Source organism: Salvelinus namaycush, chromosome 3 (assembly GCF_016432855.1).
Source record: "Salvelinus namaycush isolate Seneca chromosome 3, SaNama_1.0, whole genome shotgun sequence".
Lineage (NCBI taxonomy): Eukaryota > Metazoa > Chordata > Actinopteri > Salmoniformes > Salmonidae > Salvelinus > Salvelinus namaycush.
In genome coordinates, this window is record NC_052309.1 from 29,836,070 (window position 1) to 29,980,248 (window position 144,179).

The following is a 144,179-nucleotide window of genomic DNA, read 5'->3' on the forward strand; positions in this document are numbered from 1 at the left end:
ATCAGAGCCCTCTGGTGTTGTGTTCGAGACGATCCAAGACCAGAGCAAATCGAGTCAAGATGGGGGGGAATGAGACAGTCAAAACCAGAAAAATGCGAGTCCAAATCAAGACCATGATTGTAATTTTGTCAAATCACCACGAGTTCAAAATGTCCAGTATTTCTGTGTTCATATTTCAGAACAACATATGGATTCTTTAGACATTCTATATTGTGAAAGAATGCATGATGAGGGAAAATAGAGCAATTCTACAAATGATTGTTCCCCACTGTGTTTGGGTTAATAATGAGTCCCCTCTACACCTTCAGAGAAGGGCTAAGGATTTATACAATTATTATTATAATTACAACATTTTCAATTATGTTCTGATTTAATCTCTTCAGTTTTTTCTGTAAAGGAAAGGGTTGAAGAGAAAAAAAATCCAATCAGGATTTTTCTTTGCTGGTCTCTGCGGAAATACATCTAGCTAGCTAAATCAGCCACTGGCTAGGCCAATAGAAGCTAGATAAAGGCATCTGCCATTCAACTGTATTAGGGCAACATGTGGATAGTGGAATCAACCAATCACATTTTGACTAAATGGATGGGACCGTTCTTACAAAATGTATGGAAACTGCTGCCTTCTTGAAGGTCAACAGGTCACTGCGCAATAGTGAGCAGTAGTTTTCCCACAGTCTAGCTAGCTTTTGTTGTCGGCTAGTTTGCAGCGGCTGCAGCAGGTGTTATCAAAGATGATGTTGTTGCTAGTTTGTTAGCTTCTCCCTTTTCAAGAATAACTTTCAACAAGAAGTTAACTTTCAAAAGATCATCATCTGGTGAGTGGAAATGTTTTTTATTGCAGCGCGCTTGCTGTTAGCCATCTTTTTGAAAATAACTTATCTGTGTGAAACATTGTTGCATTTAATGTGGAACTGACACCATTTTAGCAACATGAAATCTTATTTAAAAATGTTCATATACACCCCCGGGAAGAATGACACTTAATAAAACAGAAAATCTGACAAGAGACCACTTAGATATGATAATTTTAATACATTCTTAGAATGTTTGGGAATTACATATACTAAGGCATTTGTGAATATTCTGGAGTGGGAAAGCGGTCATGCATTTGGACAGTTAATAGACACTGCAGTAAATAAAACTGAATAAAAACATCTGTCTTGTCAGGACCAGAGTCTACACAGACCAGTGCGCTATAGCCAATCTGAGCTACCGTAGGCCTTTATACAAACAAGTCATTTGCCTGACATCATTCACTTTGAACGATACTGTGTGTTTACAGGCAGTTGCAATAGCGCGACTTTAGATCATTAGAACGCATTCCCCAAAAGCCACGAAATACACCTGAATGGATGTAATGCAAATATGTAAACATATGGGAACTTTACAGTCCTATTGATCAAACAACCATGAAAAGGTAGGCTCTCTCTCCCTCAGTTATGCACATCAACAACAGCAAGATCAACAACTAATGCTAGCCAGAGTAAGATGAGTTCAAATTTAACGAAGGAACATTAGATAAACCCTCTCAAATCTTTTCATCTAGTTGGCCGTCAAAATTGCACTGATAAACAATGGGGAAGTGTAGCCTCCTTATCCTTGTGCTGCTTGCCTGCCAATGCATGCTTCTCCCAACCAAGCACTCAAGCTAACTGGCTAAAGTTGGCTAGCTTGCTAGCGAGCTACATTCAGACACAAATGAGAGAACACCTCACTCTGACCATTTGACTCGCCATAGCAGAGCTGGTTAGTCTGTTGACATGTTATCTAGAGTGTTCTTGACTAACTATTCCTTCCCCCCTATGTTGACTGACACCGGTCATATTCAGAGGGAGTTGGGCATTCGTAAATTCAACAGTTGTTCTGCACTCTGGCACACAGATGATTGTGCTCTGAAATCAGAGTAGATAGCCAGAGTGAATTTGCGAACACAAGAGATATGCTAACTGGATAACAGTTGTTCAAGTTCTTGTAAACTAACCAAATGACACCTGCATCTCTAGCTGTGTATAGCCACTGAAAAACGATAAGAGGGGAAAAAGTTAGTCACTCACCCACTCCTCTAATGGAATGACATGACATCCTCCTAGCAGTATGTGGACACCAACTTCAAATTAGTGGATTTGGCTATTTCAGCCACACCCGTTGCTGACAGGTGTATAAAATCGAGCACACAGCCATGCAATCTCCATAGACAAACATTGGCAGTAGAATGGCCCGTACTGAAGAGCTCAGTGACTTTCAACGTGGCACCGTCATAGCATGCCACCTTTCCAACAAGTCAGTTAGTCAGATTACTGCCCTGCTAAAGCTGCCCTGGTCAACTGTAAGTGCTGTTATTGTGAAGTGAAAATGTCTAGCAGCAACAACGGCCATAGCAGCTCACAGAAAAGGACCGCCGAGTGCTGAAGCGCGTAAAAATCGTCTGTGGTCAGTTGCAACACTTACTACTGAGTTCCAAACTGCCTCTGGAAGCAACATCAGCACAAGAACTGTTCGTCAGGAGCTTAATGAAATGGGTTTCCATGGCCGAGCAGCCTCAACAGAAGCCTAAAATCACCATGCGCAATGCCAAGTGTCTGCTGGACTGGTATAAAGCTCGCCACCATTGGATTCTGGAGCAGTGGCAATGTGTTCTCTGGAGTGATAAATCACACTTCACCATCTGGCAGTCCGACGATCGAATCTGGGTTTGGCAGATGCCAGAAGAACGCTACCTGCCCGTATGCATAGTGCCAACTGTAAAGTTTGGTAGAGGAGGAATAATGGTCTGGCGCTGTTTTTCCATGGTTCGGACTAGGCCCCTTAGTACCAGTGAAGGTAAATCTTAAAGCTACCGCACACAATGACGTTCTAGACGATTCTGTGCTTCCAACTTCGTGGCAACAGTTTGGGGAAGGACCTATCCTGTTTCAGCATGACAATGCTACCATACACAAAACGAGGTCCATACAGAAATGGTTTGTCGAGATCGGTGTGGAAGAACTTGACTGGCCTGCACAGAGTCCTAACCTCAACCCCAGCGAATACCTTTGGGATGAAATAGAACGCTGACTGAGAGCCAAGTCTATTGTCCAAACATCAGTGCCCGACCTCACTAATGCTCCTGCGTATGGAACTCCGTTTGGGTCTTTGCATGTCAAAAAAGATACACGTCAAATAGCACTATTTCACAGTCAAATAATATTTTAATTTGACACGTCAAATAACACAACTATATTGTAGAATGTTGTGTGTGCTGAATTTGCACGTGCAAGCCAAGCGCCACCATTACGATCACTGTCAAAGCTGTACAATACTGCGTTGGTAATATGGCATTATTTGTTCTACCGAATGGGAAAATGTCTGTGTGAGCATTTGAAATGAGATCAGTTTCAAACGAGCAGGATTAAACATGTTTGCTAATATCTTTGATACAGATGTTATTAGCAACTTCTGGGGTAGCTAGCTAGCTTTAGCGTGCTACCTAGCTAGCACCATTGCAACCAGCCTGAAACTGCAGTCATTTTCAACATTCTTAGCAATGGTTTAGGAATCCATGTGACTAAGCTAGGTAGCCACATTCCAAACTTGTAGTATGATCTATTATTCCATTATGGCATGATTCCACTATTTGTATTAATCTGTATCATTTTCAATTAGATAGCTCTGCATCTGTCCTCGTACTCCTAGACCTTAGTGCTGCTTTTGATACCATCGATCACCACATTCTTTTGGAGAGATTGGAAACCCAAATTGGTCTACACGGACAAGTTCTGGCCTGGTTTAGATCTTATCTGTCGGAAAGATATCAGTTTGTCTCTGTGGATGGTTTGTCCTCTGACAAATCAACTGTAAATTTCGGTGTTCCTCAAGGTTCCGTTTTAGGACCACTGTTGTTTTCACTATATATTTTACCTCTTGGTGATGTCATTCGGAAACATAATGTTAACTTTCACTGCTATGCGAATGACACACAGCTGTACATTTCGATGAAACATGGTGAAGCCCCATAATTGCCCTCGCTGGTAGCCTGTGTTTCAGACATAAGAAAGGCAAAACAGAGATGCTTGCTCTAGGTCCCAAGAAACAAAGAGATCTTCTGTTCAATCTGACAATTAATCTTAATGGTTGTACAGTCGTCTCAAATAAAACTGAAGGACCTCAGCGTTACTCTGGACCCTGATCTCTCTTTTGACGAACATATTAAGACTGTTTCAAGGACAGCTTTTTTCCACCTACGTAACATTGCAAAAATCATAAACTTTCTGTCCAAAAATAATGCAGAAAAATTAATCCATGCTTTTGTCACTTCTAGGTTAGACTACCGCAATGCTCTACTTTCCGGCTACCCGGATGAAGCACTAAATAAACTTCAGTTAGTGCTAAAAACGGCTGCTAGAATCTTGACTAGAACCAAAATATTTGATCATATTACTTCAGTGCTAGCCTCTCTACACTGGCTTCCTGTTAAGGCAAGGGCTGATTTCAAGGTTTTACTGCTAACCTACAAAGCATTACATGGGCTTGCTCCTACCTATCTTTCCGATTTGGTCCTGCTGTACATACCTACACGTACGCTACGGTCACAAGACGCAGGCCTCCTAACTGTCACTAGAATTTCTTAGCAAACAGCTGGAGGCAGGGCTTTCTCTTATAGAGCTCCATTTTTATGGAATGGTCTGCCTACCCATGTGAGAGACGCAGACTCGGTCTCAACCTTTAAGTCTTTATTGAAGACTCATCTCTTCAGTAGGTCCTATGATTGTGTGTAGTCTGGCCCAGGAGTGTGAAGGTGAGCGGAAAGGCACTGAAGCAACGAACTGCCCTTGCTGTCTCTGCCTGGCCGGTTCCCCTCTCTCCACTGGGATTCTCTGCCTCTAACCCTATTACAGGGGCTGAGTCACTGGCTTACTGGTGCTCTTCCATGCCGTCCCTAGGAGGGGTGCGTCACTTGAGTGGGTTGAGTCACTGACGTGATCTTCCTGTCTGGGTTGGCGCCTCCCCTTGGGTTGTGCTGTGGCAGAGATCTTTGTGGGCTATACTTGGCCTTGTCTCAGGATGGTAAGTTGGTGGTTGAAGTTATCCCTCTAGTGGTGTGGGGGCTGTGCTTTGGCAAAGTGGGTGGAGTTATATCCTGCCTGTTTGGCCCTGTCCGGGGGTATCGTCAGATGGGGCCACAGTGTCTCCCGACCACTCCTGTCTCAGCCTCCAGTATTGATGCTGCAGTAGTTTGTGTCGGGGGGCTAGGGTCAGTCTGTATTTCTCCTGTCTTATCTGATGTCCTGTGTGAATTTAAGTATGCTCTCTCTAATTCTCTTTCTTTCTTTTCTTTCTCTCTTTCTCTCTCTCTGAGGACCTGAGCCCTAGGACCATGCCTCAGGACTACCTGGCCTAATGACTCCTTGCTGTCCCCATTCCACCTGGACGTGCTGCTGCTCCAGTTTCAACTGTTCTGCCTGCGGCTATGGAACCCTGACCTGTTCACCGGACGTGCTACCTGTCCCAGACCTGCTGTTTTCAACTCTCTAGAGACAGCAGGAGTGGTAGAGATACTCAGAATGATTGGCTATGAAAAGCCAACTGACATTTACCCCTGAGGTGCTGACCTGTTGCACCCTCGACAACCACTGTGATTATTATTATTTAACCCTGCTGGTCATCTGTGAACATTTGAATATCTTGGCCATGTTCTGTTATAATCTCCATCCGGCACAGCCAGAAGAGGACTGGCCACCCCTCATAGCCTTGTTCTTCTCTAGGTTTTTTCCTAGGTTCTGGCCTTTCTAGGGAGTTTGTCCGAGCCACCGAGCTTCTACACCTGCATTGCTTGCTGTTTGGGGTTTTAGGCTGGGTTTCTGTACAGCACTTTGAGATATCAGCTGATGTAAGAAGGGCTTTATAAATAAATTTGATTTGAGATACTTTTATTTTGAGAGCGAAAAATGGATGGTCTAAATCCACAACAATGCTTAAACCACATCAATACAGGATTAAGATTGAATTCTACTACACTGGATCTGACGCTCGTCGGATGTGGCAGGGCTTGAAAACTATTACGGACACAAAGGGAAACCCAGACGCGAGCTGCCCAGTGACGCGAGCCTACCAGACGAGCTAAATGCCTTTATGCTCACTTCAAGGCAAGCAACACTGAAGCATGCACGAGAGCACCAGCTGTTCTGGATGACTGTGTGATAACACTCTCGGTAGCCGATATGAGCAAGACCTTTAAACAGGTCAACATTCACAAAGTCGAGGGCCCAGATGGATTACCAGGACGTGTACTCAAAGCATGCGCGGACCAACTGGCAAGAGTCTTCATTGACATTTTCAACCTCTCCCTGACTGAGTCTGTAATACCTACACTACCGTTCAAATGTTTGGGGTCACTTAGAAATGTCCTTGTTTTTGAAAGAAAAGCAAATTTTTGTCCATTAAAATCACATCAAATTGATCAGAAATACAGTGTAGACTTTGTTAATGTTGTAAATGACTATTGTAGCTGGAAACGGCTGATTATTTTAATGGAATATCTACATAGGCGTACAGAGGCCCATTATCAGCAACCATCACTCCTGTGTTCCAATGACATGTTGTGTTAGCTAATCCAAGTTTATCATTTTAAAAGGCTTGATCATTAGAAACCCTTTTGCAAGTATGTTAGCACAGCTGAAAACTGTTGTGCTGTGCTGATTTTAAAGAAGCAATAAAACGGGCCTTCTTTAGACTAGTTGAGTATCTGAAGCATCAGCATTTGTGGGTTCGATTACAGGCTCAAAATGGCCAGAAACAAAGCCTTTCTTCTGAAACTTGTCAGTCTACTCTTGTTCTGAGAAATGAACGCTATTCCATCTCGTACAACGTTGTGTACTACTCGCTTCACAGAACAGTGCAAACTGGCTCTAACCAGACTAGAAAGAGGAGTGGGAGGCCCCAGTGCACAACTGAGCAAGAGGGCTAGTACAATAGACTGTCTAGTTTGAGAAAGACGCTTCGCAAGTCCTCAACTGGCAGCTTCATTAAATAGTACTCACAAAACACAAGTCTCAACGTCAACAGTGAAGAGGCGACTCTAGGATGCTGGCCTTTTAGGCATTTGTTTTGTACACTGCTGCTACACGCTGTTTATCTATGCATAGTCACTTCACCCTACCTACATATACAAATTACCTCAACTAAGCCCTGTACCCCCTGTATGTAGCCTCATTATTGTATTACTTTTAATTTTTTTGTTTTTTTAGCTTATTTGGTAAATATTTTCTTAACTCTTCTTGAACTGCACTGTTGGTTAAGGGCTTGTAAGTAAGCATTTCACGGTAAGGTCTACACTTGTTGTATTCGGCGCATGTGACAAATAAAGTTTGATTTGAATCTGACTGGTTGGACTTGTCATGTCCAATTTCTTGTCATGTCCAACCATTTCTATGCCACTGGTGCAAACAGCACATGACGACAATTGCTCATCACTAATAGCTTACTAACCAACACTTTGGACTTAACTTTTTCAATACCTGGTTTGCATACTAGACTATGTGTGTGGCGCGCATGCGAATATATTTCACGTGCTTTGCAATTGCGTAGGCTACTTTGTGCATGATTTCTCTGTTGAACTACATAATTGATAAATAGTATACCTCCACTACATACTGTGATACGCATCAATAGGGAATAATAATGGACTAAATGCAATGGCCACTAAAACAAAAGTGGGTATACGGTTTATACCTGCGTATACCCTCCATTACACCCTTTAGTGTTTTATAAAAAAGTGCTATCCTACATGAGTGAGCTGGTATTGCGGTTGCTGTCCTTTCAGAATCACGAACCTGTCACACACTGAAGGCCTATAGGTTCGCCACTGCGCAAACATGTCTATAAAATATATAACGGCTGTTAAGATAATGTTTATGTTTTTCCTCCCCAATTTCGATTTTGTCTTATCGCTGCAACTGCCCACCAGACATTAAAATAATATTTTAAGAAAGGAGTGCATATATGGTCTGGCGAATAGGTTTAATGCGCTAACTGAATGGAGGCTGATAATCATGAGTTTTTTACTCGGCTGGTCTCGGGAAGAAATTACGAGTCCTGACTGTCCCGAGATCGAGTCAAGCCGAGCACAAATGTATCTGACACCGAGACACTCAATATATGGTCTCGAGACCCTGGAGACCTCTAAACCTTTTTTGATAACTCATAAACCAAGTACAGTCTTCTACAAGGGTTCTACCCACTCTGATTTGATACATACAAGCCGTTGATTTAGATGAAGGTTGAGCACCCCCCTGTGGATATAAAAAATATATATATATTTCACCTTTTGCAGTTGTATTTTGCTTCGCATAGGATGTGTACTAATAAGGAAGCGCAGTGTAATTTTGGAGCAGTTAAAATATAGTACGCTCTTTCATAGTTTCAAACAACATTATTACATCCCCATTTACATTGTTTAGGATGATTTCAAGTCAGCCATTTTAGTCGCGTTGCTCACTGGGGATGACGTCGGATCGTCACTAGTTACCACATCCACAAAGTCAAAATAGGCTATATCGTAAAAATTCATTAAAATAAAAATGTGCTTTTTGGTCTTAATTTAATGTTAAGGTTAGGCATAATGTTAGCAGTTTGGTTGCGGTTTGGTTTAAAATCATTATAGAAAGAGACATTGTAGAAATAGGCGGGGTTTAGCCACAATTATGACTCTGTGACTGTAATAATTAGTGACGACCGTGACGTAGGGCTAGTTCAGAAAACGCGCTACCGCTTGCCGGGGCAGGTTATGCTCTCATACGGAGGTTCAGACAGTCATGAGCTAAGCTGGCAACAGTTTTCCCACATGGTGATGAACAGGAATTACGGTAATATGATGGCCTTTTAATTGTTATTTTGGATAATCAAATAACGTGTTTTGATGTGTAGTTTAAAAAGTTTACTTAGCTAGTTGCCCGACGAATTTATTATTAATAACATGTTTTTTGAACTTTTTCTCTTTATTTAGCTACAGTAGTTAGCTAGGATGACGTTAAGGTTACTTCACTTGACAAGTTTTGTCACAAACATCTGCAATTAATATATACCTCGGTTATGTATATAGTAGTTTTTGTCTGGGTTTTGTTGATGGCTAACACAGTTAGCCAGCTATGAATGATTGGCAGTCACATGGCTAAACGGAAGTATTGTATCACAGCGCGCCTTTCTGGAAGATGTCCCGCCAGACTGGAATGTCGTTTGGATTTAACAATGGTTAACCCACTAAATTAGTTGAATATTTACTTTCAACGAATTATTGTCAGCTTGTTTTCTGTTGCTAGGTAGGCTTTGCTTGCTACATAGTTCATGGATTTTGGAGATTCATTGATGGATGAAACCGCTGTTTCTAGGCTATTAACTTGTTTGTGAATTTACTGTTTCTGGTCAATTTGTGCTACTATTTCTCATATTTCCAGAAGTTGGACCATCGTTACAGCACATCAGTGAAACATGATGAAAGAGATTGCAGCAGTGGTGTTTTTCCTGAAAAGACTGATCAAGAAGGTGGAAAGGTTGGATACCCAGAAAGTGGACTTGTTTGTGGAGCGGTTGACTGTTGCCCTGCAGGAGAAGTTCAGGGGGCATTGGTATCCTGACAACCCCAGCAAAGGACAGGCCTTCAGGTAACTAACTATGGATCAGATGCCTGTCTGTGGCCTTGCTCCCCCTATCTTGATTACCATATCAGTAGCTTTATCAACCTCTAGTCTAGGGCATCATGCCCTATGAAGAATAGGGTATGTTTTGGATATGCAGTGATTTGTATGATTGGAGTTATTGAAGGTCTATTGCATACTCTACTACTTTGCAGGTGTATTCGAGTGAACAGGTTGCAGAGGGAGGATCCAGAGCTGCTGCGGGCCTGCCAGGAGAGTGGGGTTCAGTACAAGGACCTTGGCCTGCCCAGAGAACTCACCCTGTGGGTGGATCCAGGGGAGGTGTGCTGCAGGTCAGTCTTATTTAAAACCATTGAATTGGTGTAAGCATTGGCTGGAGGGAGTGCACACTTTGGGAGATGGGCAGTTGCAGGGTTCGCACAAGGTGCTCGAAGTACTCTGAAATTCAAGTACTGGAATATCTTGAAAATCAGACATTTTCTCAAGTTGGTACTTGAATAAAAATGAGAGCAGGAAATCTTAAAATATGTTAATATGAATATTATTACATGTATTGGTCTTAAGAATTAATTTCCAGGCGTTTTTTTCCGCTCATGTGATTTGCGCTCAGGTTGCCAGGCGAGTTTGATCATTCCACTCACACTGCCACTCAACCAGGGAGGTACAGAGCTGACTGATGAGGCTCTGCCAAAAGGTCACATCGACAGCTAAAATGCCGGGCAAATATAGATTAAATTGTGCCTGGCAGGATATTGATGTTTTATGAATGGGTTTTGCCAGACCCAACCAACCCACATCATGCAAGGTGTGAAAAATGCATCAAAGATGTTGCCATTGCGAGCATGGGTGAATCTGCCCCGAAGAGCTACATGAAGGGGGAAAGACATAAAGCTGCAGCCCGGGCTGGCACCAGTTCTACATTGTGACTTTTTCTCTGCAACAACCTCCAGAGCTTCAGCAGCAACAGCACAACCAGACCAACCGGTAAAGAAACGTTTCAAACGTGAATTACTTCTGTTAGCTACATTTGAATAATGGAAAGAGCTAGCTAGCCTACTAGCTAACGTTAGCAAGCTAGAGTTTACCAGCTAGCTAGTTAGTTTTATTAGCTAAGTGAACTGAAGCTGGAGTATTACAGAATTTATAGATAACTATAGCACTTTATCTATGCCTCGTTCAAGGCTGTTGATATGGGATGTTGAATGATTTGGGCACAATGATGTTAGCCAACTTGGCTAAAATAGTGAGCTAACTAGCACAGTAGTCTGTTTGCAAGCTAACTAGCTGGCCAAATGTTTGCAAACTCTACCACTGTTAATTTCTAGATACAGGACCGTACATTTTTCCATCAAAGCCAGCCAAGATCTGCTGAACTAGGCATCATCATTCAGCACCATTGTTGCTGAAAGTAGTTTCTACAGCTGCACCTAATGGCAAGCTATAACGTTAGTCATTTAATACATTTATCTTTAAACCATGGTTTTCATTACCATTGTTCTATATGTTTGTTTAATGTCTGTTTGACGGTAATATAGCTACAGGCATTGGTTTGAAGGGGACATTTAAAATGTATGTAGCATAGGCTATGTGTTTAAGGGTTGAAGATTAAATGTAAGAGGTAGTTGTATATACACTGAGCGTACAAATCATTAAGGGCACCTTCCTAATATTGGGTTGCACTACCATACCCGTTTCAAAGGCACTTACAGTTGAAGTCGTAAGTTTACATACACCTTAGCCAAATACATTTAAACTCAGTTTTTCACAATTCCAAACATTTAATCCGAGTAAAAATTCCCTGTCTTAGGTTAGTTAGGATCACCACTTTATTTTAAGAATGTGAAATGTCAGAATGATTTATTTCAGCTTTTATTTCTTTCATAACATTCTCAGTGGGTCAGAAGTTTACATGCACTCAATTAGTATTTGGTAGCATTGCCTTTAAATTGTTTAACTTGGGTCAAATGTTTCGGGTAGCCTTCCACAAGCTTCCCACAATACGTTGGGTGAATTTTGGCCCATTCCTCCTGACAGAGCTGGTGTAACTGAGTCAGGTTTGTAGGCCTCTCACACACGCTTTTTCAGTTCTGCCCACACATGTTCTATAGGATTGAGGTCAGGGCTTTGTGATGGCCACTCCAATACCTTGACTTTGTTGTCCTTAAGCCATTTTGACACTACTTTGGAAGTATGCTTGGGATCATTGTCCATTTGGAAGACCCCTTTGTGACCAAGCTTCGACTTCCTGACTGATGTCTTGAGATGTTGCTTCAATATACCCACATCATTTTTTTACCTCATGATGCCATCTATTTTGTGAAGTGCACCAGTTCTTCATGCAGCAAAGCACCCCCAAAACATGATGCTGCCATCCCCGTGCTTCACGGTTGGGATGGTTTTCTTCGGCTTGCAAGCCTCCCCCCTTTTCCTCCAAACATAACAATGGTCTTTATGTTCAAACTGTTCTATTTTTGTTTCATCAGACCAGAGGATATTTCTCCAAAAAGTACGATCTTTGTCCACATGTGCAGTTGCAAACCATAGTCTGGCTTTTTTTATGGCGGTTTTGGAGCAGTGGCTGCTTCCTTGCTGAGCGGCCTTTCAGGTTATGTCGATATAGGACTCGTTTTACTGTGGATATAGATACTTTTGTACCTATTTCCTCCAGCATCTTCACAATATCCTTTGCTGCTGTTCTGGGATTGATTTGAATTTTTCGCATCAAAGTACATTCATGCTCCTTCCTGAGCAGTATGACGGCTGCGTCCTCCCATGGTGTTTATGCTTGCATACTTTTGTTTGTACAGATGAACGTGGTACCTTCAGGCGTTTGGAAATTGCTCCTAAGGATGAACCAGACTTGTGGAGGTTGACTTTTTTTTTTTTTTTGAGGTCTTGACTGGTTTCTTTTGATTTTCCCATGATGTCAAGCAAAGAGGCACAGAGTTTGAAGGTAGGCCTTGAAATACGAGTTTGAAGGTAGGCCTGGAAATACATCCACAGGTACACCTCCAATTGACTCAAATGATGTCAATTAACCTATCAGAAGCTTCAAAGCCATGACAATTTTCTGGAATTTTCCAAGCTGTTTAAAGGCAATGTCAACTTAGTGTATGTAAACTTCTGACCTGCTAGAATTGTGATACAGTGAAATAATCTGTAAACAATTGTTAGTAAAATTACTTGTCATGCAAAAAGTAGATGTCCTAACCGACTTGCCAAAGCTATAGTTTGTTAACAAGAAAAATGTGGAGTGATTGAAAAACGAGTTTTAATGACTCCAACCTAAGTGTATGTAAACTTCCGACTTCAACTGTACATCTTTTCTCTTGCCCATTCACCCTCTGAATGGCACACATATGCACTCCATGTCTCAATTGTTTCAGGGCTTAAAAACCCTTCTAGTATGTCTTTTCCCATTCATCTACACTGATTTGAAGTGGATTTAACAAGTTGCATCAATAAGGCATCATAGCTTTCACGTGGAATCATCTAGTCATTCTATTTCATTGAAACAGGTGGCCTTAATGTTTTTTGCACTCAGTATGAATGTCAAGTAAAGGGATATTCCTTTACAAATACAACCTAACATAAGTAGAATTGTATTGCTTTCAGAATCCTCCACCTGAGTTCTTTTCAAAGCTCTCTTCACGGGTCCGAAACAATGATTCATGATGCGCAGAGATCCTATGGACATTGAAGTGTCGCCCACTACTCCTGCAAAAGTGCAGAGGACAACGCCACAATTTTCCCCTGGATGTTTCCTGACCGTGCTAATGCCAATTCATATGCCTGTAGGGAGGAGAGAACTGCCTACGTGATCAATCATGGTCTTGCACATTACTTTCAGCACCACCTCCTGGACAAGTTGCCAAAAAACAATGGTTATGTGCTGCTTTTTGATGAATTGTTGGGGAAAAAACAGTTCCGCTGAAGGATGTCCACGTAAGGTTTTTAGACCCCCACTAGCAACAAGGTTACCACACACTACCTGGACTCATCCTTCATGGGACATGGCACAACTAAGGACTGTCTCTCCAGAGTTGACAAACTTCACATTTCTCACCCTCTATACATTTTGATGGATGGACCAAATGTTAACCTTAAGTTTTACAGAGAATTCACATCTGTCCTTGCAGACGACACAGACTTAGAGCTGTTTGATATTGGAACATGTTCCTTGCAGTGTCCACAAAGCGTTTTGAAATGCATTTGACTTCATAAACTGTAACGTAAAGGGCATTTTAAATAGTTTATATAGACTGATGAATGATGTCCCTGCAAGACGGGATTATTTTGTGACAAATCACAGGCTTCTCAGTTTTGTGGACATCGTTGGGTTGTCTAGGTTGCAACTAGAGGTTTTGCCAAACTTAATATTAATTTGTACAAGCAGTCGAAAGCGGCGAATCCTGCAAAACACTGACATGCATTACATTCACAGCTGTACAGGGTTCGCAGAAGGTGCTTAAAGTACTTGAATTTGGCACTCTGAAATTCAAGTACTGGAATACAGTTCCTTAAAGTATTCATCCCCCTTGGTGTTTTTCCTATTTTCTTGCATTACAACCTGTAATTTAAATGGATATTTATTTGGATTTCATGTAATGGACATACAAAATACTCCTAATTTTGAAGTGAAATAACATACACACACCTGTTCTGAAAGGCCCCAGAGTCTGCAACGCCACCAAGCAAGGGTCACCACCAAGCAAGCGGCACCAAGGAGCTCTCCAAACAGGTCAGGGACAAAGTTGTGGAGAAGGGTTGAGTTATAAAAAAAATCTGAAACTTTGAACATCCCACGGAGTTCCATTATTATTATATATATTTTTTTTGAAATAATATGGCACCACAACAAACCTGCCAAGAGGGGCCGACCGCCAAAACTCAAGGACCAGGCAAGGAGGGCATTAATCAGAGGCAACAATAACACCAAAGATAAGCTTGAAGGAGCTGCAAAGCTCCACAGCTGAGATTGGAGTATCTGTCCATAGGACCACTTTAAGCCGTACACTCCATAGAGCTGGGCTTTACGGAAGAGTGGTCAAGGGGAAAAAATAAGCAAACCCGTTTGGTGTTCGCCAGAAGGCATGTGGGAGAGTCCCCAAATATATAGACGGTACTCTGGTCAGGCGTGACTAAAATTTGATCTTTTTGGCCATCAAGGAAAACGCTATGTCTGGCACCAACCCGACACCTTTCATCACCCCTAACACCATCCTCACAGTGAAGCATGGTAGTGGCAGCATCATGCTGTGGGGGTGTTTTTCATCGGCAGGTACTGGGAAACTGGTCAGAATTGAAGGAATGATGGATGGCGCTAAATACAGGGAAATTCTTAAGGGGGAAACCTGTTTCTGTCTTCCAGAGATTTGTTTCTGGGACAGGGGTTCACCTTCCAGCAGGACAATGACCCTAAGCATACTGCTAAAGCAGCACTTGAGTGGTTTTAAGGGGGAACATTTAAATGTCTTGGAATGGCCTAGTCAAAGCACAGACCTCAATCCAATTGAGAATCTGTGGTATGATTTAAAGATTGCTGTACACCAGCGGAACCCATCCAAATTGAAGGAACTGGAACGGTTTAGCCTTGAAGAATGGTCAAAAGTCCCAGTGGCTAGATGTGCCAAGCTTTTGAGATATACCCCCAAGAGACTTGCAGCTGTAATTGCTGCAAAAGGTGGCTCTACGAAGTATTGACTTTGGGGGGGTGAAAGTTTATGCATACTCAATTTTTGTTTTTTTGGGGTCTAATTTCTTGTTTCACAATAACAAATATTTTGCATCTTCAAAGTGGTAGGCATGTTGTGTAAATCAGATGATACAACCCCCCCCCCCCCCCCCCCCAAAAAAAATATATTTTAATTAATTCCGGGTTGTAAGGCAACAAAATAGGAAAAATGCCAATGGGGTGAATACTTTCGCAAGCCACTGTTGGTACTTGAATTAAAATGAGAGGAGAATAGATAATGATCAAATGTTTTAAGAAATATTTTAGAAAAAATGTGTTGGTCTTGCAAATTATTTTCCTGTCAGACTACAGTTTTATTTTCCTCGTGTGTTTCACGCTGTGGTTACCAGGCGAGCTCGCGTATTCCATCCATACTGCCACTCAGCCAGGCAGGTACAGCACTGACTGATTAGGCGCCGCCAAACGTTACATCGATAGCTAATATGCTGGGCAAATTTAGATTCAATCCAGTCTTGTGCATATGGAAAATATCTTATTTTATTTCAGCACATGAAACACTACTTGTTTTATATTTGTGTTCAGTGTAGTTTATCTACTTTTTTTACCACTACATCACTGGACCCAAGCAACCCACACTGTGTAAGGTGCAAAAAATGAGTCAGACTTTGACATTGGAAGCATGGGTGAGTTGGCCCTGAAGAGCCACATGAAGGGGAAAAGACCAACGCTGCATCTTGCGCTGGCGGCAGTTATGCATGTGACTTTTCTTTTTCTTTGCAACAACCTCTAGAGCTTTTTTGCCGAATGCCTCATTCATGGGTGCCTACGATGTTCCGCTTTATCAAGTGGCAGCCATGCTCCTGCCGTTCACGTTCCGTTTTCCTCACGTAGCCCACCCGACCGGCGACACTTAAGCTGCCAGTCGGAAGCAGGATGCTTATTCGTAACTATTAAGTAGTAGATTCCCAAATGCCCAATAAAGTCATTGTGCTGTACTTGTGTAGAAATGTGAATAGGAAATGTGTTCACCACTAGGCAAAATCATCAGTACTGACTTACCACTCATGGTAGTGAAACAACATATTATTGAGTACAACTTGTAAGGTAGTGGTGAATACTATGTTTTTCCCCCATGAGGCTACTGCCAGCTGGTGACAACTAGAAACAATTTCATAGTAATATGAACTATTACAAACTAATGGGCCTTGAAAATAAATATTAGTGCTTGAAAAAATACGTAAGTCCTTGAATTTGACTTGCCACTGTCTGTACGAACCCTGCTCCAAGCAAAACAGATTTTCACATTTGTAGCCAAACACATTCAAGGGTACCTTCAAAACTACCAAACTGACAGTCCCATTCCTGACAGCATACTGGGCAGACCTATTGACTAATGTCACGAGCAGAGTCTTGAAGAAAGAGGTGTGACACTTAGACTCCCTGAAATACACTGTGACAGAGGATGAGGCCATGGGCCCCTCCAAAGTTGACATTGGGTTTTCAAAATGTAAGGTGCTAAAACGAGCGTCTAGCAAAGTGAGTGGGAGAAGGATTTTTGCGTTTGAGTGACAAAGTGCCTCCAGGTGTTGAGGCTGATGCTCAAAACCCCAATCAAGTCCAGTTTTGTGACGAAAGGCTACTTGTCTTGTCCCACAACAGATGACAAGGACTCCTGAAGCATGTGAGCGCAAATTCAAACGTCTCCTCACACTTAGTTGACCTGAAGAGTTTTTCTGGGGCATGTGACGACGCCCTGAGGCAGTTGAAGTTCTTCATACAGCAGGAGGTGTTGAGACATCACTGTCTGTTCAGCGAGTATGATCCGCAGAGAACTGCTCTGGACACCTTTTCTTTTTAGAGCGTCTGAAGGGTATAGAAAACAACGGAGACCTGTGGCCAGTAACTCAAATTGTCCTTGTGTTCTCCCATGGACAGGCCTCGGCAGTCAACTCCGCTCTCACTGTTGTCAAAAAAAAAGGCGCAGTCCTCCACAGCACAGACTGGTGTATGACTCTTTTAGCGAATGCAGGAGGACTAAAGAATGTCAACATAACGCCACCAATTATCTTTCTGCAAATCAGCAAGGCAGAAATATCAAGACTACCTAGATGCACAGCAGGACCACGAAAAGGGAGAGAACAAGAGATGCCTGGAAAAGGACACAACTCTTGCAAAAATAAATGGAAAGGGTAGCTGCAGAGGTGGAGACCTCAGTCCTGAGAATGCATAATCAAGTTCAACAGTTTCCAAAGTTCAATAGAAGATAAAAAGGCTGTACTTACTGGACTGTTGTGAGCACTCACTTGCTCAATGAGTATGTTTACATGCACATAATAATGTGATTGTGGCTAGATAGTCAGCTTTATAATAGTTTGATTAAAACGTTTACATGCTTTGTAAGAATAACTTTCCATAATCTTGTTTACATGGACACATCTGAAGTCAGGCTACCTGATGGCACACTGATAAATGCAGAAAATCGTCATTCAAAATAAATGTTCTACCACAGAGTACGTTATTTTTGGGAAGCATATTTGATTGAGTTTGAAGACGATTTTGGTCTGTCCTACAATAAAGTAGTTTTATTGTTGTCATAGTTTAAAACTTACTCAATCATGTTGATCTCATTGACTGTCCTGATCTTTAATCCATAGCTCAATTTTTTTATGGATTTGAGTTCTCCAGCAATTTGTGGCTTCAAATTATTGCTGCTACAGTTTATAAATAAAACGATTCACATATTGTGATATCAATTAAACAATGTGACATGGCATCTGTAAAGTTCTTAAGTAAAAATACCTTAAAGTACTACTTAAGTAGTTTTGGGGAGTATCTGTACTTTTATATTTCTGACAACTTTTACTTCACTACATTCCTAAATAATGTAATTTTTACTCCATTTTCCCTGACACCCGTTTTGACAGAAATGGTCCAATTCACGCACTTATCAAGAGAACATCCCTGGTCATCCCTACTGCCTCTGGTCTGGCGGACTCACGAAACACATGCTTTGTTTGTAAATTATGTTGGAGTGTGCCCCTGGCTATTCGTCAATTAAAAATATATATATTTGTGCCCTCTGGTTTGTTTTAATATAAGGAATTTGAAATGGATTATACTTTTACTTTTGATGCTTAAGTACATTTTAGCAATTCTATTTACTTTTGATACTTAAGTATTTGGTTTTAAGTATACTTAAGGCTTTAACACAAGTCATATTTTACTGGGTGACTTTCAATTTGACTTGAGTCATTTTATATTAAGGTATCTTAACTTTTACCCCAGTATGACAATTGAGTACTTTTCCACCACTTTTTCCACAACTAGAAACAATTGCGTAATAGGAACTACTACAAATGTATGGTCCTGAAATAAATATTAGTGCTTGGAAAAAGTACTTATTCCTTGAATTTGACTTGCCACTGTCTACAAACACAGAGTCATTTTGAAGCCTTGTTGTTCCATTGTTTACCTCTTAACTACACCATTCATGTTAAATCCCTCTGGGTTACCAGTCGAGGCACTAAATTGTTGATATACATTCAGTGACAAAGAATTGTCTTGTTGGCTTCTTTTCCTCTCGTGCAGATATGGAGAGAGAAACCTTGCTTTCACTGTTGCCAGTTTCTCTGGTGACGACAAAGAGGATGTGACTAAGAAGGTGACCAGCGCTGTCGAGAGGGTGACATCTGACTACCACTCCTGTTCCTCCTCAGACGAGGATAGTGGCCTCAGAGAAACCCGTCCTCCCCCTACCTTCCCTCAAAATCGCCATAAATACCAGGTACAACCAGTAACGAACATAGTCGTGTTCCATACAGTCTTGTCTGAATACCTCCTTGGTCGGCTCTGACAATGGGGAAAATATAATTGAAATTGACCCATGTTTTATTGTTCAAAGGTGATCTACCCAGCTACTCCTTTGTGGCGTCCTCCAGTGCCCAAGCAGAAGATGTGGCCGGGTAAAGGATATAATGGACGTCCACGTCCTCCTCACTATGACTTCAGAACCCAAGGTAGACCCACCCAGCCCTTCAGACACAACGACTGGGCCCCACCTGGCCACAGAAGGTGGCACGGATACTGGGGTGGCACTCCAGGCCTGGCTCACTGTTAGGGACCACTGTAGCAAGTGTTGCTGTTAGTGTTAGCCTGTTCCAGGTTCCCTGAGCTGTGAAAGGGTGACCACTAGAGCAAGCAATATAGTTCTTGTTGGAGGAGAATGAGAGGGCAAACTAAAATTCACTAACATGACTGACCACATTTTAAAAAACTATTTTAGTAGTTTAATAGTCACTCTGGAAACTTGAATTTGTTTAATTTTTTTTGTTTGATAAGAACATTAACTCTTTGCACTTTAGATCATTTGTAATCGTGTGAGTAAAGGAATCTACAGTTGTAATGGAGAAGGAATTTGTATTTTCATGTATTTTATAGCTATGAAGATATATGTACTGTATTTATATTTGATGGATAATTGTCTGTTACCTACTGTACTGTCCATCAGTTATGTTCTAATGAGAATTTTTTATTTATACAGTTTACTCATGAATTGTGCCAACCTTAAATTATGAGACATTAAACACATTTTCAAATCATACTCTGTTGCTGTTTTGATATATTTTACTGCAGTGTAATTTGAATGATTGTTGCCTTCATCCCATAGGCTTACAGTAAACACCATATTATATGCAAATACAATATGATTGTCTATGGCAGACAAAGTAATGTACATATTTGTATTACACCTGTTGAATTCAGATATTCTGATCAAATGTGTGCACTGTCATTATAGACCTACATTGTAAAGCTTTTCACAACTATATTTTATAGCTTTAGCTTGTCTTGTTCTGTGTTTCAAAGTTGAACAGTAAATGTACTATTTCTATAACCATTGATTAGGAAGCTGTGTCCATTCAGTGTTGTGAACGCATGTAATACGACAGGGGGCGTGAGTGTCTTCGAAAACACGAGTTTGGTACCCTCCGGAAATCACGTGTCTAGACTCCAGCTCTCCTATAATGCACCTGCTGAGGCGTAGAGGGATCGGAGAGTTTTGATGCTTCGGGAGAATGCTCTGACAGTCGGAAGCACCGCATAAGTTTATTTTTCACCTGTGTTTTGAAAGAAAATTATTGGAATAGACCGAAAGGAATGGATTTCACGATACCCCACCTCTGCTGTGTATTGATTAGTCTTATCGCAGGTAAGTTTGGCGTCCACCGGCTACTTTAAAAAAAAATCCTACATTTTCATAAGCGCGGACGAAAATGGGAGTGCTGACGACGAGCAACATGCTAAAAAGTTAGATGTTTGCGAATAAAAGAACGAACTGGTTGTCTGTTCTATTGAATAACATGTAAAATAATGACTTTAGATTATACTAATTTGCTTACGCATGTTTTTACTTATAATATTGAAAATGGCTAGCTAGTTTACCATAGGAATTCAAACTAGCGTCAGCTAAATAACACTTGTCAAAATGTGATTACACAAATTATGTCCTTGAATTCTGGAATCCCAAATGTAGGCGCACTGTGCTTAAAGTAACGTAGATAGTTATTATTGAAATGACTGGAAATGCGTTTGACTTGAATAACGTATATGTTTCAACACATGGCTTATTGAACTCACATATTATGGATAATATGCTAGAACAGTTTACATTTTTTTACAGTAAACATAGTTGCTAAATTGATATAGGTTGCATCGTGGTGAGAATGTTTTTCCCTACACGCTGCAAAGCATTTTTTAACGCTACCTAGTTGTTTTTGTTTTGCAACTGGTAGTTAACACTCACACAATAGCCTGATCCGCCTTAAAACCTGTAAAGGGCTTCAAAGTGCTGCGTTTTCTGTCTGCCATCTGCCAAGACAATTTAAACTGTATTCCCCCCCTCCTGCGCTACGCAGGAGTCGAAGGTCTTTAAATGATTTGTAGGTGCTTTCTAAACCCAGCCAGAAATTAATCTTAATCACATGTTGGTCGCTGAGTATCGACCAGATTTATGTCCCTGAATATATTGTTACTGTATGTGAGTGGGAACTTTTAGACCAACAGTAAGTGTAGCCCATTTGGTATTAGTTTTCTTTTAGTCTCATGGATGGAAAACAGAGGGCCTAATTAGTTTTAATTCACAATCCTTCACCAGTTATTTGTTGAGGACTCATGTAGGTGGCTCTGATTGAGGCGTGTTAGATGCTATGGTATCATAAACGCTGCTTGAACTGTCTGGGAACTGTTGAAATGCTTTTTGGCTCTCACATCATCTAGTTGGGATGGAAATCACCCTCTTATCAGCAGGTCAGGAGATTCAGATGGGTTGTTAACATTGATTACCTATAAAACTAAACAATACAGCTAAAACGTTTGTCAACTGGGATGCACTTTAGACAGTGTGTATTATTGCTATTGGGGAGCTCACTGCTACAGGGGAATTCAGCACTCCTATTATTATTTGTGTGTAGCTTGTCGCTGTCCTGGAATTTCCACTGCAACCAGCCCCTCCCTCTCTCACCACAGAAGTGAAACTATGGTACTGTAGATGGATTGTGTTACTGTTAGTATCAGCCTGTGTTCTGTAGCTCAAAGGTTCCCTGCACTTTTAAAGTGTAGCTGCCACTGCGGATGGAGCCATGGTTAGGGTAATGATATTCCGCACCACTGGTTACTGATAAACCCCTGCAATAATGAAGTGCTTCGTTGACACAGGCAGGCACAACTCTTTCTGCTGTGTTAAAGCCCTGGCACAGTGAGGGTAATGTTTAAAGGTCTGGTTAGGGCTGTTGTTATACTTGCCCACCAGTGCATTTTTCTGTAATGCAATACGTTTTTGTACATGAGTAGAGGCTCATTACCATAATAATGGCTTCATGGGCTCATCATTTGGGGCGATGTCCTCTTCCAAATGGGGCGCATTTGGGGCGCTCATCCTCTTCCAAATGGGGATTCAATGCAACTAGGACATTTCTAGCCTATATGTTAAACTTCATGAAACTTTCATTATTTTATTAGGTCGACCTAAATGCTTCAACAAAAACATTTACAAGTAAATATCATACTATATAAAGCAAAGGATGTATAGCAGGTTATAGTTAGTTTCCGGAGATGTGATGTAGCGGTTTCTTAAAACCCTTCATATAGACTAGCTTTGCCTACTGAAACAAATAAGCTTTTACAGGGAGCTCAATGTCAAAGGTGATTCTCCTCTTTCCGAGGCTTGTGTCAAGACTGTGTCCAAGGCGCTTCTGTGTTTGTCATGTCAGAGACACATTCTCTATATCTTCTCCATAGTCCCTGACAGCCCTGTCTAGTCCTGGCTGCATTAAGCAGATGCCAGTAGACATCCTCCAGCCAGTCAGCACTTTGATGTTTGTGTGGGGCCTGGAGTTGTGGGGCCTGGATGGTTATTTTCTCTGACACCTGAGGAGGTCTCCTGTAGAGCCAGCTCTGGTCCTCCTCCCCCTTCACCCCTGGCCTACTCTACCCCCCTTCATCCCTGGCTGTGGACTGGTCAGCGCTGAGTGAAGCTTGGGACATAGGGTAAGGTAAATGCAGAGCAGCGACTCAGAGTTCAGCAGACCAAGGATGTTGTTGTTACCTGATAAGCTTGCTGCACTCCACTCCCCGCTGGGAGCTCATTGCTAGGATACCTTTTCTAAACATGCAAATCAATTATAATTTGTCACATGGGCCGAGTACTACAGGTGTCAACTTTACAGTGAAATGCCTACTTACAGGCCCTTTCCCAACAATGCAGAGTTAAAAGGACAAATTTGCTAAATAAAATAGTAACACAATAAAATAACAATAATGAGGCTATATACAAGGATTACCGACACAGAGTCAATGTGCAGGAGTACAAGGTAGTTGTAGGTAGAGGTAAAAGTGACAAGGCAATCAGGATAGATGATAAACAGAGTAGCAGCAACGTATGTGAAGAGTGTGTTTGTGTGGGGTTTGTATTCTTGTGTTTGCGTGTGTGTGTTGAAGTGTCAGTGTAATGTGTGTGGGTAGAGCCCAGTGAGTGTGCAAGAGCCAGTGCAAAAAATTTAATTAACAGGTCAGTACTAATAGTCTGGGTAGCCATTTGATTACCTGTTCAGTAGATCCTGGGGCTGTCTCTGTTTATATTGGTCTGTCTGAAGGGATTCCTTTTGAGTCACTCATCAAATCAAAATTCTTAGAAACAAATGCATTTTTTAATGTTCACTTAGTCTATTGTTCGCTGATCATGACCAGGGTGAGGTTCTTTTGACCTAACTTAAACTCACCCTTTCCGGTTTCGACTCAGAAACAAGCATATCATAATGTAGTATCTCTAAAAGTATTATGGGGTTTCAGGCATCCAGCCAGCCTAGTTTTCAGTTCTGCTGTCTGAAAGAAATTGAGATATATTTGTTCAGGTAATAACACAATTGCACAAGAACATATCATTTTATATTTGATGGTTTGGAAAGTCTGGCCCTTGGACAAATCTAGAAAGCGACACGGTAAGAGCGATAAGAGAAGGCATCTCGTGTACTGTTCAACCTGCGCTATTGTCATGCATGGACCCAATGTAGACAAGCAGCTTTGGCTTGAGGTCATGATTTCACATTCAGTTCTCGTGACATGGCCGAAACAGTCCCATCCCTCCTCTCGCTTCAAATACGCTCTGGTAGCAGCCAGCTTCCCCTCCAAACCAAAATCTGCCTGCCCGGCCCCACTCACTCGGCCCGAAGCCCCTTGCTTTATTAGAAAATAAAGCAAGAACACGTAGAGTCAGATTGCACTCCAGGGACACCGCTGCTGTGTCCTCCACAATCGAATGATGAGAACGAAGGCACATGAATATTCAGAGACCCAGGCGGACCTTAAATATTTTAACATGCCGAGTCGTGCAGGCTCCTTGTCGAGTGACGACTCTTGTTCACTCGTCTGCATGGGAGTGCGAAACAATGCTGATCCCTTAACCTGAACACATCCGCTAACCCTGTTCCTTTTTAAAAAATATAATAAATGTTCGATTTAGAGAGCGAGTGGACCATTTTAAGGTGTGCCGATTGCATTCCGGACAATGATAATGATTTAATAGTAGCTTGTGTTTTCAAGCTCTGTTTTTAAAGGCTGGTGGTGAGGCCAATGTTTTCAGAGTTATTCCTTATTCACAGGTACTGGGAGCAAATAATTCTGCCTGCCACTGGGCCGGCATCCGAAGCACTACACAGAGAGATGTTGGTAGCCCTTCACTTGAACCCTCCTGGTCATTTTATATTAACAGATGGTGTTAGTAGTCATACCAAACTTGTTTGAACTTCTGGCTAATTATTGAAGAGTTGGTCATCTTGACCATCAATGTTTTAATGAGGGCATAAAGTGATGTGTCACTGAGATGTGATTGGTAAGAGAAGGTGAGATTGGAATGGGGTCGTGCCAGGACAACAACCTCAATGTGAGCAAGACAAAGGAGACGATCGTGGACTACAGGAAAAGGAGGGCTGAACACGTCCCCATTCACATCGACGGGGCTGTAGTGGAGCGGGTCGAGAGTTTCTTGCTGTCCACATCGCCAACAAACTATCATGGTCCAAACACACCAAGAAAGCCATGAAGAGGGCACGACAACGCCTTTCCCCCCTCAGGAGACGGAAAAGATTTTGCTTGGGTCCCCAGATCCTCAAAAAGTTCTACAGCTGCACCATCGGGAGAATCCTGACCGGATGCATCACCGCCTGGTATGGCAAATGCTCGGCATCCGACCGCAAGGCGCTACAGAGGGTAGTGTGTACGGCCCAGTACATCACTGGAACCAAGCTTCCTGCCATCCAGGACCTATTATACTAGGCGGTGTCAGAGGAAGGCCCCAAAAATGGTCAGACTCCAGTCACCCTCCAATCATAGACTGTTCTCTCTGCTACCGCCCGGCAAGCCATACCGGAGCGCCAAGTCTAGGTCCAAAAGGCTCCTTAACAGCTTCTACCCCCAAGCCATAAGACTGCTGAACAATGAATCAAATGGCCAACTGAACTACTTGCATTGACCCCCCCCCCCCCCCCCCCTTTGTTTTTACACTGATGCTACTCGCTGTTTATTATCTATGCATAGTCACTTTACAAATTATCTCGACTAACCCCCACCCCCTCACATTGCCTCGGTACTGGTACCCCCTGCATATAGCCTCATTGTTATTTTATTGTGTTACTTTAGTTTATTTAGTAAATATTTTCTTCACTGCATTGTTGGTTAAGGGCTTGTAAGTAAGCATTTTGTGGTAAGGTCCTGTTGTATTCAGCGCATGTGACAAATACAATTTAATTTTATAAAACGTACTGAAACAGGGAGGGACTACCTGGACTAAAATAATCAGTCCTTTTATTTTTTGTAAAACGTTTATTGCTTGCCTAACCATCAAAATCCAGATGTGCTAAGTTGGTGGACGTGCACTTGTGAACGGACCAGGAGGCAAGAATTCTCCTGCTCTCTCCCCCTCCCATAAATAAAAACAAGGCCACGGTGCTGCTGGTTCTCTCCACTCCCATCAGTCATCATCAGGCCGTCGGTCCGTTAAGACGATAAACACCCCACCACATGACTGGGCCACTCGATGTTCACATATGCACAGCCCCTCAACGCCCTCATCCCCTAATGAGAAATAATAGTCAACCTGACGGATAAATGGCTAACTGTGACAGAAATGGGATATTTCAAATAAATCTCTTTTGATATTTATCACACAAACTGCCCTACTGTAGATGAATGAATAGGCTAAAGGACCCAAGGAGCTTTCTCTTGCAGAACTTCTTTGCCAAATTTGGGCCATCTTTTGTTATCCACTTCTCTTTTATTTAAAGATGGCGCATGGATTTACTGTCAATGGCAGAATCCTGAGGTCAAATGTGCAGGTCTCTAAAAACCTTAAATATATCTGCCTATTTTTTCCTTTTATTCATTGATAGAATTTATGGTAGATTTTATCAAAGGGTGGGTCTAATGCTGATTGGTTAAAAGCGCATTCCAGCGGGTGTCTATTCCACAAGTTACCACCGGCGAAATCTATGACGTTAAATGCCTATTTACTCTATTCCATCTGACTGCGCAATCCACTGTCTCATCTGCCCAGGTAGGGAAGTTATAAACTTCATCTCCACTATAAAAAACCATCTAGACACTATCTCACATTTATTTTCGACTAACATTTCGTTTTTCAACAGCAGAGATTTGTATAAACCTTGCTGTCTCTCTCCGAAATTTCCCACATTGTTTCAATTCGATCTCCAACTGTCCCATAGTAATGAACGTGTAGGGGTCGGGACGAGAGGCAGGCATGCAGCGTTTCTCAGCCAGTCGAAATCATGATTCAGCTGGCATAATATTTATGGATATATACAAAGAAATGTCAATTGGAAAAAAAGGTAAAACGAAACGAAGTGCAGCTAGTTTGCAGTCTTTCCAGCTTCAGTTTGACGTTATTGTGTCCTAACTAGAGGTCGACAGATTATGATTTTTCAACACCGATACCGATTATTGGAGGACAAAAAAAGCCGATACCGATTAATTGGGCGATTTAGAATTTTTTAAAATTATTATTTATTTATTTATTTGTAATAATGACAATTACAACAATACTGAATGAACACTTATTTAAACTTAATATAATACATCAATAAAATCAATTTAGCCTCAAATAAATAATGAGACATGTTCAATTTGGTTTAAATAATGCAAAAACAAAATGTTGGAGAAGAAAGTAAAAGTGCAATATGTGCCATGTAAGAAAGCTAACGTTTAAGTTCCTTGCTCAGAACATGAGAACATATGAAAGCTGGTGGTTCCTTTTAACATGAGTCTTCAATATTCCCAGGTAAGAAGTTTTAGGTTGTAGTTATTATAGGACTATTTCTCCCTATACCATTTGTATTTCATATACCTTTGACTATTGGATGTTCTTATAGGCACTTTAGTATTGCCAGTGTAACAGTATAGCTTCCATCCCTCTCCTCGCTCCTACCTGGGCACGAACCAGGAACACATCGACAACAGCCACCCTCGAAGCAGCGTTACCCATGCAGAGCAAGGGGAACAACTACTCCAAGTCTCAGAGCGAGTGACGTTTGAAACGCTATTAGCGCGCACCCCGCTAATTAGCTAGCCATTTCACATCGGTTACACCAGCCTAATCTCGGGAGTTGATAGGCTTGAATTCATTAACATCAGAGCTGCTGGCAAAACGCACGAAAGTGCTGTTTGAATGAATGCTTACGAGCCTGCTGGTGCCCACCATCGCTCAGTCAGACTGCTCTATCAAATCATAGACTTAATTATAACATAACAACACACAGAAATACGAGCCTTAGGTCATTAATATGGTCGAATCCGGAAACTATCATCTCGAAAACAAAACATTTATTCTTTCAGTGAAATACGGAACCGTTCCGTATTGTATCTAACGGGTGGCATCCATCAGTCTAAATATTCCTGTTACATTGCACAACCTTCAATGTTATGTCATAATTACGGAAAATTCTGGCAAATTAGTTCGCAACGAGCCAGGCGGCCCAAACTGTAGCATATACCCTGACTCTGCGTGCAGTGAACGCAAGAGAAGTGACACAATTTCACCTGGTTAATATTGCCTACTGACCTGGATTTCTTTTAGCTAAATATGCAGGTTTAAAAATATATACTTCTGTGTATTGATTTTAAGAAAGGCATGGATGTTTATGGTTAGGTACACGTTGGAGCAACGACAGTCATTTTTTGCGAATGCGCACTGCATCGATTATATGCAACGCTGGACACGCTAGATAAACTAGTAATATCATCAACCATGTGTAGTTATAACTAGTGATTATGATTGATTGATTGGTTCTTTTATAAGATAAGTTTAATGCTAGCTAGCAACTTACCTTGGCTTCTTACTGCATCCGCGTAACAGGCGGGCTCCTCGTGAGGCAGGTGGTTAGAGCGTTGGACTAGTTAACCGTAAGGTTGCAAGATTGAATCCCTGAGCTGACAAGGTAAAAATCTGTCGTTCTGCCCTTGAACAAGGCAGTTAACCCACCGTTCCTAGGCCGTCATTGAAAATAAGAATGTGTTCTTAACTGACTTGCCTAGTTAAATAAAGGTGTAAAATTAAAATTAAAATCGGCTAAATCGGCGTCCAAAATTACCGATTTCCGATTGTTATGAAAACTTGAAATCGGCCCTAATTAATCCGCCATTCCGATTAATTGGTCGACCTCTAGTCCTAACGAGAGAACACATTTTCTATGCCAGGCGAAGTTAGTAAGTAATTAACATCCCATCATGCTTAGGGTCATGTATAAAAATGGTGGGCAGGCCAATATTTTGGCAAGAGATGACAATGCCCCCATCCACAGGGCATGAATGGTCATTGAATGGTTTGGTAAGCATGAAAACGATGTAAGCCATATGCCATGGCCATCTCAGTCACCAGATCTTAGCCCAATTGAACACTTATGAGAGATTCTGGAGCGGCTCCTGAGACGGCGTTTTTCACCAACAAAACACCCCTCCAATAGAGTTCCAGACACTAAGCCATAGACAAGTTGCATTGAAGCTGTTCTGGCTAGTGGCCCAACACCCTATTAAGATACTTTATGTTAGTGTTTCCTTTATTTTGGCATTTACCTGTACATTATTTTTGCCTATGAGAGGAGTGCTTTCACAAGCAAACAGATCAGTGAGGTCCCCAGCTGGCTGTCATATTAAGGCTCTTTGTGTTTGTTTAATCCTCTCAGGGAATGTTGCTTTTCTGAAGATGACGTTCATCAGTCCAGATGAAGTGTCTTCAGATGAGTAAAAGGAACAGGACTCACTTCTTTGGACAGGGTTAATTTCTAAACATAACTTCAGCCCAAAGGCTAAGGACAGCCCTTCCCGATCCGATTATTATGTAAACCATCATTCTTTCTTTGGTTTAACTGAGGTTATTCGGCTTATTAAGGACATTCATGTACATGATTCTAGTATTCTAGGTTAATACAGGTCTCTTCCTTCGCTGTGCATGTTGGACCACCTCAGTGTGATGGTACACAATGCGACAGGCCTTGCCCCAGGGTTCTGCATCTGCAGGTGTTTGTGAGCAGTCAGCTGCTCCCTACCTGCCAGCTAGATCCTGACCAGGTCTCTCTTGCTCAAAAAAAGACTAACCCGGAAAAATAAAGATGGAATAAAAATATAATAAAATAGGTTCCACAGAAGACTACCTCTAACTATTCCCTGGCATATTCAAAGCAAGAACCCCAGCCATGCAGTCATTGAGCAGCCTTTTAAGGTGTGTGTACTATTGTTAACATGTCCACACATTGTCTTTTACACAGCATAGGCTATTATATATAATATGATAATACTCTCTTCCAGCGGTAAGCCCCTCTCCCACTAAGAACAGCTAATTGCAAGTCTAATCTTAAAATATGTCTCAGAAAATAAGCAGCACAGGCAGGTGGGGCTGGATTAAAGAGGGGAAGGGGGAGTTGAAGCAGCTGTTGGAGGAGCCATTTTTAGCGCCTGTATCTCATTGAGAAACATTATGCATTGTTGACTGGCAGCACACGGGGGAGAAAGGCAAATATGCACAGACTAGGTTAAAAGCTTCTTCCTTGATTCAAAGCTCCCCCTCTACTCCTACCCTCTGGCATTGGTTTTCAAGTCATTTCTTGTCTAGTGTTAAATCGATGCAACGTGTATATATCTGTAAATGACCCCTGTTTTTATGCGAAAGTGATTTGTTTTCCCCAGATGACTTTTAATATGCTCACATTTCCTTTCCACAAGTATGATTGCGTTCACTCTTTAGCTGTGATTGCACAAAGCTGGCTAACTGTATCATGACATTTTACAGTATAACCTTTTGTTAAGACCTCTAATCTGTTCTGACTTGGGAGTATAAATAAATCAGGCAGAGCTTTCATGTTCTGTCATCAAAGAGCATTACATTTCAATTTCTGATTTCTTGAATTCAAGGGAGGTTAGCTTTAGTGGCAGAGTGAGCGTGGAAGTACAAAGCCCTGGTATAAATGTTTCATTTCACCTCTTAATGGGTGTTCAGTGCATTTAAACAAGTTTCATTCGAATATATTAGTACTCTATAACCTTAATCACGTGCATGTTCTCTTGTTTTGTAATCCTAATAGTAATATATTTTATTGCAGACACTTGTCGAACACGACTAACTGTACAGTGAGTATGTGATCACTATGGAAATAAGACCTTGGCGTTGGTAGCGCCACACTCTTACCAATTTAGCCACAATGTAATATGAAGGCACAAAGAGGTGACTGGGTGGGAAACTTAATGTGTGACTTAGCCTATGGAATTATTTACTGGAGTCGAGGTCAGAACAGAATTTGGTATATTCCAATTTGCTGGGGACCAAATGTTCACTCGCATCAAAACTAAAATGTTATTGTTCTTGGAATTCAGGGAGTTGCTATCGCAACATGGAACACTGTTTATTACGGTCAAATGCCAACAATGAATAAGGTAGTATTTGACAGATATTTCCGTGAGTAAACTCAGTGTATCACTTCTGAAATGGGTAGAGACACATTCTTTTAGAATGTTTTGTCCATGTATTTATACGTGGGAAAAATAGCCAAGGTCAACAATACAATGGCTGATTACATGTGTTACACAAACATCACACGTGTTACACGTACGTTACATTTCTTTAGATTGTCCAGGGTAACGTTACATAGTTTACAGAACATTGATAAAACAACTCGTGTTTGTTACATTCGGTAGCTACAGTGCTTTCAGAAAGTATTCACATCCCTTTACTTTTCCCACATTTTGTTGTTTCAGCCTGAATGTAAAATTGATTAAATTGAGATTGTCACACATTGTCCACAATGTCAAAGTGGAATTATGTTTTTAGACATTTTTGCTAATTTATAAAAAATGAATTAAATTGCTTGAGTCAAGTATTCAATCCCTTTGTTATGGCAAGTGTAAATAAGTTCAGGAGAAAAAAATGTGCGTAACAAGTCACATAAGTTCTCTGGACTCACTCGGTGTACAATAATAGTGTTAAAATGTTTTTTGAATGACTAACTCCTCTCTGTACCCAACACACAATTATCTGTAAGGTCCCTTAGTCGAGCAGTGAAATTAATACACAGATTCAACCACAAAGACCAGGGAGGTTTTCCAATGCCTCGCAAAGAAGGGCACCTATCGCTAGATGGGTAAAAAAAGAAGCTGATATTGAATATCCCTTTGAGCATGGTGAAGTTATTAATTACACTTTGGATGGTGTATCAATACACAGAGTCACTACAAAGATACTGGCGTCCTTCCTAACTCAGTTGCCAGAGAGGATGGAAACCCCTTGGGATTTCACCGAGGCCAATAGGGATTTTAAAACTGTTAGAGTTTAACCTTTCTCGCCCAGGGGTTCTGCTAGCGGAACACCCACAACATTCCGCTGAAAAGGCAGCGCGCGAAATTCAAAAATATTTGTTAGAAATATGTAACTTTCACACATTAACAAGTCCAATACAGCAAATGAAAGATAAACATCTTGTTAATCTACCCATCGTGTCTGATTTTTAAAATGTTTTACAGCGAAAACACAACATATATTTATGTTAGATCACCACCAAATCCAAATAACACACAGCCATTTTTCCCAGCCAAAGATAGTCACACAAAAGCAGAAATAGAGATAAAATTAATCACTAACCTTTGATAATCGTCATTAGATGACACTCATAGGACATCATGTTACACAATACATTTATGTTTTGTTCGATAATGTGCATATTTATATCCACAAATCTCGGTTTACATTGGCGCCATGTTCAGAAATGCCTCCAAAATATCCGGAGTAATTACAGAGAGCCACGTCAAATAACAGAAATACTCATCATAAACTTTGATGAAAGATATGTTTTACATATAATTAAAGATACACTTGTTCTTAATGCAACCGCTGTCAGATTTTTAAAAAACTTTAGTAAAAAGCACACCATGCAATAATCTGAGACGGCGCTCAGATTTAACAAAATTTCTACGCCATGTTGGAGTCAACAGAAATATGAAATTACATCATAAATATTCCCTTACCTTTGATCATCTTCATCAGAATGCAATGGCAGGAATCCTAGTTCCACAATAAATCGTTGTTTTGTTCGATAATGTCCATTACTTATGTTCAATTAGCAACTTTAGCTAGCATGTGTAGTACACGTGTCCAAACGCTGGCGCAGATGTAGGCAAACGTCGGACCAAAACTTCAAAAAGTTATATTACAAGTCGAATAAACTGGTCAAACTTAGTAGAGAATCAATCTTCAGGATGTTGTTATCATATATATCCAATAACGTTCCAACCGGAGCATTTCTTCATGTCTGTATAAGTAATGGCACACATGGCCATTCCATGACTAGCGCGCTGACCAGGAACTAGCATTCTGCCAGACCACTGACTCAAATAGCTCCCATCCGGTCCCACATCACACTAGAGGCTTCATTCCACGTTCTACTGAATGTTGACATCTAGTGGAAGGCGTAGGAAGTGCAAACAGATCCATATATTACAGGGAATTGAATAGGCGATGACTTTCACATCGACCCTTCTCAGAATTCTCACTTCCTGTTTGGAAGTTTGCCTGCCATATGAGTTCTGTTATACTCACAGACATAATTCAAACAGTTTTAGAAATTGTTTTCCATCCAATAGTAATAATAATATGCATATATTATCATCTGGGACAGATTAGGAGGGAGTTCACTATGGGTACCAATTCATACAAAAGTGAAAATGCTGCCCCCTATCCCAGACAGGTTAAAGGTGCTACACACTTTTTGCACTGTAATTTCAGAAAATATCCATCGTATATGCTGCTAGTAACAGTGTTTCACAGTATTACTTACCTGCCAGTGAAGTGATTGGCTGCGATATTCGCCTATTGATTTTTTGCATTTCAGTTTATGTAAGGAAACAAACACTGAATAGTGTAGGTAATCATTGTACCATCTACATTGCTGTGAAATATATTTTCAATAACACAAAATATTGTTTTTACAGATGTTTTGAAGCTGATGGATCAAAACGAAAGATAGACCTAAAGAATATTTGCGTTCTTCATTTCCCGTCACACAATATTTCATTATGAAGCTTACCCATAGTCCCCAGTCACGTGGTGTTTGTTTACAAGCAGACAACAATAAGAGACCGGAGTCTTGTGAGTCACTCACTGTTGTGTAGCACGCTCCAGGTGATCTTATTGAATTACGGAATTCACAACTAAATGTTTGCCAGCTAGATATTTTATAAGTAAAAAGTTAACTGTCTAAAATGTGCTAAATGAGCTGCAGTTGTGCATTTGGTTTGCTAATTTAGTAGCTAGTTAGCGATCTAGCTAAGTGGTTAGCTTCTTACAAAAAGTTCATTAACAAATACAAAATCAATCTTATTTTGGTAACAGCAGAGAATCCCCTCCTGGGTTGAGCCTTGCTGTCTAATATTTGTTTTGTGTGTGCAGCAAACTGAGTAGCATTTTTAAATTACTTGTATAACTTTGAGCTGGGATGTCGGTCCTGCAAGTACTTTAGGTCAGAACTGTGTAATCTCTGCAATGCGCTAGTTAGCATTCTCTATTGGATTTTACATGTACTTTTTAGCATTGCTAACCTTTGGATTCCAGAGGCTGTGTGGTTTCAAAATAACACCCTTTGTGTTCAGTGGCAGTATTACCGAATATCCCGGCATGGCACAAGGTTGTTATGAAGGTATGACAATCTGTATACCGTCCAAGCCTAGTGGTGGCTGCATCATGTAATGGGTATGCTTGTCATTGGCACAGACTAGGATTTATTTTATTTTATATAGGATAAAAGAAACAGTATAGACCTAAACACAGGCAAAATCCTAGAGGAAAACCTGGTTCAGTCTGCTTTCCAACAGACACTGGGAGACAAATTCACCTTTCAGCAGTACAATAACCTAAAACACAAGGCCAAATATACACTGCAGTTGCTAACCAAGACGACATTGAATGTTCCTGAGTGGCCTAGTTACAGTTTTGACTTAAATTGGCTTGAAAATCTATGGCAAGACTTTAAAATGGCTGTCTAGCAATGATCTACAATCAACTTGACTGAGCTTGAAGAATTTGTGCAAAGCCTTTACAGACTTACCCAGAAAGACTCACAGCTGTAATTGCTGCTAACGGTGATTCTAACATATATTGACTTGGGGGTGTGAATACTTATGTAAATGAGAGATTTCTGTATTTCATTTTGAATACATTTGCAAAATTTTCTAAACATGTTTTCACTTTGTTTTTATGGGTTATTGTGTGTAGATGGGTGAGGAAATAATCAATTTAATCAATTTTGAGTTCACGCTATAACACAACAAAATGTGGAATATGTCAAGGGGTATGAATACTTTCTGAAGGCACTGCTACATGCTCTCCTCATACAGTTGTATAGTATGTTTATGCTCCTTTCCTACCTGATAACTAACTTACCAGACTGACCCAGGGTGCTCTATAATCAGTGTAGTGTTGTCTGTCTGGACCACTCACGGCTCAGCCCTTTAAGATGTCATTAGACCTGGAGAGTTACCAGATTGTCTGGGAGTGTTGAGCTGTGTGCACCCAATGTTAAAGCAAAGCACTCATACCTGGCTGCTAGATTTCTTCTATAGTTTCAGATTGAGGCATAAAAATTCAAGGTTGATAGGTTAGCTGCACTGACCATGCGAATTTTGTTTCTGTTGTTGCTATCTAAGTGTAGGTATTTCATACAATGGAGTTTTTCTGCCTTGATTGATGAGTAGTAGGCTAACATTGTTGAATTGTGTTGGACAACAATGGCCATCTCAGTGTGTGTTCCCTGGGATGTTTGACAACATTTGGCTAGTAGTAATTCAGGTCATGGCGGGTGTATTTTTAGTGAGTAATATTTCACTGTGAGGCTGTGAAAGATAAACTAATCTTGTTCTTGGATAATGCAGCTGTGTCAGGCCTTTGCATAGCCTATCCCTAGGTATGTCGTCACTTTCTAGGTTTGGCGACAGATTTTCATGCAAATATTTAAAAATCTGCATAAAAATTATTTTCTCGTTTTCCTACCAGTGGTGTTTCCACCAAACGGTCTTGTTGCTGATAAAAATCAGTGTGTGATGACGTAGTGCACACAATGTATGTTTTCTCTTAAATTTTCATATGCCGAATAAAAATGTCAGGGTGTTTCCATCGCATTTTTAACTCTACCGATAGCTTTGTCACAAATTGTTGCGTTAAATGGCAAATATACCTACTGTGGTCTTGGCATGTACGCTCTAGCAACCGCTTGCAGATACAGTGTGGGTATAGCCTACTTGATGACATTATTATGGTAAAAAAAAGTAATCTTTTTATTTGTCAAATGGCAGCCAAGCATCGATCATCATGTCACTAGAATAAGACCCTCGATATTCATGGGAAAGGAGCATCAAAATCACTATGCACTTTCACCACCCTGTGAAGTTCATAACTTATTTCATCTGTAGCCTAATAAACTGCATGGTTTCCCGTAGTTGGAGGACCACACACCAAGTTTACTTCAATATGATGGTAATTATGCAGTGCATTCGGAAAGTTACCAGACTTTTTCCACATTTGTTAGGTTACAGCCTTATTCTAAAATTGATTAAATAAAAACAAATCTTCATTAATCTACACACAATACCCCATAATGACAAAGTGAGACAAAAAAAAACAGATACCTTATTTACATAAGTATTCAGACCCATTGCTATAAGACTCGAAATTTGAGCTCAGGTCCATCCTGTTTCCATTGATCATCCTTGATGTTTCTACAACTTGATTGGCACATTCAATTGACTGGACATGATTTGGAATGGCACACACCTGTCTATATAAGGTCTCACAATTGACAGTGCATGTCAGACCAAAAACCAAGCCACGAGGTCGAAGGAATTGTCGAGGCACAGATCTGGGGAAGGGTACCAAATTTCTGCAGCATTAAAGGTCCCCAAGAAAACATTGGCTTCCATCATTCTTAAATGGAAGAAGTTTGGAACTACCAAGACTATTCCTAGAGCTTGCTGCCCGGCCAAACTGAGCAATCGGGGGAGAAAGGCCTTGGTCAGGGAGGTGACCAAGAACCCGATGGTCACTCAGACAGAGCTCCTGAGTTCCTCTGTGGTGATGGGAGAACCTTCCAGAAGGACAACCATTTCTGTAGCACTCCACCTGTCAGGCCTTTTATGGTAGAGTGGCCAGATGGAAGCCACTCCTCAGTAAAAGGCACATGACAGCCCGCTTGAAGTTTGACAAAAGGCACCTAAATGACTCTCAGACCATAAGAAACAAGATTCTCTGGTCTGATGAAACCAAGATTGAACTCTTTGGCCTGAATGCCAAGCATCACGTCTGGAGGAAACCTGGCACCATCCCTACGGTGAAGCATGGTGGTGGCAGCATTATGATGTGGGGATGTTTTTCAACAGCAGAGACTGGGAGACTAGCAGCGCAAACTGCAGAGAGATCCTTGATGAGAACCTGCTCCAGAGCACTCAGGACCTCACACTGGGGTGAATGTTCACCTTCCAACAGGACAACGACCCTAAGCACACAGCCAAGACAATGCAGGAGTGGCTTCAGGACAAGTCTCTGTATGTCCTTGAGTGGTCCAACCAGAGCCCGGACTTGAACCCGATCGAACATCTTTGGAGAGACCTGAAAATATCTGTGCAGCGACGCTCCCCATCCAACCTGACAGAGCTTGAGAGGTTCTGCAATGAAGAATGGGAGAAACTCCCCAAATACAGGTGTGCCAAGCTTGTAGCGTCATAGCCAAGAAGACTCGAGGCTGTAATCACTGCCAAAGGTGCTTCAACAAAGTACTGAGTAAAGACTGACATAATAAATTTGACTTTAATGGACAAAAGATTTGATTTTCTTTCAAAAACAAGGACATTTCTAAGTGACCCCAAACTTTTGAATGGTAGTGTATATTCTACAGAGACTCATGCCCAGAAGGTGTTGCACTTCCAAATCTATTTGATTTTTAGGCTTGGGTGCTTCACCTTTTCCTCCTTTCTTTATCCACTAGACTAGTGTCAGTTACGCTTTGCTAGATCATAAAATGGCATTTCTACAGCTCCTCATTTCAGAGGCAATTCTAAGCAAATTTCATGCTCTGGAGTCCATTTGAAATGGCTACTGAATGTCAATGTATATTACTTTCTGTGTATTTGTCATGGAATATGTTGCCCCCTGCGGCTAAAGGGTAATTGCCAGCCTTTTACAGGGTTTCCACAGCGAGCCACTGGGATAGGACCGGCTGACCCTATAAAGTTTGTCAAGACTGGGATCAAAACCACAACCTATAACCGATTCACCGGTCATATCCTGGACCCTTGTGCTCCCTTCAGGCTCTGAGCTCTGCGGCTTTAAGGGTCTTACTGCATTTATCTCTGCCGTCCAGATTCTCCCGTCTCCTCTTTATATCAGTCTGACAAGCCTCATCTCACACACGCTGTAATACAACGCAACATCAAGAATAAATACCTCCAAGACTAGATGTCATGGCAGAATCACAGAGGGAGGGGGGAGCGGACAGTGGGTAAAAATCTTTAGCAATATCGCTTTGTGCAAGATTGCTTAATTAAAGCTCTTGCTGTTAAGATTGTTTTTCTTTCTCTTGCTTCTTGTCACTCACTGAATAAGCCAGGTAAGGGGGTGGGGGGTGGTACATTCAGGCTTTCTCATCATGTTCAGGCCGACAATGAGAGCTGGAGGAGGGATGAATATACCCAGTGGGCTCAGCTATAATGGCAGCTGACAGACTCTGTGGCTCTACGTAATGGGCCTGAACACTCAGGTGTGTTTAGTTTAGTCCACCTGGCTGGCTGGTGCCTTGGAGTCCACAGAGTGGGGATACTACGGTACTCAATAGCGTAACGGGAGCTTGAGTTTCCCTAACTGTGAAGAGAGAGGAAAGGGATACTGCTGGAGTCATAATGATTATCAAGACGGCATAAAGCGGGCCTGTTATCTTTTGACAGAGCTTATCTTGATGTCCTGTTGTATGTCGTCTCCTCACAGAGGACAGGAAGAGGGGGTCTTTTTAGTCCAGGTCCAAGAGCATGCATTCTCCTTGGTGGAGAGTCTGGGAGAGACCGGATGAGTGGGCTTTGAGAGGGAGGGATGCTGCACATCCATTTTGAGGTGATATTGATCTTTTGTGGTTACTAGGTATTTTATCAATACACCATTTGCCAAAGCCCCATCATTGGAAATACATTTTTTAAATGGAATTGTGTAGGGGCCATTTCCATCTAAAAGGACCCATGAGAACCAACATGTGAAGTAAATAAGAGCATGTCAAATAGCAGATTCTATATTTTTGAGAAATTAAGGCATATTTACATTTTCTACCATTTTCCATCCCAAAAATGATGAATCAGGCTTTGATTTTTGGTCAAACAGATGGAAACGGGGTCTTAGACAACATCTACCAGAAAAAGTCTTTAAAAGGTATTAGAAATGCATCAAAGCATAATAATGTAAGTAAAGACCCATATTTGGTTTTGGAGAAATTATTTGCCTTCTGTAAGTTTAAGAAACATTGCCTTGTGCCTTGTAATTCTGTTACCAAAAACCGACATCTAAAAGTAGGTACACCTACCAATTAGTTAGTGTTTTTACTGATATTATTTATGAATTAAGTGATTTAAACTCATAATTATTTTACAAACTCGGTAATGGAATTACAGAAGAATCTGTAACAGAATTACTGCAGTTGAATTGTCATCTGGTGGTCAAAGCAGGACTGTATTTCAGTCGGGACAACTCCATCCTCTCTCTCACACACGCTCGCTCTCTTGCTCTCTCTCTAACAAGCATCCTCACCCCCTGAGCACCGGACATCCATGGACGTAGAAATTTGGTCAGTCCGCCCTTGTCGGACGAGCTCTGAACCAATCATAGACATCTATGTATATTTCACAAGTTTGGAGAGTACAGTAGAACACATTAGACAACAGCACAGTGTACTGTACTGAACATATGTGCTGTGATGTCCAAACGTGGGAAACAGATTACTATGATTTTGTCTGATCCGGACCAACCAAATGTGATCTTGTTTGGGGGCATTGCCCCTTTTACAATAATAATGTGTAGGATAATGGCCAAATATGCAAAAGGATATTGCATATTTCTGCCTTTGTGTATACATATTCACCATGAAGAGAAGGTTATTCATATCCATATTTATGCATTTCTGTATAGTACAGATCAGGGGCCCATGATGTCAAGTCTGTTATCGTAATTCCATTGCCAGATGTAAATCCACTTCACCTACTGTAGGTCAATAACAAACTTTTTTCCCCCTTTTTTAAAACTAAAGGTGTCGTCATAGCTGACACCCCATTCTTTCTGCAGACATCTTTGATTCTTAATTCGGAGCAGATATTTAAGAGTTTTTGGAAAACGTGGTCGCCTAAAAAACTGATGGAGATTTTCCCTTAATTCTGTTTCCAAACTTTGCGCAGTTTCAGTAAATGTGTTTATCGCGGAATTGCCCTAGGCTATATGTTGCCAATACTAGTCGTAGACTACCTACCTAGCCTACATCACATGGACACACACATTCATGATGTTGTGTGTATTTTGTCTGAATATGTCCAGAGGACCACCATGCAACAACCTGGGGTGTGGACCTATATTTAGACCAGAATCTGGGAGGGGGGAAGCATGAGCAAGACGGACTCATCATTGACTGCTGCTAGCGAAACCAGCTGACAGTAATGGATGCTCCTGTGCGGTGTAAAAATAGGTTACTGTGTAAAATATGCATAGAATAGATGTTAATAGCTTAATCTGCATGAAATATGCACATCTGTGTTTTAACAACATGAAACAAATAAGATTTCTGTTGCCCTAAATATTATATAAAATTTAAATCAATTTAGTTAGACACCCTGGACCCACTCCAGTTCGTAAACTGCCCCAAGCAGATCCACAGATGGCTCTGTTGCACTCCACACTGCCTATGTAAAAAGGCTGTTCATTAACTACAGTTCAACATCATATTCCCATCCAAGCTCAGGACCATGGGACTGAACACCTCCCTCTGCAACTGGATTCTGGACTTCCTGACACGCTGCACCCAGGCGGTGAGGGTAGGCAACAACAAATCCACCATGCTTACCAACACTGGGGCCCCTCAGGGGTGTGTGCTTAGTCCCTCCTGTACTCCCTGTTCACCCACGACTGCGTGGCTGCGCATGACTCCCAACACCATCATCAAGTTTGCTGATAACACAACGGTGGTAGGACTGATCACAGATGACGATGAGGCAGCCTATAGGGAGGAGGTCAGAGACCTGGAGGTGTGGTGCCAGGACAACAACCACTCCCTCAACATCAGCAAGACAAAGGAGATTATCGTGGACTACAGAAAATGGAGGGGTGAGCACGCCCCCAAAGACATTGATGGGGCAGTAGTGGAGCGTGTCGAGAGCTCCAAGTTCCTCGGTGTCGACATCACTAATGAACATGGGCCACACCCACACAGTTGTGAAGAGGGCAAGACTGAGCCCAAGCATGTCTCTTCTTCTTTTTGGCATTCTTTAGTAGTGGTTTCAGTTGATGTTGAGATGTGTTTATTACTTGAAATCTGTGAAGCATTTATTTGGGCTGCAATCTGAGATGCAGTTAACTCGAGTGAAATTATCCTGTGCAGCAGAGGGGTCTTCCTTTCCTGTGGCGGTTCTTGAAATTTTCCAGATTGACCGACCTTCATGTCTTAATGTAATGGACTCTCATTTCTCTTTGCTTATTTGAGCTTTTCTTGCCATAATATGGACTTGTTTTTTTCTAAATAGGGCTTTCTTCGGTATACCACCCATACCTTGTCTCAACACATCTGATTGGTCAAACACATTAAGAAGGAAAGAAATTCCACAAATTAACTTTTAACAACGCACACCTGTTAATTGAAATGCATTCCAGGTGACTACTTCAGGAAACTGGTTGAGCGAATGCCAAGAGTATTTTTTTATCTTCAACTCTGCATTGTTGAAAAAGGACCTGTAGTAAGCATTTCACTTTTAGTTTTACTAAGCATGTGACAAATCAAATTTGATGTAAAAAAAAAAATGTCCTGGAAAACTGAAGTTCCATGTGTTCTTTAAAGATAGAAGAGATCCTGCCGTAGTTGTCTCTAGTTGAAGATTCCTCTTCTCTTCCCTTCCCTTAGGGAGTATCCTTGTTCCCTAGTAGTATTTGGATGGAACCAGTTGTGCTTAGTACATCAAGTCTTTGCATACCTCTGTACTGCACTCTTCACATAGCCTAGGCCTCCCATCCTTTGTGTTTGGCAACCAACCACCACCGTCTTTACCCCTCCCTTTGTTTGTGTGTGTTGACTTCCTCATAACTGGGCTTAAAGGGATACTTCGGGGTTTTGGCAATGAGGCCCTTTATCCACTTCCCCAGAGTCCGATGAACTTGTGGATACCATTTTTATGTCTGTGTCCAGTATGAAGGAAGTTAGCGGTAGTTTCGCGAACCAATGTTAACTAGCGTTAACACAATGACTTGAAGTCAATGGGTATCTGCTAGCATGCAGATACCCATAGACTTCCAGTCATTGCGCTAATGCTAGAAAATTCAGAAGTATCCCTTTAAGTCAAACTGTAGGGTCTTAGTGGACACATGTAACCTGAAAGCCCTGTCTGTAAGTATGCGTCATCTAGACAAACACTGCCGGCATGCCTCAGTTTCTATCATATCACGTAAAGGAAAAAACTAATCTCAAAAACTGACCTGCCCTGCTCTAATAGGCCTGATGCAATCTGACCAATTGCCTTTTTGCTGCTTGTTCTATCAGAGTAGATACTGTGGGGATGAGTAAAGGAGTTTGACTCATTTCAGACATGGCTGACCTGTGTCTGTTGAGCTGCGGAGATGTCTGAGGTTAAGCCGAGACCCCTTTTCAGGCCAGCCAGCCCGTCGGTCTGTCCCTTTTTTCCTAAACTCACGTTATTAATAAGTTTGACAACCAGGCTTGTTATGGGTGCTAGCGAGGACTCTTAATCCTTAATTGAGCCCTGCATTGCAAGGATGAATGTTCTGGTATGATATTCACGCTTCGTCAGTCTAAGTTGGTTACGTCTGTTCTGCCCCCTCCTCCCTTCGCCAACATCATTAGGGACTGTCTTGAGAAACGTTTTTCACAGCATTACATTTTCAAATTAACCCACAGATGGCACACAAAGTTTAAGTTTAATAGAAACCTATTCCTCTAAAGGGGTTCCGGAACACATTCTTAACCATCTGTACACTACAAATTGACCACAAGTAATCCCAAAAATATATTTCAAATACTATAATTTCATATCTTGATTGCATTGAGACACAATCACAAAAAGAACATGGAATCGGATATTTCAAGTCACATTTCAAACCACTTTTGTAGGTGGCTTGAAGTCAGATACAAATCTGATTCCTGGACATATGACTTGTGGCTGAACGGTCAAATCTGATTTATTTCCTCTTAAGACTGTTATTTGACATTTTTTGTTGCTTGCTAGCTGCTCTGTTGACAGCTACCGCATTCTTGTCAAACTAACTAGTTTCATTGTTTACAAGCAAATTAGTGAATGAGCTAAACACCTAGCTAGCTGGATCATCTTGTCCTTTTAACTATTCTTACACTATGATATTGAACATTCAGAGCAACTGGGAAACGTCTATGACAGGCATTGTTGTCACCTTAGCTTGCTACATAACTTCTGAGTCATAGTAACCACGAGCACCACCACCAATCAGTCTACACTACCCGTCATGACTATGACAACTAGCGTAGCCATATGACTGCTGTCACACACACATCCAATTTGGTCACTTGTAACATGCTGTTTAGACGGTCAGTATTCCAAAACAGATTTGAGCATTAAGGCCTGCAATGTGCACAAAGCTTTTGTCGACTGCCTGTTATTTTTACATCTCCCTGTCTGTTGTCTGCGTTTCCCTCTCTGATGTAGCGCTATGTTGTGTGACTCCATTGGCCTTCTGTCTGAATGAAGCGGCTGCGGTCAGCAGTATGGCTCTGTGTTTGAACAGTGACGCTGTCCCCCCCAATCAAAGGGGCATTGTGCCCTAAGGCCCGGACAAAGGCTAGGGGATAGAGCTGAAGGATAGGGCTGGGGTGCAGAGAGTGACAGACCTGGGCCCTATCAGGGACTATTTGTTTTGGGGGATGGGAGGTAATCTAGGGTGAGCAGGGGAGGGATCTATTTTACTCCCTCTCCATAGCTCTTCCTGTGTCTGGAGAGAGCTATGGGATACAGGCCAAAAACACGTGGCTCTCATTTCTGCCCTAGTTTGAATTGTTGAAGCATGAGTCAGAAGGTGCCTCACCTCCTGGAAATTCTCTCTCTCTGCCAGCTTCCACTTCCCAAAAGTTGGTAGTCATGGATGCTAATTCTCTTGCCCACTGTCTCTTTCACTCTCCTTTCTTTTTCTTGTTTTAAAAAAAAATCTCCAATAAAAATGGGATCCTTTACCAAACGTATACTGAGCAAAAATATAAACGCAACAATTTCAAAGATTATATATATATATATATATATAATGTGTATGTTTATATATATACACACACACACAGTTGAAGTCAGAAGTTTACATACACCTTAGCCAAATAAATTTAAACTCAGTTTTTCACAATTCCAAACATTTAATCCGAGTAAAAATTCCCTGTTTTAGGTCAGTTAGGATCACCACTTTATTTTAAGAATGTGAAATGTCAGAATGATTTATTTCAGCTTTTATTTCTTTCATCACATTCCCAGTGGGTCAGAAGTTTACATACATTCAATTAGTATTTGGTAGCATTGCCTTTTAAATTGTTTAACTTGGGTCAAACGTTTCAGGTAGCCTTCCACAAGCCTTCTACAATTTTGGCCCATTCCTCCTGACAGAGCTGGTGTAACCGAGTCAGGTTTGTAGGCCTCCTTGCTCACATGCTTTTTCAGTTCTGCCCACAAATTTTCTTTAGGATTGAGGTCAGGGCTTTGTGATGGCCACTCCAATACCTTGACTTTGTTGTCCTTAAGCCATTTTGCCACAACTTTGGAAGTATGCTTGGGGTCATTGTCTATTTGGAAGACCCATTTGCGACCAAGCTTTAACTTCCTGACTGATGTCTTGAAATGTTGCTTCAATATATCCACATAATTTTCCTACCTCATGATGCCATCTATTTTGTGAAGTGCACCAGTTCTTCCTGCAGCAAAGCACCCCCACAACATGATGCTGTCACCCCCGTGTTTTACAGTTGGGATGGTGTTCTTTGGCTTGTAAGCCTCACCCTTTTTCTTCCAAACATAACAATGATCATTATGGCCAAACAGTTCCATTTTTGTTTCATCAGACCAGAGGACAAAAGTACAATCTTTGTCCCCATGTGCAGTTGCAAACCGTAGTCTGACTTTTTTATGGCAGTTTTGGAGCAGTGGCTTCTTCTTTGCTGAGCAGCCTTTCATGTTATGTCGATATAGGACTTCACACGGTCCTTTGCTGTTCTGGGATTGATTTGCACTTTTCGCACCAAAGTACGTTCATCTCTAGGAGACAGAACGCATCTCCTTCCTGAGCGGTATGACGGCTGCGTGGTCCCATGGTGTTTATACTTGCATACTATTGTTTGTACAGATGAATGTGGTACCTTCAGGCGTTTGGAAATTGCTCCCAAGGATGAACCAGACTTGTGGAGGTCTACAATTTTTTTTCTTCTGGGGTCTTGGATGATTTCTTTTGATTTTCCCATGATGTCAAGCAAAGAGGCACAGAGTTTGAAGGTAGACCTTGAAATACATCCACAGATACACTTCCAATTGACTAAAATTATGTCAATTAGCCTATCAGAAGCTTTAAGCCATGACATCATTTTCTGGAATTTTCCAAGCCGTTTCAAGGCACAGTCAACTTACACGGAACTCAAACCGGCTGCGCGCGTGTGCCATCGTGCATAAATTAATTTTGTCCACCTTCACCAAACGCGATCCCGGCACGCAGGTTAAAATATCAAAACAAACTCTGAACCAATGACATTAATTTGGGGACAGGTCGGAAAGCATTAAGCATTTATGGCAATTTAGCTCATTAGCTTGCACTTGCTAGCTAATTTGTTCTATTTAGCTAGCTTTGCTGTTGCTAGCTAATTTGTCCTGAGATATAAACATTGAGTTGTTACCTGAAATGCACAAGGCCCTCTACTCCGACAATTAATCCACACACAAAACGGTCACCCGAATCGTTTCTAGTCATCTCTCCTCCTTCCAGGCTTTTTCATCTTTGAACTTATATGGTGATTGGCATCTAAACTTTCATAGTATCACTACACCGACCGGCAACACAGTTCGTCTTTCAATCACCCACGTGGGTATAACCAATGAGGAGATGGCACGTGGGTACCTGCTTCTATAAACCAATGAGGAGATGGGAGAGGCAGGACTTGCAGCGCGATCTGTGTCAGAAATAGGAATGACTTCTATTTTAGCCCTTGGCAACGCAGATGATTGTGAGCAGTGTGGGTGCAATAATTGAATAACATAGATTCATAAATTTATTTTGCAACGCTCGCGCATGCGATGCGAGCGTTGTGGTCAGCCTGTTTAGTGTATGTAAACTTCTGACCCACTGTAATCGTGATACAGTGAATTATAAGTGAAATGACCTGTCTGTAAACAATTGTTGGAAAAATTACTTGTGTCATGCACAAAGTAGATGTCCTAACCGACTTGCCAAAACTATAGTTTGTTAACAAGAAATTTGTTGAGTGGTTGAAAAACAAGTTTTAATGACTCCAACCTAAGTGTATGTAAACTTCCGACTTCAACTCTGTGTGTGTGTGTGTGTGTGTGTGTGTGTGTGTGTGTGTGTGTGTGTGTGTGTGTGTGTGTGTGTGTGTGTGTGTGTGTGTGTGTGTGTGTGTGTGTGTGTGTGTGTGTGTGTATATAATTTCAGTAAATTTTTTAAAAATTAATTAGGGCCTAATCTATGGATTTCACATGGCTGGGAATACAGATATGCATCTGTTGGTCACAGATACCTTAAACGAAAGTTAGGGGCATGTATCAGAACCAGTCAGTATCTGGTGTGACCACCATTTGCCCATGCAGCGCGACACATCTCCTTCACATAGAGTTGATTAGGCTGTTGATTATGGCCTGTGGAATGTTGTCCCACTTCTCTTCAATGGCTGTGCAAAGTTGCTGGATATTGGCGGGAACTGGAACCCGCTGTCGATCCAGAGCATCCCAAACATGCTCAATAGATGATATGTCTGAGTATGCAGGCCATGGAAGAACTGGGACATTTTCAGCTTCCAGGAATTGTTTACAGATCCTTGCGACATGGGGCCGTGCATTATCATGTTGAAACATGAGGTGATGGCGGCGGATGAATGGCACGACAATGGGCGTCAGGATCTCGTCACGGTATCTCTGCATTCACATTGCCATCGATAAAATGCAATTGTGTTCTTTATCCGTATGCCTGCCCATACCATAACTCCAACGACCACCATGCCGCACTCTGTTCACAACGTTGACATCAGCAAACCGCTCGCCCACACGACGCTATATTCTCTAAAACAACATTTGAGGCGGCTTATGGTAGAGAAATGTAAAATTAAATTCTCTAACAGCTCTGGTAAATGTTCCTGCAGTCAGCTTGCCCAATTGTATGCTCCCTCAACTTGGGACATCTGTGGCATGTTTGTGTGTCAAAACTGCACATTTTAGAGTGGCTTTTTATTGTCCCCAGCAAAGGGTGCACCTGTGTAATGATCATGCTGTTTAATCAGCTTCTTCATATGCCACACCTGTCAGGTGGATGGATTATCTTGGTAAAAGAGGAATGCTCACTAACAGGGATGTAAACAAATTTGTGCACAACATTTGAGAGAAATAAACTTTTTGTGCATATGGACCATTTCTGGGATCTTTTATTTCAGCTCATGAAACACGGGACCAACACTTAACATGTATTTTTTGGTACTTTTTACCCCTTTTCTCTCCTCAATTTTGTGATATCCAATTGGTAGTTTCAGTCTTGTCCCATCGCTGCAACTCCCATACGGACTCGGGAGAGGCGAAGGTCGAGAGCCATGCGTCCTCAAACACGACCCTGTCAAGCCACACTGCTTCTTGACACACTGCTCGCTTAACCTGGAAGCCAGCCGCACCAATGTGTCAGAGGAAAAACGCCGTACAGCTGGCAACCAAAGTCAGCGTGCATGCGCCCGGCCTGCCACAAGGAGTCGCTTGTGCGCGATGGGACAAGGACATCCCAGCCGGCCAAACCCTCCCCTAACCCGGTACGACGCTGGGCCAGTTGTGTGCCAGTCATGGGTCTCTTGATCGCGGCCGGCTGTGACCCAGCCCGGGATCGAACCGGGTCTGTAGTGACTCCTCAAGCACTGTGACACAGTGCCTTAGACCGCTGCGCCACTCGGGAGGCCAACACCTTACATTTTGCGTTTTGTATTTTTGTTCAATTTAAAGATCAAAACACCAATTCTAAGAAGAATCATTGCAATAAGCTGCTTTAGCTGCATCTTTGCGTGTTTGGGAAGATTGTACTGTAGCCTATGTGGACAGATGTGAAGCCACAGGCTAGTGGTCAGCGTCTACTGACCTTATACATTCAGCGGCTGCAATCTCCCAGAGGGAATGTGAAGATTTACAGCCTCATAAAACAGCCATCTGGGGTCTGTGCGTGTGTGTGGTTTTACTATCCTTGTGGGGACATTTCTCTGGTCCCCACAAGAACAAAGGCTATTTAGGGTTAGGCTTAGGGGTTTGTGGTTAAGGGTTGGGGTTGGGGTTAGGGGAATAGGATTTTTAGTGGGAATCAATTGTTTGGTCCCCACAAGGATAGTAAAACAAATGTGTGCGTGACACCATCGCACCGATCTCATAATGCCCCAGCCTCCACAGGACACGGTGTCGTTCTTACGCTGTTCAACTCCCCAGTGACGTATTCACTCAGCTATTTCTAATGGGAATGTGAGATAACAAGTTTCCAAGACACCTGACCGACTGCCATTTTACCACTCCTTGTCACAGTCAGTGACGTTGACCACTATGGAATGTGCTGGAGCCTGCTTACTAAAGTTATTTTTAAACCGTTCCACACTATTAGTTAAACTTTAACTCACGGATCTATACCACTCCTCTGATTTTAAATGTAATTTGTGCCCTGCTTTCCACCAGCTTGAAATGTACTGAAGCGTAAAGCATTGTTGTAGTTTGAACTACTTCGACACATTCCATTCTATTACTATTCTTTTCAATTCATCCCCAGTTGGCGTTGTGTGTTTAGTAATCTGTCACAGGGAACTGTTTTTCACATTTTTCACAGGAATGAAGATGACACAATTTAGTAATTACTTCAGCAGTTAGCTCCCCTGACTGGAGAAAACACTCAATGTGTGTATGTTTTGTTTGCATCCCCTCTGCCTCAACTAAATCTACAAAGACTTGTTTTTTCTAAACAAGGTAACATACTGGAGTCTCCAGAGATACCTCTGGATGCTTTCATAATTAAACCCGCTCCTCTCCTTTGTCTTTTCCTCCTGTCCCCCACTGGCTGTTGTCTGTGTTTGTGGTTCCCATGGAGGTGTTATCAGGGCTCCCTGGGCTGGCCTGGCCTGCTGCCTATCAGCTCGTCTCAGAGTCTGCCTCCCCCTGTCCTGTCGCCAGCACACGGCACACACTGTCCCTAAGGTGTGTCTGTCTGTGTGTCCAATGAGAGCACAGGGGAGGAGGGACATGAGAGGGGGCGCTGTTATCTGACTGTCCAGGGTGTTTAGATAAATTAACTCCCTTCTTCTTTTTCCTCCCTATTTCGTGATATCCAATTGGTAGTTAGTCTTGTCCCATCGCTGCAACTCCCCTATGGACTCGGGAGAGGCGAAGGTCGAGAGCTATGCGTCCTCCGAAACACGACCCTGCCAAGCCGCACTGCTCCTTGACACAACGCTCGCTTAACCCCGGAAGCCCGCCACACCAATGTGTTGGAGGAAAGGCCGTCCAGCTGGCAACCGAAGTCAGCTTGCAGGCGCCCAGCCCGCCACAAGGAGTCGCTAGAGTGCGATTGGACAAGGAAATCCCGGTCAAACCCTCCACTAACCCAGACGACGCTCGACTAATCTTGCGCTGCCTCATGGGTCTCCCGGTCACGGCCAGCTGTGACACAGCCTGGGATCAAACCCGGGTCTTTAGTGATGCAGTGCCTTAGACCCCTACGCCATTTAGGAGGCGAACTCAGATCTTCAAGGGATGGCAAAAGGAGAGGGGGATGGAGAGAGAGTGGGTAGTTAGGTATTGGTATTTTATTAGGATCCCCATTTAGCTATTGCAAAAGCAGCAGTATGTAGTGTTTTATCTCCAGAGCAGAGACCGAGGGTTAGACAAGCAGCAGCTGTTGAAACCCGGCCAAATTGTAAGATGATAATGCAGAGCAGCTTATAAATAAGCATCTATTCCTCCCAGGGACATGATCTTAGGGAGTCAATGGAGTAAGCAGTCTTTAGTCTTTTGATTACTGGACCATTAAGGGAGTGTGTGTGTGAGAGAGAGGGCTAGAGGCGTCTTGCACTTTTCACTGCTTATTTGCTCAGCATATGCCGTTATCCAAGTCTGATTAGCATATTACCCCTTAACAAGAAAAACAGAAAATGTATTCTTAAGTGAATTAGGCTACATACGGCCGTGGCCATGCTACTACTTTATTAGCTACTGCTACTAGGCCTTCTGCAACACACACACACCTATTTCTGAGGGCAGCAGACGGGCTGTTAATAGTAATAATTCCAGGCTCCTTGGTAAGGCAGGTCAAGGCTGTCACAGCTGAGGTCAGTGTCATGATGATGTCCTCCTAATGTCTCATTGTCAGCCCTGTAACGTAACCCTGGAAACATTGTCTGGATGTCTTTAATCCAGTGGGACTAAATGCATACACTCCCATAGGCATGCGTTCCTCAGTGCTCTGTTTAATCTACTGTAGTGGGGAAGTAAAACATATGTCATTTGTCAATTATGTCCAAACAGCCTTCAGGTCATTCGCTCTGAGAATTGATGACATTGCCATGTTGGTACCTGACTAGCTGAGTTTCAGCCTGCATTATAGTGCATTGTGTATGAATCACCAATTAGCCAACACAAAACAAACCACAACCCACAGAACACTGAACACATGCAGATATGCTACAAATTGGATTGGCTTCACTCGCTGGGGAGATGTTTGGCGGTTGGTGGAGCAGCGTTCACGTTCAACAGTTCTAGTGCCATGAAGTCATGTCCGTAATGCACAGGCCAGGCGGAGGAGTTGACAGGCTTCAACAAGGTCACAGAGGGTCTGTGAGCACAGCGTTAATGGAAGAAGTGTTATCAGTAGCTGTTTAATTTGTTCGCTACAGGGGCCCCAGACTGCCATGAGAGCTTAATCCCAGCAGAGCAGCGACAGAACAGACTCAGCCCACCCAGGAAAAATAATGTGCCGCCAGCCACGCTCGCTATTCAAAAGTCCTGTCACTGAGGGCTCTGCTCAGCTCAGAAAGGAAGAAGCTCCTATCTATTGCGGCCCTAAAATAACTCCCTCTTTTCTTGAAAATGTTTCTTTATAAGAACGAAGACCAAATCTCAGTGTTTTTTTTTTATTTTTTTATTTTTTATTACAGGCTCGTTAATTTCCCAGGCGGTATCTTGCTGTCTCAGCGTGAGGAGCAGGATGTTGTCTTCCTACCAGATCCACAAACATATTCCCCCTCCAAACACACACACTTGTTTGTTGTCAGTCAACCACTTTTCTTCTTAACAGAAGAATTGTAGCTATACATTTTTTCTAACAAGACCTCTCAAAGTAATACAGCTTTAACTTGGTGTTTTTACATAAACGGACGACATGTTCTTCATGAGACACTTTTGCAGACATACAAAGGCTACCTCAACAAAAGTAAACACATACTAGCAAACACACTCACCCTGCCTGACATGCTTTCGTTCTCTACATGCTTGTTTCCACATCGTTAGCCATGGAGCCTGAAATAGCCTGGTCCTAGCGACCTATAGCCTCACAGTCTATAAGACCCATACACACACACTGAGGCTCGTTTGGGTCAAAAAGTGGGTTGAGAAAGAGGCTTATTGTCTGTGGTGGCCTCAGCCAGACGATGCAGCCAGCGGTTAATCGGAGGTCTTTATCTTGGCTAGCAGAGGCAGAGCAGGGCAGATAGAGAGACTGTCGTTGGGCTTTAGCCTCTAGGGTTTATTAGTGTCTGTTGGGTCTAGTGTTGCTGCTGCTACTCCCATTGCTGCACTGCTTCAACTCACTTCCTACTCTAAGACCTCTCAGGATCAAACCGGTGCAGTGACTTACAGATGCCAGCCAACGCCATTATGAAATATTGTAAGTCGATAAGGAGGATAAGAGAACAGAACAGCGTTACCCACTGATAGAATGTGTTCTACGGTGAGGACATGATGCTGCTCCAGTCATATCACGCCGAGACACTGGCATGTGTTGTCTCAGTATTTTATCTGTGTACGTGTGTAGGCACTCAGAATGTGTGAGAATGTTATCTGTGCTAGAAAATGGTTTTCTTAGTATAGTAGCTAGCTGTGTAGAGTGCATAGGCACAGAACATCTGGAATATGCTGAATAATAGTCGCCACTTGACTGACATTATTTTCATCATGAATATATTTGAAGGACAACTGAAAACAACATGGTTTTAGTTGTTGTCACTGGCACTTCAATTTGTGGTTGCTTTCATTGGTCTCTATCCTCCAGGCCCCTGTTTAAGATCTCAGTTTTAATAAAGGCATCTCCCTCCCTTGGCTGGATTCCAGCCGATGATTCTTCCTTCCTTTACCACAAAGATAATAAACCTCTGTGCAACATGTCATTCTTTTACAAATCCCCATTCTTCCTTCCTCCCCCTGCTTAGCCTTTCTCTCTTTCACCTTCCCCCTCTCCTCTGTCTCTCAAGTGTCATAGCGGCAGCAGCATTCTCGGTAGGATCAGTTGCCAGGAGACAGGATTCTCTCCCCATTGTGCTGTGATAAAGGGGGTCTACAATCAGCACGACTGGGGAGAATCTGGGACCCTGGGGACCTACACTCCACATTCAGGGGTGTAGGTGGGAGGACTGCTGAGGAGTGGAGGGGGTGTACAGGGTGGGGTTGGGGAGGCTCTGACACACAATTCCCATCAGCCAGTGCTGGTCGCCATGTAATCCTGCTGGGATGTGCTCTCAGACGGACACAATTTGTGGGGGAGAGGAGCCAGTCACATGGAGGGAAGCAGGCATGAATAGTCATTCGAATAGTTTTTAATTAGCTAATCAGTGTACCTCCGTTCCCACTGTTCGCTTCCCTCCCCCTCTACACACACACTCAACACACCGCAACAGGAGGCAGGCAGTTCCCAACTAATGTGGTCACAATTTTGCAAGGATTGTGTGTGCATTTACCCACATTTACCAACAGGTTCATCTTCATAGTGGTCCTTTTCTTGAGACTGTAGTAATAGGTTCTCTGATCACCCTCTATTTGCCGTTAGAGACCAGAGTCGTTTCCCTGAGCCAGGCTGCCGTTACTCTGAATACAGACAGAAGGAAATCCCATATTATAAACTTGGTGGTTCGAGCCCTGAATGCTGATTGGCAGACAGTCGTGGTATATCACACCGTATACTACGGGTATGACAAAGCATTTATTTTTACTGCTCTAATTGGTAACCAGTTTACAATAGCAATAAGGCACCTCAGGTGTGTGTTGCGGTGTGCCTGGATACAGCCGCTAGCCATGGTATATTGACCATATACCACACCCCTCGTGCCTTATTGCTTAAATATAACCCATTGATTACGTGCACACACACACACACACACACACAGAGCCCTATCTCACTGGGCCTCAGTCACAGCACAGTGGAATAAAGGCCATTTCCCAATCACTTGCCTGTGTGTGTTCAGTGTTAATCAGTAACTACCAACCTCCCTGTCTGTCTGTGTCAGTGTTATGCAGGGTAGGCTGTTTTGTTATTCTGGTGTAAGTGGGTGTTGTAGCGAGGTGATTATAGCATTGACTAATTATGTTGAAATTATGTTCCAGCTGTTGGAACATCCACATGTCATAGAACCATAGAACGGTTCTCTCTGGCAGCGCTGGGTTCTACCTACTTAGTAAGAATTGTTGTCCTTCATTGTTATGGCTCTAGTTGCCGCGTGAAAGGATCTAGCATAATCTATCCGCCACTACTTTCATTGTCCATTTCCCATTTCGTGTTTCATCGTTATTTACTTCCCAGGAATTGATTTCCCATCGGCTTATCTAGCAGATAATCTTTGGTCAGAGCTCATTGTCATGCTACACCATGTGATGCCAGTTAATTCCCATTCTATTGTTTGTTTATTAAAATGATTGTTTAGTGTGCTCATATCTCCAATCTCCATTACAGTAATTTGAATGGTCTATGAAAAGCCACAGCCATCTGGGTGTTTTTATATGTAGTGTGAAAGATGTCCTGAATGTCTTTTCACTACATTAATTAATGAAGGGATTTGAACAGTGGAGAATACAGATTGGCTCATAACCCATTAGCTTCACTTGCATTTTTATGTGGCTATTACTGGCTAATCAAAAATCAGACATTTCCCCCGCCTTTCTGCCCAATGGTTTTAAGTGGAGTTCAAAGTGTCTGTCTGGTGGTTGAGCGAGAGGGGGGTGAGACTTTTTTTTAATGTCAGTTGACTACTTTCCTTTTTACTTCTGTAGTTTGAGGGTACTGTATAGGCTCGTTTCCGAGCACTGGGAGTAGGCTATTACCCAAGGGAGAGGGGAGAAGAGAAGGGGAGAGGTAGTGGAGGTAGCATACTTATCAGAATTGCCAACAACCGGGTATATCCGGTTTTCAGGGATACAGCTAATTCAATCTAGATTCCTTTTCCGCTGAAAACCTGATGTGGGAACTCCGCTCAGGCTTTTTCTTTTACGCCTGCTACGTTAGGGAGGTAGTGTTGGTCATAAATTTCACTGCACTTTTCTCATCTGAACCCTCATAACATGAATGGCAGATTTACTGGAAAGCTTAATTGTGATCAGATGATGGCATGAAATATTACTTTTCACCTAGTGTGCGTGTGTGTGGTGGTTGAGGTGGAGAGACGTCCATGAGTATCAACTGTAATAAAGACAAAAGCAGCCCAAGGTCATCGAGGTCCCAGACTCATCAATTAGATAAAATAAAATAAACATTGGTGCCCCCTGATAAAACGTCAGAGAAAACAATTCCCTGATAAACAATTCCAGGTGAATGGAATTTGTTTTGAAAATGTAATTTTCATTTTTTGCATGTAGGCTGTTTCTCTGGTATTCACCGATGCCTGACGATAAATTGATACATAGCTCTGTCACATAGACGTCAGGCTCTCTGTGTTGACTTTGATAGACATTCATCTCACTTTGTTTCTATTGCTCTCATTTCACTGGCGTTGTTGTCTGCTGCTCAGGGCTGTGACTGAGTCGCTGTGAACAAGGACGTCTGTCAGATCCAATGGACAACAGAATCAGCTACCGCAGCAATGTGGGGTTCATGGCTGTTAGAGCTTAGTGTTCTGTGACCATATAAAATGCTCGGAGGGCCTTCTCGCTCTCCACAATAGCGGGTGTGACTGAGACTGGGCTGTGTGGTGTGATCCCAGACTGTCATGCCCCAGAGGGAGGTGAGGCGACGGGGTTGGAGATTGAGATGATGAGGGTCTTGAGAGCAGTGAGGGCGGTGCACCTGTATCACTAACTAGGCCTAACCTCCAGGACTCGACAAACAACACTCTCACCACAAACACAATGTGTCTTCAGTTCAAAGAATGACACAAGGGATGTTCCAAGGGTAATTTAAGGGAATTCCACTCCTATTTGCATTGTGCTTTTCATTCTTGTTCAACCTCCTGTTGATTGTGAACCATTATGTAATGGGGACTATACAGTATTTGTGTGTGTGTGTGTATATATATATATATATGAATGCTTTATGATGAGAACTCTAGTTTTCTCATCACCATGGAAATTATAATTTGGGAGCTTGTGTATGTGTTATGATATCCCTTGGCTGTCTAGGGTGGAGAAACATCTGCAACACACAACATCCCTCCACATTGCAGACAAACGAGGGGAGAACAGAAAACGGACTTTCAGCATATAGGCTTCATAAAGCATTCATATAGGCTTCATAAGCACTGCATACATGGGTCACAAATAATCTGTAACCATATTTCATGCTCTATAAAAGATGAATAAATGTGAAAAATGTATTGATGGTTGTCACAGTTATGCCACATGAATCTTTATAGAGCGTGATATGGTTATAGGTTGATTTGTGAAGCATCGATGTAGTGCTTTATGAAGATACCCTTCAAATAAAGCAGGACTGAAAATTCTGTGTCTTATGTCTTCAGTAGGGGTTTTTGGATGCTGCGTGCCCCCTAGCACGACAGGCTCCTACATTTATTAAAGTGGCCTGTGATTCCACATTTATGTAATAAGGGCAGCAGCCTCTATGGTGCAGGGTTGAGTAGCTGGGTGGTAGCCGGCTAGTGATGGCTATTTAACAGTGGCCTTGAGATAGCTGTTTTTCAGTCTCTCTGTCCCAGCTTTGATACACCTGTACTGACTTCTGGATGATAGTGGGGTGAACAGGCCGTGGCTCAGGTGGTTGATGTTGTTGATGATCATTTTTGGCCTTCCTGTGACGACAGGTGCTGTAGATGTCCTGGAGGGAAGGCAGTGTGCCCCCGGATATGTGTTGGGCAGATCGAACCACCCTCTGGAGAGTCCTGCGGGTGGTGCAGTTGCCGTACCAGGCGGTGATGCAGCCCGATGGGATGCTCTCAGTTGTGCATCTGTAAACGTTTGTGAGGGTCTTAGGGGCCAAGCCGAATTTCTTCAGCCTCCTGAGGTTGAAGAGGCGCTATTGCGTCTTCTTCACCACACTGTCTGTGTGGGTGGACCATTTCAGATTGTCCGTGATGTGTACGCCGAGGAACTTGAAGCATTCCACCTCCACTGCGGTCCTGTCGATGCGGATGGGGCGTGCTCCCTCTTCTGTTTCCTGAAGTCCACGATCAGCTCCTTTGTTTTTACGTTGGCACCACTCCGCCAGGGTCCTCACCTCCTCCCTGTAGTCTGTCTCGTCATTGTTGGTAATCAGGCCTACTACTGTTGTGTCTGCAAACTTGATTGCGTTGGAGGTATGCATGGCCACACAGTCATGGGTGAAAAGGGATTACAGGAGGGAGCTGAGCATGCACCTTTGTAGGGCCCCTGTGTTGAGGATCAGCAAAGTGGAAGTGTTTCCTACTTTCACCACCGTCAGGAAGTCCAGGACCCAGTTGCACAGGGCGATGTTCAGACCAAGGGCCCCGAGATTAACGATGAGCTTGGAGGGTACTATGGTGTCAGTGTTTGGCTTCTGTCTATTTGAGCTCATCAGTCTGTTGGTAATCCTGTCGAACGCGGCGTGTATTGTGTAGTGGAGCTGCATACGGGTTGCTCTCCACTTTCTGGAGGATCAAGTTTTGAAATCAGTGGAATTAGAGTATGTTAGCTGAAGAGATGGAGAAAACACCAGTGCACATTGAACGTGGTTTGTTAGCTCCCAGCACTGTGGCATTGTTGGCACTGTGTTTGTTGTTTAACTAGCTAATGTTAGCTGGCTGGCTCGTTAGCTAACATTACGTGACGTGTGTGAACTTACACTTTGTTTACTTAGCTAGGTTCATTGTGAACCTAGCTAGCTTATGTCTTAAGCTAAAGTGTACTGTTAGCTAGGTAGCTAACATTAGCTGGCTGGCTCCCTAGCTGACGTTATTCGTATCCCATCTCGTTACTTTTCTAGTTACAGCCTAGCTAGCTAACATTGAACCTGGTTGGTTAGCTCCCAGCACTGTGGCATTGTTGGCACTGTTCATTGTTGTTTAACTAGCTAACGTTAGCTGGCGGGCTCGTTAGCTAACGTTACGTGATGTGTGTACAACACCCGTTGAATATGGCCGGTGTCAGTAAACGTCTGCAAAAAGCGTCATGAAATTGTTGCCAGCAGAGCTGGTAAGGCTGTTTTCATGTTATCAATGGGTAAATAAATCATTGGTCAGAGCGTCAAGTGCGTGCTCCGAGAGCGTAATGAGATGGGTGGGGCTAAAGCTTAAGAGAATGATGCTGAATGGGTGTAGATAAAGAATAGCTCTTCACTAGATACCAAAACATTCAAAGGCCATTTTCTCAAAAGGGAGTTTACAAGTTCATCAACTTTCAAAGTAGAATTACTTTCCCATTGTTCCTCAAATGCAGTGTGTGATATACTATTTTGTAGAGTCTCTACTTTTATCCAATGTATAAAAAAAAAAACACAATTTCAAATTTTGCTACATAGGCCGAATCCAGGTGGTTAGTCACAATTGCTCTGGGGGGTATGAACAAAGAATCCAATTCAGGGAAAGTTGTAATGCTGGTGACTTACTGCCGCTCTGATATCCCAAAGTTATTACCGGCTGTATGTAATAACACAAAAAACATTCTGGGCTAATAATGTAAGAAATAACACACAAAATACTGCAAAGTTGCTTAGGAGCTAGAAGCAGAGCAGCCGTGTCTGTCGGCGCGATCTCCTTATCTCCCTACCACCAAATGACACACAGATTACTTTAAAACATTGGGCTGGCAGAACATGCAGCAGAGGCGTACGATTGATGTAACTCACTCTGGGTCTGAACTGCCCATGGCCCGCATCCAAAACCTGCTCCAGCTCCCTGCTTACTTTTCGATTACAGAATGCAGTTTCAACCCAGGCTCTGGTCTCGTGTGTGTGTGTGTGTGTGTGTGTGTGTGTGTGTGTGTGTGTGTGTGTGTGTGTGTGTGTGTACGAATTCAGATTTGTTTCACCAGGTTGTAGTAAAAATGTATTTTCTGTACACAGTATCATTTCAATGCTATTGAATTATACACAAGTAGTAATCTGTGAGCTACATCACGGGGATATAGCCTAGCAGACGAGTTTAAAAAAAGCTGCAGTTTTAGTTTTGACAGTGGAAGGCGACTGACTGTCAAAAGGATTTTTCTATGTGGCGGCAGCATGTGACAACTCCATTCTCTATGGACTGTGGTTCCATGCTGAGGGCTTAAAGCTCTTATTGAATTGAATGGAGAAAATCTTTAGCTCTGTTGATGTCACCAGGAAAATATGTTTATTCATTCTAAGAATAACTCCTTGAGAAATATGATGCTCCATTTGAGTGATGAGCAGAGCTACACTTTTAGTTTTTGTTTTTTAATACATAACCTATTCGGTCTGCTTTATTATAAACCTCTTCCCTGTGTAGTTCACATTTTACAAAGATGTGTTTTGCCTTTATTGAAGTAGCTCTTGACCTCATAATAATATGTCATTTTATGAAGTCTCTGTTTCAAAGATTTGAAATAATCCAGTTAACCAAAATACTGATTTTAAACCTTAAAGATCTGACTTTTTAAATGTTATTATTCTGTTAACTCATACACAAATAATGTTGTTGACTCATCCTATACTCGTATTTGTGGCCAAAGCATAAATTGGAGAAAAACCCTACCTCAAAGTAGGGCTGGGCGATACGGCCTAAAACTCAAATCTCTATTTTTTTTCAAACCGTCATGATATATAGCTCGTTTAAAGATATATATTTTTCACTCTAAAAAAGATTTGTTGTATAATTTAAAGGTCAAATAGACTACATTTAAAACAGTCAGCAATAATCGAATGAATTTAGGGTTTGTGAAATTATACCTAGACTGAATATACGCTTCCCACAACCATAAGACTTTTACATTTGAGTCATTTAGCAGACGCTCTTATCCAGAGAAACTTATCATTTGTTTTACCTGGTCGGCTCGGGGATTCGAACCAGCGACACTTTGGTTACTGGCCCAAAGCTCTTAACCACTAGGTTAAATAGTTTTACCTGCTTTTTTTGCAATAATCACTGATCTGGCTTTCGGGTCTGTCTATAAAAATGCCCTTTTTTGTTACAAATTTAACCAGAACCATGCATAATGCACATTCATTAATAATGTAGCAGGTATTATAGAAAATGAACACAGGTATCATAAACAATCTCTCAAGCACCATCCCTCATGCTAGTAGTGTCTGCTCTGCTTGTTTGAGGAGATGAAAGATGAACTTCTCTATTACAGTAAAATAATGTCTCAATGTGTTTTGGTGTCCATGTGAATGATTCTGTAAGACCGAACCTCAAATGCAGATAGCAATTTGAAATCGCTTGTCAGAGACGAATAAGTGATCTCTCATCTTTGTTGTGGTAGAGGGAGGGGCTTTGGGTGTGTATGTAAACCATAGAGAAAGAGACAAAGCGAGAGGTTTCTCTCTCACCAAAATATGTCCAAAATAACCCCGATGCGTTTCTATGTGCTTATTTTGAACATAAGCTTGTCACTTGCCTTCCTGCCTTTTGGGACAACAACTCCTATTGTTAGGGTGGAGACATGAGCATCTCGTCATTATATACAGATCTCTGGTGTAAATGGTAAGGTGCACAGTACAGAAGGAGCAATCTAGACAACCAAAAAGACAACATGAGAACAAGTGGACATAAATACTAATAAAAACGAAAAATACAAAAAACCTTGATTCTGAGATAAAGGCATTTGGAATAACGCGAGAACATTTGAATTAATTTGATGTATCGCCCAGCCCTACCTCAAAGTTGCATCTACATTTTAGTCATATAGTAGACACTCTTATCCAGAGTGACTTAGAATTAGTTAATTCATTTGAGACACACATATCAGTCGTAGCAAGTATATTTTCCCCCTAAAATAGTTAACAGCAAAGCCAGTGCTCTTTTTGTTTCTTTTTTTTTGTGGGGGTGCCGTGGGATTCATTTAAGATGTTTTCGGAAGATGGGCAGTGACTCTGCTGTCCTAGCTTCAGGGGAAACCTGGTTCTACCATTGGAGTGCCAGGACAGTGAAGAGCTTTGACTGGGCTGAGCGGGAGCTGACCCCCATAGAGGTGGGAAGGCCAAGAGACCTGAGGTGGCAGAACGGAGTGCTGTGGTTGTGGAGTAGAGTTTGAGCATATAAAAAAACAAAATGAAAAAAAGTGTATCTCAAACAGAGCATTTCAAAAAGGCTTGCTATTTCCTCAAATAGGATGTCATCCTCGTGAGCAGGATGAGCTGGCCAATCGGCGGTCTACTCATATTAATATTTTTTTTGACTGGTATACGCCCACACAATTGTGTTGGGGTACGATGACACCATTCCAAGACACGAAAAGCTGCTTTTTAACATAATTGAAAAAAATATTTCACTCGTATTATAATTAATTATAGATCATATTTCATAGAAATCTGGTAACACTGGACAGTTACTTTTAACTGAAACATAAGATGGAATCCTGATTTTGTTTTAGAAGTAACATCATAGACTTAGTCATTCTAATTCGATCTTTAGCCCCAAGGTGCTAATGAAGGGAATGCCATGCAATCAGTGTGTTCTATGAACTTCCTCTCCCTCCCTCTCTGTGTCCAGGTGTAGCCCATGGCCTGGAGATCACGTCCCAGGGACCCACGTCCATAGAGAAGGCCAGCAGTGAGAGTGTCAAGCTGGATTGCCAGTTTTCTCTGGCCCCCGTGGACTCTGGCCCCCTGGACATCGAATGGAGCTTGCTGGCCTCCGATAACCAGAAAGAGGACAAAGTGGTGTGTGTTTAATGGGGTCCTTCCGAGTGGTGTTTGTTCTTTCATCCATGAAAAAGGGTTTGGGGGTTATTCCTGCTTTTGGTATGTCAGAATTCATCATATTGTGTCGGAACTATCCAGTGTTTCAACAGAAGTGTTATGTGAGAGCTGGGACAATAAACCAAAAATTACCGACATTGGCTTCCTTTTAGAGAAGCATTTTGCGTACGTCAGTAATTTTAGTTGATTTTGCTACACAACGTTCCTGTAGATTATTCTAAAACCATTATTTGGTCAACAGTAATAGTCTATGCATTATGTTGATTCTGCTATGAATGTATCTGCCTGTCCCTCTTTCACTGTCGGCTGCTGACTCTCACTCCCCCTCCCCACTGTGTGCACGGAGGAGGGCGAGATGCATTCTGAGAAGCACAAGATGCTATTGAGGGAAAAATACTGTTCTCTTTACAGAGAGGAGAGTCGCAGCTTTCTGTCAGTGTCTGTATATATAATGTATTTCTCACCTCTGGTTTTGATGCGCCTGCGGACCGAATAGGCCTACATCAACTAGCCTAGCAATGGAACGTCTAGCTAAGTGTTTTGAATTCCCACTTCCTCAGGTGGTGAGTAATGTAGCCTATAGTCCAATATGCACAAAGATGACGGCAAATTCTCTGAAGAGCCAAAAATATATCTGATCATTCTGGATCCTTTTTTTGACAGGTTGGACATCAAAATGCATGCATTTCCTGGACATGTTCGATGAAATACAATACATGACCAAAAGTATGTGGCCACCTGCTCGTCGAACATCTCATTCCAAAATCATGGGCATTAGTATGGAGTTTATTCCCCCTTTGCTGCTATAACAACCTCCACTCTTCTTCAAAGGCTTTCCACTAGATGTTGGAACATTGCTGCGGGGACTTGCTTCTATTCAGCCACAAGAGCATTAGTGAGGTTGGGCACTGATGTTGGGCGATTAGGCCTGGCTCACAGTCGGCGTTCCAATTCATCCCAAAGGTGTTCGATGGGGTTGAAATCAGGGCTCTGTGCAGGCCTGTCAAGTTCTTCCACACCGATCTCGACAAAGCATTTCTGTATGGGCCTCGCTTTGTCCATGGGGCATTATCATGCTGGAACAGGAAAGGGCCTTCCCAAAATTATTGCCACAAAGTTGGAAGCACATAATCGTCTAGAATGTCATTGTATGCTGTAGCATTAAGATTTCCCTTCACTAGAACTAAGGGGCCTAGCCCGAACCATGAAAAACAGCCCCAGACCATTATTCCTCCTCCACCAAACTTTAGAGTTCGCACTATGCATTTGGGAAGGTAGCGTTCTCCTAGTATCCGCCAAACACAGATTCATCCATCGGACTGCCTGATGGTGAAGCATGATTCATCATTCCAGAGAAGGCGTTTCCACTGCTCCAGAGTCCAATGGCGTTGAGCTTTACACCAAACCAGCCAACGTTTGGCATTGCGCATGGTGATCTTGGGCTTGTGTGCGGCTGCTCGGCCATGGAAACCCATTTCATGAAGCTCCCAACAAACAGTTATTGTGCTGACATTGCTTCCAGACTTCGTTTGGAACTTGGTAGTGAGGGTTGCAACTGAAGACAGATGATTTTTACGTTCTTCAGCACTCGGCGATCCCATTCTGTGAGCATGTGTGGCCTGCCACTTCGCGGCTGAGCCGTTGTTGCTCCTAGACATTTTTACTTCACAATAACAGCACTTATAGTTGACCGGGACAGCTTTGACGAACTGACTTGTTGGAAAGTTGGCATCCTATGATGGTGCCACGTTGAAAGTCACTGAGCTTTTCAGTAAGAACATTCTACTGCCAATGTTTGTCTATAGAGATTGCATTGTTGTGTGCTCAATTTTATACACTTGTCATCAACGGGTATGGCTGAAATAGCCAAATCCACTAATTTGAAGGCGTCCACATACTTTTTTATATATATACAGCTGAAGTCGGAAGTTTACATGCACTTAGGTTGGAGTCATTAAAACTAGTTTTTCAACCACTCCACAAATTTCTTGTTAACAAACTGTAGTTTTGGCAAGTCGGTTAGGACATCTACTTTGTACATGACACAAGTAATTTTTCCAACAATTGTTTACAGACAGACTATTTAACTTATAATTCACTGTATCACAATTCCAGTGGGTCAGAAGTCAACATACACTAAGTTGACTGTGCCTTTAAACAGCTTGGAAAATGACAGAAAATGTAATGACTTTAGAAGCTTCTGATAGGCTAATTGACATCATTTGAGTCAATTGGAGGTGTACCTGTGGATGTATTTCAAGGCCTACCTTCAAACTCAGTTCCTCTTTGCTTGACATCATGGGAAAATCAAAAGAAATCAGCCAAGACCTCAGAAAATAAATTGTAGACCTTCACAAGTCTGGTTCATCCTTGGCAGCAATTTCCAAACGCCTGAAGGTACCACGTTCATCTGTACAAGAATAGTACGCAAGTATAAACACCATGGGACCACGCAGCCGTCATACCGCTCAGAAAGGAGACGCGTTCTGTCCTGGAGATGAACGTACTTTGGTGCGAAAAGTGCAAATCAATCCCAGAACAGCAGCAAAGGACCTTGTGAAGATGCTGGAGGAAACAGATACAAAAGTATCTATATCCACAGTAAAACGAGTCCTATATCGACTTAACCTGAAAGGCTACTCGGCTTAAAAGCCACTGATCAAAAACCGGCATAAAAAAGCCAGACTACGGTTTGCAACTGCAAACCATTGGGACAAAGATCGTATTTTTTTGAGAAATGTCCTCTGGTCTGATGAAACAAAAATAGAACTGTTTGGCCATATCGACCATCATTATGTTTGGAGGAAAAAGAGGGAGGCTGGCAAGCCGAAGAACACCATCCCAACCATGAACCACGGGGGTGGCAGCTCCATGTTGTTGGGTGCTTTGCTGCAGGAGGGTCTGGTGCACTTCACAAAATAGATGGCATCATGAGAAGGACAATTGTGGATATATTGAAGCAACATCAAGACATCAGTCAGGAAGTTAAAGCTTGATCGCAAATGGGTCTTCCAAATGGACAATGACCCCAAGCATACTTCCAAAGTTGTGGCAAAATGGCTTAAGGACAACAAAGTCAAGGTATTGGAGTGGCCATCACAAAGCCCTGACCGCAATCCTATAGAAAATTTGTGGGCAGAACTGAAAAAGCATGTGAGCAAGGAGGCCTACAAATCTGACTCAGTTACACCAGCTCTGTCAGGAGGAATGGGCAAATAATTCACCCAACGTATTGTGGGAAGGTTGTGGAAGGCTACCTGAAACGTTTGACCCAAGTTAAACAATTTAAAGGCAATACACTCAATTAGTATTTGGTAGCATGTAAACTTCTGACCCACTGGGAATGTGATGAAATAAATCATTCTCTCTACTATTATTCTGACATTTCACATTCTTAAAATAGTGGTGATCCTAACTGACCTAAGACAGGGAATTTTTACTAGGATTAAATGTCAGGAATTGTGAAAAACTGAGTTTAAATGTATTTGGCTAAGGTGTATGTGAACTTCTTACTTCAACTTTATATATATACATATATCTCATCAAAAAAAGAAGCGTCCTCTCCCTCTCAACCAGATACTATTTTCAGCAAACTTAACATGTGTACATTTTTGTATGAACATAAGATTCAACAACTGAGACATAAACTGAACAAGTTCCACAGACATGTAACTAACAGAAATAGAATAATGTGTCCCTGAACAAAGGGGGGTCAAAATCAAAAGTAGCAGTCAGTATCTGGTGTGGCCACCAGCTGCATTAAGTACTGCAGTGCATCTCCTCCTCATGGACTGCACCAGATTTGCCAGTTCTTGCTGGGAGATGTTACCCCGCTCGTCCACCAAGGCACCTGCAAGTTCCCGGACATTTCTGGGGGGAATGGCCCTTGCCCTCACCCTCCGATCCAACAGGTCCCAGACGTGCTCAATGGGATTGAGATCCGGGCTCTTCGCTGGCCACGGCAGAACACAGACATTCCTGTCTTGCAGGAAATCACGCACAGAACGAGCAGTATGGCTGGTGGCATTGTCATGCTGGAGGGTCATGTCAGGATGAGCCTGCAGGAAGGTTACCACATGAGGGAGGAGGATGTCTTCCATGTAACGCACAGCGTTGAGATTGCCAGCAATGACAACAAGCTCAGTACGATGATGCTGTTACACACCGCCCCAGACCATGATGGACCCTCCACCTCCAAATCGATCCCTCTCCAGAGTACAGGCCTCAGTGTAACGCTCATTCCTTCGACGATAAACACAATGCCGACCATCACCCCTGGTGAGACAAAACCGCGACTCATCAGTGAAGAGCACTTTTTGCCAGTCCTGTCTGGTCCAGCGACGGTGGGTTTGTGCCCATAGGCAAAGTTGTTACCGGTGATGTCTGGTGAGGACCTGCCTTACAACATGCCTACATGCCCTCAGTCCAGCCTCTCTGCCTATTGCGGACAGTCTGAGAACTGATGGAGGGATTGTGCGTTCCTGGTGTAACTCGGGCAGTTGTTGTTGCCATCCTGTGCCTGTCCCGCAGGTGTGATGTTCGGATGTACCGATCCTGTGCAGGTGTTACACGTGGTCTGCCACTGCGAGGACGATCAGCTGTTCGTCCTATCTCCCTGTAGCGCGGTCTTAGGCAGTATGTACATTGCAATTTATTGCCCTGGCCACATCTGCAGTCCTCATGCCTCCTTGCAGCATGCCTAAGGCACATTCACGCAGATGAGCAGGGACCCTGGGCATCTTTCTTTTGGTGTTTTTCAGAGTCAGTAGAAAGGCCTCTTTAGTGTCCTAAGTTTTCATAACTGCGACCTTAATTGCCTACCGTCTGTAAGCTGTTAGTGTCTTAACGACCGTTCCACAGGTGCATGTTCATTAATTGTTTATGGTTCATTGAACAAGCATGGGAAGCAGTGTTTAAACCCTTTACAATGAAGATCTGTGAAGTTAGATTTGTAAAAATTCAAATTTCTCTGAAAGACAGGATCCTGAAAAAGGGACATTTCTTTTTTTGCTGAGTTTATATGTAGCATTTAATCATAGTCTAAGGCTACCATCTGTTGTCTTTCTTGGCACTGGAAAAAAAAATTCTAGCCAGGGATAAGCAACTAGATTCAGCCGCGGGACGATTGTTTTATTCTTGAGTGGATGGTCGGGGGGCCGGAACATAAATAAAATCACTGGCTGCCAGTTGTGGAACCCTGGTCTAGAGCCCTGCCGCTAATGTAAAGTAATCTTCCATTAAAACATTTTCTTTGTTGTTGTATTTGTTGTTATCTTCATCACTTTTTGTCCATATCGGCCAGCTCTAGCACCCCCCCCCACATTTTTTTTTAAAAATGGTTATGGCACAAAATATTTCTATATATCACTAAATGGATTTGTGTCCTTTAACGCCCAGCTCTGTAATGCCAGTGTTAGTGTTATTTCATAAGTAGCAACCTTAACTCTATGGTTAACCGGAGCCATATACCATATGTGTTGCTCTATGGCGCTGTGGTTAACTATCTGTTTTTAATGAAACACTATCATGTCAACTTTGATACAGTGCCTGTCAGTTGAGAAGTAAAAGGGAGATGTCAGGTTTTGTTCCTTTTTGTTAACCGTCGATGGAACCCTTCAGTTCTCTTATATGTGTGGGAATGGAAAACTCCCACACAACCCCCATGACTATAAAAACAGCAGTTCATCTTTTACTTGGTGCATGTTTTTAAAGCGTTATAAAATATCCCACATGGGTTTGAGTGTGTGGCATCGCTCTCTCAGTGTGTGCAAGCGTGCACTGTGCACGCTCGTTAGTGCGTGAGAAGGGGTTTGTGGGGGTGTGTCGGTTGGCTCTCGTGACCTCACCCACCTGCTCTCTGCATGGTACCTCTATTGAGTGGAATGCCACCTTCCAGCCATGCTGTGAGAACCCAGCAGCTCTGTGTACAGGCCGCGTCATCCCTCTGTAGTCTGGAGGTATGGGGTACACAGGGCTGCTGAGAGAATAGACAGATCCACATAGCCCATGCATTGCCTGAGGGCATGTAGCTAGAAGCTTATAGAGGGATAGATGGCCTCACTCCAGGCCTCTGAATGGTGGGGGAGTCTCTCCTGTGTCTCTCCGTTCCACTCCTCCGCTGGTGATGCCTCTGCATCCTCTCTCTCTCTCTCTCTCTCTCTCTCTCTCTCTCTCTCTCTCTCTTTGTCCCCCATGACCTGAGTTTTCATGTCCAGGGCTAGAAGAAGATCAGTAAGAGCCCTTCATTAGCTGTCCCTCTCACCATTCCTCCCTGGCTCCTACTTCCAGCCCAACCCTGCTCTCTCCTCTCCCTCCATTGTCTCTGCTAAAAAATATAAATATATATAATGTAATTGGGGAGCAGTGCCTCAGGAGAGCTCTATTTGTTTTTGACCTACTTAATTTTATTTAGAATGGGAACCACTGATGATTAATTGGGAGGGGTGGGGGTGGAAGAAGTGGCGTATTTCCCAATAAATAACATTATTATTATAGAGCCGTCATTGTACTCCCCAGGTTTGGCGTTTCTGTGTAAAGACTACAATGCTCATGTGGATATAACTGTAGAAGCCAGTTGTGGGTGGTTTTCCATTTGTGGTCTACCTCCTCCTCTCTAGTTGTACTCAGCTGTAAACATGTTTTGAATGTTCCATACTCAGAGTTTAGCTTCACTGCTCATTATTTTTGTTTTGTCGTTCATTGCGCCTCAAACCGTCTCCAATCTTTTACAAGGGTCACAATCTCACCAGACCATTTCTTCATTCACAACGGCCAAGTTTCTATCTTCCTCTGAGCGGGTAGATATTAATTGACCAATCAGAGGGACACTCAGTGCATAGACAGACAAACACACGCACACAGCCTACTTGCGCCCTGGTGGGGTGATGTCATGTGTATTATCAGTAATTAGTGGCCTGTTAAGTTCAGTGGCTGCAGGGCTGGCTTGGTGTATGTGACAGTGCCCAGTAGGATTAGTGCTGGCAAACCAGAGCTGGGGCTACACTGTACTGGCAGGCTGGACTACTGGATGTCCAGAGAGCGAGAAGGGGAGGGGTGATGATGGGGCTGGGGCTACACTACTGGCAGGCTGGACTACTGGATGTGTGGTACTGATCTACTCTGCTGGAAGGGGGGAGGAGATGGAGGGAGAGTAGAGGATGGGATATATGACAAAAGGAGATAAGGGGAAGTAGCAAAGGAGAGGGAGTGGAGGAGAGCGTGGGATAAGAGAGGAGAGGATGGAATGGGAGGCGTGAAGAAGATATTGAGTGTAGAGGCAGACGGGAGGGGGCGGACCCTTTACATACCACTCCCTATGACAGACTACTTTGAGTTTGCACAGTTGTATTTCTGAAGTAGGGAAACAACAATGCACTGCTTGCATCAGATAATTAATTTAGAGATTTGGGAGTTGTGGTCTGTATATCCCTACATATCCGAATTCAGGGAATAAGTGAACCATAGCTAATGCACCTCTTTGTTGGCCTGAAATGAAGAAATGCCATGCCTACAGTAAGAGATAATTAGCATTTAGCGCTCATCACGGGGACATTACAGATAGGCTGGAAGCAGGGTGCGACCTGAGTATTGTATTCTCAACTACGATAATGGTAACTACAGTCATGAAAATACATTAATGATAGTTGCCTTCAGCGCTATATTCTCAAGGTTAGCTGGGAGAATGGAACGGTAGCTAGCTGCTTCAAATTCCTGGTGGACTGATAAAGGTTTGTGTCCTTGAGGAAAGCACTAGAGCTTTGTTTACTGAAGAAAATCTGACATGAAAGTGTAGTGGTTCAGGTTAAACCTTGAGATTCAATTTGGAGCCACGGTACATTTCTGAAACTGACTATAGGGGCATGGCTGAGTCAGGAGAAAAGCCCGACTTTACCAAAGACGCAAGAACACTGTCGACAGAGTCAGACAGACCGGGACATTGAGTGTAGTGTACACAGGTGATGCCACTCCCTGTTTTGCCTCTCAAATTAGCCCCACCCTCTCCGTGCAGGGGAGTCACATGACGATGACCTCATCTTTAAATGGCCCCATGTAAGTAACCGAACCTTTGTCTCACTCCTGGTGCTGCTACAGCCAGTATAATAGAGGTTGTTTCCCTTTTGCGCTTTTTTACTATTTTCTTTATTAGTTCAATACTATTTAAGGTGACTTTAAATGTCCACAAAGGTGCCACCCTACAATGTACTATTATAATTATGTGAAGAGGTCCCTTAATATTTGTCCTCAGAGACTTTCAGTCTGACCTCACCAGATGGATACTGTAGTACTGGTCTACCTGTTCTGAATCAGAACTCAGGAATGAACGTGTCCTTGTTTTCAACTCCGCTTGTCTGGTTCTCTGCTCACTAACGTCTGCCCTTTGATTTCCAGTACGTAGGCCCTCTTGGAGTTTTTATAGGATTTGTTTTATTGAGCCACGTTATTACATGTGGTATGTACAAGATTGTAGTCTGTGTGTGTCTGAGATTGTGTCTCAGTGTGAGAGGGAGTGCTTGTTGCCTGTCTACCCCAGTGCCTCAGGCAATTTAATTTCCTCTCCTCCACCTTCTCCCATCGCTTTGTTATTGCTGCCGTTGCTCTGATCCCAGTGAAGTTAGTTTGAGGGCTCCACGTCTCCTGGGATCCAGGTGGAATGCATTACGGTTTACGTGGCTAATAGGTACAAGATGTAGCTTAGCCTACACAGCCTTGGCAGCCCTGCCGTGGGGTCAACAACAAGGCTCCCCAGCCGAGCTGTTAGACATCTCACAGCCCACCATCCCTCCGGTTCTCTTTCTCTTTGTTTTCTTTTCTCTCGCTCCCTCACAGCCCACCGTCTTTCCGTTCTGTTCGTCTCTCTTTCTTTGTTTTCTCTTCCCTTCCTCTCTCCCTTGGCGCTTGCTGCTACCTCTGTGTTCATTAGGAGGCCTACTCAGTTTTTCCTCTACTCTCCTCCAGTGCGTGTGTATGATGGTGATCACTGCACACAACACAAGCCCCCTCTCTGACAAGCTCCATGGAAAATGTAGAATATTATGCCTACCTACGTGTATGTGTTGTCTGCCTGCGATGTGAGAGAATTGTTTGGCCCTCCCTCCTCCTTTCCCTCCTTCGTGCCGTGGTTGTGGTGTTTTGTTTACTTTGCCTCCGTGCTGCTCGTGTGCGGCTCGTTGTCCGTTGGCTCCACCTTGACTCCATCTTCTGGCTTCTCCTCTGAGCGCTGTGTCGGAGGGGAGGGGGAGAGACAGACGGGGGTAGGGGAAGTGAAGGTAGGGCTGGGGGCTGCTGCTGAGCTCAGGTCATAGCGCTCTCTCTATGTCTCTGTTGACACAGCAGGTGTTGCTTTGACTCCACAGTAGGGCTTTGTTTGTTCCATGCCATACCTCAGCAGCACAGAAAGGAAAGGTCAAAAACAAGCCAGAGCCAGGCATAGGACATTAGGGAGATAACAATACACTGACTCTTCATTTCAGTGTCTGTTGTTTTAGTAAACAGAGACAGGGGGTGGGCTTTGCACTCACTCTTAATAACCAGCTTTGACTTGGATTATTCATCCAGGCTTGTTTTTCTGAAAAGTTGTAACTCCTTTACACCCAGCTATCTCCCTCTAATTCTCGGTCTATTCCCTCTCTTTCCCTCCCTCATTTTCTCTTCCTCCCTCCACCCCCAGGTGATCCTGTACTCTGGGGACAGGGCCTATGAGGACTACTACCCTGCAGTGAAGGGGCGGGCCCACTTCAACTCACCCGACCCGAAGAATGGCGATGCTTCCATCAACCTGACTGGTCTGAAGTCCTCAGACACGGGGACCTACCAGTGCAAGGTGAAGAAGGCCCCGGGCATCCGCAGCAGAAAGATGCTACTGACCGTCATGGGTGAGTGGGTTGCCATGGGTGACATTTTTACATTTTAAACAGCCGCTACTCTGCTATCTACAGTTGAAGTCAGAAGTTTACATACACCTTAGCCAAATATATTTAACCTCAGTTTTTCACAATTCCTGACATTTAATCCTAGTAAAAATTCCTTGGTTAGGTCAGTTAGGATCACTTTATTTTAAGAATTTGAAATGTCAGAATATTAGTAGAGTATTTATTTAATCACATTCCCAGTGGGTCAGAAGTTTACATACACTCAATTAGTATTTGGTAGCATTGCCTTTTAAATTGTTCAACTTGGGTCAAACGTTTCGGGTAGCCTTCCACAAATTTCCCACAATAGGTTGGGTGGATTTTGGCCCATTCCTCCCGACAAAGCTGGTGTAACTGAGTCAGGTTTGTAAGCCTCCCTGCTCGCACACGCTTTTTCAGTTCTGCCCACATATTTTCTATGGGATTGAGGTCAGGGCTTTGTGATGGCCACTCCAATACCTTGACTTTGTTGTCCTTAAGCCATTTTGCCACAACTTTGGAAGTATGCTTGGGGTCATTGTACATTTGGAAGACCCATTTGCGACCAAGCTTTAACTTCCTGACTGATGTCTTGAGATGTTGCTTCAATATATCCACATAATTTTTTTACCTAATGATGCCATCTATTTTGTGAAGTGCACCAGACCCTCCTGCAGCAAAGCACCCCCACTACATGATGCTGCCACCCCCGTTCTTCACGGTTGGGATGGTGTTCTTCGGCTTGCAAACCTCCCCCTGTTTCCTCCAAACATAATGATGGTCATTATGGTCAAACAGTTCTATTTTTGTTTCATCAGACCAGAGGACATTTCTCCAAAAAATACCATGGTGTTTATACTTGCGTACTATTGTTTGTACAGATGAACGTGGTACCTTCAGGCATTTGGAAATCGCTCCCAAGGATGAACCAGACTTGTGGAGGTCTACAATTTTTTTTCTGAGGTCTTGGCTGATTTCTTTTGATTTTCCCATGATGTCAAGCAAAGAGGCACTGAGTTTGAAGGTAGGCCTTGAAATACATCCACAGGTACACCTTCAATTGACTCAATTAGCCTATCAGAAGCTTCTAAAGCCATGACATAATTTTCTGTAATTTTCCAAGCTGTTTAAAGGCACAGTCAACTTAGTGTATGTAAACTTCTGACCCACTGGAATTGTGATACAGTGAATTGTAAGTGAAGTAATCTGTCTGTAAATAATTGTTGGAAAAATTACTTGTCATGGTCAAAGTAGATGTCCTAACCGACTTGCCAAAGCTTTCGTTTGTTAACAAGAAATGTGTGGAGTGGTTGAAAAACGAGTTTTAATAACTCCAACCTAAGTGCATGTAAATTTCCGACTTCAACTGTATCTGTTCAGTAAAAACTCCAAGCATAATGCCTTTTAAATGGTGCATGTGGCTGACTAGATAAGTGTTTATGTAATACCCCTCTAGAATGGCGTGGTGATATGTTTAATATTCCTAGTAGTGTGTATTGATCTAGCATTTTCCTTGATATTGCAATCCCATTCGATCCATACACGTTAGGGAAATGGCTGTCAATATAGATGACATCAAAATAGCCTACTAAATGTAGTAAAGTGTTGTAAAATGTACATTAATGCTGCCTTGTTCTGAAATGATGTATGCTAAGTGTTTTGCTTTGCCATTAAGTGATGGTGTGATTGATGAGCATCACACATAATGTAATGTCGCCTCAGCCAGCTGTTTCGTTGTTGCTAAGTGACAGTAAAGTAGTGTAAAATGAAGTGATACGGGCCTTATGACAGCCACTCAACTAGCCAACCGCGTATCATACATGACAGTGGGTATAGAATAGGCAGAACATTCATAGTGATGTCTGCGCAAACAGACTTGCCGTGTATGGCTGCTCGGTGAGTCAACTTTACTCTGAACATACAGAAACTCTGTCACTCAACCAGTCAGCATATTTACATATGAAAAGCAGTGTGGGCTGACGGCTGTGGTCAAACAACATATTATTATTAGAGCCCTGCACTGATGAAGGATTTCTCATAAACGATGTGTTTGCCTGAATAAAATGTGATTAGGACACAGTTGTTTTCCTGGTTAACCACATCTCTCTACTGAAAAACTGGTTTTGTGACATGATCTGTTGGTGTTATATTTACCTTCCTTTACCAGGAACTAGACAAAAACAACCTGTCTTTTTAGCCATTCCTTTACACCAGCAAGGCTTGCTCGAAGCCTCTCAGGTCTACAGGAAGGAAGGTTAGATTTGTTCAGTGTACCTGAGCCAGCCAAGGAGAGATGGGCTTGAGCAAATACCTAGGCAGGCCGATGGTGATGGTCCTTAGGGAGCTGTGCAGAGGAATTTCTTGGCCACAGAGCTGGTCATCTTGTGTCTTTACTAGTTTAGTGCCGCCGTCTGGTAGTGGGTCTGACAGGCCTAAAGGCATTGACCCCTGCGGCAGAGCTATTCCTGTTCTAGAGGAGAGCAGTGTGACAAGGAGACAGGAAGACATCTTGCCTGCGCCGCAGTTTACCTTCAGGTCAATATCGTCACCAGAACGTAAATGCTCCCGAGCGCATTGGCAGGGACGGACACGGTCACACACTCTCAGGAAGTAGACACACACACATACACACACACACAGGGGCATTTGTCCTGAGTGCAGGTAACGTTAGAAGCTGTGTGTGTGTTGTGTCCCTGTATGAAGATCGACAGTGAAGGTAACAGAAGGAGAGGGCACACCTGCAGTCAGTACAGCACACCTGCAGTCAGTACAGCACACCGGACAGGCATGTCAGCAACCCTCGCAACCGATCAGTGTCTGCCGCTACCTCACTACAGCTTTCGGCAGCCAATCACAATTCCTCTCTCCCTGGCCTTAGTCCCAATCACTATCTCATTAGCCATACGCCACTACAGTATTTAACATGCCAATCGCTCCCTGACCTGAGTCCAAACAACCAATCAGCCCTGCCTAGACCTCTCTAAAGCCAATCTTTCTGTCTCCCTGGCCTCAGTCCCAACCGATCCCTCATTGTCTTTATAGCCACCCTATTGTGGTCTACCACAATGTATCACTCTCCCTCTATCTATACTGTGTCCTATCAGTACCTCAATGTAGTCCAGCACAGCCAATACATCTCCTTATCTTCAGCACTTCATATTACACCACATCCATATAGTCCACCACAACCAATCTCACACTCTCTACAGTATCTGTCTCAATACATTATTTTTCTCTTTTTACCTCCTCTCGTTTGTATCACCCCCCCGGTCCATCAGCACTTCCATTTCTCCTCCCCTCTCTCGTTCTGTCTATCCTGACCCCTGCCTTTTAGTGCAGCGCCCAGCCCATACTAATCTATGGGCTGCCGTGTCCCACAGGACAGGGCTGTCTGGTGTTAATCCACATGGTTCTGCCTGATAAGTCCCTGATCTCCCCTCCCTCTCCCCTCCCTCTCCTCTCTCTCCCCTCCCTTTCCCTGGGCTTTGTTGTTACAGCGCCCATTACCAAACCATGATGTCAGCGCTCTAGCACAAAGCTCTATCCGAGAGACACACGGCGAGAGCGAGAGATGCACACAGAGAGAGACAGAGCGATATACACACAGGCGCACACACACATTCACACACGGCCAATCAGGCTTCCTAAAGACGACAATATTCAGAATGCCCCTTCACCTTCCACCCCTGGCTTAGTACCCATACCTCATCCCACCCCCATCTCTCCTCTCCAGCAGACAGACAGACAGTGAGTTCAGTTGGTCTGTTCATCTTTGACTTGCACTGGATCTGGCCTGGTTTCAATTTGGAGCTTTGTTTGCTTTTGAATTCTCATCTCATCTCCTGCCAACAGACTGAGGAAATTGTTTGCGTACCCTTGGCTTTCCCAGAGAGGCCCTACCCCGTGTGTGTGTGTGTGTGTGTGTGTGTGTGCACGTCACTCTCCAATCTTCATCATCTTTAGTGACAGCACCTGTAATGACAGCAGCTGTATCAATTACCCTGATTACTGCTCTCATTATGCTGATGACTGCTGCTATGAAGGACACACACACACACACACAGAGAGAGCTCAGCAACCTGCCAGGGGGGTGTGCATTGGAAAATCAGGAAGGGTTTGTGTAGCTTCAAGCTAATTTCTGTTTTCCGCCATGTATGCCATCTCTAATAGCTTATGCCCTCTCCCCCTCCTCCCTCTCCCCTGGCAGTGAGGCCGTCCAAGCCCAGATGTTCTACTGAAGGCCCCACCCAGGAGGGTAAGGACGTGGTGCTGAGGTGTACATCCAGTGAGGGGACCAACCCCCTGCAGTACACCTGGGAGAAGACCAGCGACAGCAAGATTCTGCCTGCCTCAGCCGTGCTAGGTAACACACACAGGATGTAATTATACACAGAGTATACCAAACATTAGGAACACCTAATATTGAGTTGACCCAAGTTGGCTGGATGTCCTTTGGGTGATAGACCATTCTTGATACACACAGGAAACTGTTGAGCATGAAAAACCCAGCAGCATTGCAATGCAATATTTGACACAAACCGCCGGGCACCTACTACCATACCCCGTTCAAAGGCGCTTACATTTTTTGTCTTGCCCATTCACCTTCTGAATGAGACACAGTCCATGTCTCAATTGTCTCTAGGCGTTACAATCCTTCTTTAACCTGCCTCCTCAATCAGCTACACTGATTGAAGTGGATTTAACAGGTTACGTCAAAAGGGATCATAGCGTTCACCTGGATTCACCTGGTCAGTCTATGTCATGGAAAGAGGTGTTGTTAATATTTTCTATACTCAGTGTATTTATTGAAGATTTTCACAGAACACCATGTGGTTACACAAGTTTTCTCCATCCTCAGATGGGGCAGATGATTTCAAACAGAATGGATATTTACTGCCAACTCAAGTAAATGGACAGAAATGTTTCTGAAAGGTTTTTGGCTACTTGAACGTGCCCCTGTAACCTCTCCCCCTCTCTATGTCTGTAGACCCTGTGGGAGGCACCATGAATGTAAGGAACGCGTCCATCAGCTCCTCAGGAACCTACCGCTGCACTGCTAAGAACCGCGTGGGCATGGAGGAGTGTATTCTACAGCTTGGCATCACTCCCCGTGAGTCCCTCACCGCCCCCTGATTCACCTTTATCTGGTCTTTAATTGAAGACTATTAAAAAAATAGATATTTCTCAGGTGTGGATTTGTGCTTGGACCTGTATTGGCTGTAGTCAAGATGGTAGAATTGTGTAATTTTATCATGTATTTTTTTTTATTGATCTGTGGTCTAGCACCCAACACTGCTGGTATCATAGCTGGAGCCATCATCGCTGTGCTGCTGGCCCTCATCATCATCGCCATCGTCCTCTTCTGCTGCTGCCGCGCCCGCCACAGGAAGAAGTACGAGAAGGAGATCTCTTACGAGATCAGGTACGGTCACTGCATTATTACACCATTGTACAGCACTGGCATTAACTGCATCCAACTGCTATTAGATTAGATATGTGTTTGACATTTGCTTGACAAAAATGCACTGCGATAGAATGGCCAGACATAGTAAACATACACATTAATGAAGAACAACAGAAATGACAGCTTAATGACTTGACCCCTCCCTTCCCCATAACATAACTACCCCCCGCCCTCATATACTCAATATGACACATCCCCTTGGTGTCCAGGTCACTGAGCATTGCACATAATGTCATTGCACAACACTAACTTTCAATGTCCATGATTCCACATATAACAGTGTAGTATACAGTACATTACAACTATCTTAATAGCATTGTGGGAAGAGTGTATAGGTTCCTCTAAAGGTTGTCTTTTATTTCGGTAATTTGGCTGCTGTAGCCTGCAATAAATCAAAGCAAGCATGACCGTGCCATGTTCTCTGGCCCCAGCTCCTCCCCATCCGGTCACGCACACAGCAGAACACACGGGGAAAAGGTTGTCGCACCATCAGCGGTTTTCTCTTTTTTCCACTTCCTCAAATAAACGTCTGTGTTTATCAGTTTGGGTGGTTTATTTGTTCTGTGGATCCTGTGTCTGTACTGCCCAGCCCCCCTGGACACAGTGTTTCATCCACACAGCATCCTCCCTCTCTCTCTCTGTCCCTCTGTCTTTGGGTCTGCAAGCATCAGCCTGGACACTGTGTTTCATCCACACAGCATCCTCCCTCTCTCTCTCTCTGTCCCTCTGTCTTTGGGTCTGCAAGCATCAGCCTGGACACTGTCTATTTGCCTGGCAGCACAGTGGAGCACCATAAGAATTAGCCCAGTGAACTCTGTGTCTGTGTGCCCAGTCCTGACACACACACACACACACACACACACGGCGGCACGCATACAGACACTAATACACGCTTAGGGATATTAATGCACACACAAACACTTGTGCACACACATTTACCAACATATTCAAAGCCACTGGCCCCTCAGGCTCAGTTTGATTGAGCTCTTTAATGGATTATTGCAGGTTATTATGTGTTAATTGTGTTGCTCTGGGAGTAGAAAGGGGTTGGTGGGAATGAATGTTGCTTAGTTACCACTGTTGAGAATCTTACTGTGGCTGATCAGAGCTGGCACAGCTAGAACTACATTCCATCGTCACTAGCTATAATCTTTTTCACTACCTTTCACCCACTCTGTCTGTCCCTTCTCTCTCTCTCTCTCTCTTTCTCTCTCTCTCTCCCCCTCCCTCTTTCTGTCTCCTGTCTCTTTCACTCGACTCACCCTCTCTTTCAGTCAGTCAGTCTGTCCTCTCCCTTTTTCTGCCTGTCTCCTCTCTCTGTCTGTTTCTCTTTTTCACCCTCTCTTTCTGTCTCCCTATCCCAATCTGTCTCTCTCGGTCTTTCTCTTATATCTCATTGTTTATCTCTCTGACTCTGTCTAGCTGGACACCTAGGTGAAATCCCAAGTGAATGTGAAAGGGGAGTGGAAAAGCTTGTCTCTTGTTGTTTACATGCCCATCTCACTCTCTTTCCCCCCCTCTCAGAGAGGACGTTCCCCCTCCGAAGAGCCGCGTGTCGACGGCTCGCTCTTTCACCAGCGTGGGCAGCCAGCGTTCCTCCCTGGGCTCCATGTCCCCCTCCAACCTGCACGAGTACGCCCTCAAGCCCCAGTATGACAAGATCCCCTCCGTGGAGGAGTATGAGAGGCCCCCCAGCCACACACCCCTGCCACCGCCTGTCGCCAGCAAGATAGCCGGCCGTAACCTCAGCCGCATGGGCGGCATCCCCGTCATGATCCCCGCCCAAAACAAGGACGGCTCCATTGTGTAATGGAGAGAGAGAGAGAAGGAGAAAGGGAGGGGTGGGACTGGGGGACACTAGCCAGAGAGGAGATGGGGGGCTGGTCTGGCAACTGGAGAGATGGAGGGGTGGGACTGGGGGACACTAGCCAGAGAGGAGGTGGGGGGCTGGTCTGGCAACTGGAGAAATGGAGGGGTGGGACTGGGGGACACTAGCCAGAGAGGAGGTGGGGGGCTGGTCTGGCAACTGGAGAGATGGAGGGGTGGGACTGGGGGACACTAGCCAGAGAGGAGGTGGGGGGCTGGTCTGGCAACTGGAGAAATGAAGGGGTGGGACTGGGGGACACTAGCCAGAGAGGAGGTGGGGGGCTGGTCTGGCAACTGGAGAGATGGAGGGGTGGGACTGGGGGACACTAGCCAGAGAGGGGGTGGGGGGCTGGTCTGGCAACTGGAGAAATGGAGGGGTGGGACTGGGGGACACTAGCCAGAGAGGAGGTGGGGTGGCTGGGCTGGGGACTGGGCTGACTGATTTTATGTCCTCCACCACTCATCAGCTGTGGTGCCGTACTGAGGAGAAAAGAGATGCAGTACTGTACCATATCACATCAGGCCCACTATGAACTATTTACTGAAGGCAAAAAACAACAGAGCCTTTTATGAATTTTACTTCCTGATCTTTCTGACAAGCAGACACAAAAATACTAGGGTGGCTAGCTACATTTTAATGGTCAATTCAGAAAGGTTGCTTTGTACATAGTTGAATGCATGGTGATTTTTAATCTAGCTGGCCCTGTCCATAGAGATGTGTGCAGAGCCGACCAAGGTCTCTGATTGGCCTATGGTGGGTTTGTACTGTGAAAGTATGACAGCTGTATGCGTGTGTTTCTGGGTGTGGGAAATGTACAGTCCTACTCCACAGTCTTTGGATGAAATGCCAAAAATATAAATCAGACAAAAGTTTTTATCAAATCTCTCAGTAACATTTTTTAAAAATATTTTGCATATTTGACAATAACCCCTCCACACACACATTTGTTAAATCTATTTTAAGAATAGGGGTTGCTGAAGGGATTTAAGATTTCTGCTTTTCAAATGAGTTTGTTGTCATGTGGTTACCTTTATATAGATGTTCATTCCACTGGTTGGACTGGCTGGTGTAATGGGCATGTTTGCCAGCCCTGAGAGCACTTGACCAGTTGAATGGTGCAGCTTGGGCTGGGAGGGACGGACGGTCAGGGTTGGTTAACGGCACGGGAGGAGGGAGTTAAGCCACCCCATCTTGTGATTGGTGGAATGTTGTTTCTTTGCCGGGCTTACACCCCATCTTCTCCCTTTCTCCCCGCCCCTCTCTACAAGTTCCTAGAACAGGCAGTGTTTTGGAGAATAGGGGTGTGTGGCTTCACTGAACAATCATATTTGATTGTGTTTGACTGCCACCAGCTCAGGCCCCCAACCCTTCTGACCCTACCAGTACACCCCTCCCCCAACACACATTTCTTATTAGCAGGATGACCGCGGTTACACTGTTCGCTATTATTAACCATCTCTGTTGTTTAACCATCCAACCCAAAGGTCTCCCCACAGTCGTTCCCAGAAAACATTCTGGATTTGGAACCGCATACCTAGGATTCAATATCGCAATGAACCACCTCTTTCAATGGTCATTATTAAGTTTAGTGGTTCATTCATGCGTCACCATTTGTGAAGGATAAATGAAGGATGTACATGTTTGTTACAGTATGTTACATGATATATGGAAGGAAGTGGGTGTTAAGGGGAAGAAGTAAACATTAGAATACTGAGTCACAGGTGTTCACAGGTTTAGGCTGCACCTACAGTACAGTAACTGTTCTCTAGGGTTCCCATGCTGTACCCTAGCTCTATCAGTCAGTCAGTCACAACAGGCTGGTCCCAGTCTTACTCACAGCCCAAGTGCTTCTGCTCAGCCCAGATGACTTGTTTCTGTGATTGACATCACTGTGCCTTGTCTGTACTGACTTGTATCACACACACATACTGTTGTAGCCACAGGCCCCTAAGTAGATGTCTGTGTCTCAGTGGACACAGACACCTCCCTGGTTGTGTGCTAGCCTTTTATCGTTGATGTGCGCCATACATGTATGTTTTGTAGCCAACTATCATTGCCATGTATGGTGCTTGGCACAAGAGTTGGCTTCAGTACATATAGTTTGGCTATAATGGAACTGTAGTACCAGGCCTACATCAGGCATAATAACCAGTCCACTTTACATGGTTCTGTATCCTGTGTAATACTGCATTGCAGTTTACATTAGCTCTGTATTTAAACTCTTGCAATGTTTTAAAACATTTCCCAAACATTGATTCATACAGTTGTTGCTTCTTTTTTAATTCATTATTTAATGTTTCTGTTTTATTTGTATGAAGGATTTGGTTGTATGTGTAAAAGTGACACTATCTCTAGAACTTAACCTACCACACTTACTCTAATGCTCTGTATGTATAATGATGCTCTGCAGTACTTTGCTTGGTTAATGTGTATCTATAACATGATCACTGGGCGTTATCAATAACAGTAGAGGGTGAAACGCCTGCTCATTCAGCTGGGCACTACTGTAGCTCTGTTTCAGGATCCACATTAGCATCTTAGTTAGAATGAAGATTAATGATTATTTGATGGATCAGCCATGTTATGGATTGTATAAGTTTGACATGGATGTGTGTGTGTCCAGATTCTAAATAGTATACTAGCATGGTTATTGTAACAGAGCCCGATTCTGTGTGTGAATAGAATGTAGTAGATTTGGGGTGGAGGTGATGGGTGTAGAGCGCTTTCTGAATTGTACAGTAGCCCCGCGCCTCTCCTCATTGTGGCAGGTGTAACTTCACACCCATGGGACAGCAGCCACATCCTCCTGCTGCACCGAGGCAGGATGTGAAGTAAAACCCACCCCATACACTACCCCAAGGTGGAAAAGCTGTCAGTTCTCTCCAAGCCCAGGGAACTGTGTGTGTGTGTGTGTGTGTGTGTGTGTGCGCGTCTTGAATGTCTGGAGGGGGCCCAGATATATAGTATGTTAGTAGAATAGACTTTCAACTGCTGACAAACTGTACAGAGTCATTAGGGAGTCATATTGTGCAGTCCCTCAACTCTGGAAATTAATGATTAGAACTACTAACATGATATTTACTGTAGCTTTTAAAAGAAGTATACTAATATTGTATGAATATTTTTCTTTCGGGGGTTTGTTTGCACATTGTGTGATCAAACCTGTTTTAATTTTTCTTGGTGTGTCATTTTTGTGCTGTATTTTTAAATAATAAAAGGACATCAAATGAAAAAAAGAGTCCTTTCTTTTCCATAGCAGCAGCTGTTGACTTTGTCTTAAATCATAGTGCTTTTCTCTAACCAGGTCTCAGCAGCCAGCCTATCTTTATCCTCTGGGGCCCTGGCTGGCCTCCTGCAGGCTTCCACTCTGATTCATTTTAATCAGGCAGTGATTTTCACCCCTAACGCCAGTTGAGGTGACTTTCTAACCTCTAATGACTATAATTAATCAATGAAGCACAGAGGCACTACGATCAGAAACCGCCTGGCAAAAATCCACAGCTCCATTGAAACAGTCAGCACTAGAGCATTACGTATACTAGCCTGATTCATACTATAGGGCCGAGCTGTACTGGACTGGCCTGGGTACGCATCCACCAGAGTTGCTTGAGCCATGCTGGAAAGGACAATGTGAAAATAAAATATCAGAGCCAGCACAGCCTGGTTCGTGTTGGGCATATCGTTTGAATCAAAACTGTGTAGGGGAGACCGGTGGAAATTGTAACAACTTGAATTTCTCCAAACAGAAATAAGCTTAGAGTAATGAAACTCACTCAGTACATGCCTGTTTAGGTTCTATCCCTACTAGAAAGGTTTTTTGCCAAATATCTACATTTGCTCGTTTTATATGCAAATGTTTGGTTTTTAGGGGTGAACTTAGTTTTTTCCACCGGCTGTATATATTTTTTGTACTGTCCAATATTTCAAACTAGCATAATGTTCATCACCATGTTGGCTAAATGTCACAACTCTCTTGAGTTTGACTGCTAAGGTTGGGGGCAATTGTAACGGAGTGTTAAAATGGCCCTGAGCCAAGCAGCCAAATTATTTTTTTAAACTATTTTAATTGTAAGATATGAATTATACCAATAATAACTTTAAATAGCCTTGGGGTCCTGTAGAGTGCCAAATAATTTGTAAACAGATATGAACTGAGAACCATCAGACTGTTCAAGATGTTTTGAAACTGAATGGCCATGCACAAATGGGTGTAACTGTAAATATTGGTCAGGTACATAAAAATACATATTTCTCGCAAAATCATTACATACTCTGATATAATTCATAAACAATTTTTTTAAAGGTAAGTGCGCTAAAGTGTACAAATTCTTCTTCTTTCCTGCCTAGCAATTCTCTGCCAGCCTCTAGCTAACTCGACGGTTAACCCATCAACTTCTAGTGAATTTTTGTTTTCATTTCAACAATTTTCTTTCTGTGATGTGCTAGATAACTTGAAAAATCCACAGGCTGATATCCTTGATCCATTTTTGTTGCAGCTCTCTGCCCCCCTGATTGCTGAATCATTCACCCATATTTTTAACCTGACGGTTATATCTGGTACTATCCCCAAGATTTGGAAGGCGGCCCATAAAATATTAGAATCCTTGATTCATTCTCAGCTGAGATCTTTCTTATCTTTGAAATGTATTTCTAAATGTACATCGGTTGAGTTTTATACAAGGTCATAGTACTATCTCTGCTGCATCCCTAGTTATAAATTATGTGTTTAACTGTATGGATAAAAGGCAACATTGTTTCATTGTTTCATTTCATTGACCTGATACTGTTCATCACTCACTGCTAATTCAGAGGCTTTCCTCAATTGGCCTGGAGTAGGCTGCATGTAACTGTTAAAAAAATTACTTGACAGATCGAACTCAATGTGTATTGACTGATGGTGTTAAATCAGGTTTCCTGGATATTACAAAAAGGTGTACCGCAGGGGTTGATTCTGGGTCCTGTACCTTTTACTGTTTACGTTAACAATATTGGCTGTAAAAAATTGTAACCTGTAAACATATGCCGATGATACTGTGGTGTATGCTATTGCCCCCGCGGTTGACCAGTGTTACGTGACTAGGAGTAGTGGGCCAATTACGCATGGCCTTAACGCGGTCACACTCCATCACCACCGCCGAGGTGGAAATGCGATAACCCAGGAAGGAAACGGCTGGTTTGGAGAACACCCATTTCTCAGCCTTAACGTACAGGTCATGCTCCAGCAGTCGCCCAAGTACCTTGCGCACCAGAGACAGATGCGTGGCGCGGAATAGATCAGGATATCATCAATATACACCACCACACCCTGCCCGTGCAGGTCCCTGATAATCTCGTCTAGAAAGGATTGAAAGACGGCTGGAGCATTCTTTAACCCATACGGCATGACGAGGTACTCATAATGGCCAGATGTGGTACTAAACGCGGTTTTCCACTCATCTCCTTCCCGAATACGCACCAAATTATACACGCTCCTGAGGTCCAGTTTAGTGAAAAAACGCACTCCGTGAAATGATTCTACCGCTGTAGCGATGAGAGTTAGCGGGTAACTAAACGCCACTGATGGGATTGAGACCTCGATAATCAATGCACGGACGCAGACCTCCCTTTTTTTTCACAAAAAAGAAACCCGAGGAGACGTGTGACGTGGAGGGCCGAATGTACCCCTGTCCCAGAGATTCAGTGACATATGTCTCGATAGCCACTGTCTCCTCCTGTGACAATGGGTACACGTGACTCCTGGGAAGTGCAGCGTTTACCTGGAGGTTTATTGCGCAATCTCCCCGTTGATAAGGTGGTAATTTGGTCGCCCTCTTCTTACAGAAGGCGATAGCCAAATCGGCATATTCTGAGGGAATGCGCACAGTGGAAACCTGGTCTGGACTTTCCACCGACGTGGCACCAATGGAAACTCCTATACACCTACCTGAACACTCCTCTGACCACCCCTGGAGAGCCCCCTGTTTCCATGAAATCCTAGGATTGTGACGAGCAAGCCAGGGAACCCCCAGCACCACTGGAAACACAGGCGAATCAATAAGGAAGAGACTAATCCGCTCCCCATGATCCCCCTGCGTTACCATGTCCAGTGGAACCGTGGCCTCCCTGACCAGCCCTGACCCTAATGGTCGGCTATCTAAGGAGTGTACGGGGAAGGGTGGATCTATCAGCACCAGCGGAATCACTAACCTACGGGCGAGTCCGCGATCCATAAAGTTCCCAGCTGCACCTGAATGCTGGAGAGAGGGAGAAAACTCAGGAAAAGAAATTAGTAAAAACATGTGACCAACAGGGAGCTCTGGGTGAGTTTGGTGCTGACTCACCTGGGGTGACCGAGAAGTGTTCTGCCTGCCCTCTCGACTCCCAGACGAGCTCTTCCAGCACCGGTCGGAAGTGTGTCCTCTCCGACCACAGCTGGTGTAGGAGGAGCCTCCTCCTCCGGTTCCCCTCAATGTGGCCCCCCCCTAACTCCATAGGTATGGGAGCGGGAGGGCCAGGAGGTGGAACTGACAGGGCCCTTTCTGAACCCCCGCGGGCAGCCAGCAGATTGTCCAGTCGGATCAACATGTCTATGAGCTCATCGAGGGAGAGAGTGGCGTTCCGACAAGCTAGCTCCCTGCGGACATCCTCCTGGAGGCTACACCGGTAGTGGGCCATCAGGGCCCTGTCATTCCACCCCGCCCCAGCGGCTAAGGTCCGAAACTCCAGCGCAAAGTCCTGCGCGCTTCTCGTCTCCTGCCTAAGGTGGAACAGCCGTTCACCCGCCGCTCGGCCCTCCGGAGGGTGGCCGAACATGGCCCGGAACCGGCGGGTGAACTCTGAGTAGTGGTCCCTTGCAGAGTCTGGGCTATTCCAAACTGCGTTTGCCCACTCCAGGGCTCTGCCCATGACGGGCAGAGCCCTGGAGTGGGCCCTGGAGACGAGGACGCTCACACTCTCTTCACCAGAGGGAGTCGGCCGAACGGTAGCCAGGTATAGCTCGAGCTGGAGCAAAAATCCCTGGCACCCAGCCGCCGCTCCATCGTACTCCCTTGGGGCGCGAGACGAAGTGCTCTGGGGCCGGACGCCGCCGGAGGAGTGGGTTGAGCCGTCGGAGGAGCTGGAGGCGAGATAGGGAGACCACTCCTCTCCATCATCTGGTCCATCGCTGACCCGATACGATGGAGGATGGCCGTATGATAGAGGACGCGTTCCTCCATAGATGGGAGAGAGGTTGCCGCTGCTCCTGCTGACTCCATGCGTTGGTGCGGGCTTCTGTTACGCGACTAGGAGTAGTGGGTGCGGAGTCGGGCGCAGAGGGTTAAGGACAACCGTATTTATTCCGGTGAAAGAAAGGTCACGCCAAAACACCAGGTGCATAAAATGACCGGCCCAAAAACAAGACACAAACAGTCCGGAGAAATACAAAAATAACACATCCACAAAACCGAACAGAGAAACAAGCCCGCACAACAGCAGGCGGGCATAACCGGCTTAAATAGCCCTAAACAAACCCCAAACCAGAAACAGGTGAAACCAATAAGACAAAACCAACAGAAAAGGAAAAGGGGATCGGTGGCAGCTAGTAGACCGGTGACAACGACCGCCGAGCGCCGCCTGAACAGGAAGTGGAGCCACCTTCGGTGGAAGTCGTGACAACCAGGCTCTATCTGAACTACTGTCTGCCTTCATTCTATTACAGAAAAACTTTGATCTGAAATGAATATTGAATGCAGGTAAAACTAAGTATATGTTGTTCTCTAAGGCGCATAAAAATATCTGATTTAAGCATATGTACTTTGGATCATGTCCATATTGATCTTGTCCCTACTTAGCTTGACATCTATCCAGATATTTGTGTCTTTTAAAAGCATATTGAGAAGTTGAGGATAAAAATGGGCTTCTTCTATAGAAATAGGTCTGCCTCTCACCAAATAGAAAGCAGATTATTCAGTCAACAGTCCTATTGGTCCTAGACTATGGCGACGTCATCTATATGAACGCAGCTGCCACTTCATAAAAAGCAATTAGATGCAGTTTATCATAGCACACTGCGCTTTATTACAGGCAACACTTTTTGCACTCATCACTGCATTCTCTACCAGAAAGTTGGTTGATTGTCACGTAGGTTATTACAATGCTATGTTTTCATTATAAAGCCCTTTTATAAAAAGTCCCCCTGTACCTAACATCATTGCTGAGACCATGGTAACTCGTAACATACCACACTCGGTCTCAGCGATGTTAACTCTAGATATTCCTTTGGTCTCTACTGAGTTAGGTATATCAGCTTTAAAATGTTCTTGTTTTGGTGCCTCTAGGGCAATTCAGAAAGCTGATTGAGGACTTTTTTAATGATGAATGTGTTTGTTTTTTATGACTTTTTCTTTCTGCTTGCATTTTGTATTCATATTGATGTGTGTTCTTTCTGTAATTTATGTACAGTATTAGTCAAAAGTTCGGACACACCTACTCAGGGTTTTTCTTTATTTTTACTATTTTCTACATTGTAGAATAATAGTGAAGACATCAAAACTATGAAATAACACATATGGAATCCTGTAGTAACCAAAAAAGTGTTAAACAAATCAAAATATATTTGAGATTCTTCAAAGTAGCCACCCTTTGCCTTGATGACCGCTTTGCACACTCTTGGCAAGGAGTTCCCACACTTGTTGGCTGCTTTTTCTTCACTCTGCGGTCCAACTCATCCTTAACCATCTCAATTGGGTGACGTATCGCTGCAGAATGCTGTGGTAGCCATGCTGGTTAATAGTGCCTTGATTTCTAAATAAATCACTGACAATGTCACCAGCAAAGCACCATTACACCTCCTCCATGCTTCACGGTGGGAACCACACATGCGGAGATCATCCTAATCTGCGTCTCACAAAGACACGGTGGTTGGAACCAAAAATCTCAAATTTGGATTCATCAGACCAAATGACATCTTTCCACCGGTCTAATGTCCATTGCTCATGTTTCTTGGCCGAAGCAAGTCTCTTCTTCTTATTGGTATCCTTTAGTAGTGGTTTCTTTGCAGCAATTCGACCATGAAGGCCTGATTCACGCAGTCTCCTCTGAACAGTTGATGTTGAGATGTGTCTGTTACTTGAACTCTGTGAAGAATTGATTTGGGCTGCAATCTGAGGTGCAGTTAATTGCCCATTTCTGAGGCTGGTAACTCTAATGAACTTATCCTCTGCAGCAGAGGTAACTCTGGGTCTTCCTTTCCTGTGGCGGTCCTCAGGAGAGCCAGTTTCATCATAGCGCTTGATGGTTTTTATGACTGCACTTGAAGAAACTTTCAAAGTTCTTGAAATGTTCCATATTGACTGACCTTCATATCTTAAAGTAATGATGGACTGTCATTTCTCTTTGCTTATTTGAGCTGTTCTTGCCATAATATGGACTTGTTTTTTTACTAAATAGGGCTATCTTCTGTATTCCACCCCTACGTTGTCACAACACAACTGATTGGCTCAAACGCATTAAGAAGGAATGAAATTCCACAAATTAACTTTTAACAAGGCACACCTGTTAATTGAAATGCATTCCAGGTGACTACCTCATGAAGCTGGTTGAGAGAATGCCAAGAGTGTGTAAAGCTGTAATCGAGGCAAAGGGTGACTACTTTGAAGAATCTCAAATATAACATATATTTTGATTTGTTTAACACTTATTTGGTTACTACATGATTCCATATGTGTTATTTCATAGTTTTGATGTAAAAAATAAAGAAAAACCCTTGAATGAGGAGGCATGTCCAAACTTTTGACTGGTACTGTAATTCAGGGCTTATCTGTAAAATATACCTTGGTATTAGTATTCTCTGATAAAATAAAGATAAAATCAAAAATAAAAGTGTGTTTATTTTATACATTTTTTAAGTGTTACATTTGACCCCAACTACTGTTTGGCACGGGGCCAAATGTAAAGTCTGGACTATTCAGATTTAAATCAATATTGTGATTCAACCGTTTTATGTACAGAGATTTAAATGGTATGAATGATTAGGAGACAGGTGCAAATTTCTTCTATAAAAAAATGACTGGCCTAGTTCAAGCAGTCTGAGCAATAGAGTAAAAGGCCAAAAATATACAATTGCCCCGTCTCCCCCTACTCCAGGCCTGGTTTGACTTTAGGGAACAGGGGAGTAATGCCTTTGCTCTGTGTTTCACCCTCTGACTTGTCCTATAGCCCTTCCTGACTCATTGTTATTCCTCTGCTATAGTGTAGCACTTTGCCCTCTCACAACACGTCATCACTCTACTCTGTCAAAGGACTGAGGGAACACTCGAAGTCAAAATTTACTTAGCCACTTTCAATTATAGACAATTTCCTGTCCTAGTTAATGTGGTTGCTAATTATTGGCATGGCGAGTCACAGCTAATAAGCAGTGTGGTACAAATGAGCTCCGATAGCAGCTCAATAGCAGCTCAACTGAGCTGGATACAGTGGAGTAACTAAGATTAATGATTTGGATGGATCAGGCATGTTATGAATTGTAAAAGTTTGACTTTGATGTGGGTGCGTGCGTGCATCCAGATTTTTAAAATCTATTTTTATGTTGCCCTCTTGCTCATGATCTTGACATATGGATGGCTGGATCAATAGCTCTGAGTGTCTGTTGTGTCTGTCTGGGTAGGCAGGCCGAGTGTTTCACTGGTGGCCAATAAACCGACTAAAGCAGAACGTCCATAACTATAATTGGGTGCTTGTTAATGGATAGGACCCCAGACCATTGATCTGATCTGCGGTGAGTGTTGAAATCAATCATGGACCCTAATAACTGGACCCGATAGCTCTCTAATTACACACACGTATGCACACACACACACACACACACACACATTGGGCTATGCAATGGGTTTGTTTATCTGGCCTTGAATTATCCCAGTCATAGCCATCATCATAATAGTCCGTATGGATTGTCTACTAGCATAATAATTACACTTTTAGAACTGTGTATTCACAACATTCATTCAAAAGGCATTCAGTAGCTGTCGCCTATATTGCATGTGGGATTGGATTTATGGGGTTATGTATGCACCATTCCATTCTCATTTAATTCCCTAGTCCCATTCTGTCTTTAATATATTTTATTGAAATGTCTTTTCTCATTCCATTTTCAATATGTGACTAATTCATACAACGAGAGAGAGGGAAAAGACTGGCATTTGTTAAGCACCTGGGGATTTGTGCAACCTACCTCCCCATCTCCCTCCCATTTGCCTGCTAGTCAAGGTATTAATTGTTAGCACATATCGGGGTTTAGGGGGGAGAGGGAGAGAGTGCTTATTGGTTCTCCAGGAGGGTTTCCTTGGCAACGTTATCTGGTTGTACACAGTCTAAGCCGGCTGCGTAGCTGGATGATTTATCCTGTAATCGTAATTGCTCCCTGCTAACAAAAGGACCCTCTAAAAGCATTGGTCTAATCAAACTTACTCTCATCCAATTTGTCACTGCTTCACCTGCTGCTGCCGCAGCAAAGCCGTGCAGGTTTTAGCAACAGTAATGTTGGAGGGAGAAACAATTCTACGTTATGTAATGTCTGTAGAAAACCTCCCTTTTTAGACCAGAATCATAGTCACGGTCACTGTGGTAGAGGGAGGGAGTCTACACCACCACCCACTCCCAACATATAGCATTTAGAATGGTGGTGATTTTCCCAGCTGCTGAACACTCATTAGTCATATCCTCCCTCTTCCCAGCCATTCCTCCTATTTTATCTCCTATTCCCAGAGGGGGAGCACATCACCCCACTACCATTTGGCTACTAATATCATCTAGCTTAGCTAGATCAAGGATCATGTGTTATTAGCTGAAGCTCATTAACTAAAGTCACCTCTGACATAACCCTTAGTAACTAGACATTTTGGTGACCGATATGCAACTTATAAAGAATGACATCCAGGTTGCTTTTACAAGTGTTTCCTGTAGTTACTGTACTGTATGGAGGACTACAGTGAAGTTAGGAACAGGGAAGTTAGGAACCAATATACACAGGCTGTTAGGAAAGCAAAGGCTAGCTTTTTCAAACAGAAATTTGCATCCTGCAGCACAAACTCCAAAAGGTTCTGGGACACTGTAAAGTCCATGGAGAATAAGGGCACCTCCTCCCAGCTGCCCACTGCACTGGGGCTAGGAAACACTGTCACCACCGATAAATCCACGATGATTGAGAATTTCAATAAGCATTTTTCTACGGCTGGACATGCTTTCCACATGGCCACCCCTACCCTGGTCAACAGCTCTGCACCCCCAACAGCAACTTGCCCAAGCCTCCCCCATTTCTCCTTCACCCAAATCCAGATAGCTGATGTTCTGAAAGCGCTGCAAAATCTGGACCCCTACAAATCAGCAGGACTAGACAATCTGGACCCTCTTTTTCTAAAATTATCAGCCGAAATTGTTGCTATCCCTAGCCTGTTCAACCTCTCTTTCGTATCATCTGAGATTCCCAATGATTGGAATGCTGCCGCGGTCATCCCCCTCGTCAAAGGGGGAGACACTCTAGACCCAAACTGCTACAGACCTATTTCTATTCTACCCTGCCTTTCTAAGGTCTTCGAAAGCTAAGTTAACAAACAGATCACCGACCATTTAGAATCCCCCAGTACCTTCTCCGCTATGCAATCTGGTTTCCGAGCTGGTCATGGGTGCACCTCAGCCACGCTCAAGGTCCTAAACGATATCATAACCTCCATCAATAAGAGACAATACTGTGCAGCTGTATTCATAGACCTGGCCAAGGCTTTCGACTCTGTCAATCACCACATTCTTATCGGCAGACTCAACAGCCTTGGTTTCTCAAATGACTGCCACATATTCTAAGTCAGAGCCGTCCAGAGTAGTGATGCCCTCCGATTTGACACACTGAACTCTGTCTGAGAAGTAGTTAGTGAACCTACTTCTCAGACAGAGTTCAGTGTGTCAAATCGGAGGGCCTGTTGTCTGGACCTATGGCAGTCTCTATGGGGGTGCCACAGGGTTCAATTCTTGGGCCAACTCTTTTCTCTGTATACATCAATGATGTCGCGCTTGCTTCTGGGGATTCTCTGATCCACCTCTATGCAGACGACACCATTCTGTATACTTCTGGCCCTACCAGCACCTGCCCACCAGTCCAGCATCACTACTCTGGACGGCTCTGACTTAGAATATGTGGACATCTACAAATACCTAGCTGTCTGATTAGACTGTAAACTCTCCTTCCAAACTCACATTAAGCATCTCCAATCCAAAATTAAATCTAGAATCGGCTTCCTATTTCGCAACAAAGAATCCTTCACTCATGCTGCCAAACATACCCTCGTAAAACTGACTATCCTACCGATCCTTGACTTCGGCGATGTCATTTACAAAATAGCCTTGAACACTCTACTCAGCAAATTGGATGCAGTCTATCATAGTGCCATCCGCTTTGTCACCAAAGTCCCATATACTACCCACCACTGCGACCTGTATGCTTTCGTTGGCTGGCCCTCGCTTCATATTCGTCGCCAAACCCACTGGCTCCAGGTCATCTATAAGTCTTTGCTAGGTAAATCCCCGCCTTATCTCAGCTCACTGGTCACCATAGCAACACCCACCCGTAGCACGCGCTCCAGCAGGTATATTTCACTGGTCACCCCCAAAGCCAATTCCTCCTTTGGCTGCCTTTCCTTCCAGTTCTCTGCTGCCAATGACTGGAATGAATTGCAAAAATCACTGAAGCTGTAGACTCATATCTCCCTCACTAACTTTAAGCACCAGCTGTCAGAGCAGCTCACAGATCACTGCACCTGTACATAGCCCATCTGTAAATAGCCCATCCAACTACCTCATCCCCATACTGTTATTTTTTTGTTTGTTGCTCCTTTGCACCCCAGTATCTCTACTTGCACATTCGTCTTCTGCACATCTATCACTCCAGTGTTTAATTGCTAAATTGTAATTATTTCGCCACCATGGCCTATTTATTGCCTTAACTCCCTTATCTTACCTCATTTGCACACTGTATATATATTTTTTTCTATTGTGTTATTTACTGTATGTTTGTTTATTCCATGTGTAACTCTGTGTTGTTGTTTGTGTCGCACCTCTTTGCTTTATCTTGGCCAGGTCACAGTTGTAGATGAGTACTTGTTCTCAGCTGGCCTACCTGGTTAAATAAAGGTGAAAAAAAAAGAGAAAAAAAAAGTGCTTGGGGTGTAGACTAGAGGACGGTGGTGGTCAATTTATCAGTATGACATTATAATTACTACCAAGAACATCATTAGGCCACTCACACCACAGGAATGGAGAATGCACTGTGTGAGGGGAATTATTTTAATCAGAGAGCTGCTCTTCACTTCTGTTCCATATGGTGGTGAAGGAGAAAATAATGTTTAAGAATCTGGAGAGGAGAGGAGGAGATGAGGTCAGCGGCAGAAATACTGGGAAGTGAGGGTGGGTGAGCTGGTTTAATATCCTCTCAGTGGTGTGAATCACAGCAGGCATGCAGGGAGAGATCGCACACGCTCTGATCTCCTGCCAGTGAGACAGAGCTGCTATCTGTACATCTACATCCCACAGCAGCAGCTCAGCTTCATGGTGTTATGTGTAACTTAGCTAAAGTTTGGAGGGAAAGACCACACCTGAAACATTACAACTCCTCTCCTCCCACTAATCAATCAGTTTACTACTCCTCCCATCACCAATCAATGCCTGTATATACACTCACCCTACCCAGTTCCTGTTGTTATAATATTTTGTTGCATTTCGCACCCACTCCCATCAGGTCTTGTTCACTAAACCTCTACCTCTTGTTTCTCGCTGTTGATATAATAATCTGTTATGTAAAAAACAACACTTGTTCTTAGTTAAGGCTGACGTTTATCTCAACGAGTAGCATCTCAAAATACAACGGAAATAGAACCCCCAAATCACCTAGTAATTTCCGACAAAAACATATCAACAAAATAGACTGTCCAAATCCATTATACGAATCATGGATGCTATACTAGACAATCAGTGTGGAACACAACACTCGCATCACGGACTAGCAAGCTACCTGCCTTTCTGACTATTCCTTCCCGCCAAACCGGCCAGGTCAGGTTTGAAGACATTATTCACCTCCGCGCGTCTGCGGCCTATTCTCAAGAGTGCTCTCCATAGGCAGCCTAGCAATGAAGAGCGCTGGATCAGTAACCGAAATGTCACTGGTTTGAATCCCAGAGATGACTAGGTGAAAAATATGTCGATGGAACCTTGAGCAAGGCACTTAACCCTAATTGCTCCAGTAAGTAACTCTGGATAAGAGTGTCTGCTAAATTACTAAAATGTAAATGTAATGCTTCCCCCAGCGCTCTGCCTCCGACTCGGCCCCACTAGTCTTTGTCCCAGCCTTTGAGCCAGCCTCATAAGGCTTCGACCCAGCCTTCACTTGTCTTTAACCCAGCCCGGTCGGCCATCGACCCGGCCAATATTTTAAAGCCATAAATCAACAGAAGCCTACAGCTTGGATCTCCAAATTTCCTCCCAACAAATTATGAGGGCATACAATTAAAACACTGAATATAGGCACAGCTATTTATAGCCTACTTCACTGTGGAAAAATAGCCTCAAATACATGTCATGTTGATATGACATTCAGTTTGCTTCCATATGACTGGTTTCACAGTGTTCTCCAGGGATCATAAGGAAAAATCATCGAAAATCAAATCAAACTGTATTAGGCACATGCGCCGAATACAACAGTGAAATGCTTACTTACGAGCCCCTAACCAAAAATGCAGTTTTAAAAAATATGGATAAGAATAAGAAATAAAAGTAACAAGTAATTAAAGAGCAGCAGTAAAATAACAATAGGGAGACTATATACAGGGGGGTACCGGTACAGGATCAATGTGTTGGGAAAACCGGTTAGTTGAGGTAATATGTACATGTAGGTAGAGTTGTTAAAGTGACTATGCATAGATGATAACAACAGAGAGTAGCAGCGGTGTAAAAGGGGGGGCAATGCAAATAGTCTGGGTAGCCATTTGATTAGATGTTCAGGAGTCTTATGGCTTGGGGGTAGAAGCTGTTTAGAAGCCTCTTGGACCTAGACTTGGCGCTCAGGTACCGCTTGCTATGCGGTAGCAGAGAGAACAGTCTATGACTAGGGTGGCTGGAGTCTTTGACAATTTTTAGGGCCTTCCTCTGACACCGCCTGGTACAGAGGTCCTGGATGGCAGGGAGCTCTGTAGTGCCTTGCAGTCGGAGGCCGAGAAGTTGCCATACCAGGCAGTGATGCAACAGGATGCTCTCGATGGTGCAGCTGTAGAACATTTTGAGGATCTGAGGACCCATGCCAAATCTTTTCAGTCTCCTGAGGGGGAATAGGTTTTGTCATGCCCCCTTTCACGACTGTCTTGGTGTGTTTGGACCATGTTAGTTTGTTGGTGATGTGGACACCAAGGAACTTGAAGCTCTCAACCTGCTCCACTGCAGCCCCGTTGCTGAGAATGGGGGCGTGCTCGGTCCTCTTTTATCTGTAGTCCACAATCATCTCCTTTGTCTTGATCACGTTGAGGGAGAGGTTGTTGTCCTGGCACCACATGGCCAGGTCTATGATCTCCTCCCTGTAGGCTGTATCGTCGTTGTCGTGATCAAGCCTACCACTGTTGTGTCATCTGCAAACTTAATGAGGAGTCGTGCCTGGCCGTGCAGTCATGAGTGAACAGAGAGTACAGGAGGGGACTGAGCACGTACCCCTGAGGGGCCCCTGTGTTGAGGACCAACGTGGCGGATGTGTTGTTACCTACCCTTACCACCTGGGGGCGGCCGGTCAGGAAGTCCAGGATCTAGTTGCAGAGGGAGGTGTTTAGTCCCATGGTCCTTAGCTTATTGATGAGCTTTGAGGGCACTATGGTGTTGAACGCTGAGCTGAATAGCATTCTCACATAGGTGTTCCTTTTGTTCAGTTGGGAAAGGGCAGTGTGGAGTGCAATAGAGATTGCATCATCTGAGGATCTGTTGGGGTGGTATGCAAATTGGAGTGGGTCTAGGGTTTCTGGAATAATGGTGAGCCATGACCAGCCTTTCAAAGCACTTGATGGCTACAGACGTGAGTGCTACGGGTCGGTAGTCATTTAGGCAGGTTACCTTAGTGTTCTTGGGCACAGGCACTATGGTGGTCTGCTTAAAGCACATTGGTATTACAGACTCGGACAGGGAGAGGTTGAAAATGTCAGTGAAGACACTTGCCAATTGGTTAGCGCATGCTCGTAGTACACGTTCTGGTAATCCGTCTGGCCCCACGGCCTTGTGCATGTTGACCTTTTTAAAGGTCTTACTCACATCGGTTGCGGAGAACGTGATCACACAGTCTTCAGCTGGTGCTCTCATAATTGTTTCAGTGTTATTTGCTTCGAAGTGAGCATAGAAGATGTTTAGCTCATCTGGTAGGCTTGTGTCACTGGGCAGCTCTCGGCTGTGTTTCCCTTTGTAGTCTGTAATGGTTTGCAAGCCCTGCCACATCTGACAAGCATCAGAGCAGGTGTAGTACGGTTCGATCTTAGTCCTATATTGACGCTTTGCCTGTTTGATGGTTCGTTGTAGGGCATAGCGACATTTCTTATATGCTTCCGGGTTAGAGTCCCACTCCTTGAAAGTGTCAGCTCTAGCCATTAGCTCAGTGCGGATGTTGCCTGTAATCCATGGCGTCTGGTTGGGGTATGTATGTACGGTCACTGTGGGGATGATGTCATCGATGCACTTATTGATGACGCCAATGACTGATGTGGTGTACTCCTCAATGCCATCGGAGGAATCGCGAAACATATTCCAGTCTGTGCTAGCAAAACAGTCCTGTAGCTTAGCATCTGCTTCATCTGACCACTTTTTTATTGATCTAGTCACTGGTGCTTCCTGCTTTAATTTTTGCTTGTAAGCAGGAATCAGGAGGATAGAATTATGGTCAGATTTGCCAAATGGAGGGCTTTATATGCGTCTCTGTGTGTGAAGTAAAGGTGGTCCAGGTTTTTTTTGCCTCTGGTTGCACATTTAACATGCTGACAGAAATGTAATAAAACGGATTTAAGTTTCCCTGCATTAAAGTCCCCGGGCTACTAGGAGTGCCGCCTCTGGGTGAGCGTTTTCTTATTTGCTTATGGCGGAATACAGCTCATTCACTGCTGTCTTAGTTAGAGGTCGACCGATTAATCGGAATGGCCGATTAATTAGGGCCGATTTCAAGTTTTCATAACAATCGGTAATCAGCATTTTTGGACACCTATTATGGCCGATTACATTGCACTCCACGAGGAGACTGCGTGGCAGGCTGACTACCTGTTATGCGAGTGCAGCATGGAGCCAAGGTAAGGTGCTAGCTAGCATTAAACTTATCTTATAAAAAACAATCAATCTTAACATAATCACTAGTTAACTACACATGGTTGATGATATTACTAGTTTATCTAGCTTGTCCTGCGTTGCATATAATCGATGCGGTGCCTGTTAATTTATCATTGAATCACAGCCTACTTCGCCAAACAGGTGATTTAACAAGCGCGTTCACGAAAAAAGAACTGTCGTTGCACCAATGTGTACGGAACTATAAACATCAACGCCTTTCTTAAAACCAATTCACAAGTATATATTTGTAAACCTGCATATTTAGTTAATATTGTCTGCTAACATGAATTTCTTTTAACTAGGAAAATTGTGTCACTTCTCTTGTGTTCTGTGTAACAGAGTCAGGGTATATGCAGCAGTTTGGGCCGCCTGGCTCGTTGCAAACTGTGTGAAGACCATTTCTTCCTAACAAAGACAGCCAACTTTGCCAAACGGGGGGTGATTTAACAAAAGCACATTTGCGAGAAAAAAAAGCACTATCATTGCACGAATGTACCTAACCATAAAAATCAATGCCTTTCTTAAAATCAATACACAGAAGTATATGCCACCCGTTAGATAAAATACGGATCTGTTCCGTATTTCACTGAAAGAATAAACGTTTTGTTTTCTAAATGATAGTGTCCGGATTTGACCATATTAATGACCTTATACCTTGACCACACTGCTCGCGTTGCAAAATAAATGTATGTTATTCAATTATTGCACCCACACTGCTCGCGCGCGCCAACGAGTGTCTGCGTTGCCAAGGGCTAAAATAGGAGTCATTCCTATTTCTGACGCAGATCGCGCTGCAAGTCCTGCGTCTCTCATCTCCTCATTGGTTTATAGAAGCAGGTACCCACGTGTGTCAGAGTCTATCTAGAAGATAGCGAAGGAGTCAGGCGCAGGACACAGGTAAGAGTAAAAGAACACTGTATTTACTCAATCCAATAACGTAACGAAAATCCCGTATAAAACAAGGACAAAACAGGACATCGAACTCCAACACACGAAAGACAATCACGCACAAAACAGAAAGGGAAACCAGAGGGTTAAATAAGGAACATAATTATGAGATGGGAAACAGGTGTGTAAACAGACAAAACAAAAGGAAAAATGAAACATGGATCGGTGGCAGCTAGAAAGCCGGTGACGTCGACCACCGAACGCTGCCCGAACAAGGAGAGGGAACAACTTCGGTGGAAGTCGTGACAATGTGCCATCTCCTCATTGGTTATACCCACGTGGGTGATTGAAAGAGAACTGTTTTGCTGGTTGTCATGGTAATACTATGAAATTTTTGATGCCAATCACCATATCAGTTAAACGATAAAAAAGCCTGGAAGGAGGAGAGATGACTAGAAACGATTTGATTGACCCTTTTTATGTGTGGATTAATTGTCGGAGTAGAGGACCTTGTGCATTTCAGGTAAAATAACAACATAATGTTTATATCCCAGGACAAATTAGCTAGCAACAGCAAGCTAGCTAAATAGGACAAATTAGCTAGCAAGTGCAAGCTAAATTGCCATAAATGTTTAATGCTTTTCGATCTGTTCCCAAATGAATGTCATTGGTTCAGAGTTTGTTTTGATATTTTAACCTGCGTGTCGTGATCACGTTTGATGTAGGGGGACAAAATAAATTTATGCACGATGGCGCATGCACGCAGCAGGTTTGGGTCCGTGTAAGGCTCGTATTTCTGTGTGTTATTATATTATAATTAAGTCTATGATTTGATAGAGCAGTCTGACTGAGCGGTGGTAGGCAGCAGCAAGCTCGTAAGCATTCATTCAAACAGCACTTTCCTGCATTTGCCAGCAGCTCTTCACTGTGCTTCAAGCATTGTGCTGTTTATGACTTCAAGCCTATCAACTCCCGAGATTAGGCTGGCAATACTAAAGTACCTATTAGAACAACCAATAGTCAAAGGTATATGAAATACAAATGGTATAGAGAGAAATAGTCCTATAATAACTACAACCTAAAACTTCTTACCTGGGAATATTGAAGACTCATTTTTAAAGGAACCACCAGCTTTCATATGTTCTCATGTTCTGAGCAAGGAACTTAAAAGTTAGCTTTTTAACATGGCACATATTGCACTTTTACTTTCTTCTCCAACTGTCACACCCTGGCCTTAGTTATTTTTGTTTTCATTATTATTTTAGTTAGGTCAGGGTGTGACATGGTGAATGTATGTGTTTTTGTAGTGTCTAGGGTGGTTGTAAGGTTAGGGGGTTTATTAGAGTAGTTGGGTTTATGTTTAGTATAGATGTCTAGCTGTGTCTATGGTTGCCTGAAGGGTTCTCAATCAGAGACAGATGTCATTAATTGTCTCTGATTGGGAGCCATATTTAAGGCAGCCATAGGCACTAGGTTTTTGTGGGTAATTGTCTGTGTCTATGTTGCATGTTTGCACTTAGTCTTTTGATAGCTTCACGTTCGTCTGTTTGTTGTTTTGTTTCGTTGTCCTTCTTCCAATTAAAGAGAAGATGTATTTTCAACACGCTGCGCCTTGGTCCTCTCTCTCTCCCATTGACGATCGTGACAGAATTACCCACCAATCCAGGATCAAGCAGCGTGATAAGCGGCAACAGGAGCAGCGCAAGGAGGAATGGCAATGGGAGCGTAATCTGGACTACACAACGTGGGAGGAGATCGACAGGTGGGCGATCGACCCACGACCCAGGGCGAGTGCCGGAGCCCGCATGGGATTCTCTGGCGCAGTGCGAGGAGGGATACCGGCGAATGGAGGCAGCACGACGACGCGGTAGGAAGCCTGTGAGTCAGCCCAAAAAAATTCTTGGGGGGGGGCTTAGAGGTAGTGGGCCGAGGGCAGGTAGGAGACCTGCGCCCACTTCACAGGCTAACCGTGGAGAGCGGGAGTACGGGCGAACACCGTGTTACGCAGTAGAGCGCACGGTGTCTCCTGTACGTGTTCATAGCCCGGTGCGGGTTATTCCACCTCCCCGCACTGGTAGGGCTAGATTGGGCATTGAGCCAGGTGCCATGATGCCGGCTCAACGCGTCTGGTCTCCAGTGCGTCTCCTCGGGCCGGCATACATGGCACCAGCCTTACGCATGGTGTCCCCGGTTCGCCTACATAGCCCGGTGCGGGTTATTCCACCTCCCCGCACTGGTCGGGCGACGGGGAGCATTCAACCAGGTAAGGTTGGGCAGGCTCGGTGTTCAAGGGAACCAGTACGCCTGCACGGTCCGGTATTTCCGGCGCCACCTCCCCGCCCCAGTCCAGTTCCACCAGTGCCTACACCACGTAACAGGCTTCCAGTGTGTCTCCAGAGCCCTGTTCCTCCTCCACGCACTCGTCCTATGGTGCGTGTCTCCAGCCCGGTACCACCAATTCCGGCACCACGCACTAAGCCTCCTGTGCGTCTCCAGAGTCCTGTGCATCCTGTTGCTGCTCCCCGCACTAGCCCTGAGATGCGTGTCCCCAGCCCGGTACCACCAGTTCCGGCACCACGCACTAGGCCTAATGTGCGTCCCCAGGGTCCAGTATGCCCTGTTCCTTCTCCCCGCACTAGCCTGAAGGTGCGTGTCCTTAGCCCGGTGCCTCCAGTTCCGGCACCACGCACCAGGTCTACAGTGCGCCTCATCCGGCCAGAGCCATCCGTCTGCCCAGTGCCATCTGAGCCATCCGTCTCCCCAGCGCCATCTGAGCCATCCGTCTCCCCAGCGCCATCTGAGCCATCCGTCTCCCCAGCGCCATCTGAGCCATCCGTCTCCCCAGCGCCGTCTGAGCCATCCGTCTGCCCCGAGCCATTAGAGCCGCCCGTCTGTCCCGAGCCGTCAGAGCCGTTAGTCAGTCAGGAGCCGCTAGAGCCATTCGTCAGTCAGGATCTGCCAGAGCCGCCAACCAGACAGGATCTGCCAGAGCCGCCAACCAGACAGGATCTGCCAGAGCCGCCAACCAGACAGGATCTGCCAGAGCCGCCAACCAGACAGGATCTGCCAGAGCCGCCAACCAGACAGGATCTGCCAGAGCCGCCAACCAGCCATGAGCAGCCAGATCCGTCAGCCAGCCATGAGCAGCCAGATCCGTCAGCCAGCCATGAGCAGCCAGATCCGTCAGCCAGCCATGAGCAGCCAGATCCGTCAGCCAGCCATGAGCAGCCAGATCCGTCAGCCAGCCATGAGCAGCCAGATCCGTCAGCCAGCCATGAGCAGCCAGATCCGTCAGCCAGCCATGAGCAGCCAGATCCGTCAGCCAGCCATGAGCCGTACAGCCAGGATCCGCCAGAGCCGTCCAGCCAGGATCCGCCAGAGCCGTCATCCAGCCAGGATCCGTTCCTCAGTCCGGAGCTGCCGTCCCTCAGTCCGGAGCTGCCCCTTATCCTGGTGCTGTCCCTTATCCTGGTGCTGTCCCTTATCCTGGTGCTGCCCCTTATCCTGGTGCTGCCCCTTATCCTGGTGCTGCCCCTTAGTCCGGTGCTGCCCCTTAGTCCGGTGCTGCCCCTTAGTCCGGTGCTGCCCCTTAATCCAGTGGGATTAAGTTGGCGGGTGGTCAGTTGGAGGAGGCTACGAAAGCGGGTAGTGACTATGGTGGGGTGGGGACCACGACCAGTACCAGAGCCGCCACCGTGGACAGACGCCCACCCAGACCCTCCCCTAGACTTTATGCTGGTGCGCCCGGAGTTCGCACCTTAAGGGGGGGGTTATGTCACACCCTGGCCTTAGTTATTTTTGTTTTCATTATTATTTTAGTTAGGTCAGGGTGTGACATGGTGAATGTATGTGTTTTTGTAGTGTCTAGGGTGGTTGTAAGGTTAGGGGATTTATTAGAGTAGTTGGGTTTATGTTTAGTATAGATGTCTAGCTGTGTCTATGGTTGCCTGAAGGGTTCTCAATCAGAGACAGATGTCATTAATTGTCTCTGATTGGGAGCCATATTTAAGGCAGCCATAGGCACTAGGTTTTTGTGGGTAATTGTCTGTGTCTATGTTGCATGTTTGCACTTAGTCTTTTGATAGCTTCACGTTCGTCTGTTTGTTGTTTTGTTTCGTTGTCCTTCTTCCAATTAAAGAGAAGATGTATTTTCAACACGCTGCGCCTTGGTCCTCTCTCTCTCCCATTGACGATCGTGACACCAACACTGTGTTTTTGCATTATTTAAACCAAATTGAACACGTTTCATTATTTATTTGAGACTAAATTGATTTTATTGATGTATTATATTAAGTTAAAATAAAAGTGTTCATTGTTCATTCAGTATTGTTGTTATTGTCATTATTACAAATATATATATATATATATATATAAAAATCATCTGATTAATCGGTATCGGCTTTTTTTGGTCCTCCAATAATCGGTATCGGCGTTGAAAAATCATAATCGGTCGACCTCTAGTCTTAGTGCTAGCCTTAGTCTGTGGTGGTATGTAAACAGCTACAATAAATACAGCTAAACTCTCTAGGTAGATAGTGTGGTCTACAGCTTATCATGAGATACTCTACCTCAGGCGAGCAATAGCTCGAGACTTCCTTAGATATTGTGCACCAGCTGTTACTTACAAAAATACATAGTCCTGCCGGTACAGCATATAACCAGCCAGCTGTATGTTGATAGTGTCGTTGTTCAGCCACATCTCCGTGAAGCATAAGATATTACAGTTTTCAATGTCCCGTTGGTAGTTTAATCTTCCGTGTAGGTCATCTATTTTATTCTCCAAAGATTGCACATTGCTAGCAGAATGGAAGGAAGTTGAGGTTTATTCGATCGCCTAGGAATTCTCAGAAGGCAGCCCGCCCTCTGGCCCATTTTTCTCTGCCTCCTCTTCACGCAAATCATGGGGATCTGGGCCTGTTCCCGAGAAAGCAGTATATCATTCCGCGTCGGGCTCGTCAGACTCATTAAAGGAAAAAAAAGGATTCTGCCAGTTCGAGGTGAGTAATTGCAGTCCTGATGTCCAGAAGTTATTTTCGGTCATAAGAGACGGTAGCGGCAACATTATGTACAAAATAAGTAAAAATAATAAGTTATAAACAAAAAAACACAATCGGTTGGGGACACGTAAAACGTCAGCCTTCTTCTCCGGCGCCATTGTTACAATTCTAAAACAATTGCTATGTGTATTTACAATCCACTTCTTCAAATGGATTACTCATTTACCTAGCTATTATCATTAGCTTTTATCAATTTATAAATTACAGTGCATGGAGAATGCTGTTGTTTCTATCGGATAAAAGAAAGATGTTTTTTCCACTTGGAAACAGTAGGTTCGCTCGACCTTTTTCATGGTCTGTAGACACACCTCCGCCACGCCTCCATTTCTTTGATCTCCTCACCAAACGTGCATCTTGCTGGCACTGATCATTTCCCCATGCTTAAATTCAAGGTTAGATTACTGGTAAAGAGAAAAGTGCAAAAAAAGGAATAAAGTTACATTTACACATGCTTAACTCAAGTCTGAATTTCCTCTCTAGTAAATCACAGATTGGAAACTCAAATTAGCCCTGGCTGGCTACTCACCCTGGAGATCCCAGACCCAGACATTAGACCAGACCTGCTGGGTTCAAATAGTATTGGTTTTCCTTCAGTTTCTTTGACATTTTAATTGATTGAGCCTGTCTGGCCGGGCTGGGTGGGTTTGTTCTTTTTGGGTCTATTTCATTGTTTCCATTGTGCCCAGGCAAGGTCAATCAAGTTCAGATAAAGTAATTGAAAGAAAACCGATCCTATTTGTAAACAGGTTCCCTGAACCCTGACAGACAGTGCCCTTCCCATTACAGTCTTTTACACAGTGATTTGTGCTATTAATCTGCACCTCTGCTGGACTCAATTACAAGTGATCAACCTCCAATGCCATGTAATCAGGAGGGTACAATGGCAAAGGGAATAAAATGTAGACTTGGCGACGGAATGTGATGTGTTTCCTTTTTCCTCGCCTTGATTGGGGTCATCTCTGTTATTACCATGGTGATGTCAATGATAAATCTGTGTGTTTATGTGTGTGTGCGTGCGTGCTTGTCTGTGTGTGTCCATACACTGTGCAGTACCATCACCCTAAGTCGCCACAGTATGGGTCGTAGGTCAGGGTGTTGATTTAGTCATATGGGGCCATCCCTCTCCCTCCACGGCCCCCTGGAGATGAGAGCAGCCCACCCCAGGCTTTTTCCAACCAGGAAATTAGAGTGCCCTGTTCTTCCTTCCTTCTCCATGCCGCACACGTACTGCTGTCCAGCATCACAGATTGAGACCTCCCTGGTCCCCTCAAGCTTACCCATCAGGGCTCGATCGGACACGATACAAAGGGTGATGGGGGTTGGAGGATCGCAAGGTGATTTTGCTGCCCTCAGGAGAAAGATTGTATAAATTGTTTTCATGTACTGTAGGACCCAGTGGTTCCAGGGGACAGAGAGGGGTAAGAGAGCAGACGTGATCAGAGGGAAGATGAGACTGGGGCACTAGACCATTAGATCTGACAGAGAATTTGATGGGGTGGAGGGATCGAGGAAAGGAAGAGTTACTCTGCAGGAATCTGCACTATATACAAAAAATCTGTAACACTTAATTTTAATATGTAATTACACTAACAAGTATTGTAATTAATTGTAATAATTAATTGTTACACTGTACTGACAACAAACTGGTGGTAATTGCAGTCTGTAATTACAGAGGTGAAACAACGAATGCTTTACACCATACTTACAAATGCTCACATTTCCGATGGCATCTGAATGCACAATTTTTCAGCCTGCATAAACCATGTTACATGTGTTAGCTAACTGAAAAACAAGGTTTTGTGCAAAATCCAGACATTGACACTAAAGAAACAGTGTTGTAGATGAGACAAAAAAACATCCACACAGGAGAGAGAAGGTAAGTGCTATCTAGCTAACTGGATAACACAACAACTAGGTAGCTAGGCCTAGCTACTGTATAAGCCTAAACCCTAAATGATAGATATCATGATAGTGATGATGACTAGCAGAGATATCGGAGGTAGGCTTCTATACCGTCTCTGATGATAACTAGATATCTAGCTAGTAGGCTAATTGTAGAGCGGCTTTGGTAAATTGTCATACATTCTTCTTCTCTACCACAGATTCCCACAAGGTCTCAGACTCCAGGATGGGAAAATTCTTACAAGAAAAACAATTATGAAGACAGACGTTGTCGATTTCCATTGTTCCTTGTAATGTTAAAAAGTGGAGAAAAGACAATCCCGTTTTCTCTGAATTAGCTAACGTTAGCTAGTTATGGTACTCACCATACTTACTATAGCCCTCAGATTTGTCACCAAATAGTTATTTTATGTTATTGAGTAGGCCTATATCTTGGTTTAATCTAATTCATCAAGTTATTAATCCAACAATAAAACTCCTTATTAAATGTAAGGTCTTTTTACATGTTGCAATAAAGTTGGGTAACGTTTAAGCTCATCTTTTGTTTGTAGGTATATTCCCTTGGTAATGAGTAGAACAGTTGTCACCTCTCTGGCCTCTAGGTCACCAGGCTGCTCGTTATGGTGCACACCTGTCACCAGCGTTATGCGCATAATGACACTCACCTGGACTCCATCACCTCCTTGATTACCTGCCCTTTATATGTCACTCCCTTTGGTTTCTTCCCCAGTCGTCATTGTTTCCTGTATCTGTTTCATGTTGGTGCGCTGTTCGTGTTTTGTTCATTTATTAATTAAATGTATTTACTCCCTGAACTTGCTTCCTGACTCTCAGAGTACATCGTTACAGAATGAAGACTCAACAAAGGGAAACATCAGGGAGTGTTTTTTTTTCTTGTTTGTTTTGGTGTTGGAGGTGATGTCGGGTCCGAGTGTCCGAACCGGAGCTACCTGGGAGGCCTCAGCCTGTTTGTCGGGTTCCCCTGCCTCAGCTGGCCCGACAGGTTTCCATACCACAGTGGGATCGATAAGCTCCCATGCCTCAGCTGGCTCGACAGGCTGCCATGCCTCAGCTGGCTCGACAGGCTGCCATGCCTCAGCTGGCTCGATAGGCTCCCATGCCTCAGCTGGTGAACTGTGTCCCGTGCCTCAACCGAGGCAACCGGGGAGGTCTCAGCCCGCTCATCAGGCTCTCACGCCTCAGCTGGTTCCTCAGGTTGAGGCGACCGGTCCGCTCCGTATCCCCGGGATCGTCCCTTTGGTTGGCGTCCTGCGGCTGGAGTCGAACGCGCCGGGGAGAGGGTACTGTCAAGTGTGCTCTCTTTGCGGCGCGCTAGGTCGTCATGCTCCCGCGCCTCAGCCGGATCGTCAGGTTCCCACGCCTTAGCAGAGGTGACCGGTCTGCTCCGGATCCCCGGGATCATCCCTTGGGTTGGTGTCCTGCGGCTGGAGCCGAACGCGCGGGGGAGGGGGTACTGTCACGTATGCTTTCTCTCCGGCGCTCTAGATCGTCATGCTCCCGCGCCTCAGCCGGATCAACAGGTTCCCGTGCCTTAGCAGAGGTGACCGGTCCTCTCCTGATCCCCGGGATCGTCATCTTGGTCGGCATCCTGCGGCTGGGGCTGCGCATCGGGGAGGGGGTACTATCACGTGTGCTCCCTCCGGCCTCTAGGTCACCAGGCTGCTCTTTAAGGAGCACACCTGTCACCAGCATTACGTGCATAATAACACTCACCTGGACTCCATCACCTCCTTGATTACCTGCCCTTTATACTATATGTCACTCCCTTTGGTTCTTCACCAGTCGTCATTGTTTCTGTTTCATGTCGGTGCGCTGTTGTGTTTCTTGTTTTGTTCATTTATTAATTAAATGTATTCACTCCTCTGAACACCCCTGAACTTGCTTCCCGACTCTCAGCGTACATCGTTACAACAGTAAGTATATGGTAATTGCTCATAGGTCAATATGCTGGGGTACATTTAGGTAGGGGTAAAAATGATTGGGCAATCAGGATATAATAAACAGATTGGGAGGGGGGGTCAGTGTGTGTGTGTGTGAGCGTGTGTAGTCTGTGTGTGTTGGAGTGTCAGTGTAGTATGTTGGAGTGTGTGGGTAGAGTCCAGTGAGTATACATAGAGCCGGTGCAAGAGTCAGTGCAAATTAAAAGAGGGTCAATGCAAATAGTCAGGGTAGCCATTTGATTAACTGTTCAGTAGTCTTTTGACTTGGGGGTAGAAGCTGTTCAGGAGCCTTTTGGTCCCAGACTTGGCACTCCGGTATCGTTTGCCGTGCGGTAGCAGAGAGAACAGTCTATGACTTGTGTGGCTGGAGTCTTTTACAATTTAGGGCCTTCCTCTGACACCGCCTGGTATAGAGGTCCTGGATGGCAGGGAGCTTGGCTATGCAGGTAGCGTACTATATAGGTACACAATAATTACAAGTAAATACCCCTCAAGATACACTTCATTTTAACTAACTACAGCCTGTGTAACATCTAGTAATTACCTTGTACTTAGGCAGATATTACATGTACTCTATGTTGTACTACTGATTATCATCCCACTTGGATGGCGCTTCCAGAAGCTCTAAAATGAGGGCCAGGCTGTTAGGATGGGAAATGTAATACTGTATATAAATACATATTATTACAAGTAAGTACCCCTCAAGATACACAGGATTTAGCTAGTTAAAATGAAGTGTAACACCTAGTAATAACATTGTACTTAGGCAGATGTTACATGTACTCTATGGTGTACTAGTGTGTATATCCTCCCACTTAGATGGCAAGGAGGTACAGGTTGTCATAATGGTAAAGTGTACATTTTTTTGTAATCTGGGATGACACTGGTATGAGCCTATTGAGCCTCCAAACTTTGTGATCTTGGACATCCAGCACATCTGTCAATAAAAGATAACCTTGTGACAGTTGTAACTGAAGCGAATGCAGCTGAGAAGAAACAAAACACAAAATTGATGAATTTTGTGTAAACTTGCACTCCGTAACAAGCATGGTAACAAGCATTATTCTTGTCAGCTCCCCTAGCTATTTTTGCCGAATCTAGCATCTGCACCAAATAACCAGTACCCTAATGATGCACCATCCTCCGTGTTTCGTGTGAAAAGGTTTTTTTCTGGTCTGGAATGACCCCTATAGCCTACATGCTAGAAACTGTAGAAAAAGAAGTCTCTTCAAACATTGTTTTCATGGATGAAGAATAATTCCTACTTTGAAATTACATTCACACTTACAGCTGACATGCAAGCGTTCACAATATGCAAGAGCTAGTGCTCCACCTTGTAGAAACAGCTACTCTGCTCCTCTAGCTGCTATTCATGAATCTCATGAGGAACTCATAACAGGTAAGAAAAGCTAAATCATTGTGAACACTACACACATTTTCCCTCTCCTCTGCCTATTCTTTCTTACACGACCGCTTAATGCAACTTCATGAATAAAGAATTGTTTGCTTGGCACGGCTGAGGAGCGATGTCATGCAAATGAATGTGCCTGGCGACGATCAATAATTGATGTATTAAAGCCCCTCGTCTCGTCAAGGCTGGAATGAGTCTATCTGCTTAGTATTGGCTAGTTGTATAAGGACCAACTACTGCTGCTAAGTTAATTCATCAAGCAGGAATCTAATTCCAAGACCTGAAAAAAATACAAGTGTTTGCTAGTCTACCACAGCATGCTGTTGTAGGTTTACTGGCATTGAAATGATTCAAACCTTAAACATTTACAGAGAAACCATACTGATGCTGGGAGATTCATGTTGAGCTATTCCTCTCCTGTGTGGTGTGTGTTATTTCCAAAATGACTTTCAGTAGAACATAACAATGTAGCAGTCTGTCTGATGACCTTGTAGGGTTCCAGAGTAAAAGGATTGCTCTTGCCCAAAGGGAGGCTGCATGGAAATACTGGCTGAAGCAGTGTGTGCACATTTTGACCATAAGCTGGATGTCAGGTACCTCAGGATGATTTAGGTTCAAACAAGAAACCCCTTCCACTACTAAGGGCTCTATTCAATCTGTATTGAGGTAGAAATGAAAAGTTCATTTCAGATGGAGCCGGCATATGCAGCGTTTACCGTGCTGAACGACCACTATACAGATTAAATAGAACCATTGATCATCCTTGAGATGTTTCTACAACTTGATTGGAGTCCACCTGTGGTAAATTCAATTGATTGGACATGATTTGGAAAGGCACACACCTGTCTATATAAGGTCCCACAGTTGACAGTGTATGTCATAGCAAAAACCAAGCCATGAGGTCAAATAAATTGTCTGTAGAGCTCAGAGACAGGATTGTGGCGAGGCACAGATCTGGGGAAGGGTACCAAAAAATGTCTGCAGCATTGAAGGTCCCTAAGATCACAGTGGCCTCCATCGTTCTTAAACGGAAGAAGTTTGGAACCATCAAGATTCTTCCTAGAGCTGACCGCCCAGCCAAACTGAGCAATCGGGGGAGAAGGGCCTTGGTCAGGGAGGTGGCCCTGACAGAGTTCCAGAGTTCCTCTGTGGAGATGGGAGAACCTTCCAGAAGGACAACCATCTCTGCAGCACTCCACCAATCAGGCCTTTATGGTAGAGTGGCCAGACGGAAGCCACTCCTCAGTAATAGGCACAAAAAAGGCACCAAAAAGACTCTCAGAACATGAGAAACAAGATTATATGGTCTGATGAAATCAAGATTGAACTCTTTGGCCTGAATGCCAAGCATCAGGTCTGGAGGAAACCTGGCACCATCCCTACGGTGAAGCATGTTGGTGGCAGCATTTTTGCTGTAGGGATGTTTTTCAGTGGCAGGGGCTGGGAGACTAGTCAGGATCGTGCAAAGTACAGAGAGATCCTTGATGAAAACATGCTCCAGAGAACTCAGGACCTCAGAGTGGGGCGAAGGTTCACCTTCCAACAGGACAACGACCCTAAGCACACAGCCAGGACAACACAGGAGTGGATTTGGGACAAGTCTCTGAATGTCCTTGAGTGGTCCAGCCAGAGCCCGGTCTTGAACCCGATCCAACATCTCTGGAGAGACCTGAAAATAGCTGTGCAGTGACGCTCCCCATCCAACCTGACAGAGCTTGAGAGGATCTGCAGAGAACAATGGAAGAAACTCCCCAAACACAGGTGTGCCAAGCTTGTAGCGTCATACACAAGAAGTCTTGAGGGTGTAGTCACTGCCAAAGGTGTTAACAAAGTGCTGTGTAAAGGGTCTGAATACTTATGTAAATGTGACATTTTCATTTATTTTGTATTTTTATACGTTTGCAAGTAGGCAGTAGGCAATAATTTCCTTTCTTTTTCAGCATCAGACATGCCTAACTCACTTGAAACATCGTTTTTGTATTTAACAGGCTAAATGACACATTAGGTTAACATACTGTATGAACCCAACGTGATCTGTTCTCCCCGGGCGCCGAAGACGGGGATGTCGATTAAGGCAGCCCTCCGCACCTCTCTGATTCAGATGTGTTGGGTTAAATGCGGAATACACATTTCAGTTGAATGCATTGTTGTACAACTGACTAGGTATCCCCCTTTCCCTTTCTCTTTTCATGCAATTTGTAGTGTAAAACATTTCAGATTTAAATGATAATTTTGATGTATAGAAATACTTTTTCAAAGTAACTTTAGTTAAGTAAACTATATTTTTCTCAATGGTAGCTTAACTTCTTTCAGTGTAAAGTAATTGAAAGCTTGGTAAACTGTATTTTCAGGACAGCTTTCCTGCCACTGCACAATGAACATAGTGTTATACAGCATCTCCCACATACCATATCTTTTGTATTTTTCCACATCAACTGTCACCGTCCTGCCCATCCTTTCTCAAAATATGCAGGCAATAATACAAAGGAATTCCTATTGTTTTAAACTTTGGGCCAGATTCCAATTGAACCTCCCTTAGCAATGTTTATGCAGTGTTTGTTTGCTCAACTACACAGATACATGCCATGTCTTATTTCTGAAAACTGACTGCATTTAGGTCTAGTGTGAGGTGAGTTTGGCATAAAAAAAGACCTATAGTACCTATAGCAAAGAGGTAGGTTGACTACAGTTCCTAATGGAAAAAAGTATGTTAAATGCTATTGTGCGAACAATGAAATGCATGCTGATTGAATACTGTCTTACAATCTCTGTTATGCATATTGAAGTCAAAATGCATAACATTTTCCGTGCACATGTAACAGTATAACTTTAGTCCGTCCCCTCGCCACGGGCGCGAACCAGGGACCCTCTGCACACATCAACAACAGTCACCCACGAAGCATCGTTACCCATCGCTCCACAAAGGCCGCGGCTCTCTACTTCAAGGTCTCAAAGCGAGTGACGTAACCGATTGAAACGCTATTAGCGCGCACCACCGCTAACTAGCTAGCCATTTCACATCCGTTACACTCACCCCCCTTTCGACCTCTTCCCGCAGCAACCAGTGATCCGGGTCAACAGCATCAACATAACAGTTTAACTTTATGGCGTACCTCGCCCCGACCCGGGCGCCAACCAGGGACTCTCTGCACACATCAACAACAGCCACCCACGAAGCATCGTTACTCATCGCTCCACAAAGTCCGCGGCTCTTGCAGAGCAAGGGGAACCACTACTTCAAGGTCTCAAAGCGAGTGACGTAACCGATTGAAACGCTATTAGCGCGCACCACCGCTAACTAGCTAGCCATTTCACATCCGTTACACACACATTACCACATGCCTCTCCTCTCTAGTGATTTAAGAACTGTACAAAATAAATGTCTTTCTAGCGTCACTTTCATTTTAATAGCTGGAGCACCAGCCGTAATAGAGCTCAGATTAATGAGAGTGTTCTGTTTATAGCCTGTTTCTCTGAGGGGTGAACAAACATCAGGGGAACATTACCATGAGACTGCCAGGGATATTTGACCATTTATAAGAAGGGAAGTATTTTTAAGAGAGTTGGAAGGAGCGTGTTCGTTTGGATGTGATTGGGATTGTTGTCAGGGGAAATATTCTGTGTATTCCCACCTAATTGCCTTTTCTATAGATTTATTTAGGCTGTTATGGGCAGTCAGTGCATAGGATAGTAATCGGCTACAGATTATGCATCTGAGGGGTAGAGGAGGGGTAGTACATTTTAAACATGTTTAAGTTTTTAGGCTCTTCTGAGGTTCCTATGGGTTATTCTGGGCCCCTCCCCTGCCACAGAATATCACAATCAGAAACCACTATAATGGCAACCTATGAAGAAGGAGGGAAAAATAACTCCTAGTGAAGCTTATCACATGGCCTCCACACAAATGCCTGGCTAGCTCTACTGCTGTAAGTACTACCAGTATGGTTAGTGGTATGGCTAGCTCTACTGCTGTTAGTACTACCAGTATGGTTAGGGGTATGACTACCTCTACTGCTGTTAGTACTACCAGTATGGTTAGTGGTATGGCTACCTCTACTGCTGTAAGTACTACCAGTATGGTTAGTGGTATGGCTAGCTCTACTGCTGTAAGTACTACCAGTATGGGTAGTGGTATGGCTAGCTCTACTGCTGTGAATCCCATGTATTACTAGTTTGGTGTTAGGATTAGGGTTATGGTTATGGCTAGCTCTAATGCTGTAAATCCCATTTATTACTAGTTTGGGGTTAGGATTAGGGTTATGGCTAGCTCTACTGCTGTGAATCCCATGTATTACTAGTTTTGGGTTAGGATTAGGGTTATGGCTAGCTCTAATGCTGTAAATTCCATTTATGACTAGTTTTGGGTTAGGATTAGGGTTATGGCTAGCTCTACTGCTGTAAATCCCATGTATTACTAGTTTGGGGTTAGGATTAGGGTTATGGCTAGCTCTACTGCTGTAAATCCCATGTATTACTAGTTTGGGGTTAGGATTAGGGTTATGGCTAGCTCTACTGCTGTAAATCCCATTTATTACTAGTTTGGGGTTAGGATTAGGGTTAGCTAGCTCTACTGCTGTAAATAGTAGGCCTAGTATTACCAGTCAAGGGTTAGGGTTAAGGCTTGGCTGTGTGTGCGTGTGCACGTATGTCCATGTGTTTATGCTTTTATGTGTGTATTGTATTATCTCAAGGTTCTCTGTTTACTTCTCACCAAAGTCAATGTAAGGTAAACACTTTTTTCCCCCTTTCTCTGTTTGCCATACTGCTGCTCTTCCAGTTTGACAGCATACATCGCTGCTGACGACAGTGGTGTACATTTCCACATGAACAAAATACCTGCCAGACTGGTTCTTTCTATTTATATGAAGGAGATGAGGTGGAAAGACATGAGCACAACTCTACAGCAAGTAATTATATTCTGGGAGCTCTCTGCCTTATTGTCCCTCTGTCTGCGCTCATGACATCATTTTTATAATACTTTGTCTCCATCTAGTGTTCGAGCAGGAGAGCACACATTTTCAATGAAACCATTTTCTGAACTGTTCTCCATACATACTAAACTTTTCAGAGATCAATATGCCCCATGCCATGGTGTTTAAAACTAAACAAAATTATACAAACAAATATATATTGGCTGGTTTAGTCATGTGATTAAGAGGAAGAATCCTACAAATAAGACTGTCTACGCTTCCAGGAGTAATAACCTTGCTGTCTGTCTCTCCGACATTTGCAACATTGTTTCAATATTAAAATTCGATCTCCAGCTGTCCTATAGTAAGGAACGTGTCGGGAGTCAGGACGAGACAGACAGCTTCTCTCAGCCAGTTTTGAATCATGAATCAGCTGGTATAATATTTATGGATATATACAAAGAAATGTCAATTGAAAAAAGGTAAAACGAAACGAAGTGCAGCTAGTTTGCAGTCTTTCCAGCTTCAGTTTGAATTGATTGTGTTTGCTGTGTTTTTGGCTAGCTCCTCTGAACAACAGTGTCCTGACGAGAGAGCACATTTTCTATGCCAGGTGAAATCACGCCTCATTAGCTCACTGTTATGGATGTATCCAAATAAATGTCACTAGAAAACAGCTTAAACAAATGCAGCTACTGTTATTCTGGCTGCACTGTTTGATGTGACTGTAAATTAGCTGTAGTTGACTGGCTAGCAAGCAAGGGATAAGAACGTTGGCAGCCAGTATGACAAGGGTACATTTAGAACGGAAAACTGGGTCGCGTCCATAGATACAGAACAAAAAGACTGAACGACTGGTTCGCATCTCTGGCAACCGAATCGATAGAACGACCAGCTGGCTTGGGTAACAACCCTAGATTTGTGTCGAGACTATATCTTGTGGAAGGGGGAAATAGTATGAATAAATTCATCAAAATAACGTTTTTAATGGAATTATGTATATCATTATTTGAATATGTTGGTTAACCCGGTGTATGCCCTCAATATTTTGGCAGGTTTGCTGGCCCTGGACTTTGCTGGCCCTGGGCCTAACAACACCCGTGCCAATATATCCTCCAAACACCGGCTTCTCGGGCATTATCACTTAATTATTCTATCAGCATTGTGCAAATGGGGATAACAGTTCTAACTACATATAGCATTCTGTACAGTAGGGTACATACATGTATGCCATTGGTGCAGATGTTGACTCAAGCGTAAATTAATCATACAAAATACTTTCTGATTTTATTGAACAAATAGAAATAGAGGATGAAAGTGGGGAAAGATAAGAGATGTTGTGTTAAAGGGTAGTAGACAAGATCCGAACCTATGCCCATACCGTCGACATGTGTTGGAGGCTGCGGCATTACCTCAAGACCCACCAGGCCATGTAAATTACATTTAAAGGTTACTTATCAACAATGCACATTTGATTGAATCCCAGCCTGAATTGAGGCATACAGTACAACGGTTTACAGGATAAGCACTAATGTATAAACTTCACCTTGATGAAAAACACAGTCTTATCCTGTTGCATTATAGCACCCTCTGCTGAGCAAACAAACTTGAGGGTGATAACAGTGTGGAAATGCAAAGCTCATTTCCCAAATCTGGTGCATTAGTCTTGTAAACCTGACCACGTTATGGAAGTCAACAAGTCTGTCCTGGGAGACTACTTGGCCATCACAGGACAATACCTCCATATTGATAAATATGAGGTGCTTGGCTATAAATATCTATCATAAGGTTGTAATTCACTTCAGGAAATGTGAAAGCCATAGTGCTGTGAGTAACTGCTGATTTAGAGTGATGGAGATATTGATGGATTTTCAGTGCTCTCCAATCCTTCCCCTGTATAATCAGAGAGGAATAGGCGAAGCGAGAGGGTTTACTCCGTCCAAAATAAGACCACAAAGTGTAGAATTTGGTTGACAAAAAATGTAATTGCTAATTTGCTACGTGAGGCTTATTTGATCGAATAGAAGTTTCCTAATGGTTAGGTTGTTATGAATGCACTGATAGTGGACGCACATAGTATTTACACAAAAAAAATTGTTATATTGGAGTTATGCCTGTTGTTCACATGCATATCTGCTCTATCATTGGCTAGGATGGTCCCATCTGATCTTGCCTCCTCCCGCCTGCCTTCCGTATTTGGGGATATGTATTTCCATTGTTAAAGCAGTCACTCAACTATCTTGTCAACATAATAGATCATCTTTGGTATAATGCAAAGCACCATGCCCCTTAGCCCGACATCCACCTGGCACAGGTAGATTTAAGTGTCCTCCCCAAGTCCCTCCCCAATAGTACCCGCAAAACACCAGTCTCAACGTCAACAGTGAAGAGGCGACTCTGGGATGCTGGCCTTCTAGGCAGAGTTGCAAAGATAAAAAGCCATATCTCAGATTGGTCAATAAAAATAAAAGATTAAGATGGGCAAAAGAACACAGACACTGGACAGGGGAACTCTGCCTAGAAGGCCAACATCCCGGAGTTGCCTCTAGCCTCTTCAATGTTGACGTTGAGACTGGTGCTTTGTGGGTACTATTTAATGAAGCTGCCAGTTGATGACTTGTGAGGCGTCTGTTTCTCAAACTAGACACTCTAATGTACTTGTCCTCTTTCTCAGTTGTGCGCCTCCCACTCCTCTTTCTATTCTGTTCAGAGAACGTTTGTGCTGTTCTGTGAAGGGAGTAGTACACAGCGTTGTACGAGATCTTCAGTTTCTTGGCAATTTCTCGCATGGAATAGCCTTCATTTCTCAGAACAAGAATAGACTGACGAGTTTCAGAAGAAAGGTTTTTGTTTATGGCCATTTTGAGCCTGTAATCAAACCCACAAATGCTGATGCTCCAGATACAAAACTAGTCTAAAGAAGGGCGTTTTATTGCTTCTTTAATCAGACAACAGTTTTCAGCTGTGCTAATATAATCGCAAAATGTTTTTCTAATGATCAATTAGCCTTTTAAAATGATAAACTTGGATTAGTTAACACAACGTACCATTGGAATACAGGAGTGATTGTTGTTGATAATGGGCTTCTGTACGCCTATGTAGATATTCCATAAAAAATCAGCAGTTTTCAGATACAATACTGCTTTACATCATTAACAATGTCTACACTGTATTTCTGATCAATTTTATGTTATTTTAATGGCCCAAAAAATAGCTTTTCTTTCAAAAACAAGGACATTTCTAATTGACCCCAAACTTTTGAACGGTAGTGTACTTAAGTATCAGAAGTATTTTTTCTTTGTTTAACCTTTATTTAATTAGGGAAGTCAGTTAAGAACAAATTCTTATTTACAGTGACAGCCAAAAACTAACCCGGACGACGCTGGGCCAATTGTGCGCCGCCCTATGGGACTCCCAATCACAACCAGTTGTGATACAGGCTGTAATCGAACCAGGATCTGTAGTGACACCTCTAGCACTGAGATGCAGTGCCTTAGACCGCTGCGTCACTCGGGAGCCCAAAGTAAATGCTATAAATCATATATTAAGCAAAGCAGATGGCACAATTTAAAAAAAATGTACAGATAGCCAGGGGCACACTCCAGCACTCAGACATCATTTACAAACAAACAAAGCATTTGTGTTTAGTGTGTCTGCCTGATTAGAGGCAGTAGGAATGATCCCCTGTTCTCTTGATGAGTATGTGAGTTGGACCATTTTCCTGTCCTTCTAAGCATTTGAAATGTAAGGAGTACTTTTGGGTGTCAGGAAAAATGTATGGGAGTAAAAAGTACATATTTACTTTAGGAATGTAGTGGAGTTAAAGTAAACGTTCTCAAATCTATAAATAGTAAAGTTGGGGAGAGCTGGGGTGAAAGTAACACGCCCATTTTCTCAGATAACACAGAAGCTGGAATGACAAGTCAAGTCAGCAAGTTCCTAATGTGGAGACAAGCTCCCTGTAAATTTTTTTTAGTTATCAACAAAAAGTGGTTTTGAGCCATGTAGGTTAAAAAAACGGACCCAGAAGTATTTTTCAGTCGTAGTGTTGTGTTTAGTTGTTTAAGGTTCCAAACATGTCATTTTCTTAACCCATCTAGTGACTAAATGACAGAATAGGTTTTAAGTATCATGCTAGCTAGTCTTGGGTGTTAGCCTGGGAGAAGTTACAGGAGAGATGGGTGGGACGAATGTAACACAACTTAAACTGATGACCTGGAATAAAAAATACAATTGTTTAAGCACAGGCCATTGTCTCCCCTAGTTCAAATTGCTTTTATAATGTTAGCAAAATATCAACAAATGACTGAATGTTTAAAAATTATATATGACGTCATTCGAATTATGCCTTGATCAATTGCCTTAACGGATCAGCTTCTCACATAAGCTTTTATCGGCAGGTAGCCTAGTGGTTAGAGCGTTGGGCCAGTAACCGAAAGGTTGCTAAATCGAATCCCCGAGCTGACAACGCAAAAATCTGCTGTTCTGCCCCTGAATAAGGCAGTTAACCCACTGTTCCTAGGCCGTCATTGTAAATAAGAATTTGTTCTTAAATTTCTTATGGCTGCAATCCCGTTAACGGGATGATATGACAACAGTCAGTGAAAGTGCAGGGCGCCAAATTCAAACAACAGAAATCTCATAATTAAAATTCCTCAAACATACATGTATCTTATACCATTTTAAAGGTAATCTTGTTGTTAATTCCACCAAAGTGTCCGATTTCAAATAGGCTTTTCAGCGAAAGCACCACAAACGATTACGTTAGGTCACCCCAAAATCACAGACAAACACAGTCATTTTTCCAGCCAAAGACAGGAGTCACAAAAAGCAGAAATAGAGATAAAATGAATCACTAACCTTTGATGATCTTCATCAGATGACACTCATAGGACTTCATGTTACACAATACATATATGTTTTGTTCGATAAAGTTAATATTTATATCCAAAAACCTCAGTTTACATTGGCGCCATGTTCAGAAATGCCTCCAAAATATCCGGAGAAATTGCAGAGAGCCACGTCAAATAACATAAATACTCATCATAACTTTTGATGAGAGATACATGTTTTACAAGGAATTAAAGATACACTTGTTCTTAATGCAACCGCTGTGTCAGATTTCAAAAAGCTTTACGGCAAAAGCACAATATTCAATAATCTGAGAACAGCGTTCAGCCACAAAAGCAAGCCATACAGTTACCCGCCAAATTGTGCAGTCAACAAAACTCATAAAAAGCATTATAAATCTTCATTTACCTTTGCTGATCTTCGTCGGAATGCACTCCCAGGACACCCACTTCCACAAGAAATGTTTGTTTTGTTCGGTAATGTCCATCATTTATGTCCAAATAGCTATTTTTGTTAGCGTGTTAGGTAAACAAATCCAACGTCAGGAAGCGCGTTCACTAAAAGCAGACGAAATATCCAAAAGTTCCGTAACAGTCAGTAGAAACATGTCAAACGATGTATTGAATCAATCTTTAGAATGTTTTTAACATAAATCTTGAATAACGTTCCAACCAGAGAATTACATTGACTTCAGATGTGCAATGGAACATAGCTCCCTCTCATGTGAACGCGCATGGTCAGAGCATGGTCAGGTCATGATAGACCTGACTAATTCCTGTCTCCTTCGGCCCCACTTCACAGTAGAGGCATCAGACAAGGTTCTACAGACTGTTGACATCTAGTGGAAGCCGTAGGAAGTGCAAACTCATCCATATCTCACTGTGAATTCGACCAGCCTCAGAATTCCCACTTCCTGTTTGGATTTTTTCTCAGGTGTTTGCCTGCCATATGAGTTCTGTTATACTCACAGACATCATTCAAACAGTTTTAGAAACTTCAGAGTGTTTTCTATCCAATAAGAATAATAATATGCATATATTAGCAACTGGGACTGAGGAGCAGGCAGTTTACTATGGGCACCTCTGGGCACCTTTCATCCAAGCTACTCAATACTGCCCCTGCAGCCATAAGAAGTTTGACTTGCCTAGTTAAATTTAAAAAATCAGCAGGTTAGTGGTTCAAAATATATATGATTATGTGAGTCAATTTCCTTATGTCAAGCCATGGAAATGTGATAAGCATGATGAGTTTACCGTTTGTGAAGAGAATAAAGATGTTTATTCTGTCAAGAACTAAGGAGCACGCATGTAAAGGACAGCTGACGCGCACCTGATTGCTAGCGCTAAGCATGACTAGTCATTGCAAATGGTGAAAAACATATCCTACTACATTCCCATTAAAGTGAGATGAGAAAATGATGGTTAATATCACAGTCTGATTTTAGTATGGCAAAATATAGTGGTTGCTCAACATTGCGACGTTGACGCATGGTTCATTTTTATACAATTCGAACTCATAGCATTAATTATTCAAATCGTCACAAACATGAAATTATGTCTGATAGTACATTTGTTGAAAGCAATGAGTATTACAAACCAGAAACATGGAGATAAGATTTTGTGCACTTCTCGCCAGCTGTTACTTCTGTCCCATGGCTGTCTTACTCCCTTCCCTTACAGCAGGTACAAAAATAACATTGTGGTAGTTCTGTTCTCGGTTTATTTAATTTCAACTCATTTACCCCAAGAAATTCAATTACAGTTCCTAATGGTAGAGGACATACACTACATGGCCAAAAGTATGTGGACACCTGCTTCTCCAACATCTCATTGCAAAGTCATGGGCATTAATATGAAGTTGGTCCCCCCTTTTGCTGCTATAACAGCGTCCACTCTTCTGGGAAGGCTTTCCACTAGATGTTGGAACATTGCTGCGGGGACTTGCTTCCATTTAGCCACAAGAGCATTAGTGAGGATGGGCACTGATGTTGGGCGATTAGGCCTGGCATGCAGTCGGCGTTGCAATTCATCCCAAATGTGTTTGATGGGGTTGAGGTCAGGGCTCTGTGCAGGCCAGTCAAGTTCTTCCACATTGATCTCAACAAACCATTTCTGTATGGACCTTGCTTTGTGCGGGGCATTGTCATGCTGAAACAGGAACGGACCTTCTCCAAACTGTTGCCACAAAGTTGGAAGAACAGAAACGTCTAGAATGTCATTGTATGCTGTAGCATTAAGATTTCCCTTCACTGGAACTAAGGGTCCTAGCCCGAACCATGAAAAACAGGCCCAGACCATTATTCCTCCTCCACCAAACTTTACAGTTGGCACTATGCATTGGAGCAGTGAGCGTTCTCCTGGCATCCGCCAAACTCAGATTCGTCCATCAGACTGCCAGATGGTGAAGTGTGATTCATCCCTCCAGAGAACGTGTTTCCACTGCTCCAGAGTCCAATGACGGGGAACTTTACACCACTCCCGCCGACGCTTGGCATTGCGCATGGTGATCTTAGGCCTGTGTGCGGCTGCTCGGCCATGGAAACCCATTTCATGAAGCTCCCGGCGAATAGTTATTGTGCTGACATTGGTTCCAGAGGCAGTTTGGAACTCGGTATTGAGTGTTGCAACCAAGGACAGTCGGTTTTTTGCGCACTATGCACTTCAGCACTCGGCAGTCCCGTTCTATGAGCTTGTGTGGTCTACCACTTCGCGGCTGAGCCTTGTTGCTCTTAGACGTTTCCACTTCACAATAACAGCACTTACAGTTGACCAGGGCAGCACTATTTGACTAAATGACTTGTTGGAAAGCTGGCATCCTATGACGGTGCCACGTTGAAAGACAGTAAACTCATCATGCTTATCTCTTCAGTACGGGCCATTATACTGCTAATGTTTGTCTTCGGAGATTGCATGGCTGTGTGCTCGATTTTATACACCTGTCAGCAACGTGTTTGGATAATATTAAAGGGTGTCCACATACTTGTAGTGTATATAAGTTGTTTGTCAATACATTTGGTGTCTCTAGCTCTATTGATCTCTGAATAATTAGGGGAAAAAACTGGTGTTCTCCGCTACAGATACCCCAAAAACCTACATTAATAGTACTTCAAAGTTGTTTTACTTATACTGAAAAAATATATAAATGCAACATGCATCAATCATTTTTTTTTACTGAGTTACAGTTCATATAAGATAATCAGTCAATTAAAAATACATTCATTAGGCCCTAATCTATGGATTTCACATGACTGGGAAAATAGTCATGTGGGGGCGGGTATCAGAAAAACAGTCAGTATCTGGTGTTTCCACCATTTGTAGTGCGACACATCTCCTTCGCAAAGAGTTGATCAGGCGGTTGATTGTGGCCTTGGGAATGTTGTCCCACTCCTCTTCAATGGCTGTGCGAAGTTGCTGGATATTGGCGGGAACTGGAACACGCTATTGTACACATCGATTCAGAGCATCCCAAACATGCTCAATCAGTGACATGTCTGGTGGGCATGCAGGCCATGGAAGAACTGGGACATTTTCAGCTTCCAGGAATTGTGTACAGATCCTTGCGACATGGGGTTGTGCATTATCATGCTGCTTCATGAGGTGATGGCGGCGGGTGAATGGCATGACAATGGGCTGCTTCATGAGGTGATGGCGGCGGGTGAATGGCATGACAATGGGCTGCTTCATGAGGTGATGGCGGCGGGTGAATGGCATGACAATGGGCTGCTTCATGAGGTGATGGCGGCGGGTGAATGGCATGACAATGGCTTTCAGGATCTCATCACGGTATCACTGTGAATTCAAATTGCCATCGATGAAATGCAATTGTGTTCGTTCATTGTCCGTAGCTTATGCCCACTGCCACCACGGGGCACTCTGTTCACAACTTTGTCATCAGCAAACAGCTCGCCCACACGCCAACGTTCTCTAAAACGACATCAGAGGCGGCTTATGGTAGAGAAATTAACATTCAATTCTCTGGCAACAGCTCTGGTGGACATTCCTGCAGTCAGTCTGCCAATGCACGCTCCCTCAAAACTTGAGTCATCTGTGGCCAAAACATTTTTTTAGGGTAGCCTTTTATTGTCCCCAGCACAGGGTGCACGTGTGTAATGATCACACTGTTTAATCAGATTCTTAATATGCCACACCTGTCAGGTGGATGGATTATATTTGTCACTAACAAGGTTGTAAACGAATTTGTGCAAAAAATAATGCTTTTTGTGCGTATGGAACATTTCTGGGATCTTTTATTTCAGCTCATGAAACATGGGACCAACACTTTACATGTTGCGTTCATATTTTTGTTCGGTGTAGTTATTTTACACCACTGATGTCGGATCAGACATTATGTTTACATTTCTAGTGCGGACCGCAATTATTTACATCTCATGATCATAAAAAAGCCAGTAGACATTTTTAGTTCACATTTTTTAATAACATGGCACAATTTACATAACACAAGTTTAAATGAGGAGCATGCTGAAGATTCAGTCGCTTCTTTTTTTTGGTCTTACATTTTTTTTTTGATTCTAGAAATACTTTTTTTTACGTACATGATTAACAGCAAAAAACGTTTTTCTTGTTAACAATCTCTCTGCAATACGCATTGACTAACCACTACGGCTCTAGTGGACGTTTTTAATGTGTGGTAAAAAAAAAACACTGCACAACATCTGGCTCTCACAGAGTTTTGAAGCGCACAACTAACCCTTCAGTGGACTACTAAAATAGATCTCTGCTCATTAGAAACAAACTATCCATAGTTTAGACTGGCTTTTTTGTCTTTTTTATTTTTATAGATACAACAACTTAGGATAGCACTTTAATACACTGTTAGATAAACATAACTTATTTCCAAACACATACTTTACACTCCTTTAGAAGGGATAATGTGGTGTATTTTTGTAAATGTGCTGTATTCTCTCCAAACAAGACTAGTAGTGGGAGTAGTGTGAGTTGAGTTGTTGGGATAACTGATAAGTAAGGGATCCCTCTCACTTTAAACTGTCTGTTCGGCGACTTCAGGCATTGGAATTCCTCTGAAAATAAAAATAGCTCTATAATAGACATTTTAAGGATTGTCACCACAACTTTGTATAATTTTTAAGAAAATTGTTTTACGTTTGCACAACCGTTGTACGGTATAGTGTTTTTCTACGAGCACTATTTCATTTCAGTGATATATACATTATTATGGTTTTGTGAGATCTTGGTTGTGGAGAGAATACAGTGTTGTCAGAGTTAGTTGGGGTGGTGACCAGGCTGGCTTTCAGAGTGTAAGCCCAGACATTTGTTGCATAGTTGAATGGTGGGTATGGTGGTCTCTGGTACAATGCTTTTTCCGCCGCGTCAAGCAAAACCCAATCTGCAAAAAGCACATTCTACCCTTCCTCCTTCTTAATAATAGTCCTCTATTTACATTTGTTCAAAGTAAAGCTTTCAAAACACCCTTTTGCATATTTGTACCTTGATTTGTTCCTTAAGGAGTGAGCATGTTGACTGTACACATATCTACACACTTTGCTGTCTGTCAATGCATTGAAGTACCTGTACATTCCAAAACGTCTTTGTGAGGGATCCGTTTCTATTAACCTACACACCTTCAGGGTATTCCAGGCCGCTTTCTATACAAGACAAGAATACACACAAAAAGCAGGAGCAAACTGGAAAAAAGAGTTTAGTAAAATCTCATTTTTTGTTTACATAATTTCATCCCCCTTTTTTCCCCTTAAAAAAAACAAACATCATCTGTGGGTGTTTTTTAACCACATATTATTCACAGCTATGGTACAGTCTAGTTTTCCCAAAGCTAAGTGCTTGGTGTGAGTTCAGTGTTAGTAATTGTGTCAGACACAGGGTATGGGGCAGAATCTGCCTGTAGTCCAGGGTGAGGCTAGGTTTGCACCCCGCTCCGTTCACCGTGCCTCTATGTCTTTGTGGTTGTGGGCTGACGGTCTGTCTCTGATGTCTGTGGTGAGGGGCATAGTCCGTCTGGGGGAGCCCGGCCTGGCACCCAGCGTGGGGATAAGGGGGGGCGGGGCGCTCAGGGAAGCCGTTGGCGGTGTTTTGTTCAGGATACCATTCTGGTGGGCTGCAGCTGCGGCAGCGTGGGCGGCATACGCTGCAGCGGCGGCCGAGGGGCTGACCCTGGAGTAGTGCATGCTGGGTAATCCGGGGGCCATGAGGCCGGGGTGGGGGTGTGGCAGGTGGCCTTCCAGGGCCGGGTGGTGCATGGCGACGTGCAGGCGGCCGTGCTCGTAGTCCTCTCTGAGCATGTGCAGGCGCTCGCGCTCCTCCAGGTGGGCCCGGGCCTCCTGCTCCCGGCGCTGCTCCAGGGCTAGAGGGTGGTGGTGGTCACGGTTAAAGTCATGAGACTCTCGGTCCCTGAAGGAGCGTTCTGCCTCGTAGAGACGCTGCCCGGCCAGCCGGTGCAGGGGATCGTTCCTCAGCAGCAGTTCCCTGGTCAGAGGGTCCCGTCTGTGGATGTCCAGGCCCCTGTACGGGTCCCTCATGGGATCCCAGTGGAAGGCTGGGTAGGGGAACCTCTCTGCCCCTGGGATGGGGCTAATGCCCATGAAGGGGGCCACCATTCGAGTCCTCTCCAGGCCGCTGATGCTGTTCATGGGGTGGACGCCCGCCATGCCCATGGGCATCGCCATGGAGGAGGCGGGGTGGGTGTGGAAGCTGGGCGTGGGGGGCACCTGGTGCGGATGTGGGTGGAGGTGAGGGTGAGAGGGGGGCCTGTCCCTGTCCGTAGGGCTGTCCTGCTCCTCTTTCCTCTCCTCCTTAACCTTCACCTCGTTGTTGTTCTTCTTGTGGTGCTCGTAGGGAGAGGGCAGCTCTCCCTTCTTCTCCATCAGGGCCTCCCTCTCCCCCCTCCCCAAGCCCCCGTTGGGCCGGTCCAGGCTGGTCTGGCGGATGTAGGGTGAGGTCGTCCCTCTGCCATTGGCCTTGTCCTCAGTCACCCGCCCGTCGTGGATGATTGGCGTTGTGTCCTTGTCGCTGTGGTGATTTTCTTTGAGCTTGTGCTCGTCTGTGCCGTTGTCCTTCCAGGAGTCGGGGTGCTCCCTGTCTCGGTCTTTGGGCTTGTCCTTATCCCTGGTGGGTTCGCTGGGGGGCAGGTGGTTCCTTGGGGGCTCCGGGGGACGGCTGTGACCCAACAGGCTGATGGGGACTGGGGACGGATGGGTCTGGTGACGCTTCTCCATGGCTTCCCTGGATGGACACAAACAACAATGGGCTTTAAAGTCATATTTCAATTTGTATCACTAGTTCATTGTATGTCAGTGGTATAACTTTAGGGTACATTCAGAGTTGTCACTTCATAACACCCACCTCTCCTTGTCATCTTTGTTGACAGAGGAAGTGTCTCGCTTGTCTGAGTCTCGGTCTCTCTCGTGGGAGCTGACTGAGGCGCTCCTCTCCGAGTCGCCAGGTTTGAGCCATGGTGGAGGGGTGGGGAAGGAGGGCGGCGTGCGGTGCAGCCGGTTCCACGGCTCGTGGTTGTTGCTGAAGTGCTGCTGTGCATTGGGGCTGTCTTTATGGCCAAACACAGAGTTAGGCGCTGTTAGGGATTCAACACACGGAAAGAAGAAAAGACCAAAACACCAGTTAAAAGGCATATCTCCCTGGTGTGATGGTCGGTCAACTCTAGCGTTAGAAGTCCATGAATACCCCATGCAACGTTCGTTTTTCACTTTCAGAATCTGACCGGAAATCCAAATGATTGGTTGTCAAATACACATATACATTGTTGTCATGGAGATGAAACTCACTTAGTGCTGGGTTTCCAAGCCCACCAAAGGCTGCTGTGCTGAGAGAGGCGAGTCCTCCAAATGAGGGAGGCCTACTGAATGGCTCTGAGGGAGGGAGAGAGAGACAGGCAGACAGAGAGAGTGAGGGAGGGAGAGAGAGACAGGCAGACAGAGAGAGAGAGTGAGGTAGGGAGGAGAGAGAGCAAACACAGTCAGCACCCTCTCTATATTGCTCCTTCACAGTGTCATTTCAAAACACTACATTTTTATCTCTTTAAATCAAGTTTGACTTGACTCGGTGTACTGTGTGGGCTGCGCCTTACCTAAGTGAGGTGCAGGGGTGAGGAAGTTGCCAGGGTGGTGGGACGGGTGGCCGAACGGGCCGGCTGACGGGTGTGTAGAACCTGACACGGGAAAGGGTTGATGTAAGACATCTTCATGATAGAAAAACTAGATATTCATCTCCCTTAGCTTAGACATGTGTAATGTAGCTCAAATATTTGATTGTAGCATCATAGATTTTGAACTGAGATACAATGTAGGAAAGATAAGCAGTATGCCTTTTTAGAGGCAAGAGCATTGATCTCAACATGTAATCTATAACCTATGTGGAGACCGGTGCTTTGCCTTGACATGCCATGTTAAAAATAGACCTCTCCATGGGGCCAGTGGGATTGATCTAGCTCTGTGGGGGGAGGAGGTCCTGGAGATATTGTGTCAATCATAGAAATACAATGACCCATGAGTGTTCCAGTCAAATTGTTCTGGTCTGAAGGGCTTTGTCCCTTCTGGTAATCCAATTTCTATGGTGTCAATCTACCTCTACCCAGGACACTAACCAACTCGCACTCACCTGCTGCTGAGAAGAGCGTGGCGGGACGCGCTAAGTCGTGGGGGTGGTGCATCGCGCCAAAGAGGCTGGGGCCGGGGGGTCGACTCAGGAACTCCGGCTTGAGCCCGAAGTCCAGCTTGTGTGGGTCGACCTGCATCTGCTGCTGGAAGATCCCAGACAGGGAGAAACAGCACATGAAAAACCCATCGCCAACACAGCAGCAGCAGCAGAAGGGGTCTGAGAGCTCAGGCATGAAGCTGATCTCCGTATGCGAGTAAAGTAACATTTCCTAGACTTTCATTGCATATCTGCAAAAGATGGGTCAACGCGCGTGCAAATAAACAATATGTGTAAACGGCATTTACCCTCCAGTACACCAGTGAAGGTACCACAAGATGGCAGTCCTCTTATAAGACTCTCTCTCTCTCTCTCTCTCTCTCAATACTGTCTCTCTCCAGGAGGGGAGCTGGATTATACTACCAATTTAACTGGCTTGGGGCTTAGATGATAAAACATTGGGGTTTAGAGAACCACACTATAGTGAAGCACAACAGACAGTGTTTCTCTACAGTCTGTGAGTGGAAGGAAGTGCAAAGGGGAGGTCTCACCTTGACTTTCTGCTGGTGGTGGTAGATCTGCCAGGCCATATGGACATGCATGGCACACCACTTCCCCGGTTTCTGGACAAACGCAAAACAAGAAGATATGGTTAACCTCAAAGGCAGGATTCTCAAGGACACATTACGGGATGTTTCTTTTTAGATTTATGTTAGGGGAGAGAGAACTAAAGCATTCCTACCCTGAGAATGGGCCGAAATGGATCCGTTAGCTAGAGGAGAAAAAGAGGGAGAGAGAGGGGATAGAGAGATGTGGGGGGGGGAGAGGTGGAGAGAGAGAGAGGGGGGGGGATGTGGAGAGAGAGAGAGAGAGGGGGGGGGGCTCAGTTACTTTCATGTCTCTCAGGCGTTCTTAATTAGCAACTATGCGTGGCTTCACTATTGAATGAGTGAGTGTGTCCAGACAGGGTGCTTACCCTGGGGTCCTTCTGTAAGAGTGTGTGTGGGACTGCTCCAGGTCTTGAGGCCACATCCAGTGGGTTAGAAGTCTACAGAACACAGAGAGAGCTCATTGTGAGAGGAGGTATGGGGAGCACCGTCTCTGTCTTTAGTGTGTACATGCACGTTTCCCAAGTCCACTCCCTATTCTGATAACGTATGTTAAGCTGTGTGTTGGCCGTCAGAGAGCACCCTCTACAATGAAGATGTGTTTGTCATGTTCACTCCTTGTGTGTGTGGTGTTGGCCTGTGGCCCCTACCTTGGGCTGGAAGGCCCCCTGCAGCGAGCCGAATGGCCCGTTCGGAGGGATCACTGGAGGAATGCCGGACACGCCCGGGGGGTAGGAGTGGAACAGCTGAGAACAGAAGAGAGGAGTGAGGATGGGTGTGGTTGTTCCGACAGAGGAGAAGGACAGCAGCTGTATGAACACTGAGATGAAGGAGGGAGGGGCCATGATGACATGACAGGGTACAGGGGGGCTGGGGAGGGAGGGAACAACATGACAGACATGATGATGTCACAACAAACCCACCATAACTAGGGATCAACATCCAGACCGCCGTCAGTCAGGTAGCTACAACTGTCACTGTTCTTAGTGCCTCAAAGTGTTTAGCAAAACTAAAACAGTTACACTTTTATAATGGTACTGAAATCACCAGGTATTTACTAAGCACTAACATGGAAATTACACAGTAATAACCTATGAGTTACTTATTAGCCACTAAAACAAATCTACAGTTATTGGCTAGTCATAGCTAGAGTTGAGAGTAAAACTGAACTCTCTCACCAGAAAGAATCCTCCTATACAATCACAACGGGTGTCTGTCTGTTGAGGCTTACATAATATACTTCCACATTAATGAACTCATTTTAAAGTGGGGTTACCCAGCCTAACGGTGGTGATAGTAGTGAGATGAATTAAGACCAAACTCTGACTAACATGTAATTGCTACTCTGATTCACAACATGCACAACAGTTGAATGCCTCTGAATAGCAGAGCAGTAATTGAAGGCAGAGGTCAAGTGTGGTGGAGACAAAAGCATTTAGCGGCACACACGCACGCACACACGCACACGCACGCACACACTTGGTACAGCCATTGAACTAAATTGAGAATTTGTCCTATTCACTTGAGTAGGAAGGGGGTTGCAATGATTCAGCCAGGTTCCATCGTGTGAATGGTACAGTAGTGAATGAATGAGCAAGCAGACAGTCGTGTTAGCAGACAGACACATTGTGATGGGTAAGACAAAAATACAGCATTCCCGGATAGACAGGATGCTGTATTCTCTCAGAAGCAGAGGTGGAGGCATGGGAGCTACTGTATAAATACACACAGAACCACAACATGAACTAGCATGGATAGATGGGTGGAGAGGCACGTACTGAGTGTACAAACTACCCCACAAACACAGAGAAACTCACGCTGTGTCTGTAGAAGGGGTCAACTTTTGTTGGGAATTTTTCAAACTGTAGAAGGAAGGAAATAAACAGAACTAAGAACAGGGAAAGAATATTCCAGCAGCTAAAGAGGAGCTTAATGATCTACATGTCAGACTGGGCTGTTTAGTGAATCAAGAACACAGAGGAGCCATTTGACCACATCGTTATCCTCAGCCTTAACAGCCCTTTCCCTGCCTCTCGCGCTCCCATTTCGTGAGCGACTGAAGAGCTCATAAACTATGCAGCTCTGTGTATCCCTGTGTCTCATTTGGGGAGGTTTTAGTGGTTTAATGTGGACCTAGGGAATACATTTCCCCCAGTCAAGTATAAACACTGCGGCCTTAAAAACACTTTAATGTCCTCATTAGCTGTCAGAGTGCTAGCCAATCTGCCTTTGAGGAATATCTTCAGAGCAATGTACAATACTCTGCGGTTACAGTAGGCGCGTGTGTGTGTGTGTGTGTGTGTGTGTGTGTGTGTGTGTGTGTGTGTGTGTGTGTGTGTGTGTGTGTGTGTGTGTGTGTGTGTGTGTGTGTGTGTGTGTGTGTTTAAGGTTAGGGTAAGGTTTAGGGAAAATAGGATTTTGAATGGAAATACATTTTAGGTCCTCACAAGGATAGAAAAACAAGTCTGTGTGTGTCCATTGTCTGGGACCATGGGTGTGTCTGTGTATGTTTGTGTGTTAGAGAGAGGGCTGGTGAGCAGGCCTGTATCAGAGGGACAGCCACACAACACAGTGCCTTTGGCCCCAGACAAACAGCGGGGCTCCAAACCCAAAGCATTCTCCTATAATGAAAACTCAACTAACTACAGTACATGATGTCATTTAAGACAGAATGATTAAACTGGTATTATGTTCTCAAAGCTGGCCCAGAATTATACAACTCTGCCTCGGAGGCAGTTATTGCCAATTTAGCAAAAGCTGGATTCAAGTTTGGGGTGCCCAAAATATTCCAGAGAAAACACTAGAAAGAGTTTTTGGGAGAAGAAAGGCATCATTGTGGTAAAGAATGGAGAAACACATGGTTACTATTAGAAGGCACACCACAAAAAAATTTTTTTTCCTCCAGCAAGACTAGGACTACCTTATAGTACCAATACTGTATTAAAACAGCCGTGTTCAAAAACACTACTCTTTCCACCCCATTGTTAATGCATATACACCAAGCATTTAGAGGTTTTTGCTGTAAAAGCTTAATAAAATAAAACATCATCAAACATTGCTATCATTACACCCCCCCCCCCCCCCCCCCTCACCCCCCAGTCCACCGCCCCTCCTCCCCAAAACCCCCAACCCTCTCCGGTGTTCTACTTATCCTCACATTTCTGGCTGGGGTACGCACCATGGGGGGTGCAGGGGTTGGCATGATGGCGTGGGAGAAGGGAGTGAAGGTGTGCTGGTGGGTGTGCTGGTGCGTGTGTTGGTGCTGGTGCTGGTGCTGATGTTGATGGAGCTCGGTGCGCAGGTAGGGGGGCGGGCCCAGGGAGGCCCCGCGGTCGGCGCTCTGCGAGGCGAGGAAACGGTTGTTGAGCTCCTGGCGCAGCAGGTCTTGTTCTGGAGGAGAGAGAAAGGAGAGGGAGAGAAGAGGAGGAAGAGGAGGAGGAAAGAAGAAGATTCATGCTCAGGACCTGTGTCTGTGTGTCTGTGCCAGATCTGTTCTATAACAGCTAAGGATAAGACGAGGAAGAATACCCATGATAGCGAAAGTGTCTGTTCCAGATCTGTTTTAAGTGAGAGTAACAATCTCCATGGCGGTGCAGTACAACCACTACAGAGGCTCTATGGTGTTAGTCACATGTCACATTAAAACCAAGATAGAGACTCAGGATGATCCGGATGACAAGGTCCTTGTATCGTCTTCACTATGGGAGTCACACAGGACATTCCTGAACGGCGCGTGCTGCTTGAAGAGTCAGCAACGTTACTGCAATTATATGAAAACCTCTAACCCCATTTTAGACCAGAGCTGTTCATTAACTGACCGGCTCACAACAGGTTGAGGAGAAATAGACAAATGCATTTTACATGCTTTTCACAAAAAATGATTCTGTATTGACTGTTTTGATTTTCGGTGAGATGAACACATTTCCTTGTGAAAGTGAGAATTGCTCAGAGCGATACCGTTACTAAATCATGATCACATTTGATCACAGTTTGGCACGACAGGAGAGGGCATAAGCACTTTCATCACATGGCCTGATTGGAAAGATAGGGTGTGTTGTTTGAGTAACCAAATCAATCAACAGAATACAGACAGAGGGAAGGACAGGACGCCTGTCAGCACCCACTGCACTACGATAGACAAACACAGATGGCACAGAGTGCAGCTAACACAATCCTGAGTCGTCAGTCTCTGTCTCCTATAAAGTAGCACCATGGTAACCGTATGTCCGTCTTTCTCGCTCCCTGTCACAGTTTTACACGTCTTGTGCTCCACACGCACCCATCATGCCACAAATGACCTGGTTTCTGCCACAACAGCCATGAGAATTTACAGCTTTGCACATTGTTGTTGTGGTGCAGTTCTCCTGCCTGTCCACGTGGGGGGCAGCCTGGTACATGTGCCTACCTGAGTAGGGTGTCCCAGCGGCGGGGTGTCCTCCGGGGACTGGCAGGGTGCTAGACGTCAGTGGCGGAGGTGGGGGCAAGACTGCTGGAGGCGCAAACATATTGGGGTGATGGGAGTGTGGCGAGGACTGCAGGGCGGGGGGGAAGCCGTGGGGAGCAATCTGATTGGCTGGGATGGGCAGGGGGAAGGCGGTGGCTGCTGCTGCAGCGACTGAGCCGGATGGCGGGTGATGGGGTAGGTGTGGGGACGGGCCAGCGGGGCCGTGGGGCTTGGTACCGCCCGGGGTACTGCTCCGACTGCTGCTAGAGAAAGAGAAGGTCAGAGAAGGGGAGAGAGAGAGAAGGTCAGAGAAGGGGAGAGAGAGAGAAGGTCAGAGAAGGGGAGAGAGAGAGAGAAGGACATAGAAGGGGAGAGAGAGAGAAGGTCAGAGAAAGGAAGAGAGAGAGAAGGTCAGAGAAGGGGAGAGAGAGAGAAGGTCAGAGAAGGGGAGAGAGAGAAGGTCAGAGAAGGGGAGAGAGAGAGAATGTCATAGAAGGGGAGAGAGAGAAAAGATCAGAGAAGGGGAGAGAGAGAGAAGGTCAGAGAAGGGGAGAGAGAGAGCAGGTCAGAGAAGGGGAGAGAGAGAGAGAAGGACATAGAAGGGGAGAGAGAGAGAAGGGCAGAAAAGGGGAGAGAGAGAGAGAAGGACATAGAAGGGGAGAGAGAGAGAAGGTCAGAGAAGGGGAGAGAGAGAAGGACAGAGAAGGGAGAGAGAGAGAAGGTCAGAGAAGGGAAAAGAGAGAGAGAAGGTCAGAGAAGGAGAGAAAGAGAGAGGTCAGCGAAGGGGAGAGAGATAGAATGTCAGAGAAGGGGAGAGAGAGAGAAGGTCAGAGAAGGGGAGAGAGAGAGAATGTCAGAGAAGGGGAGAGAGAGAAGGTCAGAGAAGGGGAGAGAGAGAGAAGGTCATAGAAGGGGAGAGAGAGAAAAGATCAGAGAAGGGGAGAGAGAGAGAAGGTCAGAGAAGGGGAGAGAGAGAGCAGGTCAGAGAAGGGGAGAGAGAGAGAAAGTCAGAGAAGGGCAGAGAGAGAGAAGGTCAGAGAAGGGGAGAGAGAGAGAGAGAGAGAAGGTCAGAGAAGGGAAGAGAGAGAGAAGGTCAGAGAAGGGGAGAGAGAGAAGGTCAGAGAAGGGCAGAGAGAGAGACGGGGAGAGAGAGAGAAGGTCAGAGAAGGGGAGAGAGAGAGAAGGTCAGAGAAGGGGAGAAAGAGAGAGAAAAAATGATACCACTTCCACATGTCAACTCTTCCCCTTGTTTATAGATAGATATGAAGATATAGATATGATGTAGATATGAAGCTCTAACAGACAGAAAGGTTTCACATGCCATTAAATGTTTTGTCATACCTGTGGTATATGGTCTGATATACCTACGGCTGTCAGCCAATCAGCATTCAGGGCTCAAACCACCCAGTTTATGCAATTATAAACTGGGTGGTTTGAGCCCTGAATGCTGATTGCCTGACAGCTGTGGTATATGAGACCGTATACCACGGATATGACAAAACATTTATTTTCACTGCTCTAATTATATTGGTAACCAGTTTATAATAGCAATAAGGCACCTCTGGGGTTTGTGGTATCTGGCCAATATACCACGGCTATGGGCTGTTTTCCAACCTCCGGGTTGCGGCGTGCTTAAGATCAGCCCTTAGCCGTGGTATATTGGCCATATACCACACCCCCTCGGGCCTTATTGCTAAAATAACCACCACTGGCAAACATTATAGAACAGCATCTGTGTTTGAACACTTCTCTAGTTGAAGGGATACTTCAGGATTCTGGGCATGAGGTCCTTTATCTGCTTCCCCAGAGCCAGATGAACTAATAGAGACCATTTGTATGTCTCTGTGTTCAGTATGAAGGAAGTTAGCGGTCGTTTCATGAGCCAATCCTGCTAGCTTTAGTGCAATGAAGACTGGAAGTCTAGGATAACTGCTCGCATGCTAGTAGATACCCATAGACTTCCAGTCATTGCGCTAACACTAATTATCATTATCAAACTACCACTAACTTCCTTCATACTGGACACAGAGACATACAAATGGTCTCTATTAATTCATCTGACTCTGGGGAAGCAGATAAAACCCCAAATTATCCCTTTATTCAGCTCCAGAGGTACATGCATAAAAAAGGAGAGAGAGAGAGAGAGAGAGAGAGAGAAGGGGAGAGAGAGAGAGAGAGAGAGAGAGAGAGAGAGAGAGAGAGAGAGAGAGAGAGAGAGAGAGAGAGAGAGAGAGAGAGAGAGAGAGAGAGAGAGAGAGAGAGAGAGAGAGAGAGAGAGAGAGAGAGAGAGAGAGAGAGAGAGAGAGAGAGAGAGAGAGAGAGAGAGACCAGGCAGAGAGTCTGTTGTTGTGTGTGTGGGTTTCTCCCTCTGAGACTCATGTAGCAGTATCTTAACAAGCTAAGCCCAAAAGCTTATTAGCAGCTGCCGCCTGTCTCCGTAACCACCATGTGATTATTCACAGAGGCTGCCAGACCCGTTGGCACACTGGCAGAGGGTTCCAGACACAGAGCCAGCTCCTCCCTGAGACGGAGAGTGGGGCGGCTATCCTGGAGCGCTGAACTAAAGCACAGTATGCTGCTTGACTATGGGTGGTGGAACAGCTAGCTGATCCATAGAGATGGGTAAAGAGATGTGACTGGTAGGTAGAGAGCTGAAGGCTACTATCAGCGGATGACAATGTGGGTGGTAAATAAATCCAAGCACTTATCGCTCAGCTGGAGAGGCGGTGGTTTAACTACCCTGGTGAGAGTCAGCGGTGTTATTTGGCTGGAGGGTTTCAGCGTATTACTAACTCAAGGTTTGATCTTGCCAATCATTTACACGCTGACATAAGATAAGAGTTTGAATACTTTCAGGTAAATAGACTTGGAACTCACCTGAGGCCGTTGAAGCTAAGGCTATTGCTGTAGGCAGACAGGGGGCGAGAGTGTGGCCCACAGCGTGAGGGAGGGCGATGAAGCCCGACCTGGCTCTGGCTGGGGTGGTGGGCCGGTAGGGCGGGAGACGGGGGGTGTGGGTGCAGGCTGGCAGTGGGCGGAGGCCGTGGGTGGGGCAGGGGCTCAGGCTGGTGCTGGGGCCGGGGTTGGGGGGGCTGCGAGGGCTCTTGACCCTGAGCGAGAGGCAGGACTTCGGGGATCTGAGGCCTGAGGGAAGCCTCTGAGCGTGGGGGCTGGTGAACAGGTACCTGGGCCAGACGGGAGCTGGGGGGAGATGGCTGGGCCTGGGAGGTGGGTAAGGACAGAGGCAGGGGCCGGGCAGCCGCACGGGGTTGCGGGGGTAGGGGCTGCTTGGGAGCACTGGGCGCGGGGGGAGGCACGAGGGCTTCCCTGCAGCTTTCCAGGCTCTTCTCCTGGCTGCGCTCTAGGCCTGACACCTTGGAGAGGCCCAGGCCGCCACGCTCCTGGCTGTCATTGGTGGAGACTGCATTGATGCTGAAATCTGGAACTGTGGACAGAGAGAGGGAAACACAAAAATAGAGACTGGTCAGTACTTCAGTCACAGACACGGTTCATATTGACTCACACAGACTGCTCACTCCAACAAATAAGAACTCCACAAGAGCTTCCAAACACTAGACAAACTCTGCTAATTTCTACAGAACAGTCCATTGATAAAGTCCATTAATAGTACGATATACAGGATGCAAGACCTCAACAGAGCCCATCTACAGTGCTGCTACATGGCAGGTAGGTCCTACTCAGACAGACACTGTGCTGTACATCAGCAGTCAGCTCCCTGCATGGTGTATGAGCTGGAGCAGGAAGACTAATGGAGGATGACAGTGCATACACAACCAGTAATTAACGTTTCTCTCTGGGCTTCTGGGGGCTCGCATGCACGCACACACTGGCTAAATCTCTGCAGAGCTGATGACTGGGCCAGTACCCCAGGGCCGTGGCAGTGAGGCAGGCAGGCAGCCCTCTGGAGCTCCATTATAGCAGACTAAGGCCTCTGAGATGGCTCCATCTGTAGTATTGTTGCTAGGCTGGTCCCAGGGGCCCCTGGCCTCATAGAGGAAGACCCAAGGGCCCCAGGGACCGGCCTAGCAGTAATATGACAGAGAGCCAGCTTACAGACAGAGAGCAGACCACGCCTGGTCACCTGTCTCTCCGCCTGCCTCTCTCTCTCTCGGGCTCCATACAAAGCCATCCATTACCAGTAGAATGTTAAACAGGGATTTAAGCACCAAGGCACATGTGACACCATCATTAGGGGTCAGCAGCAGATAGACCAAGGGATCAATATCTATTATCTGCTGTAACAGCTATTGACCACCGCTGCTCCCCGGAGAGATGAGACAAGACATCTGTCAGCGGGAGAACACAAAAGACACACACGCTTTGCAGATAAAGTGTATCCTTCTGAACTAGCACACTTTGTCAGATCATTACGACATTTCAACATAGCCTATATCAGGGTTCACCAATTGGCAGATTTTATTTTAATAAGTGTTCTGAGCAACAACATAGACAAGTTAATTTTTATGTTTTGTTTTTACATAATAGACTGTAAAAACACCAGGAAATACGCTTCAAGTGATTTTAATTTTGGAAACCTGTTCAGAAGTATTCCCACACATAATAGAGTGATACACTGTATGAGATCGTATACAAATGTAAGCAAGGTTTGAAAATATTATGCTTTAGTCAAATATATTATCTGTTTGGCGTTCCAGTCTAGAAATGATTTGTAATTATGTTCCGGCCCCCTGACCATCCGCTCAAGAAACAAAATGTCCAGCGGGTGAATCTAGTTGATGATCCCTGGGCTTTATAATACCTATTAAATACAACGGGAAGGTCAATCCAGCAGAGAAATCCTCCGCAAAATGTTTGATTCTAAAACGTCAACCAGGCCACAATAAAATGTGCACAATGTCTGTTTTCTGTAGTCTAATATGGTACTGACTCACACCACTCAGGCTGGCTCTAACACACACTAACACCAGTCAGTGTCCGTCTGTATTCAGACCAGCTCCATGCCATAGTCCACGCCAATCTGCCCCGCTCGCCCACGCCATCACCTTCTACAGAGGCTCCTTCTAGATAGAAAACATGCCTGGCGTAAGAGATGGACAGATGGAGGGCGAGCTTCCTAATTCTCCATCCCCCCCTTCTTTCCCCCTGAGGTCCCTGGGCTTGTTTTGAGAATGTGCTAATAGGAAACGTTGAAAAGAAGGTGTCTCTTCTCCTCGTAATGAAGACTCCCGGGCCAGGAGGAGGAGAGGAGCAGAGGAGATGTGTACACCTCCTCCCATGAGAGGTCATTTGTCAGTCTCCTTGATCCCTGGAAACAAATACAAGAACCAGCCCTGCTGTTTTCCTATCCCAACATGTCATTATCTTGTGTTTTTAAGTAGTAGTGGGGCAGTGGGCCCATGAATGTGCTGGTTTATGTCACATTAGAATGGGGAAGAAATGAATGAGGCCTGTTGGAGGTTATTTATTATTACGGTTTGAGGTGGTGGTGATGCCAAGGGCTGGATTTAAGGCTCAGGGGAACTGAGGGGCCTAGAGCGGGGTCAGCCGGGTGGTGGGCGAGCAGAGAAAAGCAGAAAAGCCATTCATTAAGACGGGTGTCTGGGGACAGAGGCGAGGGGTTTAAGAGCACCGCTCATTATCCAGGGGTGAACCCCCTGTAACCCCCTCTAACCACTTACAGAACATTAACTACCCTCCCACTGCTGCCACTGGGACTACATTAGACGAGGGGGGTATGGATGTTCAATAAACAACATAGAGAATGCAATACTAGGAAAAGGGGTGAGTGAGGGGACTAGCATTTCAGAATTTATTTTAGATCTGATTGCGACAACCGCACCCTCCCTCTCTGTCGTGTAGCTGGAGACTGTCCTGACAGATTTATAGGGGTACAGATCTCTGGGGGTACAGACCTCTGGGGCATCCCAACACTCAGTCCCTGTCCCCTTCTCCCTGTCTCTCTGTCCCATTCCTCCCCTAAATAGCCCCATCACACATTCTTAACCCACACGTCATCCCTTCACCCACAGGATCCAATGGAGTCAGGGGTTACATCACTTCAATCCACAAAACCATTGCAGCAAACAGCCTAGCTATGAGCTATCAGCTCCAAATGTCCGGATGGACATCTTCACTACGTCTGTCTCTCTGTTGGCCCGGGGATAGCCTAGTCCCAGATCTGTTTGTACGGTCTTACCAACTCCAACTCCTAATGTGCAACAATGCTCATAAGAGTTGACAAGACAGTACAAACAGATCGGTCGTCAGGCTAGCCCAGGGATAGATTGTGGTCTGAGACACACAGTGAGGGAAGACAATGATGAGAGCTGAAGTGAAGCTAAGAGGCTATATATCCTTATCCAAACTCCATGATGCAAGAGACAGGAGCCTCAGAGGACACCAAACTGTCCAGCCTGCTCAGTGTCGAGCTCCCAGCATCCAACAGTCGTTAGCAGCAGCAGCCGGTGTGCTCCAGTGATGCTGAGGCCTACTGAGTATGACCCTCGTGGTTCACAGAGGACACAAAACATTCTCATTGAACAAATATAACTCTACAACACTTAGGGTTCAAAGACCAGAGATAGCAAGCTAGAAGGAAGGTGATCATTTTCATTTAACCGTTCATTTAACCATCCATCAAGCCAAGAGCTCGGTTGGTTAGAGTAACTCGAGAGTGCTGTGCTGTGCTGACATCTGTGCACCTGTTGAGAGGTGGAAGGAAACAGGTGCTACTGAAAGGAAACACGCTGCCAGGAAATGTGGGGGAAAAACTGAGCCAACTCTGGTTAACCCTGCTTTGTCTGAGAGAGAGAGAGAAAGGGGGAGAGGGAGAGAGAGAGTGGCAGAGAGAGAGGGAGACAAAGAGAAAAAGGGGGAGAGAGAGTGCAGAAGGCGATGCAACAGCAGGTAACCTGTGGTGCGTGCTGCACCATGTTGCAACACACCTGCTCCTTCTTCCCTCTGTCTGTTGGGGGAAGGGGAACCTAAAAGACCGTGGCCATGACTCTGCGGTTTCAGGAGGACGGTAAAAACAGCCCACCTTGGGAGAACCGCTGACAACCATAATCCCAGCTGTCACAGCTGACAGAGACCTTCAAAGGCCTGGACTCACCCCCCCGCCCCCCTCTTCTCTCTTTCTCCATTTCTCTCCCCCCTCCCTCCCTCTCTGTCTCTCTTTCGATTCCCTATATCTATCTCCTCTCTCTCTCCCTTTCTCTCTCTATGTCTTTCCTTTTTCTTTCTCTTGGCATCATTAGCAGATTCTGCCCCACTCACTCAGTCAGTCAGTAACATTGCTTCAGGGTTAACACATCACTCTGCATTGCAGCCAATCCAACGCAACTTTCCGCAAGGACTGCAATGCACTTCAGAGATCAGTCACAATCATAAGAAACAGATTAATGCGGTCTAGACAAGGTCGTGGGCGTTTTCTCTCTCCATTTCTCGCCTTCCAGCCGGTCCAACAATTATGCACTTAAACAATGGTTGTGTTGTTTCGAGAGACTGCCGCTCTTTTTCCCCCCGACACCTTCCATTTCCAACCACTCCCCCGCTCCGCCTATCCCTGCTTCCTCCCTCCAAAAACAGACAAATAAAATCCAGGAAAGCTGTTTCAAATCAATTAAAGTACAGACAGAGCTGAATACCACCGACTACAGCCCGGCCCTCCTCGAAGAGAAAATTACATTTCGCATTTGTCTTCTGTGTAAACATGAATTATAATCAGAGACCCCATGCCGAGGGGTCTGGGGAGAACTCAAACTACTCTGTGTTTTCAGTTGCACTCTGAATCATTTATTCTACTTCAGAAACACTATTCTATAAGACTTATGAAATGCCTTTCCTACGCACTTCTCAGTAGTTGGTATCAGTGACATGTATTCATGGTTGCCAAAGGAAAACAGGCTTCCCCCCCAAACATTACCAAGAAAAATCATATTTTATTAATTATGTATTTTTCATCTCTGTATTTCAGAAATGTCCTAAAATTCGCAATAGGCTGACTGTATCTCACCGGAGAAAGAATCCGAACGGATGAAACAGCACCCGTCTCAGTATGTGTAGCTCATCTATCTGATGCTGTCTGGTCAAAAAGAGTATGACATTGTTGCCACCCACAGCGTTGAATGCAAGGGAAGCCAATGAGCATTTGGCCTCCCTTGATAAAAAAAGAACAAAATAATAGCCAATCAGCGTTAAACTAAACTGAGTGAGCTCAGGTGTGAATGGTCCTGGCGCACCCAAAAAAAAGCCAGTTTCCAGTTTCGGCTTCATACCAATCACATCACATCAGAAGCCAAACGTCATTGACAGAAAACTTGAATTGTTGCATCTCGTTTGGTCATTGTCCTCCGGTGGCTAGCTACAGTAGCTAGCTCAATCACATGTTTAATTGTTTTATTTTATTTCACCTTTATTTAACCAGATAGGCTAGTTGAGAACAAGTTCTCATTTACAACTGCGACCTGGCCAAGATAAAGCAAAGCAGTGCGACACAAACAACAACACAGAGTTACACATGGAATATACAAGTCAATAACACAATAGAAAAAACAAGAAACTCTATATACAGCGTGTGCAAATGACGTGAGGAGGTAAGGCAATAAATAGGCCATAGTAGCAGAGTAATTACAATTTAGCAAATTAACATTGGAGGGATAGATGAGCAGATGATGATGTGCAAGTAGAAATACTGGTGGGCTATTTACATTTGGGCTATGTACAGCTGCAGCGATCTGTTAGCTGCTCAGATAGTTGATGCTTAAAGTTAGTGAGGGAAATATAAGTCTCCAGCTTCCGCAATTTTTGCAAATCGTTCCAGTTATTGGCAGCAGAGAACTGGAAGGAAAGGCGGCCAAAGGAGGTGTTGGCTTTGGGGATGACCAGTGAGATATACCTGCTGGAGTGCGTGCTACGGGTGGGTGTTGTTATCGTGACCAGTGCGCTGAGATAAGGCGGAGCTTTATCTAGCATAGACTTATAGATGACCTGGAGCCAGTGGGTCTGGCGACGAATATGTAGTGAGGGCCAGCCGACTAGAGCATACAGGTCACAGTGGTGGGTGGTATAAGGGGCTTTGGTGACAAAACGGATGGCACTGTGATAGACTGCATCCAGTTTGCTGAGTAGAGTATTGGAAGCTATTTTGTAAATGACATCACCGAAGTCGAGGATCGGTAGGATAGTCAGTTTTACGAAGGTATGTTTGGCGGCGTGAGTGAAGGAGGCTTTGTTGCGAAATAGGAAGCCGATTCTAGATTTCATTTTGGATTGGAGATGTTTAATATGAGTCTGGAAGGAGAGTTTACAGTCTAGCCAGACACCTAGGTATTTGTAGTTGTCCACATATTCTAAGTCAGAACCGTCCAGAGTAGTGATGCTAGTCGGGCGGGCGGGTGAAAACGGTTGAAAAGCATGCATTTGGTTTTACTAGCGTTTATGAGCAGTTGGAGGCCACGGAAGGAGTGTTGTATGGCATTGAAGCTCGTTTGGAGGTTAGTTAACACAGTGTCCAAAGAAGGGCCAGATGTATACATTTCAATCAAATGTATTTATAAATCCTTTTTTATATCAGCAGATTTCAAAGTGTTAAACAGAAACCCAGTCTAAAACTCCATAAAACCCCAATGGAGACGTAGAAGCACGGTGGCTAGGATAAACTCCCTAGAAAGGCAGGAACTGGCTTCCCCAGTGGTTTTCCCACATACCGCTACAGGTTGGTATTCAGACTTACCTTATGCAGTCGCGTAACGGGCTTTGTAGGCGCGGTTCGCTTGCGCTGGCTGAATACAAATCTCCCATTTTCTGGCCAACAGAGTTTTCATTCAATAGAGTTTATTACATTTATCTTAATCTATCCAGTTAATTCCATTTTTGTCGACAGACTCACTAGAATACACAGAGAGAACGGGTTCAGGACATTAGGGATCAATGAAAGGAAGCCATCTAAATATATGCATATTTGTCTCCGTTTCAGCACCAACTGGTTTAAAAATACTCTGATCTTGTAGATTATTTAGACACATTTTAGGGTTAGGAAAGTATGTATGACTCATAAAAAACTGGTTTAGAGAGCCTTTACGCACTAAATATGTTTTATTCATCCTAAAAGTTGCATATCAAGTTAAATCCATTAAATATTGGAAGGTGAAAAAAAGTGTACAATAAGGTTTGAACAATAGGCGAATCCTATAAACCTAACCTAATCCTCATGAATCATGGAATTGTAATGACAACGATCCAATCGTGAACCGTGCGCCAGGCTCCAGGTTTAACCTGCTATGTGTCGTCTAGGTTCCATAATGATTCAAATAAGCTACAAGTCCCAAGTTATTGCACAACGTTAACCTAATATGATCCACTAATGCTAGTGACCCTCAGGAACAACTACACGGACGTGACAAAGAAAGAAATGTAAGCGGAATGGAATGATGCAAAACGTAGGCTACAAGTTGAAGGAAACTAACACTAAAGATATAGTTATAAATGTATGTTGGTATTACTGAGTGTGACTCCTGACAGGGGCTAATATTTTACATGATACAAATGGTCAAATAAAGCTGAGAAAAGCCTGGACATATAATTAAAACATTATAAAGCACATAAATCAACTTGGTAGGTTCGGCGCTACAGAAGCCTGTAGCTTGGGTCTCCAAATTTCATCCCCACAAATTATGATGGCATACAATGAAAATGTGGTATAACGACACAGGTATTTCTAGCATACTTCACGGTGGAAACGGGGCCGCAATACAATATCATGTTGATATGAGTTTCAGTTTGCTGCCATATGACTGGTTTCACATTAGTCTCCAGGGATCATAAGGAAAGAAACAAGAAACTAGTTGCACTTTCAGCTTCGTATTTGGTTAGACAGCAAAATTGGGTTCTAATTTAGCACCAAGTGATCTAAATTTAGTGCCCTCATTTCCAGCTTTGTGGACTGGTGTTCCCCCGGGGCACCCTGAATCAGTTAGTAAGAGTAGATGTGTTTATTTGTTCTTAATGAAGACTGTATTCAAGGCGAACGGCAGACATCGTTAACACCTCCCTCTCATATGGAGCAGGAGCAACAAACAACCAGACAGCCTCACACAGAGCCACACACATTCCCACACTGGCCCCCAGTCCCAGCTAAGAACCCCTCTGAGCCGACACACACACACGCAGTCTCGAGCTACATCTCTCAGGATACTGTACTTCTTTGCGCTCTCTCCATCTCTCTCAGGACCCTCTCTTTCTCCAGGAGCTCATATTAGCAGACGGCTGCTGAGTCCAACTCCCCCACTGAGCTCTCTGGTGCTCCTAAAGTACTCCACTATGGTAGACTATAGGGAACCCTGGCGCCACAACAGCCTATCCAAGCTGAGAGAACACTTCCTGTTTCGAGGATCAGCATCTGTAGGACGCAGTACTGTACTACACTTTTGTGATGGGGGAAAAATCTATACAGTTACATATCGCAATATTACATGGATACTTTGACTCCAGGTATCAATAAAATAATATATATATACTGAACAAAAATATAAACGCAACATGCAACAATTTCAATGATTTAACTGAGTTACAGGAAATCAAATTCAATAGTCCCTAATCTATGGATTACACATGACTGGGCAGGGGTGCAGCCATGGGTGGGCCTGGGAGGGCACTCATTGGGGAGCCTGGCCCAGCCAATCAGAATGAGTTTTTCCCCACAAAAGGGCTTTATTACAGACAGAAATACTCCTCAGTTTCATCAGCTGTCTGGGTGGCTGGTATCAGACGATCCCGTGGGTGAAGTAGCCGGATGTGGAGGTCCTGGGCTGACGTGGTTACACGTGGTCTGCGGTTGTGAGGCCAGTTGTACGTACTGCCAAATTCTCTAAAACAACATTGGAGGCAGCTAATGGTAGAGAAATAAACATGAAATTCTCTGGCAACAACTCTGGTGGATATTCGTGCAGTCAACATGTCAATTGCATGCTCCATCAAATCTTTTATTTCAGCTCATGAAAAATGGAACCAACACATTACATGTTGTGTTTTATTTTTGTTCAGTATACTGTATATAGTGTATACTATTACTTATTTTTTTTCTAGGTAGCGTTAGCTAGCGCTAGTCGGCTGGTCCTGCGCCGAAACGTATTAGATAGTGAGCCAACATGTTTTCAGAGGTTTTATTTTCATGACTGATCAAAAATCTTTTTCTCATGATCTCTCATTCCTCTGCAGCAGACATATAGTGAGCAATATGTTTGGAACATCAAATCGCAATAAAATTGCAGTATCGAATCGCAATACATATCGTATCGGCATCTAAGTATCGTGATAATATCGTAACGGGAGGTCCCTGGCAATTCCCAGCCTCACTACACTTTCACTGCTGCTTTAAAGTCAGACAGATCACTCAAATGTTTACAAGGCCAACCACTGTAAGCCAAAGAACTAGTAACTTGTACTTGTAATATCAACTTACTGAAGTCTATGTCAGTAACCTTATCAGAAGGCAGTTGGTTGGCCTCATCTCGTGGTCTGTGCCAAAGCAGGCAGCCAGAGAATCCCGCAGACAGTATCATCCCCTCGGCTTTAAAGACTTTAACGGCATTAGAGGGGATGACTGTGGTAACACCGTGCCTCTGATTCCTTATCCTCGTCTCTAGAGTGTCCTGGAGCACCCAAAGCTATGTGCACACTTCACCCAGGCATGCATGTCCTACATGCCCAGGACGGGGGCCCGCTGTTGGGCCTGACAGTTATGGAGGGTCCCCTGGCTGGCCCCTGCTGGCCCGGCTGTGCTCCGTTATGTCAGCAGGGCTCTAAATGCAGGGC

At 44.2% G+C, this 144,179-nt stretch overlaps 3 protein-coding genes across 3 annotated transcripts in view; 2 read left to right on the forward strand and 1 right to left on the reverse strand.

Moving 5' to 3' along the window:
* Nucleotides 1-8,734: 8,734 nt before the first annotated feature.
* Nucleotides 8,735-19,924, forward strand: btg3 (B-cell translocation gene 3). The gene is made up of 5 exons (XM_038990162.1): nucleotides 8,735-8,840; nucleotides 9,429-9,635; nucleotides 9,824-9,961; nucleotides 18,913-19,108; nucleotides 19,226-19,924. The coding sequence occupies exons 2-5, from the start codon at nucleotides 9,463-9,465 to the stop codon at nucleotides 19,439-19,441; spliced, it is 723 nt and encodes a 240-aa protein (XP_038846090.1). The 5' UTR covers nucleotides 8,735-8,840; nucleotides 9,429-9,462; the 3' UTR covers nucleotides 19,442-19,924.
* Nucleotides 19,925-20,358: 434 nt separating this feature from the next.
* On the forward strand, nucleotides 20,359-78,391 carry LOC120045196 (coxsackievirus and adenovirus receptor homolog). Its single transcript, XM_038990164.1, has 7 exons — nucleotides 20,359-20,530; nucleotides 60,945-61,114; nucleotides 70,821-71,025; nucleotides 75,248-75,403; nucleotides 76,028-76,150; nucleotides 76,324-76,462; nucleotides 78,029-78,391. Exons 1-7 carry the CDS (start codon nucleotides 20,479-20,481, stop codon nucleotides 78,312-78,314), a joined length of 1,131 nt encoding a protein of 376 aa, XP_038846092.1. The 5' UTR covers nucleotides 20,359-20,478; the 3' UTR covers nucleotides 78,315-78,391.
* Nucleotides 78,392-122,133: 43,742 nt separating this feature from the next.
* LOC120045197 (autism susceptibility gene 2 protein homolog) overlaps nucleotides 122,134-144,179 on the reverse strand; it is a gene marked incomplete at its 5' end in the record, with an annotated part of 42,818 nt that continues 20,772 nt past the window's right edge. Inside the window, 12 exons of the mRNA XM_038990165.1 lie at nucleotides 122,134-124,904; nucleotides 125,025-125,253; nucleotides 125,465-125,548; nucleotides 125,767-125,847; nucleotides 126,297-126,438; nucleotides 126,884-126,955; nucleotides 127,075-127,104; nucleotides 127,309-127,380; nucleotides 127,591-127,686; nucleotides 130,098-130,330; nucleotides 131,346-131,647; nucleotides 134,262-134,829. Coding sequence (XP_038846093.1) covers nucleotides 123,605-124,904; nucleotides 125,025-125,253; nucleotides 125,465-125,548; nucleotides 125,767-125,847; nucleotides 126,297-126,438; nucleotides 126,884-126,955; nucleotides 127,075-127,104; nucleotides 127,309-127,380; nucleotides 127,591-127,686; nucleotides 130,098-130,330; nucleotides 131,346-131,647; nucleotides 134,262-134,829 — 3,209 coding nt within the window. The remainder of the gene's footprint in view (nucleotides 124,905-125,024; nucleotides 125,254-125,464; nucleotides 125,549-125,766; nucleotides 125,848-126,296; nucleotides 126,439-126,883; nucleotides 126,956-127,074; nucleotides 127,105-127,308; nucleotides 127,381-127,590; nucleotides 127,687-130,097; nucleotides 130,331-131,345; nucleotides 131,648-134,261; nucleotides 134,830-144,179) is intronic.

Excerpts from the sequence above, each read along its gene's own strand:
- btg3 (XM_038990162.1), top strand. The coding sequence starts at position 9,463 with ATGATGAAAGAGATTGCAGCAGTGGTGTTTTTCCTGAAAAGACTGATC. Across the intron at positions 9,636-9,823 it reads AGCAAAGGACAGGCCTTCAG|GTGTATTCGAGTGAACAGGT; the intron begins GTAACTAACTAT and ends ACTACTTTGCAG. Across the intron at positions 9,962-18,912 it reads CCAGGGGAGGTGTGCTGCAG|ATATGGAGAGAGAAACCTTG; the intron begins GTCAGTCTTATT and ends CCTCTCGTGCAG.
- LOC120045196 (XM_038990164.1), top strand. The coding sequence starts at position 20,479 with ATGGATTTCACGATACCCCACCTCTGCTGTGTATTGATTAGTCTTATC. Across the intron at positions 20,531-60,944 it reads ATTGATTAGTCTTATCGCAG|GTGTAGCCCATGGCCTGGAG; the intron begins GTAAGTTTGGCG and ends CTCTGTGTCCAG. Across the intron at positions 61,115-70,820 it reads ACCAGAAAGAGGACAAAGTG|GTGATCCTGTACTCTGGGGA; the intron begins GTGTGTGTTTAA and ends CTCCACCCCCAG.